Source organism: Bubalus kerabau, chromosome 13, assembly GCF_029407905.1.
Source record: "Bubalus kerabau isolate K-KA32 ecotype Philippines breed swamp buffalo chromosome 13, PCC_UOA_SB_1v2, whole genome shotgun sequence".
NCBI lineage: Eukaryota > Metazoa > Chordata > Mammalia > Artiodactyla > Bovidae > Bubalus > Bubalus kerabau.
This window is the reverse complement of record NC_073636.1, coordinates 11,705,397-11,807,528: the sequence shown is the minus strand read 5'-3', so window position 1 is coordinate 11,807,528 and position 102,132 is coordinate 11,705,397. Positions and strand designations below refer to the sequence as shown.

The 102,132-nt window shown below is 46.2% G+C and overlaps 2 protein-coding genes and 1 non-coding gene across 9 annotated transcripts; 1 reads left to right on the top strand and 2 right to left on the bottom strand.

Annotated features, from left to right (window-relative positions):
* Positions 1-3,948: 3,948 nt before the first annotated feature.
* IL15RA (interleukin 15 receptor subunit alpha) lies at positions 3,949-41,034 on the top strand. Of its 4 annotated transcripts, none has more exons than XM_055543483.1 (7): positions 3,949-4,633; positions 24,340-24,534; positions 26,316-26,408; positions 29,237-29,428; positions 29,997-30,029; positions 38,055-38,127; positions 40,226-41,034. In XM_055543483.1, the coding sequence occupies exons 1-7, from the start codon at positions 4,540-4,542 to the stop codon at positions 40,407-40,409; spliced, it is 864 nt and encodes a 287-aa protein (XP_055399458.1). In that variant the 5' UTR covers positions 3,949-4,539; the 3' UTR covers positions 40,410-41,034. The 4 variants fall into 4 exon arrangements, with proteins under 4 accessions (XP_055399458.1, XP_055399457.1, XP_055399460.1 ...); XM_055543482.1 differs by having other exon boundaries at positions 38,052-38,127; XM_055543485.1 differs by lacking the exon at positions 29,237-29,428.
* TRNAG-CCC (transfer RNA glycine (anticodon CCC)) lies at positions 18,904-18,976 on the bottom strand. Its single transcript has one exon. It is a non-coding gene; the product is annotated as a tRNA-Gly (tRNA).
* An 8,527-nt stretch (positions 41,035-49,561) lies between the features above and the next one.
* Positions 49,562-86,650, bottom strand: FBH1 (F-box DNA helicase 1). 4 transcript variants are annotated; one of them, XM_055543479.1, is made up of 21 exons: positions 86,496-86,650; positions 80,293-80,445; positions 79,381-79,982; positions 75,955-76,085; positions 75,713-75,848; positions 73,500-73,690; positions 72,971-73,063; positions 72,158-72,252; positions 71,234-71,402; positions 70,382-70,604; positions 69,546-69,633; positions 69,377-69,463; positions 68,434-68,570; positions 61,508-61,607; positions 61,298-61,419; positions 60,802-60,877; positions 60,015-60,212; positions 59,418-59,543; positions 57,168-57,274; positions 53,865-53,996; positions 49,562-53,398 (listed from the first exon to the last, which is right to left on the bottom strand). In XM_055543479.1, coding segments are annotated over exons 1-21 (3,051 nt in total). In that variant the 5' UTR covers positions 86,497-86,650; the 3' UTR covers positions 49,562-53,314. The 4 variants fall into 4 exon arrangements, with proteins under 4 accessions (XP_055399454.1, XP_055399455.1, XP_055399453.1 ...); XM_055543478.1 differs by having other exon boundaries at positions 49,572-53,406; XM_055543480.1 differs by lacking the exon at positions 59,418-59,543 and having other exon boundaries at positions 49,568-53,406.
* Positions 86,651-102,132: the final 15,482 nt, after the last annotated feature.

Here is a 102,132-nt window from a genome sequence, read left to right as displayed (position 1 = left end):
GGACCTCAGCTAATTGAGAGCATTTGCTGAGACTGCCCGTGAGGCTGTGCAAAATGGTGTATCGAGGGGAACGGAGATGGAATCCCTAGAAGGGGTCAGAGAGGCCTGCTGAAACCGGAGGCTGGAGCCTGGGTCTGGACAACAACTATCCAGAAATAATCAAGAAGTTAGAGGCGGCAGGCCTCCTCTCTAGTTTTCCTGAAAAAAACCCATGGGAAGGGAAGAGAGCCATTGCTTTGGGAAGGGTGCGGAGGTGGGGGAAGGGGGAGTCGTATCGGATTTTTGTTGATCTTGGCAAATGGAAGCTTGGGGCCAGATATGAAGACTTACAAAAATAGAAAATGTGGTGTTTTTTATTTTCTGAAGATTGAGAAGCAGTTCCTGCCTTGCACAGCCAGTACTCGTCTGTCTGCTCTTCAGCAAGGCTCCTCTGGGCGTGGACTTGTTTTCTCTTGGTCCCTGTATTGCAGTTTGCGGCCTTGGTTTCCCTGGGCTGTCTACTGCTACATGCCCGTATGCTGATCCCTACAGATTTCCCTCGCCTTAGCTCCTGAGTCAGCATCTCCCAAAGTCAAGGATGCTATCCCTTAGTGAGCAGTGGAATGATCACCCCCAGTCTGGGGACCAGTCGTGCCTGGTCCTTAAATGGCCCCCACGTCTTTGTGCTGTCCTTCAAGAATCTGAGTGTGTCCACCCGACCCAACAATTCTGCTCCTAGGCACACACCCAAGGGGACTGAAGACATAGATTCACCCAAAGGCTTGTACATGAATGTTCGCAGCAGCTTTATTCCTAACAGCCAAAAGGTAGAAACAGCTCAAATATCCATGTACTGGCTTATGAATAAACAAAATGTGGAATATCTAGTTAATGGAATATTATGTAGCCAAAAAAATGAATAAAGTACCGATACATCCTACAATACAGATGAACCTTGAAAAAATTATGCTGAGTGAAAGATACCAGACACAGAAGGACATACTGCATGATTCCATTTATGTGAAAGATTCAGAACAGGCATACCCATAGAAAAAGAAAGGTGTGAGGTTAGCAGGGACTAAGGAGAGGGGGAACTGGGAGTAACTCCGACAGGCACTGGGTTTCTTTCTGGGATGATGGAAGTGTTCTGGAATTCACTATTGGTGATGGTTATACAATGTCATGGAGAAGGCAATGGCAACCCACTCCAGTACTCTTGCCTGGAAAATCCCATGGACAGAAGAGCCTGGTGGGCTGCAGTCCATGGGGTCGCTAGGAGTCAGAAATGACTGACCGACTTCACTTTCACTTTTCACTTTCATGCACTGGAGAAGGCAATGGCAACCCACTCCAGTGTTCTTGCCTGGAGAATCCCAGGGACGGGGGAGCCTGGTGGGAGGCCGTCTATGGGGTTGCACAGAGTCAGACACGACTGAAGCAACACAGCAGCAGTAGCAGCAGCAATGTCATGGGCTTCCCAGGTGGCGCTAGTGGTAAAGAACATGACTGCCAGTGCAGGAGATGTAAGAGATGCGGGTTCGATCCCTGGGTCTGGAAGATCCCCTGGAGGAAGGCATGGCAAGCCACTCCAGTATTCTTGCCTGGAGAATCCCATAGATAGAGGAGCCTGGTGGGCTACAGTCCACAGGGTCACACAGAGTCAGACACACCTGGAATGTCTTAGCACGCACGCATACAATGTCATGAATAAAAACAAATGAATTATACACAATAAAGTGGTGAATTTACTGTTATATGAATTACAGTTTACTTTAAAAGTTTAACATTTTTGGGACTTTCCTGGTGGTCCAGTGGCTAAAACTCTGAGCTCCCAATGCAGGGGCCCCAGGTTCAATCCCTGGTCAGGGAACTATTAATAGATCCCACATGTCACAATAAAGGTTGAAGATCCTGCATACTGCAACTAAGACCTGGTGCAGCCAAATAAACAATTTTTTTTAATTAAGATTCTAAAGCAAGAAGGAGGCAGAGGAGGAGGAGGGTGGGAAATAATCCATTAGCCTTGATCCACGGCCTCCTCCTCTGGGTGACCCATTACCCTTCTGTCCTGATGGGCCACTGTCTACTCCTCCAGAGGAAGGGCTATGGCTGAAGACCCTGCTACCAGGAATCATCTTTCCTGTTCCCACAGCTGTGTCCTCAACCCTAGCTGCGCTCTGAGTGGCGGCTGATGACCGAGTTCCCCAGCCCTGTAAGGGCCTCTGATTTGAAGGCCCTGGGACAAACTCCTACATGAGTCACCCTCGAGGTGTGGATACCTCAGGGACCCAGCTGTTCACTCCCTTTGGCCTGAAAAATAGGTCTTGGACTTTGTTCTCAGAAGTAAAGATACCATAGGGGCTTCCCTGCTGATTCAGTGGGTAAGAATCCACCTGCCAACGCAGGGGACACTGGTTCAGTCACACGTCCCATGTGAGCCACATGGGAGCCACAACAACTGAGCCCTCGATCTGGAGCCTGGGGGCAGAAAATATGAAGCCCCCACAACGAGAAGCCTGCACACTGGAACTAAAGAGACGCCCCCTGCTCGCCATCCCTAGAGAAAGCCCATTCAGCAATGAAGACTTGGTACAGCCAAACATTAAATAAATAAATAAAACAAATTAAAAAAATAAAAAAAACCCCTCTTGTTTAGGTGGAAATGTGTCATCCTAGAAACATATGCTGAAGTCCTAACTCCCAGTGACTCAGCATGTCACCACTTTGGAAACAGAATCTCTAAGAGGTCATCAAGAGAAAACGACGTCGTTAGAATTAGGGTGCTTCCTAATCCATTACGTCTGGTGTCTATAGAAGAGGGAGAAATTTGGACAGAGACAGGCACAGAGGGAAGGCAAGTTAGTAACTGGGAGTAACCGCAGAGAACTGACAAACCCAGGAACTCCAGAAGCTAGAAGACGTGGGTAGGACGGTCCCCCAGCGTCTTCCCAGAGAGCTGGGCCCCCAGGGACACTTGGACCTGAGACTCCTGCCCTCCAGAACATCAGAGAATCACTTTCTGCTGTAATCAAGCACCTAGTTCTTGAAACTTTGTTAAGGCAGCCCTAGCAAACTAACACAGACCCAAAAGCACAGGGTTGTCTGGGTGTGGATGGCGGAGCCTCACACGTTTTAAAAAAGAAACCCTCAGTATTGCTCACTAAAAGTGACAAAGTACTGACACACAGCAACTTGAATGGATCTCAAGGGACAACAGTGGACCTCTAGTGGTTACAAACTGTACGAATCCACTTACATACCATCCTTCAAATGACAAGGTCACAGAGATGGAGAAAAACTCGACGATGGCCAGGGCTCCATGAGAGGGTGCTGGGGACGAGTGCTCTCCGTCTTGACAGTGGGGGGCACAGACATCTTCACACATGACAAGACTGCCTAGAACTGAGCACACACCCTCCCCTGAGTCATAGAAAACGGACTAAACCTGAGTAAGGGCTGCGGTTGGCATTCGTGACAGTTGGCTGTGTGCCGAGTTATTCGGGATCTTAGCGCTTGGAAAATGGAGGGAGGCCCAGGCCAAAGACGCCGCGTCGGCCTCATTTCACTTCCCAAACTGGGGGTTTTCGATTGTGCATCGGGAGCTTTCTCATAGCGCACCTGCTTCTCAGGACTGTGCAGCTTAACTGGAGAGCCCAAGAAAGCAAGCTGCCTGCCCAGCAGCAGGATGGTAGGCTAGGCGAATTCCTCTAACGCAGGAATAAGGCACAGAGGGGAACCACGGTTGGTCCTCTCTCCCAAGCCCCCTTTAAATAGCTGAAATGTTCTTGGGGAAGAAAGATGCAGCAAGATTAAGAAGCCCCAGTGCCAGTGCCAGGAGTCGGGGAACGTTGGGTCAGGCAGCTCCGGGTGCGCGCCAGGTCTGGGCCTGGACACACAGAGCAGGTAACCAAGCCAGCCACGCGGGGCGACAGCCCAGTTGTCACCCAGCGTCACAGGCCCGGACCGGCAGGGCGTGGGGCCGCTCGTTCGCAGGCAGCCCAAGGTCCAGGCCGTCTAAGTCAGAGCGACAGACGCACACAAGCCAGGGGAGGTGACAGAGTGGAGTGGAAGCCAGGTGTGACGCCCACCGGCCGTGTTTACGGGAACGAGTCGGTTTCTCCCATTCCCTCTGCGCGGGGACACGCGACGGAATAAACCGCTGGGGACACCAGGGGCTGGAGGGCACAGCCGGCGAGGACTCCGGGCCTCCGCGGGGCACAGTCCGGGCCTCCGCGGGGCACAGTCCGGGTCCCCGTCCGGGCGCGGCCGGAGGCGCTGCGGGGACTCGGCGGCGGCGCGGGGGTCACGGCGCCGCCTGGGTTTTTTCCAGGGGAGGGGGCGGGGATGCTGAGTCACGGAACTGTCACCGCTTCTCACCTCTCTCCTGCCCTCGGGGGCTAAAGCAAAAGCGAAAGCGAATGCGGCTCGCGGGGCGGCCAGTCTGGAGCTGCGGCCCGCCGCCTCCCCCAGGCCGTGGGCATCTGAGCGCCCCGGCGGCTGGGCGTCCCGGCCGGGGCGAGCCCGGGAGGCTGCCGGCGGGGGCGCGGCCGAAGTCTGGCCATGTCCGGGCGGCTCCGGGGCCGCGGGGCCGGCGCCCTCCCCGCGCTGGGGCTGCTGCTGCTACTACTGCTGCTCGGATCTTCGGCCACGCCGGGTAGGGCGCGCGCGCCTGGCGGGCGGGCAGGGAGGCGGGCGGCCGGGCGCGGGGCGGCCCCCAGCACGAGGTGCGCCCCGCGCGCCGGGGACACGTGGAGGGACGCGGGGACCACAGGCTGCGGGCCCCGCTCCCCTGGCCACTCAAGGCAGGCAGCGAGTCGCCGGGCTTTTCATTCTACGTTTTCCCCAATTTCCGAGGCAAAGGGATGAAGCCGGGGTGTGCTGCACGAGCTCCAGTTGGGAGCTTTACAGCGATTTCGAGAAATGGGTGAGCCCCGCGAGGAAAGCAGGGAGAGCGTTCAACAGCCGGCAGTCCTCGCGGGGGTCCCTCCCCTCGACCAAAGCAGGTTATACGGGTGGGCGGCGGTACGACGGGGTACGGACCGCGTACGTCCCAGAGGACAGCAAACGTGTCAGGCGGGTTGCACACCTGGGGGGCCTGGCAACAGCTGGGAAGTCTCAGCGTTAGGAAACCCTGAGGGCGCGCGGGGGTGGGGGCCGCAGTCCGGACGGAGCGCTCCCAGACAAACCGGGAAAAATGAAGTGGAAGGATGGCTGGGTGTGTGTGTTCAGGAGGAATTTAAGACACACAGCTGTCAACTCACTGGGCAGACTCAAATGAGTGTCCTGCTGGTGGGTTTTCGTCCCAGGAGCTGGACAAGAGGGAGGAGAAAGTAGGGATGTATCCGCGTTTATCCGCGTTGGCACGCCTTAATCATTTCGCAGTCACGGAGCTGCGAGGGTCTGATGAAAGCTACAAACCCTCTCCTCTGAAAAACACACGAACGCACGACTTAACAAAACCTGCATATAGTTTTGGGGTTAAGGGGCCCCCAAAGGCCATCCATGGACTCTCCAGAGGAGAGTAATCCCGCAATCGGTCTGTGCACGTGTCTGTGTTTAAGGCAACACTTCTCATAACTTACATCCAGTCGAGTCAGTCCGCCGGTCCTCCACTGGAGGATCCATCCGCGTTGGTCGCAGGCTGGCCTGCTGAGAATCCCCTAGCTCTTCTGGCTTTCCTGAGGTTTTCTTTTCCTGAGACTATGTTTGGATTTCCCCCCATATCTGAGAATCCGAGTTATGAGGGTGATGTCAATTCCTCCCACCTGCCTAGCCAATGTCCCGCATGACCCAGGGGAGAACAATGGGGGGGCAAGTCTACTGGACGATGTGAAAGTGAAATGCAGCCTTAGTCAGAACCCAGCAAAACCGAGAGCAGTGTACCTCCCAGGGCAGAGCCGGCTGCAGGCAAACTCCCTGAAGCTCTTCAGCTCCAGCAGCTCTTTGACCTCACAGAGGCACGGCTTCCATCTCTTAGCTCTTGATGGTTCTTAGTTTTTCCTAAACAGCTCTCTTGGGGGGCGGTTGACAGATAATAAACAGTGCACATATAAATTGCACAATTTGATAAGTTTAGAGGTAAACGTAAAGTCAGGAAACCATCACCACCATCACGAAAGTAAATATAATCATCACTCTCAGAAGCTTCCCCATGTCCTGTGTTCCTTTCACTTATAATAATTATCCTGAGAATTCTCCAGCTTGTAACTTGTATCAAGCAGTCCATTCTTCTTTACTACTGAGAACTGTTCTAATGCACGGATGTTGTAGTTTTTTTATCCATCCACTTTGTTGCTGGACGTTTTGGGGGTTTCTGGTTTTGACTATTAAATATAAAACTATTATGAACATTTCCATATAGGTTTTTGTGTGGACAGAGGTTTTCATTTCACTTGGGTAGAGAAAATGGCTGGGAGTGAATGTCTGGATAACATGACATGTGTATGCTTACTGTTTAAAGTAACAGCCAATCTGTTTTCTAAAGTAATTGTACTCATTGACATTCCCGCCAGCAGTGGGCAAGAGTTCCACTTCCTCTCCATCCTTGTTGGTACTTGGTATGGCCAGTCTTTTTTTGTTAACTTTTAATTTTTTTCCAGTTTTATTGAGGTATATGTAATTGATATATAATATTGTGCAAGTTTAAGCTGTACAAAAGGCTTCCCAGATGGCACAGTGATAAACAACCCACCTGGCCAATGCAGGAGATGCCAGAGACACAGGTTTGATCTCTGGGTCAGAAAGATCCCCTGGAGGAGGGCATGGCTACCCATGTTCTCCAACATTCTTGCCTAGAGAATCCCATGGACAGAGGAGCCTGGTGGGCTACAGTGCATGAGGTCGCAGAATCAGAACAACTGAGCAACTGACCGCATACACAAGGTGTACAAAGTGATGATTTGATATGTGTATATATTGTGAAATGATTGCCGCAATAAGATTAACACATTCATCATCAGCTCCCATAGTTACCAAAAGAAAACAATTATGTGTGTGTGATCAGTCTTTCTCTTTAATCATTCCCATTCTAGTAGATGTGTAGTTGTCTTTCATAGTTTTAATTTGCATTTTCCTAATAATTAATAATATTGAGCATCTCTTCTTGTGCTTCCTTGCCATCAATCTGTCTTCTTTTGGTAAAGTGTCTAGTTAAGCATTCTGCCCTTTAAAAAATTGAGTTATTGAATTATTATTGAGTTTTGAGAGTTCTTTATATTTTCTGGATATAAGTCCTTTATTGGATATATGATTTGCAAAAAAAAATTTTCAGAGTCTGTGACTTCTCTTTTCATTTTCATAACAGTGTTTGATGAAGAGAAGACATTTTTAATTTTGATGAAGTTCAGCTCATTAATTTGTTCTTTTGCATTGTGCTTTTAGTGTCATATCTAAGAAATATTTGCTTAAGTCAAGGTTACAAAGGTTTTCTTCTATGTTTACTTCTAGAAGTTTTATAGTTTAGCTTTTATTGATGTCTGTGATTCATTTTGAATTAATTTTTCATATAATGTGAAATATGGGTTGAAAATTTTGTATTTGTTTGGTTTTCCAAGCAAATGTGGCTATCCAATTTTTCCAGCACCATTTGTTGAAAAGATGATCTCTGCTGAATTGCTCTTACACCTGTATTCAGCATCAGCTGTTTGTATATATTGGTTGCTATAGACAAAACATCACTACATGAAAATCAATTATATTTCTATACATTAGCCATGAGTAATTGGAAACTGAATTTTTAAAATAACAATATCATTTGCAATAGCATCAGAAAGTTAGGGATAACTCTGACCAAAAAAAAAAAAAAAAAAATAAGAAAGACTGTACACTAAAACCCACAAAGCACTGCTGAGAGAAATTAAAGATCTAAACAAATGGAGGTGTGTCATGTTCACGGACTGGACAAATCAATGCTGCTAAGGTATCAGTTCTCCAGATAAAATTTTTATCAGATAAAAATTCCAGCAGGCTTTCTTATAGAAAATGATAGACTGGTTGCAAAATCGAGACAGGAAATGCAAAAGACTTAGCACAATCAAACAGCTTTGAAAGACAACTGAGCTGGGGGATCAGCACTTCTGACTTTAAGACTTACAAAGTTGCAGTAATCAGGACAGCATGTATGCTAAGTGTTTCATTTGTGTCGACTCTTTGAGACTCCTTGGAATGAAGCACTCCAGCCTCCTCTGTCCATGGGATTTTCCAGGCAAGAATACTGGAGTGGACGGCCACTCCCTCCTCCAGGGATCAAACCAAGGTCTGCATTGGCGGGCAGGTTCTTTACCACTAATGCCACCTGAGTAGCCGCCAGGACATGTTCTCCTGGTGTAAAAATGGATGAATAGCTCAGAGAACAAAGGGTACCTGATGTTTTTAAGTGAACTGAGAAGGGAAGTGGACACAGATGATTAGATTTGCTACTTGGCAGTGTGATCCTGGTCGGGAGTTATACAGAGCAGCTTCTTCCTTACAACTAGCTGGGTAAATGATAGTTTCAGATCTGTTCCCGCTAGTTTTCAGTGCTAATAGACAAAGCGAGTTGCTGTCATCTGTTCTGATTCAGGAGGCCTCATCTGGAGGGGAACGCATCATCTTGGCCAGGCAGCTTCTTAAAGACCCTCGTAAGCTGTGAGGCTTCAGGTGATTTGCCCAAAGCAGCTGGAGACGATGATGATTTGTTTCAAGATGAATATCCCTGCTCACCAGCTTGGGTTTTGTTATGCAGGGTGCTGGTGTGCCTAAGGGTGGTTGTACAGCTTGTGTCTTTAAACATTTTTTAAATTAATAAGCCATTTTTCAGACATCTGGGGAGTTTTGCTAAAACTTTTGTCAAATTATTTTTATCTCATTTTTGCTTTGTGCTGCTACTGATGGCAAAAAAGTGATACAAACTTAAATGTACAAAATATGGGATTTGTTGAAATCAACCTGAATGTCCAACAGTGGAGGATTGCAATAAATATAATGGGGTTGCTTTCAAACAGTATGCACTGTATGATTCAGCCTTTACTAGAGATCTAGAGTCGAGAGATGATAGGTTGTGTATGTATGCGTCTGTGTCTGTGTAGTTTTCTGCCTTTTCTTGTCTTTCCAATGTAATTTGCATTGCTTTTGTAATAAAGGAAAAAATAAAACTACAAAAGAAGTAACACAAAAAAGAGCTAGAATTTTGGAGTTTTTTCTAATTCATCTTTAGTTAATTATAACCAATTTTGTTTGGCAATGTTTTGGTGGCTTTGTAAATTTTGCAGATTGCTCAAAATCGGGCTCTATAAAGTCACTGCATATAACTGCATTATATACATATATTTTACAATCCTTTATGACTTGTTTAAATAATCCCTTATTGTTAGAGTTGTTGGTAGGCTTCTGTTACCTGCCAAAGGATGGATATTCAGGTTGTTTCAAAATCTCTGCTATTCTAAACAGCATAGAGTAAAATAAGTTGGATGAAAATTAGCTATATAGAACAAATAAGGCAAGGGGAAAGCCCTTAAAGTCTTTTTTAAATGGCATAAACATTTGAGGATATTCTTTTGCAATAAAATCATCACTCCAGCTAACTTGTATTGGGCTAGATCACTTCTACCGAACTGATTTTACCCAATAGCACATAACTAAGTAAATACATGTATAAAGTCCCCTAGTACATTCTCTTGGAGTCATATCCATGTTACTTATTAAACATGATTGATGTTATTTGAATGTTTCTACTTGGAAAGATGATTTTCTCCTGCACAGAGGGAAGGTAATTAAGGGCTGGGTCCAGGGGGATATTGCTGGAGCTGTATGGTGGAAGAGTTGGACCTCTCTAGTGGCTCAGATGGTAAAGAATCCACCTGCAGTGTGGGAGACCCAGGTTTGATCCTTGGGTCAGGAAGATCCCCTGGAAGAGAATATAGCAACCCAATCCAGCATTCTTGCCTGGGAAATCCCATGGAGAGAGGAGCCTGGCGGGCTACAGTCCACAGGGTCACAAAGAGTTGGGCACAACTAAAGCGACTTAGCATGCACGCACGTGGTGTAAGGGTTACTCTTGTCAAGAGTGTGGAGAATAAACTGTAGGCAGGAGAGTCTGGAGGCAGGAAGCTAAACTGGAGACTTTTGCAATAGTTCCAGTAAGTGGTGATGAAACCCTGAACCAAGGCGGTGTTGGTAAGGCGGAAGGTGGGGGGGGCAGATTTCCTCCTGAGTCCTTCGAGTATAGAATGTATTTCATTCTTTCCCTTTTGTTCTTCCTTCAACCTACAGCCACTCAAGTCTCCCAAGCTTTCAGAAGTCATAATTTAAGGATTTGAATGACGATGAGTCTACCTACCACACAAAAGGTAGACTGGGAGGCTTAGTTAAGGAGCCTGAGAGAGCTGATGAGTTAAAGGCATGACCTGGGTGTAGTGGGTACTTACACTGAGTGCCAAGAGGAAAATGTGTGTTGGCTTGGCTGGTGCTTCAGCCAGAATAAAGAGGGAGAATGGATTAGTGAAAACACAGAAAGGCTTTTATGCCTTGGCTACATCAGCGTCACAATGAGCATGAGGGCAGCGATCATATCCTATACGTCTTGGCATCCCACCAGTCAGCGTGCTATAGGCATTTCAACAGCAGAATAAGAGGCAGAAAATACTGAAATGGATTCTGACTTTTCTTACAGAATGGGAGGAGCCTGCTACTCTTGAACTCTGGATTCGAGAGTAGGCCAGGGTTACTTACTCATGTCAGAAAAAAGTCTGATTCACAGGTTCTGGGAAGTAGAAAGAGGTGTAGCCCTACACAAATATTTTGATGACTTCATTTAAACAATCGTTAAGACTTGTTATGTATATTTTTTGCCTACTTAGGAGTTTTGAAAATCCAAGAATCTTACATTTTCTCCCATTTCCATTACTTCATCCATTCCATCCTATAGATTTGTAAGCTGAAAACTAACTTCAGAAAACACCCATCACATACTGGGCTTAGCTCCTGTAATAAGAGTACCTGAGAACTGTAATCAGGAGCTTACAGTGTTGTAAACAAGGTGAGATTTGCTTCACTGACTATCTAGACAACAATGTTATGAGAAGAGAAATTATAACTGAAGTATCAAAAGGTGTGACTAAGGCCTCTGAGATGAAGATTATTGACACAATCCAATGTGTTACCTCCATTGCACTTGTGAAAGTCTAGCTTCGTAAAGTGAGTTACTGACCAATATGTGGTTGATTGGCTGCGCAGGTGGCTCAGTGGTAAAGAATCTGCCTGCAATGTAGGAGACAGGTTCCATCCCTGGGTTGGGAAGATCCCCTGGAGATGGGATTGGCAACCTACTCCAGTATTCTTGCCTGGGAAATCCCATGGACACAGGAGCCTGGCGGGCTACAGTCCATGGGGTTGCAAAGCGTTTGACACAACTGAGAGGCTAAGCGTGCACGCACACACACACACACACACTGTTCACAGTGGAAAGTAACTTCCTTTTTCAGTAAAATGACAGAGCAGACATTCTGAAAAATCCTGCTGGAAACAAAACACCCAGAAATGATGAATAATAGATAGAAAACATCTATTAAAATCCATAGCCAATAAAATATGTAATCAGCTGTTTAAAGTAAAAATAATAATAATGTATTGTGGTGTTTATAAGTAGAAGCAAAACATTTGAGAGAATAGCAAAAGGCTGGATGGGGAGAAATTAAAGTATATTGTTCAAGGTTCTTATACTACACATGTGAAGTAGTATGATTTCACCTGTGGGTGAGCTGTGATGAGGTAAAGACATATACTACAGATCTGAAAGCAAACACTGCAATAATAAAACAGAGCGTTACATTTAGTAAGACAACACAGTAAATGAAATGGAATCATGAAATTTCTATGGAACCACCTGCATAGAAAATCCCATGGAATCTACAAAAATGCTAATGGAATGAGTTGAGCAAAGTTGCAGAGCACACAACCAATTTACAAACATCAAAATACAAAATACTAGCAACAATTAAAAACTGAAATAAACATAATGTCATTTGCGTTGTAGTAAAAATATGAAGTACTTAGGGATACATTGACAAAAGATGTACAAAATTGATACACTGAAAACTAGAAAACATTTCTGAGATAAATTACTGAAGACTTAAATCAAGAAAGACTGTGTTATTGGGTATTGAGAAGACTCAGTACTATTAAGATGTCAGTTCTTCACCAACTTGATCTATAAATTTAATGCAATTCCAATCAAACTTTCAGCAGGCTTATTTTTTTCCAGTTAGAAATTGATATACTGACTTGATAACCCAGTAAAGGACCAAAGTCAGCTTTGAAAAGGATTAACAAAGTCAGAGGATTTACACTACCTGACTTCAACAATAAAGCTACAATAATCAAGACAGCAAGGTATTGGATGTCTAGATGAACAAATAGACAAATATATCAATGGAACAGAATGTCAAGTCCCTAAATAACCCCACGTATACTTGGTCCTGGGTACAGATCCTATACCAACTGCACTGGAGGCCCACTACTGCTGCTGCTGGAGACGCTTTTACATGCACAAACCCTGTTAAAGATAATGAGGGGGCGTTTGGCTGCCACGGAAGGAAAAAGCAAGACGACTGAAAGCTGCAAGCCTGAGTGCCAGGCACAGCGGGCCTGCCTAAGACTGAGGCTGGACCAGGACAAGAGTCAGCTTCCCCTGACCCCACCCCATCCAGGCAAGCAAACGCCAAGTCACAAGCACGGCCATCAACTGCCCAGGGTGGGGTGGGCAGGAGTGTGGAGAGATAACCCCTGTGGTTTAGATAAACAGAAAAGGACTCAAGATGAGGGTGGAGCAGGAACACTGAGAAAAACCCCCTACCACTCCAGCCCCCACTCGAAGCACTTGTTGCTCAGTCACTACGTGGTGTCTGACTGCAGCCCCATGGATTGCAGCACAACAGGATCCTCCGCCCTCCGTTATCTCCCAGAGTTTACTCAAATTCACCCTAAGCACAAGAAAAGACTTTACCACTGGTGGCACAGTGGTAAAGAATTCACCTGCCAATGCAGAGGACACAGGTTCGATCCCTGTGCAGGAATATCCCACATGCCACAGAGCAACTAAGCGTGTGTGCCACAACTACTGAGCCTGTGCTCTCGAGCCTGGGAGCAGCAGCTACTGAAACCTGTGTGTGCCCTGCAGCCATGCTCTGCAACAAGAGACGCCATTGCAGTGAGGAGCCCGCACGCAGCAACTAGAGAGGAGACCCTGCTCACTGCAGCGAAGACCCAGCACAGCCCCCCACTTAAAAAACAAAACAAAACTGGGGGAATTTGAAGCCAATGCTAGTCTGAACGTAACCATAGCAACAACAAAATCTAAATCCAATTCAACAACTGACTTGACTGACTCAACCTTTCCCACATCATCAGTTTAGCATTAGAAGTGTTCACACTTTCAGGTATAAATACTGTTTATCTCAGTTCTACAAATATGGTTAAGCATTCAATCAAAAATTGAGCCATACCAAAAAATATGTCTCAACATACTGTATGTCTACGTCACAACAACAGAAAAGTCCCACTATGAAGTGAAAGTGAAGTCGCTCAGTCTTGTCCGACTCTTTGGGACCCCATGGACTATGGCCTACCAGATTCCTCTGTCCATGGGATTTTCCAGGCAAGAGTACTGGAGTGGGTTGCCATTTCCTCCTCCGGGGGATCTTCCCGACCCAGGGATCAAAAGCAATAAACAAGACTCACCGATGACCCAGAAATTGAAACTATCAGTTCAGTTCAGTCGCTCAGTCGTGTCCGACTCTTTGCACTGGAAGTTAAAGGAACTGTTGGGTTGGCCAAAAAGGTCCTTCAGTTTTTTAAGTAAAAATAAAAGACACATTTTTCATTTTCACCAAGAACTTTCTTTTCTTTTCTTTTTTTTTTTTTTTTTTTTTACCAAGAACTTTACTCAACAATGTATTCCCTGTTTTGTTCCACTACCTTCTGCCATTTTTTTCAGGCAACTTCATAAATCCATCTTCCCAAAACTTTGTATCTTTTTGAGCAAACAACTGTTCCAAGTGCCTTATACAGTCTTCCAGGGAATTGAAAGTTTTTCCATTAATTTCTAAAGACTGAAATAAATGGACACCTAAAAGTGCAGTGTCTGGTGTATATGGCAGATGAATCAGAACTTTCCAGTCAAACTGCAACAGTTTTTGCCTGGGTGTTACAGAAACACGCGATCTTGCGTTATCCTGATGTATATGTGTTTTCTGTTGACTAATTCTGGATGCTTTTTGCTGAGTGCTGCTTTCAGTTGGTCTAATTGGGAGCAGTATTTGTTGGAATTAATCGTTTGGTTTTCCAGAAGGAGTACATAATAGAGGACTCCCTTCCAATCCCACCATATACACAACATCACTTTCTTTGGATGAAGATCGGCCTTTGGTATGGTTGGTGGTGGTTCATTTCACCTGGCCCACTATCTTTTCCATTCTGCATTATTGTACAGTGTCCACTTTTCATCACCTGTCACAATTTGTTTTAAAAATGGAAGATATTACATTTAAGTGGAGAATCACATGTAGAAATACAGTCAAGAAGGTTTTTTGTTTTTTTTTTTCTTAACTTTGTGGAACCCAAACCTCAAAGCGACGAATATAAGCAACCTGGTGCACAGGATCTTCAACCCTTGGTTTGGATACTTTGAGTATGTCAGCAATCGCCTGCATGATATAACAATTAATTGATTGTTCTCAATTAATGTCTCAATTTGACTACTATCAACTTCAACTGGTCTACTCAACCATGGAGTGTCATCCAGTGAGAAATCTCCAGCATGAAACTTTGCAAACCACCTTTGAAATGTTCGATTAGTCACAGCATCGTCTCCATACATTGCACAAATATCTTTCTGCATTGCAGTTGTGCTTTTACCTTTCCTGAAATAATAATGCACAATATGCCAAAAATGTTGCTTTTTTCTTCCATCTTCAATATTTAAAATGGCTACATACAAATTCACCAATTTTGATAAGCTTTTAAAAATGTATGCTGATATGATAGTTGTCACAATACAATCTAACAAAATTGTTTCTAATGAAGTTAAAGACAACTAAGCTCTATGAGAGCCATCTTATGGAAAAAACCAAAGGAACCTTTTGGCTAGCTCAATATCATTAACATGTTAAAGGCTCAGATGAAAAAGATAGACAGCATTCATGAGTAAAGGGGGGAATTTCAGCTGAGAAATGGAAATCATGAGAAAGTCTCAAATGGTAATATTAGAAAAAACTTAACAACAATAGAGATGAAGCAAGCCTTTGACAAGCTTATCAGAGCGCTTGACATAGCCAAGAAAAGAATCAGTAAACTTGAAGACAGGTCAGTGCACATTAACAGCAACACAAAGAGCAAACAAGAGAGGGAAAACAGACCAGAGCAGAGCATCCAAGAGCTGTGGTACGATAGGAAGTGGTTTCATACATGTATAATCAGAGCTCCAGAAACAGAAGAGAATGGAGCAGAAGAAATAGTTGAAGAGATAATAGTTGGGAATTTCTCCAAATTTATAAAAGCTATTCAATTACAGATGCAGGAAGCTAAGAGAACACCAAGCAGGATAAATGCCAGCCCCTTGAAATAATCTCATGCTAGACACATCATATTCAGACTGCTGAAAAATGAGGAGAGGGAGAAAATCATGACCCAAAGAATAAAGATACATTATATACAGAGGAACAAAGATAAGAAAGTAGGGTCTTAAAGAGATATTTGTGCACCTATGATCATAGCAGCATTACTCACAGTAAGCAAATCGTAGAAGCAGCACAAGTGTCCATCAGCAGATGAATGACAATCAAAATGTGGTTGATACAGAGTGCAATATTTAGCCTTAAAAAGGAAGGCGGTTTTGAAATATGCTACAATATTGATTATGCTAAATGAAATAGTGTGTTAGTCACTCAGTCATGTTCACTCTTTGCGACCCCATGGACTGTAGCCCACCAGGCTCCTCTGTCCATGGAATTCTCCAGGCAAGAATACTGGAGTGGGTTGCCATGCCCTCCTGCAAGGGATCTTCGCCATCTAGGGATCAAACCCAGGTCTCCTGCAGTGTAGGCAGATTCTTTACCATCTGAGCCACCAGGGAAGCCCTTAAAGTGAAATAAGCTGGTCACAAAAAAGACAGGTACAGCTTTGAGCACGTTGCCTTTGCAATTCTGAGGAAATGGACTGGTCCTGAGCATCACTGTGCGTGTGGTGTTTGGGGTGAGGCGGGGGTTCTGAGTCTCCTCCCTTTTAAGGTTTCACAACAACCTCTGGCAGAGAGGCTCAACACTCGACTCTGACGTTACAGACTCTCCCAAGGCCAAGACAATGATGGTGTCAGCTCCAGAGACCAGACTTGGAATAAGGAAGGAAACCAGCTAAATACACTCTTGCCAACTAAATCCCGTCTTTGCCGAGCCCTCTCCCATCTGCTGTATTCTCTGGAGTTACTCCTCTGTGACTGGAGAGACTGTCCAGCCATCAGTAATGTACCCTGAGAGGTCCAAAGGTCCAAGGTCCATTCAGGCTCCCACAGAAGGAAGGAACACTTTATCACAGAACAGAGTCTAGTGTTTTTATGGGACTATCCATGCTGGTCATGGTCAAATGCTTCCAGGGTTGAGTTTTACTGTCATTCCTCTCCACTTAACCTACCCGTCCACTTCTAAATACTTCCCCAGCTCTGTTCACGTATAGCAAAGCCCCACAGGTACAGACTTAGGATTTTGGTAGCAAAAATCTGAGATTTAATTTGAGATTTTGTGGTGTGGTACTGTCAAGCTAGACACACACAAACACACCCACAGAACATTTTTGAGCTGGAGGTGGGGGAGAATTAGATTCAATGAAAAAATATTATAAATTCAGAGGAGCACACCAGGAAGAACTGTAAAAGAAATCCTCACTGATGGAACCAAGACCATGACCTGAAAAAGAACGAACAAGCAGTTTTCATGCTGAAAAGTAACTTGCTGTGATGCCAAGGTGTTTCTACGCCTGTAAATAGCAGAGGGCATGGTCCTTGGGCCAGGAGCATCATCATCACCTGCAGCTTGTTAGGGCTGGGGTTAGAAAGTCAGATGCTCGGCTCCTGCCCGGGACCTGCTGACTCGGGAGTTCCAAGAAGAGGGTGCAGTACTCTGTGTTGTCACAGGCCCTCCAGACGGTTTGGTGCACATCTGAGAAGCACTGACAAGGAGGGTAGAAGAGGAGGGTAAAGGCAGCAAAGAGCAGAGTTGACGAGGCAGAGCAAGGCCTCCAGTGTGGCCCTGATGGAGACGAACACTCCCATCAGGGACAATGCAGGACTCTTGGCTGCAGCCTGTGAGCGGCAACTAAAAGATCCCACACACTGCAGCTAAGACCCGGAGCAGGGCTTCCCTGGTGGCTCGGTGGCAAAGAATCTGCCTGCCAGTGCCAGAGACTTGGTTTCGAGCCCTGATCCGGGAAGATCCCGTATGCTGCAGAGCAACTAAGCCTATGCGCCACAACCATTGACCTTGTGCTCTAGAGCCACAACTATTGAAGCTCTCGGACTCTAGAGCAACAAGAGAGGCCATGAGCGCCACACCTGGAGTAGCCCCCGATCACCACAACTAGAGAAAAGCCCACGCAGCAACAAAGACCCAGCACAGCCAAAAATAAAGAAATAGCATAGTCAAATTTTTTAAAAGACCCAGAGCAGCGAAATAAACATTAAAAAAAAAAAAAAAAAGACAACCAAGTGTAGAAAGAGTGGAAGCACCACTACTGGCCCCCGGGGAAATGAGCAAGAACCTCTAAAAGGTGTGAAGAGAGGACAGGTAATGAGGGGCAGTGAGCACCGTGAAGATCACGAGGGAAATAATCAAAGATTTTCCTGACCAAAAGGTAATCGTGGTCTGAGCTGTAGAGGGCTCATAGAGTCTGCTTCAAGAGGAAATCTCAAGGAAAGGGCCCCAGGCACCACTCAGCTAATGTTGATTTGGATGCTTACTTTTTTATTTATTTATTTTTTACTTTTATTTATTTTTGTTTACTTTTATTTATTCCGATACAACCTCAGACTCATCAGGAAGTTGTAAAGACAGTACAAAGGCCTTCTGAGTACCTTTTACCCATCTTTGCCCACTGTTTATATCTTGCCGCATTTTATTTTTTTCAAATGTATTTATGTGCTTTGTCGGGGCTTAGTCGCGTCATGCGAGATTGTGGCGCACACACTCTCAGTTGTGGCACGTGGACTTGGATGCTCCGTGGCATGTGGGATCTTAGTTCCCCAACCAGGGATCAAACCCGTGTCCCCTGCACTGCAAAGCAGATTCCTGACCACTGGACCACCGTTTTATTTACTGTTTCCCCCTCTCTCTAAGTATACGTACATTTGCATATTTATATTACATGTACATCTTCTTCTGAAGCATCTAAACGGTTTGCCACATTATGCTTGAAATATTTATGCCTAAATATCTCAATGTGTATTTCCCAGGAACACATTTTATTACATACCTTCCTAAAACACAACACTCTTACCAGATCACAGTATGACTATCAAAATTAGGACATTTAATCTCGGCATAATAATATTATCTAATACAAGGTCCATTTTTTCAAATTTCGTCAGTTGTCCCATTAATGTCCTTTTAGCTGTTTTCTTCCTAATTCTGGATCTAATCTAGGACCACATGTAACATTTAGTTATCATATCTCTTTAGCCTCTTTCAGTCTGAAACATTCTGTATGTTTCCTCATGGTTAGATTCAGGTTATGGATTTAGGGGAGGGAGACCACAGATGTGGTCCTGTGTCCTTGGCAGTGAATCAGATCAGGAGGCATATGACAGCTGTATATCCCCATGTTGGTGATCTTACTTCTTTTTATTTAATATTTAATTTATTTATTTGACCACACCGAGTCTTAGTTGCAGCATGCAGGATGTAGTTCCCTGACCAGGGATTGAACCTAGGCCCCCTGCATTGGGAATACAATGTCATAGCCACTAGACCACCAGGGGGAAGTCCCTGTGATGTTATGTCTGATCACTTGGTTCAGGTGGCAGCTGTCAGCTTTCTTCAAGATAGTTACCATTTTCCCTGTTGTAACTAGTAACCAACTGTGGGAAGCAACGTAGTTACCATTTTCCCTATTGTAACTAGTAACCAACTGTGAAAAGATACTCTGAGACTGTATCTGTCAGGACTGTGGTCCTAAGGATCTAAGAGGAGCAGAACCACCTTGTGCTGCTGTGGGAGCTGGTTATTCTCTAGGTGAGCTGTCCTTTCGGCATCTGAAGCCGGAGCCTCCAGGTCACGGTCTGGTGGGAAGATGGATGTAAACCGGGGGGAAGCAAGAGCCCCCTGGGAGCCGAGAGGCAGAGCTGGAACCCATGTGGGTCCTTCATCTTCCCTCTGAGACTCCAGCTTCCACAAGGGGCGCTCCTCATCCTGGAGCTGGACACACCTGGCCCAAAGGTGGGAGAAGCTGCAGCAAAGGGTCACAGGGCTGGAGGAGCTGCTCGGCCGCCCGTGGGGGCTGCAGATGAGTGACAGCGGGAGCTGCAAGGGCAGCCATCTCCCAAGTGCAAAGGAACAGGAGTGCTTCTTCCATCCTGCCAGGGTGCTCACACACATCTTTACCGTGTCACAGGTTAACTATGCATCTAAGGTGGAGTCAGGCCACCGTGGAGAAGACTGCCTATTTACTTAAGCCTGCCCCAAACTTAGAATTATTACATATGCCATAAACTTAGGTACTTATACATTCAATAAACTGTCCCACCCACATAGCAGGCAGCTCTGCAGAATGACACATTAGCACGGCGTCCTTACACTGTGGCAGTGATTCTCGTGGCTCTTACTGACACGGTTGCCATGGCCTCAACTTTTTAAATCCCCTCGAGTGACAGGGCAAATGTTTTATTTCAGAGTGCCACAAACACTCAAAGTTGAAATCCATTGCCCTAAATGGAGGAAAGGATTTCCAGATTTAGAAGATGTAGGACAATTTGCTGACACATGATCTCAAACCTGAAGACAACATAGAAAATGTGAGGACCAAAAAAAAAAAAAAAAAGGTGACCAAGGAAAGATCAATAGATTCAAAACATGATTCGAAATTGGAATCCGTGGATAAAGCTGAACTTGAGGACTACAAGGCGAATAAGAATGTTTGGGAAGGGATTCAGGTGAGCAAGATGCAACCCAGACATCGGATGGAGGGAGTGGAGGAGGAAGGGAGTACACCGAAACAGCCAGATCGCTTATCCCATGATCTCTGTTCACACAAGTTAATAGGGAAAAAAATGTTTTTTAGAAAACTACTACATTAAAATATAATGGTTATCTTATGATCTCATTGAAAAGGGAATGAAAATGCTGTGTCCACTATAGAATCACTGTAAGTGGAGAGAGCATTGCCAGCATCAGGATGGAGTGATAAAGGACAGCAAGCTGGATATTATAGTTTTAAAAATGTAACATTAGGGACCTCTCTTGTGGTCCAGTAGCTAAGGCTTCATGCTCCTTGACTGGGGAACTAGATGCTATATGTGGCAACTGAGACCCAGTGCACCCTAAATAAGTAAATAAATATTTTAAAAATCTAATATTAGATGTCGATGGGGTTTTAAAAGAAGAGTCAGGGTTGGATTAAGAATGAAAATCAAACAATCTATTTTCCCTTCTGAGACTAGGAAGACCAAAGTAAAGCCTGGAGTGACTGACCCACTGGACTCAGGTGTGCTCAGGTGTGAGGATGCTGACGCCTCACCAATACACCCTGAAGTGGGAGGGGAGGGTCTGACAGCTGGCCCTGTGATGGCTGGCCTGTCTGCAGACTGCTGAGCACTTGGCAGTTAACTGTTCCAACCACACTCTGAATGTGGCTTCCTCTGATTTGATGTCTAAAGAGGCCCTCCTAGCCAGCAGGATGTGGCAGAAGGGGTTCAGGAGGTGGTGACCCCGAGAGGTGAGTACATGTCCCACTCATTCTGGCAGTGATTCTCTGACATCTGTACCTAGGCTAGCAGCTGGGGAGTGTGGAAACCCAGAGGGCGCTTTCTGGAGGAGAAGATGGGTAAGCCCTGGGCAGAGGGTCAGGCAGGAAAGCAGAAAGCTAGGGCTCCAGGCAGAGGCGGCATGGTGTTACAGTAAAAGCAATGAGCACGCTCCACGTGGTTTAGTTCTCCTTTGTCCTGTGATTTCTGACTTCCTGTGGTGGGGTATTTTTAAATGCCATCCCCAACTTTTTTATTATGAAGTATTTCATATATTTAAAACAGTATATAGTATATATACATGACTGATATTCTGCCGGTTCTCATCCTTGGTGTGGCTTTTGACCTGTGGCTAGTGGTCACCCCATCGGGTCCTGGTTAATGCCAGCAGCTATTCTGATTGTTCGCTGTCTGAATCAGGCCACTGTTTGGCTGCTAGCTATTTTGATTGTTACCCCAGTATATATCATGGGGGAAAAAAAAAAAAAAAAAACACCTGTGTACACATCAGCAGAAGAAACAGCATTACAAAATATTTCAAAAGCATTTTTAATAAAAATTCAGAAAGCGTGAAAAGGCAGCAATCTTATCCCTGAGCTGCCTCACCTCCAGTGTGAATAGTTTCTTGTGTATGCTTTTGGAGATTTTATGTATAAACAAAAAACTGGATATATGTATTGCTTCATCTCTCACTGAGGGTAGTGTATAAAACACAGTGCTCTGTCCCTTTGCTTCCAAACCTAACAGTTTATCCTGGAAATCTCTCCACTTCAGTGCATAAATAAATTCTTTCTTTCTTTTTTTTTCTAATCTCTATTGTAAAGAGCTGGGTAGGACTTCATGGTACAGTGGTGCTATAATCTCTATTGTAATTTATTTATTCTCCTACTGACGACATACAGGGTAATTCACTGGCTATTTTAATGGATAATGTTGTACACACTCAGTTCATAAATACACCAGTAAGGCAAATCCTAGAGGTGGAACTGCTGAGTTCAGGGGTATATGCATGTTGTAACAACATTTCACAGGAATGCAGATATAGCTGTAAAATAAAATCCCTGGGAGCAGAATTGCAGGGTCAAAATGCATGGGTATTTAGATTACAAGTATGTCTCACTTGGGGCTGTATGAGCCACATTCCAGTAATGGTATAGTAACCAACTTCTGGCTCTATTCCAACTTGGGAGCTGAAAGCACTGTCTTAGGTAGTTTTATTTTACATTTCCTTCATTATGACTGAGGTTGAGTATATTTAAAATGTATTTAACACCATTTGTATTTCCTTTTCTGTCAAGTTCCGGTTTATACTCTTTTCCTATTTTTCTGTGGGATTGGCAGTCTTTTGATTGACTTTCAGGAGCTCTTGACATGAGAGAAGTTAACCCTATGTGATAGAAAATGCAGTTTTTTTTTTTTTTTTTTTCATTTTGGTCATTTGTCTTCTGACTTACACTGAGTTTTGCCATGTGGGGCAGTTTTTCTTTTTATGTGGGGCAATATTACTTTTGTCAACCTCAGTTACTCCGAGGACGGCACTAGTTCTCTGCTGACTCACTCAGCTGGTCTTAGTAACCAGGGCAGTGGTTTGTTTCAAGGCTACACAGCCTGGGGCAGGCTGTTCCTGAAAAGGTGCCAGGAAGTCAATAATTTAGATCTCTGTTATAACAATTCAGTCCTACTGTTGCAGAGTGAAAGCGTCTATCTTCATGAACAAATGAGCAAGGCTGTGTGCCAATAAAACTTTATTGGCAAAAGTAGATGGCAGGCTGGATTTGGCCCTTGAGCCCTAGGTTGGACCCCTGACACAGGGGCAGTTAGGGCGCCTTCCTCCTCCAGACTGTGAATCCAACTGGCGCTACATTCAGTCTTCCCCTCAGAGTCCCTCACTGGCAGAAAGATTACTTCACTCACTTCTCTTGCCAGAGTCCTAACCCTCATGATGCTGCAGCTGCTCAGCAGAGACTTACTCATTTCCCAACCTGGAACCCGGAAGTCAGCTCTGCAGGCAGCTGTGGGCAGCCAGGCACCCAACCAACGAGCCACTCAGCACAGACACACCCTTTAGTAACTGAGAAAGGAGCCTTCAGGATGATGGCAAATGCTATTGAGGAATTTCCCTCCGTGGGACTTTCCCTCCAGCACAGCCCACTCTCAGCTGCCTCGACCGCCCCACATATGCGAGGCTTGCCCTCAGAAACTAGTTCTCCCATCTCTTCCATGCACAAGAAAACCTAATAATGTACTGAATTGATAGGGGAAAGAGCATTAAGAAATCATACAGTTGTTTCAAATGGCTACAGGAAAATCTTGCTTTGAAACTTTAGCTTCAATAAACTCTTCCTGGCTTTGCATGAGACTCAGTCTTAAAGGAGGCTGCTTTGGAGGAAAGGTGGTAACCTGGCTGGGTCCTCACCTTGTAAGAACTGAGGACCCTTGTGAGGGAGGGCTTTCCTGAGGAAGTGACATTGAACTAAGTAGGAAGAGCGGGATGGGGGGAGGCAGGGGGGCATGGTGAAGGCATGGGGGGTGGTGATAGGCCAAAGGCCAGTGTGGCCAGAGACAAGAGTAGCTGGAGAGGCAGACGGGGCCAGCAGAGCCTTCTTGAAGGCTCCGTGTCTTATTACAGCTGTGGGTGGAACCCATTGTAGAGGAAGAGGACACAGAACTCTGGGACTCGGGTGACTGTAGGGGTGAGGGAGGGCTTTCCTAAGAAAGTGACATTAAACTCAGCTTAGGAAAGATGGCAGTGGGCAACCAGGAAAAAGTGAAGTCATCAAATATGCATTTATAAAGATGCTGCTGGGGACTCCCCTGATGGTCCAGTGGTTAAGACTCCACATTCCCAGTGCAGGGGTCCTGGGTTCCATCACTGGTGGGGGAACTAGATCTCACATACTGCAACTAAAGATCTCACATGCCACAACTAAAGATCCTGAATGCCACAACTAAGACCCGGGGCAGCCAAAGAAATAAATACATAAACTATTTAAAAAATGAAGATGATGCCAGCTGCCTTGTAGAAATGGAAGGTTTGTTAAAGGTAGCCATCTGGAGCCTTTTGCTGTTGTTCAGGGTAGGAGAGAGACAGAGATGGATATGGTTGAAAGATACAGAGGCTGGAGACATGGGGGTAGAGGATAGGGAGAGGGGTCTCCACTGATGACCCCCAGGCTCTAGTGATGCTCAGTGGCTGGCTCTTAAAGAAAGATCCTGGACCACTTCTAGATGGTGGGCGCCTTACGTGACACCTTCCACATGCTTGAATCTGGGGGGTGGATCCCCAGGGTGCCTCGGGTTTAAAGTTACTGACTTCCACCCAAGCATCCTGCAGAGCAAGCTGCAATCTGCTCACATCTTCCCTCTCTTCTACGCTTCTGTAGGCATCACCTGCCCGACTCCCACATCCGTGGAGCATGCAGACATCCAGGTCAAGAGTTACAGCATCAACTCCAGGGAGCGGTATGTTTGTAATTCTGGCTTCAAGCGTAAAGCTGGGACCTCCAGCTTGACCCAGTGTGTGTTTAACGAGACCGCGAAAGTCGCCCACTGGACCACTCCCAACCTCAAGTGCATCAGTAAGTGGCTGTCCCAGTACTGTCCCTCCACCCCTTTAGCCATGGCCACGCAGAGAGCAGACCGCAGTATGGGCAGCTGTTGAGGGAGGCTACATGTCTGGGTTGAGGACTGAGGCTAAATAAACCAATGGGCCTCTAAACACAGCTCAAAGAGGGGCAACTATGTGGGCTTTGGGGGCCACACAGTTCTGGATTCAAATCCTGGTTCTGCCACATAACCACCCATGAGACCTTGGGCAAGGGCCTCAATGTCTTCAATCTTTTGATTCCTCATCAAGAAAATGGGCCTGATTCATCAGGTCCTTTCAACATTGTGGGTTGTAGGAGGAGTAAGCAAACTCTGGTAAATATTAACTATTATTACCATCAGTGCTTTAGATCACAGAAGCAAGAACTGGGCTACAGACAGAGGTGTTTGCTCATAGCACCCTGCTCCCTGGAGGGCTGCCCAATTCCTCCCCAGGGGACAGCCCACAGGGAAATCACGGCCCTTCCTCCCCTGTTGATACCTGCCCTGAGAGAAGTGGGGAGACCCATGGAGCAGAGACCTCCTGGTCCAGACATTGTCTGGGATCCAGCCAGAGCTCCAGACCAAGAATGAAGAGAGATCTATGGGATTCCCCCACCTTTAAAAAAAAAAAAATCCACAGCTGGATAACCATGCCAGGAGAAGTCAAAGAATCTTAGAGTGGAAGCCAGCAGTGTTATTTTCAGCAAGACTAAGCCCTGTACTCGAGAGAAGGAAGAGCAACCCATAGTCTTCCAAGAGAAGGATGTGTTGAATAGTTACTGCACACATGGTGTGTGTCCAGCTGGGACATGTTCTCACGTAACATTTGCGGACATTCTCAGCTCCTTTCCGGGGAAAGCAGACAAACGGGGTTGTTCAAGAGCAGATTCATGGCTGGGGGACTCCTTGAAAAACCAGTCTCCTGTTGAATCTGTAGTGTTGAGATCACCCTGAGCCTCTGCCCTCCCACCGCGTGTCTGCCGTGCAGGGCTCAGAGGCCAGGCAGGCGTTCTGCTTGTAGCAGAAGCATCGCTGGGCTGGGAACAGGGTGCCCACTGCATGGACCGTTGGGCCTATGGGAATGAGCTGGGTGAGGCCAGGTCTGAGCAGTAACTTTGGGGAGAGCATGGCTGTCTTCCTCGGTCTAGCCCGGGGGCCCACTGGAACTGTAGTCCAGGGGCAAAAATCAGGGCTTCCTACTGTAGAGAAAGTGGGCGTTTCCTCAACGTTCCAATTCCTCTGGGTGAATGAATCAAGGATGTTGAACTGAACAGGGTGGGTTGCAGGGTGGGTGGGGGGGAATGAAAGATGGGGGTAAGCCTAGAATCATAGATGTTTAGTACCAAAGACTAGGGGAACCTTTAGGTCTTAGCCCCCAAAGCCCCACCTTTTACTACTAACCACTCCCTCCATGATTTCCCCAACAACTTGTGCCCAGAACAATCCATTGAGTAATCATTTGTTTTGTCATGCAAGAGCCAGCGTTAAAAAGCCGAGTTGATGTCATTGCTATCATTCTAGCCAAAGATAAGACACTTGCCTCTGAACTTTTGCACTCTGTTTGCACTGGGAACTGCGGACAAACAGCTGTTTATCTCCTGTGTGTCTGGCCAGGCCTGGGTGGCCAGATGTGTCCACTTTAAATTATAAATGTATTATTTATTTAAAGTATACATTTATTATTATTATTCTTTTATCTACATCCAGTTCTGAAGCCACCCCAGGTTCCACCCTTGGGATCATAAATGCCGTGTGGTTATCCTCTCTCTAGGAGACCCCTCCCTGAGTCACCAAAGGCCACCCTCCACAGCAGCGCCGACAGGGTTGACCCCAGAGCCAGAGAGCCCCACCCCCTCCGGAAAAGGTAGGAATGCTGCAGACTCTCTCAGGACTCCCATCCTCGGCTGCCCTCAGGTCCACAGAGAGCCTGCAGATCTGTGGACCGCTGCCGGGATTCCACCGCAAACACCCCTTATTCACGTCAAGGATAAGAACTGACATTAGCTTCATTTTCTCTTTTAAGCCAAAGTTGCCGGATAACCAGGCTTCACGGGTGCACACTTCATAATGGTTTAAAAGCCACTCTTACTAGGCCAGATAACACTTCGTGGTAGATGTGTAGCTTCGAGAATGGGGGGCTGGGGGCTGAGGTTCTGCCCACTTTGCGTATCAGCCTTCCTGGGCCTCATGGGCACTGGCAGAAAACCCAATCCTCCTGGATCAGAGACGGAGGACTCTTGCCTGGCACTGCAGGCAGCGGGGCCACCGGCAGGTTTCATCAAGTCCCTCGTCCACACGTGCCTTAAACAGGCCTAAGCAGGTGCCCGTGTGGGCGGCGGACATCCCTGGAGAGGAGGGAGCCTGAGCAGAAACCTGATGTTTTACTGTTGGTGTGAACACATCTGCCCTGTGCTCCAGGGGAGGTACTATCTCCACCTGCCAAGGCCATCTAAGCATCCTTGAAAAGATGGCGCCTCCAATGGCAAGACATGCAGAACTGGGAGAGACCCAAGCACACCATCTCCCAACAACCCTACCCGTGATTGTTTTGGTACACACGCTTGCACAAAGCTGCCAGGGTTCTGCATTTTGACCGAGTCTTAGGAAACTCTACCCTAGTTTCCTCTGCACTGTTAAGAAAATCTGAGCTCTTGGATGCAAAATATCCTGAGAAGACTCGCCCTGTGTCTTCTGACACCCTCTCTTGACTCCTGATTCTCTGTGGCCCATTACCCAGTGTGAGGTTTTCATTAATTTTTTATTTATTTTGGCTGTGCTGGGTCTTTGTTGATGCTTAGGCTTTTCTCTAGCTGCAGTGAGCAAGGGCTATGGTTGCGTTGCGGTGCATGGGTTTCTCATTGCTATGGCTTCTCTTGCTGTGGAAGCACAGACTCTAGGTGCCCAGGCTTCAGAAGTTGCAGCTCATGGATCAGGAGTTGTGGCTCGAGGGCTCTAGTGTGCTGGCTCACTAGTTGTGGTGTCTAGGTTTAGTTTCTCTGCGGCATGTGGGAGCTTCCTGGGCCGGGGATCAAACCTGCGTCTCCTGTGTCGGCAGGTGGCTTCTTTACCACTGAGCCATCAGGGAAGGCCCAGTGCCAGGCTTCTCCTGGCCCTGTCTCCTCCTTTCCCTCCAGGCGCAGCCATCCCACAGTGGTTGACAGCGCTTCTCGGGCCGCCTCCCCCGAGAGCCAGTTCTTAACTAAGGATGCTCTCTGAGATCTCCTGGAACTCTGGGTGGTCTGGGGAGCACCTGGTTACTGGAGTTCCAGAAGCTCTCCTGGGACCCTCAGGGGGCCGGGGCTGAACACCATCACTGACGGGAAGGTGGAGGGGTGGAGCAAGGGTTTCCTTCCAGTTACTGAGCCAATGACAAACAGGAAGAAGATGCTGGGGTGACCACAACCCCTTTGACCCAAGTCACACCTGGCTCGAGGGACCTCCCTCAGCCTGGCCTTCATGCCCCAAGCACTTGGCAGATCGCAGCCATGCAGGGAAATCTCAGGTGTGAGTGCAACCTCCAGGGTGGGTGCTGTGGCCAGGGGCACCTCATGGGCCTGCTCCAGGTCAGGGGGAGCATGGTCTGCAGAGTGCCTGGGCCCTACGAGGTGCCGACAGAGGGTGAAAGGGCACAGTGACTCCTCCGGCGCACGTGGCTGGGAGAACGTGGGGCAGAGGCCTAACCAGGGGCCGGATAGCCCGGAATGTGTGATCACAGCTTCCCCTCCAGGGCTGGGCTCATCAGGACTGTATTATCACCCTGGAAGACCCACTCACCACGGAAACAGAACAGCAGGGTTGTGCACTGCAGCCTACAGGTTGCGGCAGCTGCTGGCCGGTGAGGGACAGGAGGTCAAGGACCTCAAGGCAAGGCAGGTGGCTCAGCCGCCTCCCAGAGATGGGCGCCGAGCCAGGACGCATCCCTCAGGTCCACTCACAAAAGGTCAGATGGGCTGAATCCCAGGTTCCCCTTATTTCAAAAGTTTTGTGCAAGTATGTACAAAGTAAACTAAAATTAGCATCCTGATGTCTTTGGCAAGTACAGTTCCTCTTTTCTTAACTATTTTTATTCATTTTTTTTGGGTGCACTGGTTCTTCATTGCTGTGCGAGGGCTCTATCTGGCTGTGGTGGGTGGGGGCTACCCTCTAGTTGTAGGGCTCAGGCTTCTCAGTGCTGTGGCTTCTCTTGTTGCAGAGCACGGGCTCAGTAGTTGAGGCTGGTGGGCTCTAGAGCACAGGCTCAGCAGTCATGGTGCACTGGCTTCGTTGCTCCACAGCATGAGGGATCTTTCCAGACCAGGGGTTGAACCCCCTGTTCGCTGCATTGGCAGGTGGATACTTATCCAATGGACAACCAGGGAAATCTCCAGTTCCATTTGTTTGTCTGAGCTGGGTCTCCTGGTAACCACTTCTCCAGTGCCTGATTCTACTCAAATCTTTGAGATTGTTAGCTTATGTGGCCCATGATAAAGAGTCATAAATCCACTAGTGTCCACAAAAACCTCTTGGCCATTCGGAACTGACGAAGATGTTACCCACTCAAGGGATCTTCCCCCAGAGCTGTGGAGGAGTTTGCTGGGAGAGAGCTGGCTGGGGTGGGTTCACGGGAGAAGGTGTTGGTCCACTCTCTTCCGAAGCTGAGAAAAGACACTGTTCTCAATGTTTTCATTGTCCATGTCTTGCACTCCCCTGCAGAGCCAGATCTTACTTTCAAGTCAGACACCAAAGTGGCCACAAGGCCAGCTACTGGACCAGGCTCCAGGCTGCCGTCCACAGCTCCTCCTGTGGGAACCACAGGGGTAGTCAGTAAGGAGACCACCTACGTCCCAGCTCAGACAGCAGCCAAGGCTCCGGAACACACATACCCGGCCTTGCAGGACACGCCCGGTTAGTGCTGGCTTTGCCTGCTGGAGGACAGCGCAGCTCCCAGGGGCTGTTTCTGAGACGCGGGTGCAGATCCAGAGTAGGCCAATCACATCACACCGTCCAATCCAAAATCAGGATGACTGCGTGACCCTCTGCCTCCTGCTCTCTGCCACAGCCTTCTCGCTCTGGCCTGTGCTCTATGCTCCACCCTGCTTCAGAGGGGAGAGAACTGTCTCGCCCCACATTAAGTTGCATGGCAGAGCCTTTGCTGAGAATCTGATGAAGATCTGCCTCCTCCTGACATGGGAGGACAGAGGAAGCTTTCTGCCATCTGGAATCACAGTGTGAGGGATGGGGGCATGCTCTCTGGGTAATCTGCATGTTCTGTAAATGCACCTCTGATTCCTAAGCATGGCTCAGCATGGAAACAAGTGATCCTGGTTCTGTGCTAAAGTTAGTCTGATTTTGCCGGCTGTGAATCTCTCAAGGCTTTAAGATGAGAGGCAAACCGTCCAGGAGTTCTCCTGCTTAGAGAAATTAGTGCCTTCAGGACCGTGGCAATAACTGAGCTGTAATCTCTTCCCTGCAGGTGCGTATCAGTACAATCCCAGAGTTGTGACCGGTAAGTATTTTCCTTGGTCCTTTGTAGTTATATTTTATCTGCATCAAGTGGTGGTGTCTATGTTCAGGGGACCTCAGTGCCAGGGAGCTGGAAGGTCCTGACTTACGCCTGCTGTTCCAGTGTGGTCACCAACAGCTGCCCCTTTCACTCTCAGAAGTGTCTCCGTGTAGATGAGTTACATGACTGTGCTGTTTAGTGTGTGCAGAATTCTAGGTTGGCTAGTTATCTTAATGTTGGTAGGTTCTCACTGTCAGGCGATCGGTACAGAAGCCAGCGCCGGTGCGCCACAGGGCCCCCTCGTGCAGCTGTTCAGGCCTACTAACTGGGGGCTGGACTCATTCAGGACCCACTGGAAAACCAGTTAACATCATTAAATGATATTCTGCCACGAGACGCTCTTATCTTTCACAGGGAGTTAGCACTATACACTCAACAGCGATTAGTTCGCGTTCTTGGTCTAAAAGGCATCTTTACAGAAGACACATGACTTTAAGGCTGGGAGAGAGAGAAAGTCCCAGAGAGTATAAGGAGGAAAGTGGAAAAGTGCTTGCAAGAATGAAAGACGAAGAGGAAGGGAAGAGAGAGAGAAAAAAGGAGAGGGGAGGAAACAGAAGCAGGGAGAAATGCAAGGAAACAGAAGCAGGAAGAAATGCAAGTTTTCAGTGAGGAAAAAAAAAACTATAATTTCAACGCAGGCAAAAATTAATTTCTAATTTCTATTCACAAGTTTCCTTGCTAGAGAATGATTCAAGTTTTTGTAGTTATATTTTATCTGCATCAAGTGTGTTCTGGGAAAAAAAACAAGTGGCTTTGGTCGTTTTTGCATTTAGTTGATTAGAATGGTTTTAAGAACGATCAAAACATATGCCAACACAAGATATTTTTAAAAGGCTCTCTGGAGACTGTTTTCATGGAAAAACTGTGGCGTTTAATGACAACGATGTTGAAACAGAAGTATGTTTATCATTTAAGAGGTAGCCAGTAAGTCAGAGAGCTGACCAAATTTTTCTCCTTATGTCACATATTACATTAATCTTTCTACAGACTTTTACATTTTTTTGGTCATTTTCTTGAACTGTTAATATTTGCCCAGGGCTTAACAATTAAAAGTTACAAAAGGCTGTACGGTAAAAAGCCCATCTCTGACTGAAAGTCCCCTTGCAGGCTAGGCAGGAACTCCTGCTACTAGAATTCAGGGTATCCTTCAGAGAAAGTCAATCTGTAAATAGCATGTAGAAGATACATGATACAGTTAGGTATATTATTTTCACTATTCTGCACCTTGTCTTTACCTAATGATATGTCTTGGAAATTTTTTCATATCAATAGATGAAAAAACCACCTCATTCTTTCCAACAGCTCAGGATATTCTATTATATGGATTTGCCACAATTTATCTAGCCAAAACCCCTACTGGGCCTTGGGGTTGCTTACATTCTTGGGCTACGTAACAAAGGAGGACTAACTGGAAAGCCTTATATGGCTTCACACATGTGCGAGGTTGGTGGTGCGCTGGTCTAGTCCCTAGGTCATGTGTGACTCTTGTGATTCCATGGACAGTAGCCCGCCAGGCTCCTCCGTCCATGGGATTTCCCAGGCAAGAATACTGGAGAGGGTTGCCATTTCCTTCTCCACGGGATCTTCCCGACCCAGGGATTGAACCCCCCAGACTCTTGCATCTCCTGCAGTGGCAAGTGGATTCTTTACCACTGAGCCAGCTGGGAAGCCCATGTACAAGTATATCTGAAAGAAAAAATATCCTACAAAATTTGAGGACCATTTTTTTCCAATGTGGATTTCCAAACTATTTTATTATGAGATCTAATCTGTATTTCTTTCCACTTCATGACTTTCACTGGATTAAAATATCAAAAATTCTCTCCCTTATTCTAAAATGCCAGATAATAAACATTAACTGAATACCTACAATAGGCAAAGATAGCCCTGCTCAAGGAACTGTGGAAATACAGAGATGAAAAAAAAAACACTTTAAATCTTTTATGTGGCATGAATAAGATTTCTTTCTTCCAGACTGCTTAATGTAGACAATAACTATAAGACAGGCCTAGTCAGCAAAGACATGAAAATGAGATCCATTTAAATGGTTTTATTGGCTAAGAAGATAGGAATTAAAACTAAAACCCTGCTGCTGCTGCTGCTGCTAAGTTGCTTCAGTCGTGTCCGACTCTGTGCGACCCCATAGATGGCAGCCCATCAGGCTCCACCATCCCTGGGTTTCTCCAGGCAAGAACACTGGAGTGGGTAGGTGTCTAGAAACACTTAGTGATGAACAGTTTCTCCAAAGTATGTCTGTCACACACAATCCCAGCCACCTGGGCCCTAGGAGTGTGTCCCGCCGGTTACAAGAGGCAGAGGCGCTCATGGCACCTTGGGCGTCGGTAGGGGCTCCTATTTCTGCAGCAATAAGCCACTGATTGATCATCTTTGGAAGATGATATAAATAATGCTTTACCATAGCAGTTGCTCAGTAGATATTAATGTAATGTTTTAATCAGTCCACTGGTATTACCATTATCAGTTCTTAAAAAATGAATCATGTAAATGATTATCATGACTTTTATGTATTTGAAGATTTTTTTTGATGTGGACCATTTTAAAGTCTTTATTGAATTTGTTACAATATTGCTTCTGTTTTATGTTTTGGGTTTTGGGCCCCGAGGGTTGTGGGGTCTTAGCTCCCCGACCAGTGATTGAACCTGCACACCTTGTATTGGAAGGGGAAGTCTTAACCCCTGGACTGCCAGGGAAGTCCCTTTCACAACTTTTAAAAGTGGCTCTTTTAGTGCAACAAAATGGTAAATAGTAAATGTTCCATAAGTGAGTGAGCAAATACTCATTGGAGTTTGAGGGCTCTAACATTTTAATACATGTTGAGGGAAATGGTTCTCATTTCACTATCTTCTATATCTATGCACTCACTTGGCAGCCTTGTTTTGTAATCAATAACCTTATTCGATTATTCCAATGTCTGTCTCTGCTCCTTACCTAGGCTATTTTTGAAGATTCCTAGTTGTGAAATGAAAGGACAGAATGTCAGCTACGACGGTGTTTACACTGCCATGTCCATTTAGTGCACCCAAGGGGAAGGGTTCATCTTTCAGACTGATCTCTCAGAGCAGAAGTATATCTGCTACAGTTTACATGCTCAGCCTTTAAAGGGAGCTACTTCTATATCATATCATTCGTCTGTTCAAATGATACAAATTGAGCTTGTGCCAGACATGGTCCTAAGCTGCAACAACATGCAGATTTCTCATTAAAAAGCAAATGGCACTTTACATGTCCTTCAGCTGCAGTTCAGTTCCATCTCTCAGTTGTGTCCAACTCTTTGTGGCCCCATGGACTGCAGCATGCCAAGCTTCCCTATCCTTCACTATCTCCCAGAGATTGCTCAAATTCATGTCCCTTGAGTCAGTGATGCCATCCAACCATCTGTCATTCCCTTCTCCTCCCACCTTCAACCTTTCCCAGCATCAGGGTCTTTTCCAATGAGTCGACTCTTCTCATCAGGTGGTCAAAGTACTGGAGCTTCAGCTTCAGCATCAATTCTTCCAATGAATATTCAGGGTTGATTTCCTTTAGGGTTGACTGGTTGGATCTCCTTGCAGTCCAAGGGACTCTCAAGAGTCTTCTCCAACACTACAGTTCAAAAGCATCAATTCTTCAGCACTCAGCTTTATTTGTGGTCTATCTCTCACATCCATACGTGACTGCTGGAAAAGCCATAGCTTTGACTAGACGGACCTTTGTCGCGAAAGTGATGGCTCTGCTTTTCAATATGCCGTCTGGGTTGGTCGCAGCTTCTCTTCCAAGGAGCAGTGCTTTTTAATTTCAAAGCTGCAGTCACCATCCACAATAATTTTCAGGCCCAAGAAAATAAAGTCTGTCACTATTTACATTGTTTCCCCATCTATTGGCCATGAAGTGATGGGACCAGATGCCATGATCTTAGTTTTTTGAATGTTGAATTTTAAGCCAGATTTTTCACTCTCGTCTTTCACTTTCATCAAGAGGCTCTTTAGTTCCTCTTCACTTTCTGCCATAAGGGTGGTGCCATCTGCATATCTGAGTTATTGATATTTCTCCCGGCAATCTTGATTCCAGCTTGTGCTTCATCCAGCCCAGCATTTCGCATGATGTACTCTGCATATAAGTTAAATAAGCAGGGTGACAATATACATCCTTGACGTACTCCTTTACCTATTTGGAACCAGTCTGTTGTTCCATGTCTGGTTCTAACTGTTGCTTCTTGACCTGCATACAGATTTCTCAGCAGACAGGTAAGGTGGTCTGGTATTCCCATCTCTTTAAGAATTTTTCACAGTTTGTTGTGATCCACACGGTCAAAGGCTTTCGCGCAGTCAATAAAGCAGATGTTCTGGAATTTTCTTGCTTTTTCTATGATCCAATGGATGTTGGCAATTTGATCTCTGGTTCCTCTGCCTTTTCTAAATCCAGTTTGTACATCTGGAAGTTCTTGATTCAGGTACTGTTGAAGCCTAGCTTGCAGGATTTTGAGCATTACCTTGCTAGCATGTGAAATGAGTGCAATTGTGCTGTAGTTTGAATATTCTTTGGCATTGCCCTTTTTTGGGATTGGAATGAAAACTGACCTTTTCCAGTTCTTTAGCTTGCAGAAGGTTAATGGTTTAATTCCATCAATTAATCATTTATTGATTACCCACTCTGAACCCAGCACTTCCTATGTGCTCAGTACAGGAAGACACAAAAGAGAAACCATTGGCAGGGACTAAGGTGTTGACATTCTCATTTCATAACTGCTTTCAGCGAATGTAGGCACAAAGCATGTCAGAGATCCTACCGTCTGCCTGAGCTAGTTTGCAGGTACTGCCAAGAAATGACGATTCCCTGGATATGCACAGAGAACACTTTTTAAAAACTGAAGTATAGTTGATTTACAATGTTAGTTTCAGGTGTGCAGCATTTTTGTAGATTATACTCCATCCATTCATGGCATTGAAACATGTATAATATCATATGTGAAATGAGTCGCCAGTCCAGGTTCAATGCACTATACTGGATGCTTGGGGCTGGTGCACTGGGATGACCCAGAGGGATGGTATGGGGAGGGAGGAGGGAGGAGGGTTCAGGATGGGGAACACGTGTATACCGGTGGCAGATTCATGTTGATATATGACAAAACCAATACAATATTGTAAAGTTAAAAAAAAAAAGAATAGCCAGCTACCAATAGATGATTAAAAAAAACAACAACACAAAAACTGAAGTATAGTTGATTTACAACAATATGTGTTTCAGGTGTGCAGCATTTTTGTAGATTATACTCCCTCCATTCATGTTATTACAAGATAATTGTCTGTAAGCCCTTCTGCTGTACAGTATATCTTTATTGCTCATCTATTTTATGTATGGTGGTTTATATCTGCTAATCCCCTATCTCTAATTTGTCCCTCTCTCTTCCCTCTTTCCTTTGGTAACTACAAGTTTGTTTTCTCTGTGTCTGTTCCTGTTTTACATATACATTCATTTGTATTACTTGTTAGGTTCCACATATAAGTGATATCATACAGTATTTCTCTTTCTCTGACCTATTTCACTAAGCATAATATACTCTAGGCCCATCCACACTGCTGCAAATGATAGAATTTCATTCTTTTTTATGGCTGAGCAATGTTACACTGTACATAAATACTACCTCTTTATCCATGCATCTGTTCATGGACATTTGGGTTGTTTCCATGTCTTGAGATTTGGAAAATAGTGCTGCTATGAACACTGGGGGGCACATATCTTTTCAAATTAGTATTATCTGTCGACTTGTTGATGGTGGCCATTCTGACTGGCATGAGGTGGTACCTCACTGTGGTTACAGAGGACTCCTTCACCCACACTGAACATGGTCCACTGGCCACCTCGGCCGTCTTCTCCACTGCAGACCCAACATTACTGTAGGCTGAAGGCCAGGCAGGGGCTCCTGCCTTCTGGCCTGTGCAATAATCCATCTTCTGCTTCCTCTCTCAAGCTAATCCTCCTCCCTTCTCTGTCTCATCAAATCTCTTTTCCTCTTTCTCCAACCCACGCAGCCTGCTAGGAAACATAAAAGGTTGGAAAACATGACAGTTGATGCATTAATCCACTGTTTTGGCGATTCTGGTTTCAATCTCTTTACTAAATTTGGTGATTCTTGTTTCAGTTTCTTTACTACATTTGCCTGGAAATAACTGGGGAAGGAACCAAGTGTCTGAGTTCCAGGGGCTGAATTCAAATTGCTTTGTCATATCATTGGCTCAGGACCCCTCTTTGCACTTGAGTCTGAGTCCGCATCTTCTATTCTCAGTTAGAAACAGGAAGCAGCATTGTGAAAGTGGAAGTAGAGTTAACATCAGCTCGCCTTTTCCAATAAATCTCTCCATGAACAGTAAATGCATGCCAACCTGATTAGTCAACGTGAAGGAATAGTTTACTGGAGGGTAAGACATCTCTGCTAAGAAATTTGTCTTTTAGTCATAATGATGATTAATGTTAAATTTAGAAGCTCAGAACAATGCTCACTAATTTCTCATGTTTTCTCTTACTTCTTTTGGAATAGCTTTTCTAAGTTTAATTTACTTAGATAAATAAAAGTAGTCTTGTTTTTGTAACTTTAGTGTCTCTTCTGATTGGAGCATCATTGCAAAAAGATCGGGGGTTGGGGGAAATGCAAACATTTTAAAAAAGAAAATAAAGTTATCTACAAGCCCAAAGAATTACTTAATACTTGGCATATATTCTTCAAGACTATTTTGTATATATGGACACATACGTGGCTTACTGGAAATTCTTTTATTCATTTTTATCTCAACCAGCTTTTTCACTTAAGATTTTGTAGACATCTTTCTGTGTTAACAAATGTAGATTTCAAAGTTTTGAAAAGCTGAATAATACTCCATTGTATGGGTATGCCACATTTCATTTAACTGTCTACTGATAAGAGATTTAGATTAATATTTAAAAAAATTATTTTAATGCTTTAGTGACTACTCCTGTGTATGCATTTCCCATTTTCTTAGAATACATTTCTAGAAGTGAAATTAGAGTCAAAAGGAATGGTCTTCTCTGAAGCTTCTGTTACGCATCACCCGTTTCCTCTTCTAGGCTGTAGAAATCCGGGTATGTTCCCTCATCTTATCTCTAGCTGTTTTTGAGGACAGTTCTAGTTGAAGGCACACACAGTTGTGGCCGTCTGTCGAGGCACAGGTCTGAAAAGCTCAAGGCTCCAGGTGATCAATATGCCTCCTGGGCCACAGTGAGACTCCTGGGTCCGCAGTTGTTCAGGTTGTCACCTTAAATTTTTTAAAATTTAGTTTATTTTTGGCTGTGATGGGTCTTCACTGCTGTGTGCATTTTTCTGTAGTTGCAGTGCTCAGGCTTCTCGTTGCAGTGGCTTTCCTCCTCATGGAGTTCAGGCTCTAGGGCCTGCATGGGCTTCAGTAGTTGTGGCCCAGGCTCAGTAGTTGGGGTACTTGGGCCCAGGTGCTCCGCAGCAAGTGGGATGTTCCCAGACCAAGGATCAAACCCATGTCTCCTGCATTGGCAAGTGAATTCTTCACCACTGAGTCACCAGGGAAGCCCCAGATTGTCATCTTAGATGCAGGGCACGTTGGTGATTTTTGCAGGGAGATTTCACAATAGTAAGGCAAACTGGCCAAATCTGCTGGGAGCTTCTGATGGATAAAAGTGTTTTAAAAATAGTACTGTTTCACTTGCTCCTGGGCCCAGCCCTCTTGCATCCACATGAAGGTCCCACCCTCCCTAACAACTCCCAAACAACCACTGTGGCTGTGCTGCCGGGAAAGGAGTGTCCTCTCTGCCCTGATGTAGAACAGACAGAACAGTGTGGATCTCAGGATCTGTTAGTAACTGTGAGCTGGCTGGGAAGGCATCTGGATCTCCCTGCAGAAGCGTAAACTGTACAGAATTTTCAGGCTCAGGAACGCTGGGACTTTGAGCAGGGTGCCACTCATTCTGCTCTCTTTCCAGCAGCCGTCTCCACAACTGTCACCGTGCTCTTTGTAGTATGCCTGGTGTTTCTTCTGGGACGTTGCCTGTGGTCAAGGTGAGTAGCACAGGAGACCCACGCTGGACAAGATGCTTCCTCCCCCGAGAGCAGGGTTGCATCTGATGACCTGGGTCTGCCCTTGCCAAGGAAGACCCTTTCCTGGCTGGAGGTGTGGGTGCTCCCACCCACTCTGTGCTGGGCAAAAGGGGTGTCCAGGCCAAGTGGTCACTGAGTCAGGCCTGTTTCCTTCACCGTCCAAAGGCAGCCTGCAGGTCACTGGTCAGAATCTGGGCAGCCAGAAATGAATGGACGGCATGGGGCCAATTCACCAAAAGCCAATTCAGAGGGAAAGAATGTGCCAAGTAACCGATTTGATGGACGTGCAATTTGTATGCTATATTTACGGATTGTTCTTCTTGAATGTACTTGTTAAATACGGACACATGTCCCCATAAATAGGCTCATACGTGTTGGCCTTGGCATTTATAATACTAGAAATTCTATATTTCAGCAAGACTGTTTCTGCCACTTGCTGAAATTTCAGCTTTTATTTTTCTAATCTTTAGGCATTTTTACCATTTCTTCATAAAAGCCTCAAATAGCATGTTAGCCTTAATTCTGTACTTCCATCAGCTGGTAACCAGTATTTTTCCATTCCATAGCTATATGGCTGTTCCAGACATATCAGGTGTGTTGAAACTAAACTTTCAATCACTAGTCACAAAAATTTCTTCCTAAATATTATATCAATATAAAGATTATACCACTCTTCGAGCCTAACTTTGATGAAATGAATAGTCCATGAAATGGCACTGCAAAGCCAAAATATAAAACAGCCATCAAAATATTCACACACATCTTCAAAAGCTATTAATATCACCCTATCCAAAAAGAAATACCACAAACTTCACAGTCTAGAAATCAAGAAAAGAAAGCTGATATTTTACTTAAAAATTCATCAAAAAATCCCCCTAAATGCTAAAATATTTGCAAAATAGAAAATTACTTTTAAAAGGATTGTAAGAATATCATTACAATTTAATAATTTCTACATAAAATATATATAGAATTATTCTTAGGAGATAGAATACATTCATTGATTATATTAAAAAAGAATAAATATACAATCTTTTTAAAGACATTAAAAATATATTCTTAAAAAGAATTTGTAAATTTGATAAATATGGCCAATAAATATGCTCCTAAAAGGAATACACCAATATTCACTGACTGTATTTATGGTACGAGTCATGAATGTATCTTTAAGAACTGGTAAACATGATAAACATTGCTACTTGGGCATGTGGTGAGCTGATTCTTTCCATAAGCTGATTAATCTGCAAATGGGTTATTAGGTGGATTAGTGATTCAACAAATTGGGTTTTAGAAAATTGGTTTTATAAACTGGCCTAGAGTTCTGATTTATAGTTTAGGCCTTACTCCAAGGAGCTCGGGTGTTGACTCTACAAAAAACTTGCTTCTTCTCAGGAGGCAGACTGTGTAATCCACAGGTCCGCATACTCAGGACCTAAAACACACTTCCAGTGACAGGTGGGGAGGCGTGGGATGAAGATTCTCTGCATCCCCTACTCCTGGCTTCTCAAGAACTGATTAATATATTTGTTTATTTATTTAACACTTACTAAATAAATGTCAGGGCTTCCCTGGTGGCTCAGATGGTAAAGTCTCTGTGTACAATGCAGGAGACCCGGGTTCAATCCCTGGGTTGGGAAGATCCTCTGGAGAAGGAAATGGCAACCCACTCCAGTACCGTTGCCTGGAAAATCCAATGGACAGCGGAGCCCCGTAGGCTACAGCCCATGGGGTCACAGAGAGTCGGACATGACTGAGTGAGCTTTATAACCATTACATCACTTTTATCAGGACTGTCAATGCTGGCTTGGCCAGGCTCCTCGTCACTCACTCCTCCCATGGCACCTGGCACTGGAACCACTGCCTTTTGGCAGGGGGTTGGCAAGGTGGGGGGAGCTGCCCCCACAGTGCTGGTAAAACTTGGTGGACAAAGGGGTGAAATGCAAAATAAGATCTAAAGACCGCCTGTGAGTGGAGGCAGTCCAGGTGCTCTCCATCAGAGTGCCCGAAAGGAACTGTTTGTTGACACAGTCTCTCCTCTGTCAATTATCCTGCTTTCCAGGCGAGCCCACCAGACACCGGGTGTTGAGATGGAGAGCATGGAGAGTGTGCCAATGACCACAGGGGCCGATGCCAGAGGGGAGGACACGGAAATCCACCCGCATGGCCTAGGAGGCTCTGGGGACGCCGAGACCAGCAGCGGCCGCAGTGAAGGCCCAGCTCTTCCCCAGTCAGAGAGGACCTAGGGAAGACTTGGGGCGCTGGTCCCAGGGGAAAGACCCCCAGGGTGAGGAAACATCCGGCCATCATCTTACCAACGGCCCAGCTCAAGCATCGCCCTTACCGGTGGGTTCTCTGGGCTCAGGACAAATGCCCGCCGTCCGCCTGCCTTGCCTGCCTGTCCTGGGCGTAAGGCCCAGTTCCCAAAGTCCCAGCTGTCAACAGTTACCCGGGAGGGAGTGAAGGCCTCAGGGCTTCCTATCAGGGCTTTTATTTCATCATGACATCTATTCAGGACAGCTTGTCCACTCGATTCAATCCCATTCCTCAGCCTGACCTGCAGGTTACAAAGAGAAGAAACCCACCCGAGGCTCCAAGTGAACTACCAGACTCCTCCTGGATTGGGAGGTGTTAACAAGGATGACACCAGCATTTCAACTTGTAAAACCTTCTCTCGGCCAGGTGCTCTGCGTGCATGGAAAGGGAGCAGAGAGAGACTGTGCCTAGTGGCTCCTCTAGATTTAAGGATTCAGAAAGAAGAAAAGTTGTTGACGTTTTTCTATAGATGTGCATTTATATTTATATCCTAGTCTTTTATATCTACGTATTGTAAGATTTGTATTTTTAAATTTGTTCCTTGTACAAACAATATAAAATGTCTATTTTCAATAAAAAAAAAAAAAAAAAGATTGCACTGAAAGAACCACTGACGAGAAATGTACCAGAAAGAAAAAAAGGAGATCAGGAATGCAGAGTCCCGCATGACTGAGGTCAGCTTTTCTGAAAGGAGGAAAAAGTCTTGCCTGCAGCCAAGTCGGACTGTGGCTTTGGAGAATTTCCGGTAGCGTTTCCACTTGAGAAGCACGTGCGTGTCTGCTGCACACGCTGTCCCTGTGTTCTTTCCTTCTTTGGTGTTTATGTTTGTTTATAAAATCATGGGCCTTGTCCCAGCTCTTCATTTTACAGATGGGAAAACTGAGACCTAGAGAAGTGACTTGCCCATTTACTCATGCAGAGTCTGCACAGAGTCGGATGGGGGCAGGTACAGGGGCGGGACTGTAAACCAGGTGTCAGCCGCCCCATCACATGGCCAGGGTAGCCAGGATGGGGAGGTGGATTGGAGGCAGAGCAACCAGTCCACCCGCTGCTGGGGCTCTCAGAGTGTTCTTTTTTGTGAATTTCTTCAGGTCATGAATTTAGATGCCTTCATCAGGGCCGGTGCACTGGGATGACCCTGAGAGATGGGATGGGGAGGGAGGTGGGAAGGGGGTTTCAGGATGGGGAACACATGTACACCCAAGGCTGATTCAGGTCAATGTATGGCAAAAACCACTACAATATTGTAATTAGCCTCCAATTAAAATAATTAATTTTTAAAAAAGAGTGAAGGAAGAAAGGGCAGGAATGCTAAATAGCTGGTGCTGGGGATTTCAGAGATGTACCATATTCACTGTCTCTTTCAATGAACAGGAAACACTGCTAACACTTGAGCTGAGCCTTACATACACTTGGTTGTCTGGTTATCCTTACATAGCAGCAGCAGCTGGTGGCTCAGAGGTTAAAGCATCTGCCTGCAATGCGGGAGACCTGGGTTCAATCCCTGGGTCAGGAAGATCCCCTGGAGAAGGAAATGGCAACCCACTCCAATATTCTTGCCTGGAGAATCCCATGGACAGAGGAGCCTGGTGGGCTACAGTTCGTTCACAGGGTCACAAAGAGTCGGACACGACTGAGTGACATCACTTTCACTTTCTTTTACCCTTACATACACTGGTTACCTACACTTTTTTGCTTCTCTCTACAGCTGTTTGTCCCTAAGTTTCTAGAGTTTATTAATACCTGGACCCAGTTTGTTCTTTACAAGAATTTTTAAGTGTATGACCCTTGTTATTTTTAAAACTTATTTAACAGGAACAACATGAACAAAAAGGCACATGCTCAGTGGAGCCAGGGATTTGAAAGGTTTCTGTAAGAGTCGGAGAAGACTGAGCGACTTCACTTTCTCTTTTCACTTTCATGCACTGGAGAAGGAAATGGCAACCCACTCCAGTGTCCTTGCCTGGAGAATCCCAGGGACGGGGGAGCCTGGTGGGCTGCCGTCTCTGGGGTCACACAGAGTCGGACATGACTGAAGCGACTTAGCAGCAGCAGCAGCAGCATGGGATGGAAGAGGGCTGGGTCACAGGGCTAGCTCATGGATTTATGCATATCCTCTTGGGGAGAGTGAGTGATGTGATGCTGTGGAATCACCTGACTCATGTCCAGCACGAAGTCTGCTGTCCACCAAGCACCAACCAAGTTCAAGCTGGGTGAATTATATGTCAAAAGTTAGATCTAGACATAGCAGCAAGCAGGGCTGGGTGGAGTTGCAGTCTAAAAGGACCAAGAGGGCTTGGGTGGGGACAGATCAATCACTCACTCAATCAGGGCTTTTTTTTTCCAGTCCAAGGGATAAAATGAATTCTTTTACCAGCTGGTGCAGTTCTTCTAGGCGAAAGTTTAAACAACCTCTATGATGCCAAAACATACCAAGGCCCCAGAATGCATCCATCATGCAGTGAACATCTTGGAAAGAACTATGTGTTCGTCTTTGAATTCTCTCAGAGACTGGCACACTGCCCTGAAGGTCATTAACAGATGCTAGATCAACAAACTAAAAGATTCCATTGGAGAAGGAACCGGCAACCCACTCCAGTATTCCTGCCTAGGAGATCCCATGGACAGAGGAGCCTGGTGGGCTACAGTCCATGGGGTCACAAAGAGTCGGACACAACTGAATGAATGATCACACAATGTATCTCAGGCTAAGACCCTATGGGTGCCTATGATTTCTGTAGCCCATTTTAAATCATCCCTTTAATAAATTCTCAAAGTCCATAATTCTTCACAATCTATATAAAAGAAAAAAATAGGTTAATTAAAATATTCCTAATCAAAATAAGGTCAAATGTTCTGAGCTGGTTCTCAGGCAGAGTTAAAAGGAGGTAACCTGGGGACGCTCAGCACCCAGCTCCCTATCCTTCTCCAACATCTCCAAGCACCTCGAGTTCTACATGTCCCCCATTTCTACATGCAGTGACTGATCCCAGAGGGCTGGCCTGGGAGGACACAGGGGGCCCAGAAATGAGGCGTCATCACGGAGACCACAACGTACCTGGAAGGGCAGATGAGTGGCACGTGGGGTCTCTGGTGCCCTTCTTCTGTTGCATCAGGACTCGTTCCCATCCCCTCACACCTGTGCCCACGTGCAGGCTAACTGTGAGTTCTCCAAAACCACCACTTCCCACCCAACCTGGAAGCCTCAACTCAGCCAACCTGGAGGGTCCTGCAGGTGAACCCGATGTGATGCCACTTCCTTCAACCTGTCACCACGTGTCGGGCCTCCCCAGCAGCAGCTCCAGACTACTACTGCTTGCTGCCCTTGGGGGCTGACTGGGCTCAGCCAGGCAGGTCTGCTCTGCACGTCGTCAACTTGTCTGCATTCTGTTAGTCGCTGGGCTGAGCTAGAAGGTCTGAGAAGACCTCCCTTGTGTGAGGCCCTAGCGCTCCCTTGCATGAATGCTCCATGTGGCTAGCTTGGGCTTCTTCACAGATGGTGGCCTTGGGACAGCCAGACCACTTCCAGGTGAAAGAAGAAACTGCCAGGCCCCTTAAGGGTGGGGACTGCCACATCTTATGGGCACATCTGTTTCATTTCATTGGTCAAAGCAAGTCGCTGGGCCACCCATCCTCTCGGAGATGTGGTGGGCTGACAAAAAAGGAGGGAAGGAATCAGGGGAACCATCTGGGGAGATTCTACCTCGGTACTGCCCAGGGAAAGCATCTGTCTTTCCATCCTTGGTAGTCTGTAAATGCCAAGGAGTGTTGGATGGATGAGTGAGGAGAATGATAGGAGTCAGCACCTGCCAGGCACTGGGAAGAGTCCATCTTTTTATTTTTAATGGAGAAAGCACACAGGACTCAAAAGGATCTGTGAGCTCTACAGGTGTTAGAGGTCTTGAGCCCAGATGACACTGTCAGCTGGCTATGAACCTACATAATTCATATTTTTCCCTGCTCTCATTTCCTGTCCTACACAACATCTGTCACAAAGAAAAATGCCTATCATCTTTTTTACCTTGACTTGATCAGTAAATAAGACTTTCGTCTTTATAAACTCTCTTCTAGATGTTAGGAAGTAAGAGAACAGGGACCAAAGGGGCACATTTAAGGGTGGTTACATGTTTCCAACTGACCGATCTGCTTCAATTCTGGCCTCAGAATTTCAAGAACGTAGCTGAGAATCTTGGGTTTACTTGTTGGTTTTCCCATAAGTCTTGAAGGCAAAGAAACCAGCTCAATTCAAATCAAAGCATCCCCAACACCTCACACTGTCAGGAACAAATCAGGAACTCAACATGTGACATTTTCACAGAATTTATAAATATATGGTGTTACAAGTATAAAGGAGTCATGGTTCACACTTTTCTCCCCTAGGGTCCTGTCTATGAACCCACCCATTCTACTTCTCTGGACCTGAGTAACCTGGGGTGTGACGCTCTGTCTTCTCCAATTTGTCGTTGTTGCTCAGTGGCTGTCACATCCGACTCTTTGCAAAACCAAGGGCTGCAGCAGGCCAGGCTTCCCTGTCCTTCACCGTCTCTCAGTTTGCTCAAATTCATGTCCATTGAGTCGGTGATGCCATCCAACATCTCATCCTCTGTTGTCCCCTCCTCCTGCCCTCAATCTTTCCCAGCATCAGGGTCTTTTCCAATGAGTCAGCTCTTCTCATCAGGCGGTCAGAGTACTGGAGCTTCAGCAACAGTCCTTCCAATGAATAATCAGGGTTGATTTCTTTTAGGATGGACTGGTTGGATCTCCTTGCAGTCCAAGGGACTCTCAGGAGTCTTCTCCAACACCACACTTTGAAAGCATCAATTCTTCAGGGCTCAGCCTTCTTTATGGTTTGACTCTCACATCTGCATGTGACTACTGGAAAAAGCTTTGATTAAACACACCACTGTTGGCAAAGTGATATGCAATCATGTTGGAGACCTCTCGCCCACACGCAGAGAGGCTGATATCCCCTTCTCCGGCTCCCACCAGGGTGCAGACCCAGACCCACATGAGGCCCATCGGATGCCCTCACCTGGTGAGAAGCACCGAGTATGGAATGAGCAAACACAACAGAACTGATGGAGCAGCAGCCGGCAGTGCTTCGGAAGCACCAAGTGGTTGTCACGTTGCCGTTGTCTTAGCTCTCCAGGCTGCCTCAGTTCCTCCCAGCTTTCCTAACCTAATCCTCCAACTTCCTGTGATCCTCCGAGCCCCCAACATTCTTCCATTGCATCTTCTTTCCTTATTACAGACTGTTTCCACCACTTGTCACCAAAGCATTCCCACCAGAACAATTTGGTAGTAGAAGCAAGTATTGCTAATCACAGAGAAGTAGGGAAGGAGGAATAACTTTGAATCGTGATCTGCCTTACAGATGACAGAAAAACAGCATAAGCTCTGCTAACAGCCTGAGATGGAGCAGGAGTGGCCTGGAATGGCACACTCACCAACTGTGCAGCTTTGTGGTTCTCCTACAACCCCCTCCCCTGTTCCAGGGGTTGTTGTGACCTTAGGTGGTTCCAGGACTGCTCAGTGACTATTATATAAACAAACTGAAACAAAAGCAGCCTTGAAGAGTGAAGGTTGTGCAGGGACTGGTTGCAATCAGCAGAATCTTTGGGTCCTGCTCAAGTCCCAGGCACTACCCAGGGGGCCCTTTCTCATGGACTCCATCACCATGAACTTGGTTATCTGTACAGGACTGTTTCTTCATGTATCTGGGCAGAGAGCCAAAGGCACTAATTACAAAACTCGCATGGAATCTTCAGAATACCCTCTGAGAAAACCAACATCAGGAGGGCGCCAGAGTTGCTCTAACTCCAAGAGGTCCAGTGCCCCCTGCGCTACATGAGGCTGCAGTGTCTCTGGTCTTCCAGAAACCTCTAAGGTTTCCCAGAACCCTTAGAGGCTGCTCAGCTTGGGGGCTTCCCAGGGGAGAGCTTAGAAGGAATTCTAGCTGCTACTCTGAGTTCTAAGTATGGCAGCTATATTTATTGTGAGTAAAATTTGGTTTGAAGAATGCCATGGCTGAGAACATCTGAAAGGCTTCTATGCTTTGTTTCTGACAGATCTGGGTTTTCGGAAGAGCTCTAGTGCCAACCGTCCACGTGCTGGTGGTGGAAACACCATGGGTTTGGAGATCACACTGGTTTCAACCTGAGCACTACGCTACGTGCTACTGATCAATCACCCTAGAGCCTGGCTCACCACCTGCTCCCCCAGGCTTGTCAGAAGAGCTGAAGGAGGTCACACTTGGTGTCCCAAGTGTGTCTACCAGGCTCATAAACATTGAAGTTGCTTCCTGGATAAGGTCAATGTAAATACCGGACAACCAGGCCCCAGTGGCTGCCTGCTCCCTCCCTCCTTCTCAAATGAGTTCCCACTTTGGGGTATTAATTACCTTCCACACTGTCGTGTGCATCAAAGGAAGTGGACCTCACCCAGACTCCAGGAAAGCAAATCTGGATTATTCTATGCATCACCAACTCCAGCCCACACTCTGCCCTCTACGGAAATATTCTGCCCAGGACTCCCCTGTCCTGGGTCAGGCTTGCTGTTTGCTAGGGAAGGTCCTCCTCATCCTGACTGGCCCTTTACTGTGCTGGGATTCAGCCTTCCTGCAGCTTCCTAAGGAAGGCAGCATGGTGGATGACATTTTTACATGTAAAAGCGCCTTTATTTTACTGGTCCTTTGGTTGGGTTTGGGATGCTAGGCTGGAAATCGCTTTCCCTGGGTTCTGAGGTGCAGCTCCTCGGTGTGGAGTTGCATAACCTGAAGACGTTTCCACTCCTGGACCTTTGCACACAGGTAATGCTTTTCCTGTAGGATCTCCATCTCTGGCTCACTGGAGGTCTATCTTCATATACTTTGCTGATCATTTCAACCTGGAAACTCATAATTCAGTTCTGGGTGATTTTTCATATTAAAAATGAAAGTTGCCAGCTTGTTTTCTTTTTGCCAAACTCCTTTGGCATTGAGATGCTCAATCTCTTAAGGTGGTTCTGATCACGTGTCTCCTTTCAATCTTTTGTTCAACTTCCTATATTATTTTTTCAACTTCTTTCTTTCAACTATTCTATTGGTTTTTCATTTTATACTTTTGTCTCCAAATACACACACACACATACAACTGATCCTGTTATCTCATGCATACACTGTCTTCTCTTATTCTTTGAATACATTTAAGAGGTTTAGATTTTTCTTTTCCTTGTACAGACCATTTCTTTCAAGTTGATTCTTTTCTGTTTTGATATCCCACTTTCATCTTGGAGGCTCTTTTCAGATGGCTGGAGATCCACATTTGGTTGGTCTGTGGCTCCTATTTAAGGGTCGAGCACTAAAAACTTGTTTGAAACCCTGGGCACTTGGGTAGTCTGATGCCGATGTGGGTTCCAGGGGGCCAGTCACCCAAGGAATCTACATCACTGTGGGTGTTTCACTGAAGTTGGGTCTACTCCCTACAGAAGTTGCTGGTCTCCCATCTAGCATGTGCATGTATATGTACAAAACTAGGATGTTGATTCCTAACCACACCCCCACCAAGGGGACGGTGTCAGGAGATGGGGCCTTTGGGGGTGATGAGGTCACGGGGTGAAGCCCTCAGGATGGGATCAGCATCTTGGGAACAGACCCGAGAGCTCCCTGCTCCTTCCTCAGGTGAAGACACAGTGAGAAGATGCTCTCTGTGAACCAGGAAGCAGGTGCTCAACAGGCAGGTGCCAGTGCCTTCCCCTCACACTCCCAGCTTCCAGAGCTGGGAGGAGTTGGAGTCTGAAGGTTACAAGCTTTCTGCTGCAGCCGCCTGAGCTCGAGACGATGACGGCCTGTGACCACCGTGGCCCTGGCCCTCAGCTGTGCCTGGTCTCTTTCAGGAGAGCCTCCTGTTTCATCCTTCCTAGAGACCAAAGCTCTGGATTCCGCCAGGGTTGAGGACGAGACGTTGCCCAGTTTCACAGGACAGCAAGGACATGAGGATGCAACTGGCTTTTATTCAAACTCTCTGCCACTGTTCCTGCTCCACCTTTACTCCTAATTCCCGTGGTCCCAGCACCATCAAGTCCCGCCCCCTGTCAGAATTCTTGGGCCTGGGGAGCTGTCAGTCGTCACTCACTTATCTGTTTCCCAACCTCCAGACTCTTGTGGCTGTCACTTTCTCCCCGTTGTCTTTGTCCGAACAGGTTTATGCCTTTAAAAAAGGATCCTATTTGCTGTCCCTGAAGTATGGCTTCAGGAAGCAACCAAAGTACATATGTATGACTGGTCCATGATCATGTTCGGTTACCTAAAGGCCCCATCCACGTTAGCCCCCGCGGTCCAGCTCCTGGCCTCACTGAACTGACCACGCTAACACCGCCTCTGGCTTTGCAACGTTATTCCCCACCCGTGCTGGTCTGGGCAGTGCTGGACGTTGAAGCCACTTCCACTTAAACCCCTTCCTCTCCTGAATTCAGCAGCAACTCCATCTTTGGGAACTGGCTGTTGCCTCTTCAGAGAATGCTCTTCCTTTCTCAGCTCAAGCCTGGTGTTCCTCTGTGCTTTCTTTTCTGGACGCTATGGTGGACTGGACTCGTCGAAACCCTCATGATGGTCTTCCTCACCCGCCACTTACACACGACAATTCTAAACTGCCTGCAGTCCATGCCAGTTTGCTGACCTACAGACCTGTGTCCCCACCAGCAAACCTACTTGGGTTTCTTATAAGCACCCAAACTTGACAAGTCAAAACCAAGTCCATCAGTGTTTTTACACAAACCTACTACACCCCATGTTTTCTGTCCCAATGAAGGGTACCCTCACCCACACTGCAAATGAGCCAGAAACCCAGGGGTCTTGTCAGGATTCCTACCACCGACTTATTACCCCCAATGAAGCCCTAAGTCCTACTGATTCAACCTCTTTAATCCCAAAAGCAGAAGTTCTCAGAACTCAGTGCACATCAGAATCACTTGTAGGGCTCGTTAAACATCAACATCAACCAAATGTCCCTCGACAGATGAATGGATAAAGAAGATGTGGTACATATATACAATGGAGTATTATTCAGCCACAAAAAGGAACAAAACTGTGCCATTTGCAGAGATGTGGATGGACCTAGAGGCTGTCATAAAGAATGAAGTAAGTCAGAAAAAGTAAAACAAATATCGCTCATATGTGGAATCTAGAAAAATGGTACAGATGAATTTATTTGCAAAGTAGAAATGAAGAGACAGGTGCAGAGAACAAATGTATGGACACAAAATGGGGAAGGGAATGGGATGAAGTAGGAGACAGGGACAGACGTATATACAGTACTATGTATAAAACTGATCACTAAGCATAGGGAACTGTACTCAATACTCTATGATGATGTAAATGGGAAGGAAACCCCAAAGAGAGGGGATGCATGTATATGTATTATAACTGATTCACACTGCTGTACAACAGAAACTAACAGCATTGTAAAGCAAAGACATTCTAATAAAAAGTAATAATAATAATAAGAATACTAACTGCTGGCCTCAAGTCTCATGAGTTCTGACCCAGCAGATGTGGGTGAAGAACAGAATGTGCATTTGTATCAAGGTCCCAGGGGATGTGACACTGCTCACCTGGGGGCCACACTCTGAGGACCACTCACTAGAGGACAAGCCCATCTCACTGGACCACTTTGCCTGTGCTGGTCCAGCCCAGCAGATGTCATTTCTAGCTGAGATCAGGACTCTGAGCCTCTTAACTGAGCTGACCTTCTCAAAACATCCTCCAATCTACAACTGGAATGCTCTTCCTGAAAAGGAAATCTAATGTCTTACAATTTCTCACTGACTTCTCATAATTTTTGAGCACACCACCCACACTCCTTCGTGTCCAGCGCCCTTGGTGACCTGGCCCTCCCTAGCCTGCTCCTACTGCACACATGCCCCAGCCAAACACATCTCATCTCTCCAAACATTTCCTACAGGTCATACCTTTAGTGACTGCAATTTCAGTTGCTGATATTCTGTGATATTTTAAAATTTCTCTGTACCAATACTTTAGGTTCATCAAATGCTATCACCTAGTTTTTTAAAAAAAATCTAAAATCTGCCTTGAGAATAATTATATGAAAGGACAAAGTAATGCATAATCTACAATGCACTATGATATTTTAACACTATTTCAAGAATAATTTTTATTTCCAATAACTTCTAAACAAACGGAATATGACGTGACATAACAGAATTTGTTTTTATATGGCTAATTCTGCATCAGAACCTCTCTATACATGATAAAATCAAAGAAGATGGAGACAAATCAGAAATCCTAACTTTGAAATAAAATACTAGAACTTGCTATTAACAGACTGAACATTCTTAAACAGCTGAAAAAAGATCTCATTTAAGCTATCAATGAGAAGGGGTTACTTAAAAATGAATGAACCAAAGAAAAATATCTGGAGCTAGCTTATAATTATTTTCCTTATTCTCCCAATTTATGTGGTGTAGAAACAAAACAAATCTCTACAGAAAATGTGCACAAAAACACATTCACAACTAAATGAAATCAGGGAAGCCCCATGTTTTAAAGATTAACCTTTATAAAGGAGCTAAAAGATTTTCATTTCCATGCAGTGCTTAGTTTATATTTTTGAATAACACTTTTATTTTTTTCAGCTAATCACTCATTAAAATGATAATGGATATTTAACACTTATACACAAGGGTATGGGATTAGAAGATGCAAACTATTATGTATAAAGTAAATAAGCAACAAAGATATATTGTACAGCACAGGGAAATATAACCATTTTTAATAACTTTAAATGGAGTATAATCTATAAAAATATTAATTATGTTGTACGCCTGAAACATAATATTGTAAATCAACTATACTTCAATAAAAAAATCTGTAATAAAAATAAGTAGAATATAATTAACTTTATAAGTATATTTAACAAAACTATAAATTCTATATAGGAATTTCTATCTTAATAAACTGATTACTGATTTCCTTAAGAAACTAAAATAAATAACATTTCTATTTTTACTGTGTATTTAAAAATTATTTTTCTATTTGAAACACACCAACTATTTGCTTTTACTGACATTTTAGAAATTCTTATATGACACTTAAAAAATAAAGTACCAGTATCAATTCCTGGATCCTATTATTTTTTAAATAAGTACCAAAATCCTAACACTGGTGTTTACTGTGGCACCATGACCACAAACACGCTTGTCCTTCACGTTGCTCCTTCTTTCCAGAAGCTTCTCCCCTTCTTTAGTGGGCAGCTAGCCATTCACTCCGACATTAAACGCAGCTCCAGCACCACCCATTCTGGTGGTCCCCCACCCTCCACTCTGATGGGCGCCTCTTGGGCCCCATGGCAGCAGTGCGGCTCCAGCTCTGGACGCCCTCCTCTAAAGCCCCCACACAGCATCACAGCCCTGACTGCCCTCTCCCAGTCAGGACTGCATGTGATTCCAGACACCCATGGTCGGGCCTGCCCAACAGGTGCTCAGTGGAGGCCTAGGATATACTCCTCCAACAATCGCAAGCACCCTCCTCTCCAGTGAGCAAAACCAGACTTCCAGAAAACGTGTTCGTGGGGCCCTCTCTAGCCATCCCCTCCCCAAACCCTTCTACTGAAAGACTCTGAACACTGTGCCCTGCAAATCCAAACCACTCCCTCCCACTCGCTGCTTTGCCGAGTGATCCAGGAGCACCAAGTGAGGTTGGGCCAGGAGCACGGCAGGGGGGTGAGGAAGTCTGCCCCAGCTGTGCTCAGGGCCCACCGCGTGAATGCTCCTCCCTGTGCAGATGTTAACACAGCCCTCACCCTCTCCACACAGCCACCCCGTCCGCCAGCACCCTTGCTTTCCTCACTGGCCTGCTCGCTCGCCAAGCTCCACTAGAGGCCCGATGTGGGAGAGACGAGGGGAGCCACACAAGGCGGGAAGCCCGCTTCCCACTCAGCGGCCTGGGCTCAGACACCAAAGCCTCCCCGGCAGTGCCCCACCTGCTGTCTGCCTCCCTGATGTGCTGCATGGCGAAAACGTGCAAACACCGGATCCACGTGTGGCTAAGCCACACCTCTGTGAGAACAGCTGTGTTACTGACACCCCCCCCAGTACCCAACCAGGAACCAGCTGCCTGTGTCCCCGTGTGGTGGCTGGCCGGCCTCGCCCCGCTCTCGGGCTCTGGCCTTCTGCTCTGCCTGCAGGGACGTGAGATGTCTAGCTACAGTCGCTGTACACTTGTTATGTGTCATGTGCCTCCCTGTTCAGGCTGTGAGCCCCAAGATGAAAGGGAGCACCCTGGGTCTCACATGTGCATGCCTCCCCAGAGCATGAAAAATCTCCTTTCTGATGTGTCAGTTGTCCCTGGACATAAAGCCTCCTACTCTGTTCAGTGTGTGATATGAACAGTCACAGAGCTTTGACAACAGTAAGTGGAGAAACGGAGAAAGTCCAGAAACAGCGGGGGTGAAGGCAGGGGCCTCACACAGTGGAATGCCAGTGCTACAATGCCTGTTTAATTGAGACCTTGTAATAAAAGTTTAAATACATAAATTTTTTTTTTTTTTTTTTTATCAAGAGACCATCCCCCGCGTTCCTGGCCCACTGACGTGGAGGAGGGGCAGCAGGGTCTGGCTACCTCCAGGGGTGAAGACAAAGCAGGTCCAACTCTGGCCGCCGTCATCATCCTTGGAAAATGCTCTGTGAGCGACTCTGGCCTCAGGGAGGGAGCCCCCCACGCCGCTGTCTGCAGGGGCAGGAGCCCCCCGGGCATCCCAGCGCTCAGAAGACAAGGAAGAGCAGGGCCTCGTGCCGGGGCAGCACGACGTTCTCCACCGTGCGGACCATGGCGCGCACCTGCTCAGGGGAGGCGGTCAGGAAGGTCAGCGGCCCGATGCGCTGCTCCACACACGAGTGGCACAGGTACCCACCCTTGTTCTCCTTCCTGTTGCTCTGCAGGGCGGGGTAAGGAAAGGAGGGGAGGGGGACAGTTGGAGGACAAACGTTTTCCACCAACAAGTATGACCCCCCTCCATCAGACTCTGATGCTTTCAGACCTGCCATGTGGCCCTGAGGTCACACCTCCCCCAGCAAAGCATCCAGGGTGGACTCTGCTTTATCATGTTCCCAGGACGTATTAAGGCACGAGATGAAAAAGCCAGGAAAAAGCTATCTGGGCGTCTGCACCAGCCTGCCTCCCAGACTGCCACCTGGCCTGGCCCCAAGGGGTCCAGTGTCTGTGACACTGAGGTCCACAGGGCACCTCCAGACCTCCTCATGGAAGGATCAGACAAGCTTCCCCTTCACCTCCCTCACCCATGGCCCGGACAGGCTCACGGCTGCCTGGCAATAAAGCTCGGATGACTGAGCTAAACGCTGGGAAGGGCAGCGGCAGCGGCCGAGACACGTACGTAGGTGATGGGCAGCTTGCGCATGGTGAGCGCGGCGTCCACAGGGATGGCGTTGCTGCACTGGCCCACGCAGCAGCGCACCACGCCTGTCTTCAGCACGTTACTCGTCAGCTCCGCCTGCAAGAAGTATTCCTGAGAAGGAGAGAACAAGGGTGTTGCTGCAGTGCCTCTGCAATTTTCTACCTGGACGTCCAACACTCTAGGACATCATATGAGTCCCAAGATAAGAAAAGCACGGACCACAGCGGCTTCCCTTGTTTCTCTGCCTTTTCCCTGCACGTAACACCAATTCCAAAAGAACACGCACAGTGGGACCCAGTCCAGCTGCATTCTTACTAAAATGACTGGTTTAAAAAAAAGGTTTAATGGACAAACATGTGACACTATCGGGTATAATATTTTAGGACTACTTCTGGATTTTATCTGAGGCTGACCTGCCTCTGCGACATTAAACATGATCTGCATGTTCTCTTCACAGCCCAGTGAGCTTCAAACACCTGCACATGCCCATTTCCCCGAGCCCCTGGCTGTTCCTTTGAGTGAGCTCTGAGCCTCTGCTGCTCTACCTGCAAAAGGCACAGACCCAGCACCCAGGTCAGCTGGCTGTTGGATAAGATGCACAATAGTGTGTGCCAGGCGCGCATCGTCTGCACACAGTGGACACTGCGTCAAAAGCCAGCGCCCCCCCAGATGGGAGACGCCTGAGAACAGGCACCAGGGTCTGGTCTGCCACCGCGGCAGAGGAGGGCAACCAGGGCTGGCACACCAGAAAGACCTCCAACGCTTGCCGACAAAACAAGGATGATTTCATGGGTTTTTCTGAATTACAACTAGCTATTTATCCAATTTTTTTTTTTTCCCCCAAAATCCAGGTCTACAGTTCTGATTTATGTGGTTTTTCTGTCTTTCAGGGTCTGCCTACCTGCTACAGGAAAGAACAGAAAATATACAAATGCTCATGTTCCTGCCAGTGTGTACAAACAACTAACTGCTGACCAGGGTGGACTTCACCACGTCTGAAACAGGATGTTCCCAGATGGAGTCATAAGCCACAACAGAGAAAAAGCAGAAGTCCTCCCCTCATGCAAGGCCCTTCAGACTAAGAATCACCTGGTCACACAAACGGGCCGTGCTAGCCCCTGGACCAACAGATGTCTCCTAACCAGCCTGGTGAGAAGGAAGCACTTCTCCAGAGTCTGTGTTCTTTTCTCCTTGGAGAAAGCTCATTTCCCCCATAAAATGTGTGCAGGAGCAACTGACATGCTTCCAGTTAGCTTTAAAAAGTCTGCTAGACTCTAACACAAAACTTGTGGGACTCCAAGACATACAATTCCCGTGATGAATATGGCAATACCTAGAAAAGTGATACATTCATTATCCTTTACCCAGAAATTTTTACTGTAGAATTGTATCCCCAAGATGCATTAACTAAAACAGAAAATGACTTGTGCCTAAGATCATGCATGGTGGCAAAAGTATTAAGTGCAAAAGACTGGAAAAAAGCCAATATCCATGGGTGAGGAACTACATAAATCATGTCAGATGGATGCAGTGAATACTACTCAGCTATAAAAAGGAGGAGAAAAAGCTTTAGAAACTGATAAAAAGTGAGGTATAGAATATTATAGAATACTACCTTTCATGGAAAAGGAAAATAGAAAAATACATCTATACATATTTGTCAATATCTGTGAAAAAAAATATCAAAAACTAATTTTTAAAAGCTAGCTATCAATGATGGAAGGAGAGAAAGTCTACAAGGGATAGGGAGGGAACAAGACTTCTCAAAGGACACCTGTTACAAAGTTCTGATTTCAGAAACATAAGCTTTATGCATTCAAAAAAGATAATGAAGAAGGACAGCAATCCTTGTAGGTGCTGCAGATAAACAAATAAGTCTACCTGTGCTTAAACTGGTGATCAAGTCACACAGAGGGGAAAAGACTCATTTCAAGCATGGTACTTCAAAACACTGTACTCTGACTACACATCTTCAGTGGAATATTAACAGACAGAGCTGTTAGGAAATCTTCAGTTCCACCCAGTATTCTGTCAACAGTAATATTGGTACTACTTGAAAAACTTGACACCCAGAATAATATAAATAAGCAATTAATAAATACGGTTCTGAACCAAGATTTTCAGTGTAAGAGAAAAGATTCAAATGTAAAAGAAAGTAAACTGTGTAATGTGTAAAGACGTAAAAATCCTTAAAGGACTGGGCTGGAGAACCACAAGTGACGAAGGTTGTTAAGTGCAGTTGACCACCCGCTCCCGACGGTGCAGACAGAGGGCAGCCCACCTCTGCCCGTTGCGCCTGCGTGTCTATTTTATATATCTGTGCTGCATTCAACAAGAAGCTTAAATTAAAGACTGGGGTTGAAATGATCAGTGTCAAAAATATGGATTTCCTAGCTCTGTCTGCTAAAGAGGTGAACAGTCTGAGCATCACCAAGAGGGAGAGAATCTGAAACCGCTGCCTCCTGACGGGATACGGCACAGCACGAAGCCTGCTGCCCCCGCACCGTGGAGGGTTCCTGCCAGAACAGTTAGACCCCAGCCCAGTCACGCCCCTCAGGTGACTTGCCGTGATGGCGACCCAGGGCAGGCGACTGCAGGACAAACAGAGAAGAGGGGATGCTCCGGGGAACAACTGACGCAGTTTCCACAAACAGTCAGAAGTGTCAGGGATGAGGGAGGGGTCCTGGGCTGCTCTAAATAAAGAAGTTTAAGAGACCTAATAACCAAATGTCTGTCTGGGTCCTGATCTGAACAAATCAACTGTACAAAGACATTTTCGAGATAATCATAAAAGTATGATTATGGATCGGGTGGTAGAGGCCATGTGGAATCACCATAAATTTTATGAGACAATAACAGGGGCTGTGGATGTGAAAGAAAAGTCCCTGGTGTTTCAGAGACATGGACTCCAAACATAACGCAGATGTAGGACTGCAATATATCACTGTCTCAACATTAAAATGTCTCAGATTTCCTCATATAACCCATGTTGTGAAATGGTATCACTACTCTACAAGCCATCTGTTATCAACTGCCAATGTGATAATTTGCTTCTGTTACAGATCTAACCAGTACCATAACGCAGGTTCTACAAGAAAACCACGCTGCAGGTTCTAAGAATACACAAGGTCAAAGTTCATGCAGAAACTCACACAACAGGTAGAGATTATTTGTACATAAAATTTACTCTCCTACTTCACTCTCTAGGGTACTGGTTTAGAGACTAAGAAAAGCCAGGCTTATCTATAAACCAGGAGTCAGCAAACAACTGTCTGTGCTTACCCCAGCCAAAGTCAAAATGTTCTCCAGAGATCTGGTCATGATGAGCTGCTTTTTGGCACGAGTTACTGCTACATACAGTAAATTCCACTCATCCTCAGAAAACGACTCTAAAGAAAGAAAAGGGAAAAAAATATATCAACACACAAGCCTGCTTACAAAAATTTGTGTCCTCATCTAAACGTTTACTACTCCCCACCCACCCCGCAAAAATCCCTAAAGATCTGCTGGCTTCACAAATGAAGCTTTCCTACAAACACCAAATCCAGAAACAAACAAACCTTACAAGACAAGGGACACAGGACCTTGAGTTCTTGTTTGTGCTGCCTCTGGCGAGTCCTGGGGGCTTGTTCACTGGTCACCCAGAACCTGGTGCGTGGTCAGCAGTGACGTGCCTGGAGCATCGTCATGGCAACCAGGAGGCTGGCAGAAATCAGGCTGATGGAGGTTAAGTCCCCGGACAGACAGACCTCAGCCACAGCCACACAAGGGTCCCGGGGCTCCTGAGTCTTCTGTCTCGGGGGCTATGCTCTTCCCTCCAAACGCCCTCCCTCTCCCTCAGCCAGTCTGGATGGGCTCGTGCAGTTTCTGTCCTGTCAGTGCCTGCACACAGGAGCCCTCCACAAGGCATGGGGTCCGTCTGAGAACACACAAGGAGCTGTGCCATCCACCCTAGAAGGGTGGGCACAGGATGAGGCCAAACACCACAACACTGAACTTTGGAGCAGAGAAGAGTTTAATGCAGGGCCCTGCAAGGAGTTGGATGGCTTGTGCCCTAAACAGCCCAAGCTGCCCGAGAGCTCTCAGCAAAGCCCTTTTCTAGTGAAGGGGAGGGAGGGACGAGTGAGTTGTTGCAAACGTCTTGGTGGCAGAGCCTGTGTTCCTGAGATCAGGTCACGGTCAGGGAACGATGCTCCTGTAAACCTCCACCAAGTGAATATTATGCTCTGTTCTGACAAGAAAGGACACAGTCCCCAGGCACAACCGTCACCCAATGAGTGCGGGTCCTGGCTGAGGGGAGGCAGATCTCAGCTGGTGGCTCCCTCAGAGCCAGGCCTCCAGACCCCGTGCGGCTGTCATCACTGAGGGAGCTGGGCACCCAGGCCCTAACGGCCCTCAGGCTCTACAGGCTGCCAGTACGGCGGAGGCAGGCCCCACAGACGGTGACACATGTAGACAGCTGCTGCAGTGAGGTCTCAGAGGCGGGGATCAGGGACCGGGTCACCACCTCAAGGCATGGGCCCAGCCAGGGTGCAGTTCTGGTGAAGGCTCTGGAGCCCTGCAGGACAAGGACCCCAGCCTGTTCCCTGGGTCCCTGGCTCACGTGCTAGCCCAGGGCTGGGTGAGCTGAAGGGCCCCAGGGAGGAAGCCAGGCTCCGCCTCTTACCTCACTCTCCTGATGACTACCACTCCGCTGATAGCTGGCTGAATGGACCACTAAAAGTCGATCCCTGACAGCCGGCTGCCTGTGGGAGGGGCCCCTGCGGCACCAACCAATGAGAGAGCAGGACTGCTAACAGTCCGGCTGTAATCCTAACACACAGCGACAGTCTCGTGCTAAGGGCTGCATGTGGCCACACTCTATTACATTATTCAATAAACTTCACTTCCTCAAGACAGAGCAGCTGGTATCTCTCTGTGGCCACTGTGTCTCCCTGCTCCACAGCAACATATGTTCAACACTATGTCTTCCTCTTGTTTTAGGAATATATTTGTCAGAGATAAGGAATTTTTAGTATTGCTATTTGGGGCTTGCCCATGCAGGCTATGACCCAAATTTTGACTCCATGACTAAGAGAGAGATTTTGTCTGTTTATAGGAAGACTTCAAATGGTTTCATTCTAAGACTTAAACCCCAAACCAACAGCACTGATGCTCAGAGTTTAACAGGTAGCCTCAAGTATAAACTGATACAAAAGAAGACAAATGATAGTGTACACTGACGCCTTTTAAGATTCTCAGGCCTCTTTAATAAAAAAAAAAAAATTACAGGAAGAAAACCCTGGTGGGTAGGTAAAATATGATTTAGAGCTTCTGTCTGATGGCGAAATACCAAGACGTGATAAGCGCACCTGCCCTTGGAGAAGCCTGACGGAAGTAGGCCCTGGAAGCTCAGTTTTTCTAAAAACCACAGTCTAAGAATAATAAATTTAGGACCAGGAGGACCTTTCTGTTCTAGGAGGATCCTTCCAAGAGGCCACACCATCCCGGAAAAAGCAAGGCAGCCCCACAATGAGGACTCCGTCTGCTCACCGACTCTGAAGTGGGGCAGCTGCGCAAGGTTGTGCCTGGCACAGGGCACTTTCACAAAATCATCCAGGACATGCACGGTGTCAAACTCCAGGCCCTTGGCCTTGTGCACGGTGCCCAAGATGTACTCTGCAGCAGAAACACAGCCGACCGTCAGCCAGGGCAGGCAGGGGGAGACAGCGGAGGGGAGAAAAGTGTATGCTGCCCTGGTTTTCTCGCCTGGGTGCAGCTCTGCAGAAAAGGGAACCTCAGTTTGGAAAAAAAAGGGAGGCAGGGAGACAGTAAACAGGTGAGGGGGATGAGAAGCCCACTGCAGGGGCTGAGTGCACGGCAGAGTCCTGTCCAGAGCTCACGGCTGCCACCTGCCACCCACTGCCTGCACACGAGGGGACAGAGGCCCAGGGGAGGGCAGGGGCTTGCCCAGGCTCACGCGGTGGCAGAGCTGGGGCTCAAGAGCCCCTTCTTCCTGCTGGAAGTAGAGCAGAAAGAGAGGGGGGCGGGAGGAAGGCAGCCCAGCTCCTCTCGTTGGTGTGGTCGCCCCGGACAGTGAAGTCCACGCTGGCAAGAGGCCCAGAGGCCGCCCCCGCCCCACGTCCTCACCTGCGAAGTCCAAGTCCTCTATGTGGCACCGCTCTATCCTCGCCACCAGCTCTGGAATGCGGATGTTGTACTTCTCCACGACTGCGATCTTGGCTTCCAGCTCCTTGTCCTCGGCCGCAGTCACGTACCGCTTGAAGCCGCTAAAGCCCTCTTTGTGCGCCCACCTCCTGATGAACTTGTCCTTAATGACGAGGTTTCCTAGAGGGAACATGCGTGTGGGTCAGGGGGACACAGCTGCACCCATGCTCGGTGGTGGCAGTTCCACATTCCTAATGGACCATGAGACAAATGAATGGACTCAGAGCTGGAGACCTGAGTCCAGGCCCGACAGCACCAATGACCTGCCCTGGGCACCGGGGTGAGTCAGCACAGTGACCTGTGCATCAAGTTCGGGGTCAAGAGCTCTGCCCTTGAGATCCCTGCTCGTCGGGGATTTGAAACAATGCGGTAATTAAAAAGCAAGTGTGCTATGGAAGTGTTAGAAACAATTGCACAGGGCCCAGGTGGAAGTCACCACATGTGAGGTCCTCAGGCAGATGGAAGAGAAAGCGGGTGAGGATGACGGCCGCGGGGCCAGTGTGTGAGAGAGAGATCTAGACTCCCGAGACCAGGGCCTGCAAAGAGCTATCACCGCCTCTGAGAACAGGTGGCCTCAGGCACTTCACCGCTGCCAGAAGCAGCATATCGGCTCCTCCAGGGCAGACAACAAGCGACTCAACATGCCCGTCCACCTCCCGCCCAACACCAGGGTGCCTGTGGCTGCCCCACACGGCCAGGCAGTACTCACGTTTCTTCCGTTCTTCCTCTGGCTGGAGAAGTGTCCAAATATCAATGATTCTGTCCAATCCAAATGATTTAATCCCCTGAAAAAGTTTGCTGGTGAAACTTTGGGCTTCTTTTCGTTTTTTGTTTTCATTACTGTTGTTAACAAGACAATGTAAAGAGGATGTACAGGTGGGATTTTGAAATGAGCTGGCTTTTTGGAATAGACTCTCAAACTGCAGCCAGAGCATAAATGTGGCACGCTTTTGTGTGTGCACACAGGCGAGAAGGGCATGCAGTTTTTTCTAGAGAGCAGGGGAAAAGGTCCGCGGTCCTTGCTGGGCCTTACTTTACAGGACTCGCTGGAGCAGAACAGCTGGAGGGAGTGTCTCCCAGCCCAGACGCAGGACAGTCACCTCAACTCCTGTGTGCAAGATGAGTCTGAGCGAGGGGCACTTTCATCGGCTCTGTGTGTGGGTGAGGTTTCCAAGTTAGAGCAGAGGACAGACATGCACTCCTACCCCAATCAGGTGAATCCGGGCAGGCACCTCTCCCTCTGTGACCCGGACGGCCTCGTCAAACACATTGGCGTTGGTGCGGGACAGAAGAGCCACCTGCCCCTTTGAGTCACCCCGGATGCCGCCTTGAGGGAGAGAGCACAAACTCTGGGGTCGATCCAGGCAACGAGGGAAGCTAATCTGTGTAACAAATACGAAGAACTGCAGCCTTACTCTGATGGTTGCCTCCAACCAATGTCTTCCTTCTCACTCGCTTGCAGACATCCAAGATGGTAGCTCCCACGTAGGCTATCTCTACACCGAACCGGAAACTCTGGGAGAAGAACAGAACAGATGGCGTTAGCACCCACCAAAGAATGAGAACACGCTGCTGTCACCACCGAGGCCTGGCCTCTGCAAACCGTGCTGCACATCCCTGGCTCATCCAACCTTGAGAGGGTCCTTGGAAATTCCCTACTGCACAGCCACTCACATGGAACAGGAGCCTTAGTGGCAGACATCACTATTCTAAGTTTTCAAAACAGAATTTTCTATCTTGAAACCTGAGACTGACCTATCTGTCTTTATCTCTTGCCCCTGAATCCAAACTGACAATCTTTCCACCACATTTTTTACACTCTCTTATTGCTGCTCCCAGCATAGCTCAGAAACCCCCGCCTCATGTCTCACCTGCTTGGCCTCCAACCCTTCTCCCCTGCCCCTTCTCTCTGCCAGATGAATCCTCTGCCACACACTTCCATAAAGCCCTGTGCCTCGTCGCAAACAGGAAGAATAACCCATGAAGAAAAAGGTGGGGTGTGGACTTTCAGGACCCTCTCAGCTCCTTTGTTCCCTGAGACCAGCAGCAGACTTTCCTTTTAAGCAAATCCCTCATTCTTTCCAAACACCATCTGAAGAAGCATAAATTACATAAATTACACTCAGAAGACCAAGGGGGGAGGGTGCAACTCCCTGCCCCCTGAGGTTCCTTCAACACCAATGTAAAGCCACTGCCCCACTGAGGAAGGCACCGCTTCTGCAAAGCTTGGCCACAGATGAGATGAAAGTGGACATTACAACACACAGCATTACCCACAGCTATTCCTTACTGTACTGAGCACAATGTTTATCGGGAAAAAATAAATAAATAAAACCACTGCTCTACTTAACAAGCCGTGAGAAAGATCACCAAGTCCTGAGCATTTCCTGCCCCCTCCCCGTCCCCGCCCACTGCATGTGGCAAAGTAATTTCCTACCCTCAAAGCAGCACCCAACGCACTAATTCCTTGACCTCTGCAGCTGGAAAGTCAGTGCTTTTGCCCAAACTCATGGTGTTTACTGCCTTTTCCCACCCATTTATAATTTGAGGTAAAGAAGTACTATATATTTGGGTGACCAGCAAGAACACAGTTGAAGGAGAGGGAGATTTTCAACAAGTAGTACTTTGCTGCTACAGAACTATTCTAAGCGGTGCTGTTCAGAGTTGATCAGTCGTGTCCGACTCTTTGCAACCCCATGGAATGCATACACCAGGCTTCCCTGTCCTTCACCATCTCCCGGAGTTTGCTCAAACTCATGTCCATTGAGTTGGTGATGCCTTCTAACCATCTCATCCTCTGTTGTCTCCTTCTCCTCCCGTCTTCAATCTTTCCCAGCATCAGGGTCTTTTCCAGTGAGTCAGCTCTTCCCACCAGGTAGCCAAAGTATTGGAGTTTCAGCTTCAGCATCAGTTCTTCCAATGAATATTCAGGACTGATTTCCTTTAGGATGGACTGGTTTGATCTCCTTGCAGTTCAAGGGACTCTCAAGAGTCTTCTCCAACACCATGGTTCAAAAGCATCAATTCTTGGGTGTTCACCTTTCTTTATAGTCAAACTCTCACATCCATAAATGACTACTGGAAAAACCATAGCTTTGACTAGATAGACCTTTGGCAGCGAAGTAATGTTTCTGCTTTTTAACATGCTGTCTAGGTTGGTCACAGCTTTCTTCCAAGGAGCAAGTGTCTTTTAATTTCATGGTTGCAGTCACCATTTGCAGTGATCCTGGAGCCCAAGAAAATAAAGTCTGTCATTGTTTCCCCATCTAGTTGCCATGAAGTGATGGGATTGGATGCCACGATCTTTGTTTTTTGAATGTTGAGTTTTAAGCCAGCTTTTTCACTCTCCTCTTTCATTTTCATCAAAGGACTCTTTAGTTCTTCACTTTCTGTCATAATGGTGTCATCTGCATGTCTGAGGTTATTGATATTTCTCCCAGCAATCTTAGCTTGTGTTTCATCCAGCTCAGCATTTTTCATAATGTACTCAGCATGTAAGTTAAATAAGCAGGGTGACAATACACAGCCTTGATGTACTCCTTTCCTGATTTGCAACCAGTCTGTTGTTCCATGTCTGGTTCTAACTGTTGCTTCTTGACTTGCATACAGGTTTCATAGGAGGCGGGTAAGGTGGTCTGATATTCCCACTGCTTTACGAATTTTCCACACAAATTTATTGTGATTCACACAGTCAAAGGCTTTAGCATAGTCAATGACGTAGAAGCAGATGTTTTTCTGTAATTCTCTTGCTTTTTCTATGATCCAACAATCATAGGATGTTGGCAATTTGATCTCTGGTTCCTCTACCTTTTCTAAATCCAGCTTAAACATCCGGAAGTTCTCAGTTCACATACTGTTGAAGCCTAACTTGCAGGATTTTGAACATTCCTTTGCTAGCATGTGAGATGAGTGCAATTGTGCAGTAGTTTAAACATTCTTTGGCATTGGCTTTCTTTGGGATTGGAATGAAAACTGATTTTTTCCAGTCCTGTGGCCACTGATGAATTTTCCAAATTTGCTGGCATACTGAGTGCAGCACTTTCACAGCATTATCTTTTAGGATTTGAAATAGCTCAGCTGGAATTCCATCACCTCTACTAGCTTTGTTTGTAGTGATGTTTCCTAAGGCCCACTTGACTTCGCGCTCCAGGATGTCTGGCTCTAGGTGAGTGATCACATCATCATGGTTACCTGGGTCATTAAGATCTTTCTTGTATAGTTCTGTATATTCTTGCTCTTCTTAATCTCTTCTGCTTCTGTTAGGTCCATACCATTTCTGTCCTTTATCGAGCCCATCTTTGCATGAAATGTTCCCTTGGCCTCTCTAATTTTCTTGAAAAGATCTCTAGTCTTTCCCATTCCACTGTTTTCCTCTATTTCTTTACATTGTTCACTTAGGCTTTCTGTCCCTCCTTGTTATTCTTCAGAACTCTGCATTCAGATGGATATATCGTTCCTTTTTTCCTTTGCCTTTTGCTTCTCTTCTCTCAGCTATGTGTAAGGCCTCCTCAGACAACCATTTTGCCTTTTTGCATTTCTTTTTCTTAGGGATGGTTTTGATCACCGCCTCCTGTACAATGCAATGAACCTCCATCCATAGTTCTATCAGATTCAATCCCTTGAAACTATTTGTCACTTCCACTGCATAATTGTAAAGGATTTTATTTAGGTCATACCTGAATGCTGCTGCTAAGTCACTTCAGTTGTGTCTCTGTGCAACCCCATAGACAGCAGCCCACCAGGCTCTGCCATCCCTGGGACATTCCAGGCAAGAACACTGTAGTGGGTTGCCATTTCCTTCTCCAATGCATGAAAGTGAAAAGTGATAGTGAAGTCGCTTAGTCATGTCTAACTCATAGCGACCCCATGGACTGCAGCCCACCAGGCTCCTCCATCCATGGGACTGTCCAGGCAAGAGTACTCGAGTGGGTTGCCATTGCCTTCTCCACATACCTGAATGGCTTAGTGGTTTTCCCTACTTTGTTTAAGTCTGAATTTTGCAATAGGAGTTCATGATCTGAGCCACAGTCGGCTCCCGGTCTTATTTTTGCTGAGAGCTTCTCCATCTATATAGAGCTTCTCTTCTATATAGAGCATCTATAGAGCTTCTCCATCTTTGCCTGCAAAGAACACAACCTGATTTTGGTACTGACCATCTAGTCACGTCCATGTGTAGAGTTGTCTCTTGCGCTGTTGGTAGAGGGTGTTTGCTAGGGTGCATTCTCTTGGCAAAACTCTGTTTGCCTTTGACCTGCTTCATTTTGTACTCAAGGCAAACTTTCCGTTTACTCCACGTATCTTTTGATTTCCTACCTTTGCATTACAGTCCCCAATGATGAGGCTTCCCTGAAAGCTCAGTTGGTAAAGAATCTGCCTGCAATGCAGGTGAACCGGTTTGATTCCTGAGTCGGGAAGATCCGCTGGAGAAGAGATAGCCCTTGCTGGTATTCCTGGGCTTCCCTAGTGGCTCAGCTGGTAAAGAATCTGCCTGCAATGCGGGAGACCTGGATTAGATCCCTGGGTTGGGAAGATCCCCTGGAGAAGGGAAAGGCTACCCACTCCAGTATTCTCGCCTGAAGAATTCCATGGACTGTATATTCCACGGGGTTGCAAAGTCGCACACGACTGAGTGAATTTTACTCACCCCTATGATAAAAAGGACATCTTTTTTTGGTGTGTTCTAGAAGGTCTTCATAGAACCGGTCAACTTTAGCTTCTTTGGCATTAGTGATTGGAGCAGAGACTTGGATTACTATGATACTGAATGGTTTGCCTTGGAAATGAACAGAGATCATTCTGTCGTTTTTGAAATTGTACCCAAGTATTGCATTTCAGACTCTTTTGTTGACCAAGAGGGCTACTCCCATTCTTCTAAGGGATTCTTGTCCACAGCAGTAGATATAGTGGTCATCTGAATTAAATTTGCCCAGTCTGGTCCATTTTAGTTCACTGATTCCTAAAATGTCGATGTTTTCTCTTGCCATCTCCTATTTAACCACTTCCAATTTACCTCGATTCATGGACCTAACATTCCAGGTTCCTATGCAGTACTGTTCTTTACAGCATAGGAATTTACTTTCACCACCAGATACATCCAAAATTGGGCGCTGTTTCCACTTTGGCTCAGTTTCTTCAATCCTTCTGGAGCTATTTCTCCACTCTTCTCCAGCAGCATATTGGGCACCTACTGATCTGGGGAGTTCATCTTTCGGTGTCATATCTTTTTACCTTTTCATACTGTTCATGGGGTTCTCTACTCCACCATCTTGATGTTTCCTATTCTAAGTGAGCCATCCCCAAATTATCAAGATCCACAAGTCCATGCTGATACAAACAAATAAATGAATAAATAAATAAACTGAAGAGAAGACACAGTGTCTCCTTCACAGAAGAATTCCAAACAATCTATGTGGATATTCCAACTCTTGTTCTTAACTGAGGGCTGTGAGCCATGACTTCCTTTCAGGGCACACAATGTGGAAAGGGGAGACAGAGGTGAGGGTGGGTGGGGGGATCATGTCACAGTAGAATCACTTGCCACACCCCAGCTCAGCCAGGGCACCAAGACAACGTCATCAGTTGTAAATCATGTTGATGGTATGGACCCAAATATCAGTGTAACCACCAGACAAATGCCATCAGAGGGGCATGTGACAAGACACCTAAGTGGTGCCCTTCAAGGGTCACCAGGACCAAGGCAAGCTGGAGAAACCACAGAGCATAGTCAACAGGAGCCTAGAAGACTTGACAACTAACTGCAGTGGGGTCATCTGAATAAGAGTCTGGAACAGGAAAAGGACATTTGGTAAGAACCAGGGAATCTGAATAAACTGCAGACTTTAGTTGATAATAATGTGCCCACACTGACACATTAATTGTGGCAAACTCATCACCCGAATACTGGAGGACGCTGAGTGCAGCATGTTTAAGAACTGTCTGTACTGTCTTCTCAACTTTTTTCTAAATCTGAAACCAAAAACGTCCATTAAAAAAAATTCCTCTGCGCTGATGTCGTCCTAGATCGCTAAAATCTGAAACTAAAAATGTCCATTAAAAAAAATTCCTCTGCGCTGACGTCGTCCTAGATCACTAGAGCAAACGGTAAGAGAAAGCCTGGGGAACAGCGTCACAGACTGGGGCCCAGGGCTCCCTGGAGCGGAACGCACGGTGCGGACGACATCCGTGTGTGTCAGCACCGCGCACGCTCCCTAACTGGGAGCTCCCTAAAACCAGTGGTTCCCACAGATTTCCGTCTCAGGACTTCCTCATGCTTCAGAAAACTAGTGAGGACCCAAGGAAGCTTGTATTTATGTTGAGTTTTATCTATTTACAATTACCACGTTAGCAATTTTAGTTAATTTAACAATAATCTCATTACATGAAAACACAAAGGACACATTTTTCAAAAACTGTAGTCTCCTCCCCTCCAAAAAAATATTTTAGAGACAAGAGTGGCACTGCTTTTACATTTTTGCAAATGTCTTTAGTTCCCAGCTTAGGAGAGCCGATTCTCGGGGCTCTGTGGGGTGTCCAGCTTGGTGTGATGGCTTCACACAGATGGTTGCAGAAAACTGGAGTATTTAAGAGCCTTTCCGGGCAATCAAGGCTCCAAGGGTTGCTGTGCTCGTGCTGGAAACCAGTTTTTCAAAATCTAGATTTCACCTGAAAGCAAGACTTTTTTGGCAATGAACATTTGTTAGCTGTTCCCCTTGAAGACGCGGCTTATCTCATTCATTCTTGAGAAAATACCAAATCCCCAAGTCTGAACAACCAGAGTTGGTCTGTCGACTGTTCATTTAAGTACAAAAGGAAGCAGCAGCCGGTGGAGCTCACAGCACAGTCACAGAAGTGTCCCAGGTGAGAGAGCGGCCGGCACACTGCAGGGGCAGGAGGGCGTCCCTCTCCTTCCCATTCCGCACGCGGACTGCTGGAGAGACGGGCTCAGGGTCTGCAGGACAGAGACTTTCTTCCCTCTGCTATCAGGGATGCTCTTAGTGAGCGCCTCACATTGAAGAATACAGAGACTACAAGGGCGGGCTGGCACCGAGGCCATGGCTCACTACAGGCTCTGCATCGTCAGTGCAAATGTCAACACGGCGCAAAAGGCAAGTGACTATTTTGAAAACCGTTCTGACTCTGCAGACCCCCAAGAACCACGGAGAGCCCCTACTTAGAGGCGTGGATTTGCTGCATGCTGTGAGCTCAGGCAAAACCTTGCACAGGGCCCGGCACACAGGCAGCACTGGAAAACCGGGGTGGGGAGCCCCACACAGGCTTGTGTATGTGTTGTGTGTGTCTGTGTACATGCGTGTGGGGGCTGGGAAGCAAAGAAGAGTCTTACCTGTGTGAGATAGAAGACGTGTGTGTGAGGGACTGTGAACAGAGCATTGACGGCGCCGCGGAAGGTGTAGATCTGCTGGTGGGGGTCTCCCACGAAGATCTTCCCACAGGGCTGAGACAGAACGATGTTCATGATGGCTGCAGTCCAGAAGGGGCAAGTAAGCGCTCTGATGCAAGGCCCACCCACACAGCAAAAGGAAACCAAACGGAAGACAGCAGAGGGCGAGAACACTTGCACACTGGGTGGCAGGCATCCTTCCCTGCAGGGCACATGCACTCAGTCCAAGGAAACAATTTTCATTCATGTATTTATTTCTGGACATGCTGCGAGGCATGTGAGATCTCAGTTCCTGACCAGGGATTGAACCCACGTCTCCTGCAGTGGAAGTGCAGTGTCCTAAGCACGAACCATCCAGAAGTCCCGAAGAAACAAGTTTATAACAGACAGTTTCTAATCCTACAAGTGAAGATTATTTTTACTCCTGAACATGCGACTGTGTCTAAGAAATCATAGAGGCAAATATAAAATGATGCAAATTATCCTCTTTAATATAATAACTTGGGGCCTAAAGATGACCTACCAAGTCACATTATTTTCTATCAGCCACTAGAAAGAAAAAAAATTGTTCATTCTGAATTGACTACCTTTTCCCTTCGGCGTGAGTCTTTGTCCTAATAATGTGATGACCTAGGCTCAGCCAATATTTTAAGAATAACCCAAGAAAATATTTAGAGGAAAATAAGTCTCCTTTGGGTGGAGGTGAGGGCAGAGACTGTTGAAATCTGGAATCAAAGAGTAAAGGATTTCAGAGTGACTAAGCATCAGACACCCTTTCTCCTACCACAGATAAGAACCAAGGACTCACTGCATATACGTCCTCTGACACATGTGTGATGCAGTTTCTATGTGTTTGAGACTACTGGTGTCCCGAATGCTTTATCACCTGGGGTGCAGTCCTGGGCCTCGTCCACAAAGATGGCATCAAAAGAGGCCAGCAGGGGCTTGCTGAGCTGCCAGAGTTTCAAGTAGCCTAGGAGAAGGGGCAGAAGGGTCAGAACACGGGGTGAGGTGGGTCCACGTGGGGTCAGGGGTCAGGACAGGCCCATGCGTACCATCGTGCGTCATATGGTAAGCCTCCTCCCTGCACTCGCCCAACTTCCGCATGTTGTCCCAAAGCCGGCTCGCTTCAAGGACTCCGTTCTAGAAAGCAAGTGACACGGTGACGCCAAGGTCAGGGCCCAGAAATAAGGGCTTCACGTGTGTGCAGGGGTCAGAGAGAAGGCTCCAGCACATGGTGAGTGGCGGCCCCTCCCTGACCTCCCCTGGCTGCATGGGGGCCTTGTGACACCATCAGGCACCCAGCCAGCAAGCAGCCAGGGCTGGACCACACCCAGCGGCAGAGCATCTCTCAGGGAGCACAGCATCCAACGAACCAGGAGAGGCTGGATGATTCCTCTAGATTTATGACCCATGGTGATTATAATTCATAAGGAGAGTGACCAGGGACTTCCCTAGCAGTCTGGAGATGAGGGCTCTGTGCTTCCACTCCACGGAGCACATGCTAGATCCCCAGTCAGGGAATTAGGATCCCACATGCTGTGCAGTGGGAGTGAGGGAAAAAAAACAGTGATCAATGACTGAAAAGAATTGATAAAAATGAGGAGAGAGATACTTCATCCTTAGATCCTAGGACCAGCCGACCCCATGATGAGCTCTGATAACCCTGGCAGGAGCCCTGTCGATGCAGCGCAGGCCAGGCTGAGGGCCACGGGAGAGGCCCACACTTCACAGAAGACCGTGGACACCCTGCTGCCACACCCGCCTGTGGCCTGCCTCCGCCTCTGCCTCCCGCCAGCAGCTCTGAAGACACCAAAGGCTGGGACAACCTGACCCCAGGTCACGCCCTCAACCTCCCAAGCCTTAACTCCAAAGAGACTGAGCCGCTCACCAGCTTTTCGCTCTGTTCCACCATGACTCGTTGCCCCTGGGTGTTTTTGCACCAGATGGGTACATGGTCGATTGTCAGCTCCTCGTCGGCCGAGGCGAAGAAGTTTTCCAGAGTCTTGCACACGAGCTTGGCCCTGATGAAGCCACCCTTCCCTTCAGTGAGGACGGAGTTGACCATGAAGGGGGTTAACTTGAAGAGATTCAGCTTCTTCTTCAACTGGTACCTGCAACACACGTCCCGAGAGCACAGGGTCGGCCTTCCTGGCCACACAGGACTTGTGAGCCCCCAGGCCTCTCCACCTTCTCTCCAAATGACACCACCAGGTTGCTGGCAGTGGCTCCTCCAGGTGAGGAAACCAGCGAGGGGCTGAGTGAGGTCCTTGCAGGACCAGAAAGCGCTCCTCTAGGCTTTCCAGAATTCAGATCTAATAACCCAGGAGACAAAGGGGTTCACAGCAGACACCGCTGTTTCATGGTGTGGCCCCAACTCCAGGAGGCCCCGGGAGGACCTTGAATCTCCCTGTAGCCTTCTCATCCCATGAGGTGCGGTTCAGAGGCCCTGGAGCCTGGGTCTAGCGCCCCTCATCCTCTCCCCTCCCACTTCCAAGTAGAACCTGAACTGATCAATCAGGCTGGTGGCACCTGGGACTTCAGACATTGTCGTCTGACCTGTGCCTCAACTCCAGAGACACGAGCATGCCTCCCTCAGTTGACAATGTATCTCTCTGGGGTAAAAGTATAAACCACTAAATCTTTCCTTATATTCCCTGCCTGTAAACGGAGATAAGGCACTACGCTTTCCCGTCACTGCAGTGCGCTGACTGCAATCTGAAAGCGGCACTGTGATGCTCACTTGCGCCCGATGTGACCATAGGCCATGGAGTGGAAGGTCTTGCAGATGACGTTGCTGGGGAAGACGCGCTCCGCCTGCTTGGCGATACTCTTGTTGAAGGTCACGTATAGAAACCTGCTCTGAGACCACTTCTCAGCATACTTGACCAGCGTGGAGGTCTTCCCGGTGCCTGGAGATGCCAAGAGGAAGGGAGGTCACCCTCTGACCAGGAAGAACTGCTCCAACAGCACTCTAATCAGGATCTCCCCATGCTTATCTTGCCACCGGCCTGGGACCCGAGAATGGCAAGTTCTCCACTCTACAGATGAGAACTAAAAGCCAAGCAGTGAAGGGAGCAGCAGAGTTGAGACAGAGCCACCCAGGTTGGGGTCGCAGACCCAGCTGCTCTAGCGAGGGGCCCATTGATTTCCTTGAACTTTAGTCTGCTCCGCAACCGTGTGCAGGTAACACACAGGGAGAAAAAGCACTGTGAGCAAAGGTCAGACAAAGGGTGACCAAGTACTTTGGGAGCCAGCTAGGACAATTAGCTGATCGAGGCAAAACACTGGACCACACCTCTGGGGATGCAGGTTAGAATTAGAAGGCAGAAGCCCTTCTAGGTTTACCCTACAGAAAGCCAGGAACTCCTGATGTTGTCTGAACAAGACAGTCACATGACCTCCTGCCCCACAGCCACCCGTGTGTGAGCAGACACGATGACACGTGACAGGCTGGGTCAATCCCACAAACTATGAACTATCTGCCCCCAGGAACTCCAGGGTGGATGCTCCCTGGAGTGGTAAGAAAACGCAATTATTCCTTGACAACTGCTTTTTAGATGATTAAATTGCAGCAGGGGAATAGCAGGTGATGGTAAGATACTTCAGCAGGTAGAGGGAAGGGGGAGGCAGCGACCAGGGGCCTTCAGGAGCAGCAGCCCCTTACCTGCAAATGCCATTATTTTCACCACCTGGAGAGGCTCCATCTTATGGCTTAGGATCAGCTGTTGTTCATGTGTCAGCTGGATGGTTGTTTTCTTTCTAATCATTACAGAAGAGAAATTAGGAAAAGAGCAAGGAATTGAAAAGATCAGGGGATAGACTACCAAAAACCAAATAGGAAACCAAATGGAATGAATAAAATTTAACGAGAAAAAAAAAAGAAGGGACTTTCCTGGTGGCACAGTGGCTAAGAATCCACCTGTCAATGCAGGAGAGACAAGTTCACTCTCCAGTCCTGGAAGATCCCACATGCCATGGAGCAACTAAGCCTATCAGCCACAACTATCAAGCCTGCGCTCTAGAGCCTGCAAGTCACAACTACTGAGTCTAAGTGCCTAGAGCCTGTGGTTCCACAAGAGAAGCCACCACAGTGAGAAGCCTGCACATCGTAACTAAGGAGTAATCCTGCTCACTGCAGCTAGAGAAAAGCCTGTGCAGCAGTGAAGACCCAACAGAGCCAAAAATTTAAAAAATAAAATTATTTTTAAAGAAGAATGCTCTCTTCTTTAAGGAAAAGAGAAAAAGGAGAGGGTGGTCCTTTAGAGTGATAAAAACGTTCTAAAACTAGATTATGATGTTAGCTGAACACTCAGTAAATCTAAAAATTACTGAATTTAACAATTAAAATGGGTGATTTTTATGCAATGTAAACTATAACTCAATAAAGTGCTTAATACAAAACCCTTTTTCTCCTTAAGTGTGACAGTCACGAATCAAAGGGGCCAACACACCACAACACATCTACAGACGGACGTACCCCGGCCAGACCGACGGTTCCTCTTTGTCTCCTGAGGCCTGAGCACAGGAATTCTCCTGAAGATACAGGCAATAGAAAATGTTGTAGTGAATCCTAATAGGAAGAAAGGAGATTAGAGATTTTCATATTCAGTCATAACCTGTATATTATTTTTCCTCAGACTCCTAACTGTTGCTAAAAAAGAAAATATGTACCATTATTTTACAAAAAAAAAAAAAGAGAAGCGAAGGGCTTAAATATACCAAGAGCTGTAGTGTCTTTAGCTGCAATGTTGGAGGTAAGCAGCAGTGCGGGTAAGTATCTGGAGAGCATGTTCTGGGAGAGAGGCCTGGCTGCAGGGGCCAGAGAGACTGGCACATGCTCTCTGGGGAACAGGACGCAGCTGTGAGTGCGCACACGGCCCCAGGACGCTGCGTGACCAAACAGCGCCTCCTGTCCCCGGAGTGCGCTCGCTTGCTGGCACCGTCGCACTCTGGTCTCTCCGAGAACCCGGGGCACGGTGGGCGGGGGGCTCGCCTGGCGCCCTTACCGGTTGCTGATGCTGATCCCCTTCTCCCGCATGGCGTAGAGCAACACGGCGATGCAGTACAGGGTCTCAGTGACGTCCGGCACGGTCACAGTGGAGCTGGGCCGCCGCAGGCAGAAGAGCAGCTGCTGGATGTCGCTGACGCTGCTAGACAGGAGGACGATGGCCGCCACCAAGGCCCACACATTTACGCCCTGAGGAGGGAGGCGGGGGGGTGAGAGAGCAGACCCGAAACACAGTTGGTGAGAAGCACACGGGATGACAATGAGGAAAGTCAGGCTCAGGGTTCACGTGTCTCCTACAGACCCTCTGCAAGGAGGCCAACTTCCCAAATGACACTTGGGAAACAACAGGAACGTCTCCTCTTACTCTGGATTCCTTCCTTCTCATCACTTTTGGATCTGACTTCTCAGTTTCCGTTGACTGAATAATATTTATAAAGTCCCTAATATATAAGACCCTGCACAGAGGTAATCCATACTCTCTCCACCCAGGTCAGTGTGAGCTCTCAGGTCCAGACACTCAAGTCCAACACGCTTACTAATAAATGTGCCAAAAAGGGCGCATAAAAAGAAAACAGCAGTCTTTACAGAGAAATCAAGGCTGACAATTCAATGGCATGAAGATGTTAATTTACTATTGCCCTTCCCTGGTGGCTCAGTGGGAAGGAATCCACTTGCCAATGTAGGAGACACGGGTTTGATCCCTGATCCAGAAAGATCCCACATGCCGCAGAGCAGCTAAGCCTGTGTGCCACAACTGCTGAGCCTCTCCCCTGCAGCCTGTGAGCGGCAACTATTTAAGCCCACTCGCCCACGAGCCTGTGCGCCACAAGAGAAGCCACTGCAACGAGAGGCCTGAGCATCACAACTGGAGAGCAGCCCCTGCTTGCTGCAAATAAAGAAAGCCCGTGCAGCAGTGCAGACCCAGCACAGCCTAAAAAAATAAATTTTTAAAAAGAAATGCTAATCTACTCCTTACTTTACATTACGATTATTTAATAACTTATTAATGGAACTTCCCTGGTGGTCCAGTGGCTAAGACTCCGCACTCCCAATGGCAGGGGCCCGGGCTTGGTCCCTGATCAGGAACCAGATCCCCATGACGCAGCTAAGAGTTCACATACCACAACTAAAAGATCACACATACTGCAACTAAGACCCCATGCAGCCAAATAAATTTTGAAAACTTTTTAAAAAAAGAAAAGATAGGTAGAATTTTTTAAAATATTTATTAAATATTAAGTTTAATAAATAGTAAATAAATTATTCAAAGTGTATGATTATGGACACAGTATGTGCAATTTATTAATGTCTGAGAAAACGTACACTAACATGGATATATCAAAAATAGATACTACTATTCCTAACTCCTTGCAAGCCTCCCTGTTAAAAACACATCCACAAAAGGAAAGTTCTGCACATTGCTCACTACAACCATCCTGTGAAACAAACCTCACTCCACCATCGACAGCCACTTCACTAAAGGCAGAGAAATGCACAGGGCTAGATTTCCAACCTTCCACTGGTTGCAGAATAAGGCTGGGGTTGCACGCGGTTTCCAAGAGAACATTTAAGAAGAACCCTTGATCTAGATGACAATTCCAGAAGACGGAGTCAGGACACTGAGCACTATTTCCAGCATCTCATTAACTCACCATGTGTCAGTACAAAGCCTGTCATTTCTCTGGGCTTCCCTTGCGGCTCAGCTGGTAAAGAATCCAACTGCAATGCGTGAGACCTGGGTTCAATCCATGGGTTGGCAAGACGACCTGGGGAAGGGAAAGGCTACCCACTACAATATTCTGGCCTGGAGAATTCCATGGACTGTATAATCCATGGGGCTGCAAAGAGTTGGACATGACTGAGCGACTTTCACTTTCAGAAAACCCAAGTTGTCACCAATACAATGGGCTGCCTTGTAAAGAAACTCTTAAAATCAAAGTATTTGGAGGCTAGGTGACCATCCTCTGTTGAAACTGCTCAACAGAATAGAAAACTGGATGAAATGCTTTTTAAAACTCCTTCCAAATTAAAGAATCTGTGGCCATTTCTCTATGGGACCAATGACAAAGCTTAAGGCTTCAAAGCAGAGATTTAAGGAAGATTTTTAAAATAAATCTAAAACAACCTTCAGCCACACATGACCACCAAGACATTTTCTTCCAAAGAGGAAAGGCGCCGCCTCCCAGCCCTCCCCACAGCCTCTTCACGTACGGCAGGGGCAGCACAGAGGTCAGGGAGGTGTTGGCGCACGCAGGCCTCTGCCTCGGGGAGGAGGAGGTGATCCCTCAGACTCCACAACGCCTGTCCAGGGTCCACACTCGGGGAGCACTTCGTGGTGGCTGTGTAGCTGTTAAGACATTCACAGCAGTGTCCATGGGGAAATGATCCATTAAGTGCTGATTTCTCAGAAGGGACTTCAGAAACCCACTTCCTCCCACAGGACGGTGACTTACCGAATGAGGTTCAGCACACACAGGTCCGACTCCTTCTCTATGCCGTAGCTCGACAGGATGCCATCCACCTTGCTGACGGCTTGCTCTTCATTCATCAGGTATCGGTGGTACAGCTTTTTCCAAGGAATGAACTAGATAGTTTAAGAAATCCAAAACGACATGCAGGCAATGGCTATTAGAGACCAGGCTACAAATATAGACAGCTGTTTAGAAAACAACTATAGCTCACAACTCAACAGCTGGACAAAAGGGCAGAAACATCACACAGATTCTAGTCGAAAACGAGAAGGTGGGTCTCAGTTTCTTGGTTCCAACACCAACTTGTTACAGAATCTGGGGAGAGCTAGAGCTTCAGCTTTCCTGTCTGAAACAGTCTGGTGCCTGTTAAGACACTAATGACTCAGAGTTTCAACTCGGATTAAACAACATGAGAGCTGCAGCTATACTAACAGTAAACAAAACAGACTGTGAGTCAAAAATTTTAGGAGAGACAAAGAAGAGTATATAAGGATAAAAGCGTCAGTTCACCAAGGAGCTGTAACAATTATAAATACACATGTACCAAATATCAACATCCTAAATCTAGGAAGCACATACGGGCAGAACTGAAGAGAGAAACAGACAACAGGAGACTCTGATGCTCCACTTTCAAGAACGGATGGCACAAATAACACTAGACCAATTGAACCCAACTGACATATAAAGAACACTCTACCCAACCACAGCATACAATCTTCTCAAGTACACATAGAACGCTGTCCAGGATAGATCATGTATGTGGCCATGAAATAAGTTTTAATCCATTTTAAAAGACTGAAATTATTGAAAGTATGTTTTTCAATCACTACAGAATGAAACTGGAAATTAGCAGCAGAAAGAAAACTGGAAAACCCACAAATATGAGAAAATTAAACAACACATTTTCAAAGCAACCCATGGGTCCAAAGGGAAATCACAAAGAAATTAGAAAACACCTTGAGACAAATAAAAACAGAGGTACTAAAATGCATGGGATGAAATGCAAGCAATGCTGAGTTAAGTTTATAGCTATAAAAATTACATTAAAAAAGATCACAAATCAACAACCTAAATTTACACCTAAAGGAACTAGAAAAAGAACAAACTAAACCCAAAACTAGCAGAAGGAAGAAAATAAAAGAGATTATAGAGGAGAAATAAATGAAATAAAGAACAGAAAAATAGGAGAAAAAAATCAATAAAACTAATAAGAGGTTTTTTTTAAAAGATCAACAAAATTGACAACGATTAGATACATTATGGAAAAAAGGGAAGATTTAAATAACCAAAATCAGAAATGAAAGAGCAATGTTACAACTGATATCACAGAAATAAGAAGGGCTATAAGAATACTTCAAATAATTGCAGGTCAACCAACCAGACACTCTAGAGGAAATGAATAAATCCCTAGGAACACACAACCTACCAAGACCAAATCATGGAGAAACAAAATCTGAACAGATCAATAATGAGCCCACCAGGCTCCTCCATCCATGAGATTTTCCAGGCAAGACTACTGGAGTGGGTTGCCATTTCCTGGTCCAGGGGAATCTTCCCGACCCAGGGATCAAACCTGGATCAACTGCATTGCAGACGGGCTCTTTACCATCTGAGCCACCAGGGAAGCCCAATGAGTAAGGAGACTGGATCAATAATCAAGTCTCCCAAAAAGGAAGCATCCAGGACTAGACTGCTTCACTGAAAAATTCTACTGTACATTTAAAGAAGTAGTATCAATCCCCCTCAAATTCTTCAAAATAACTGAAGAGGAGGGAGCACCCCAGACTTATTCTGAGGCCAGCATAACCTTATACCAAAGGCAGACAAAGATACCACAAGAAATGAAAATGAGAGCTGTGACAAGGTCACTGAAAGTAACACCATCATGTCATTGCTGGTGATGATAAAAAGGGCATTGTTCTAACATTTCAAGATGTAAGAATAAGCTGTGATATCGTCCCAAAATCTTCTCAAGCAGAACGGCAGGAACCCTCACTTATCCCCATTTCCCACCAGAGACTTTAATCAAATGCCCAGAAATACTGACCCAAAATAAAGTTCACAACTAAAAACAGAAAGATATTTGTCTGAAGGTAGGAGACAAGACCCCCAAGCAAAATATGGAGCAAGAGCAATGAGAAATTTCCTCCAAAATCCTTTGGGCTTGGAAGAGAAATGTATTAACTCTTAACATATCCATCTTGCCCTCCATCTCCAAGGTTTTCAACTTCTCACTCGGTAAAGAATCTGCCTGCAATGTGGGAGACTTGGGTTCGATCCCTAGGTTGGGAAGATCCCCTGGAGCAGGGCATGGCAACCCACTCCAGTATCCTTGCCTGGAGAATCCCATGAACAGAGGAGTCTGGTGGGTTACATCCGTGGGGTCACAAAAAGTTGGATGAAACTGAGTGACTAAACACACACATTTGAAGAATGGGTTAAACTCTGCTGCTGCTGCTGCTAAGTCACTTCAGTCGTGTCTGACTCTGCGCGACCCCATAGACGGCAGCCCACCAGGCTCCGCCGTCCCTGGGATTCTCCAGGCAAGAACACTGGAGTGGGTTGCCACTGCCTTCTCCGGGTTAAACTCTACCTCTGGCTTATTCCCAATGGCTGGTCTAAGGGACACACGAGCTAAGCAGAACATTCTCCTAGCCCTCCCCGAGACCTGAACCTGAGAAGTATAATGACACAACAAACGGAAGCACGGGCTGTGGGCTAACGGTACCAGGAAATCCTTTCTGAGAGTGTGGGTTGCCCCTGTGTCATTCTCAGAAGGTACTCCTGTGACTACATGCAACACTCATTTAGCAATCACCTCCTATTAATACGTGTAAACTACTGTGAGACACAGTGGAACATACAGTGGAGAATGCACAAACAGGACAGCCAGCCCTCCAGCAGTGCTCTAATGTTAAATAAAGGAGGAAAGCTCTCTAAGATCATAGCAGAACATCATAGGCTTGAATAGAGGTATAAATCACTATAATAGCGTAAGGAAGAAAGAGGGTGCCTTTTGTGGGAAGAGGAGTTACTTGGAGTGCAGCCCGGAAGAGGTGAGATGTCAACCGAGATATGAGGGGTTCTTTGGACTGGTCAGCTGTGGGGTGCAGATTAGATCCACATAAGGGCAGTACCACACAGTCCCCAGCTGAGAGGCAGCACATCGCATGCTGTGGACAGAATACCAGAGTGGACTGGAGAGAAGTCAGCAGTGAGCCTGGAATAAATAATAAGGTGGGACACACACGGAAGGTCTCAGGTGCCTCCAGGGGTTGGGATTTGATTCTAGAGGACAACGGACACTAACATTTCTGAAGAAATGCCATCATCAGGAGGACGCGTTAAGTGAGGCGAATCCGTGAAGATTTAGAGCAAACATCAGAGAACGAAGAGCGCGTTCCATACCAGCGGATCACTGATGACCTCCCTCCAGAGGCGGCACACCAAGCTCAGGTTCCAGTAGAGGTCTTCCACGGGCAGGAAAGCAAAGATGTGCCTCAGGACCTCGCTGGGCAGGCTGCAGATGTGGCTCAGGGGCTCCTGGCAGGGCAAGGTCCCAAGGAGCCCATAGTGAGAGTCAGGCACAGGGTCTGGACCAATGTCCTCCGCCTCCTGGCCGGGTTCTCCAGGCTGCACAGTGAGCTGCCCCACCCCGACCTCTGCTTCTGGCCTGGCTTCCCTGGGCCGTGTGCATAATGGGGACGAGTGATGCCATGGGGTCTTCTTAGACACCCCATCCCACGGACTGGTCCCTGGGGCCGGATTCCTCTCATCCTCTAAGGACCGAGACCGCTTCCTTGCAGGCAAAGTGGACCCTGACGAGTGCAGCCTGGCTTCTCCGTCTCCCCCTGGAGGCAGGGCACAGGGGCTCCCTGCCGCGAAGATCGTTTCATCCTCTGAGTCCTCAGAGCTGCCCTGGCCCACAGAATTGCTTTTGGCCATGTCATTGGTGCACTGCTGCTGGCCAGCGAGGAAGAAGTCAAGGCTGTATCTCAGGCATCCTCGACCTAGACAGAGAACCCACAAAGAACACATGAGAAATGAGGAATGACTGACGACCCTTCGCTGACCTGAATGAGACAAACTAATTTTCAATTAACTATTTTAATACGGGAAAGAGACAAGGATATATTTATTGGTCTAGTGATTACATATAAAGCTTAATACAAAAAATATTTATATCAGGCTCTATCATATGGTCAGACTATTTCAACAGGACTGTAAGATCACAGTAACAACATTTACAAATACTGAGATACTCAAAGGCCACACACACTATAGATTCTGAAACACAGGGTATTTGGGGGAAAGACATACCCCTGGCCCCTCTTTTGGTTCTGGGTCTAGGATAGAGACCGTGGTTCGGGTCTCTGCTTGTCCATCTTTGAAAGGACTGGGACGCAGCCAAGTGACTCCGAGCGAGATGTTGGCACTCAATGGCTGTAAGATGCTTCCGCTTAAACCGTCTCACTGTTTTGTACCAAAGGGCAGAAGAAATGGGACTCTTGTTAGTTATCACAAATTCTACAAGCTAGTCAGCAAATTAAACTTAATTTTTAGGAATCTGGTGACTGTGGACCACCCGAGCCAGCCCTTTCCATCTTTTCTACTTTCCCATCAATTTTCAGTATCTCATAGTTTCTTAATATCTCCTCCTCAGGATTTTTGAATCCTAAAATAACCTTCTTTTTCGCCTATCATGCTTTCTAGAAGCCCTGATCATGAAATGCTCATTCGAAAAGTTGCCACTATTGCCCAAACGGAGATCTGTCATCTTTTGCTGACTTTACCCAGGCCCTTTATATTCCCATATTAATCATAAATATTTTAAGAGCTGGCTGTAGCTTTTTAAAAATAAACTCAGACATTGTCCCCTGAATACACCAGCTTCCCCAAATGGCAGAAGCAGAAGGCACCAAGGGGACAGTCCCTGCGGGCTCCCCAAGGGGCAGCTCACCCCTGTGCACCTCCGCCCACCCCCGACCCCCCGAGCGCCCCAACGCTCAGCACTGGTGTGAGAGGATGGCAGCAAGGCCCCCGAGAGGAAAAGAATCGAGACCACTCTTCAGCATCTTCATGGGACGAGGTTTCATATTCCCCCTCAGCAACACAACGGCAACTGTGACCAGAGTTCTGTCTTGAGAGTACTGACATATTTATGTTTATATCAGGCATTTTCTGCCAGGTAAATATTTTCCATATTTAGCTGATGCTCTTCCTGTTTCTGCATATCATCGCATTTACGATCTAACCCCTCCGATATCACTAAATACAATAGTTTCACTACTGTAAAAAAGAATAGTTACGTTTTAAAAAAACAGTAAGAGAGGAGAACAACACATGCAAGAGAATTAAAGTGACCCTTTACAGATGGCCCACAGAAACCACTTCCTGCCAGCACCATACTGCCAGAGGTCCTAAAAACATTCTAGAGTAAACTGCAACATCCCGTGTTAGAATCCACTCAACATTTCCTGTAACCCTGAAAACATCTAAAACCAAGACACTAATACGTGTATCTGGTATAATTTATATTAATCAATAACCCACCCCCCTCAGCCCATAGCTTCTTCAGAAATGATGCTTCAAAATTTCAATTCATTTTTTGAAGGTTTAACAGAAGTGTATGGATGTAAGAGTTGGACTGTGAAGAAGGCTGAGGGCCGAAGAATTGATGCTTTTGAACTGTGGTGTTGGAGAAGACTCTTGAGAGTCCCTTGGAGTGCAAGGAGATGCAACCAGTCCATTCTGAAGGAGATCAGCCCTGGGATTTCTTTGGAAGGAATGATGCTAAAGCTGAAACTCCAGTACTTTGGCCACCTCATGCAAAGAGTTGACTTTTTGGAAAAGACTCTGATGCTGGGAGGGATTCGGGGCAGGAGGAGAAGGGGACGACAGAGGATGGGATGGCTGGATGGCATCACTGACTCGATGGACGTGAGTCTCGGTGAACTCCAGGAGTTGGTGATGGACAGGGAGGCCTGGCGTGCTGCAATTCATGGGGTTGCAAAGAGTTGGACACAACTGAGCGACTGAACTGAACTGAACAGAACAGAAGTTTTAAAAAAACTTCATGGATATTTCAAGACTTATAGAAAATTATTTCTCCACACAAAAATAGCTCTACAAGGCCCTCTGAAAGTATGCTAGAGAGACCTTTTAACTACCTGAATTCAGAGTTACTTAGCTTCTTGAAGGCTCAGGGGTGCTATAATGATTAAATGAGAAAACACACCCCCAAAGACTTGTCAAACTATAAAACCCGACACAAATTCACCCATCTGCTTATTCTCTTGAACAAAGCTTAGATGTGATTGCATAAAACATTGACTTGGTGTCAATTTCAGGTGACCCTGGAATGGTTAGGGTGGGCATGACCTCGGTAACAAGCAGATCCAAAAACACAGTGGCCGCAGGACTCCAGCAAGTTTCTCTGTCCTGTAGCTGTTTCAGGTGACTGTGTGGGAGCCGGGGCCCCTGCCACCGTCTCGGGGGTTAGCAAGGCATCTGAGGCCGTGTGATGCGCTCAGATGTGGAGCGGGGAGGCTTCCTCTATGCAATCACTCACAGTCGAGTCACAGTGAGGACCCTGAGAAGCTGACACACAGAGTTCACACCACAGTCACACGGTTCCAACCAGACAGACGGAAGCACCTAGTGACACCCACAGGAAGGCTGACACAGCCCATCAGCTCAGAATCACACGTGGACCATGCCATTACGAACCTCTTAAAAGATGCTATGTTCTAACAGCATCAATGTTCTTGTGAAATTATTTAAAATTACTATAGTAAAATTCTAATCAGCTTCTAGCTTTGTTAATATATTTTAAAATCAGCAGCTTAAACCTAACTTTACCAGAATAAGGATGCTCAAATGCTACCCCTTCCTTCTCTGAGTCCCCAGACCTCGTGAGGTCCCCTCCTCCAAACAGCAGGTGTTCTCTGCATGGCACTCTAAGCGCACTTATTAGAAGATGCTCGTGATTCTTCAGGAAGCAGCTAAAGTGCACTGTGATGCATTAAGAGGGATGGAGGGACATGACACTTGCTGGTGGGCTTTCCAAACTACGCGAGGCCCCAGAAGGGTCCAGCAGAATCGTCTCCAGGCGGCAGTGGGCACCTGTGCCTCTAGAGCTGACCACAGTGTCATATCCCTTATGTCACGACAGGAAAACACTGGGAAGGCAGGAAAACCATTTGTCAAACAAGATTTTGCCCATCCCGTGCTGCTATTCCTGTGACGGCTCTCTTATAGCGAGACGTCTCATAGGTCCTCCACTGCTAGGCCCCCGTTTCTAGAGTCGCCCTCCCCCCACCCCACTCTGCTTGGCAGACCACTGGCACTGCAAGTGCGGGTCCCAGTCCTTGTGTCTGACTCCCAAGTGGTGAGTACCTGGAGCCCTCTGCCAATCACTGTGCTCTTCACCCTGATGACTGTCATCACCCCACTGCACCCCCAGGTCAAGCGCAAAGCCGAAGACTAGATTCTCCTCAGCCCCCTGGCTTCCTCTCTTGGCATCTCTGGGGTCACATGCTACTTGAGACACTGCAGATTTAAAAATGAATGATTTCACCTGTCCACAAGGTAGCTCTCAACACACACACAAGTTACTATACGTAAGGCATGACAGGTGCTACACAAACGCACTTATGAAATGCTACGGGAGTAAAGACAAGTGACCAGTTAGGAATGATGAAAAAGGCTTTATGAAGAGATCAGCCTCACAAGGTGAGCAGGATCCAGGAACACAAAAGAAATGCATGGCAGTGGAGTGGTGGAAGTCGGGTTTCATCACACCGAGAGGCTCAGGAGGATGAAAAGGGAATCTGCAAACACAGAGTACAAAGGCCCTCAAGTATAATGCTAATGAACTTGGACTTTATCTTAGAGGGATTCAGAGAATTATCTCACTTTTCTAAGCAGGGTCAATGTCTGGTCAAATTTACACCTTAGAATGGGAACTCTGGAGGCAGGCAGAGGATGAGTAAACTCGCAGACTGTCACAGAAACAAGGCAGAAAGTCACTTTACTAACAGAGGCAAGAGTTGGTCAAGGACTGAGGGCAGCGGTGGCAAAAACAGGGAGAAGGGGAAAGTGAAGACCAACACTGGAGAGATCAGAAGAGAAAAAACAACAAAGGCAACTGACATTGCTAGCCAGATCTCAGTCATAACAGCATTAACCACATTGAGGAGTAAAGAAGTAATCGTGCTTGCATTTTAATCACTTCTTCCAGGAGTCAAGGGAGAATGAAAGTTTTCAGTTTCGAAAATGCTTGCTTGTTTTGTTTTCAAATTATCTGTCGAGTGACAGGTTAAGCTCCAGGGGGTATTTTGAAATAGGAAACTAGCCCTCAAAACATCTGTAAGTGACAGCTGGAGACAGAAGATTGGAGGTGCCTTGTTGAGATGCTCCAAGAGCAGACGATTCCACAGACCAATGAAAACAGAACTCACAATCTTTAAATACAATCAGCTTAGGAAGGACAGAGGGGGACAATAAGCAGAGAGAGAGAGGATGACAACAAATCTGAAATCAGAGCTCTAAGTCTATGAACAAGAGTCTAGTGTTTGCACACTCAGAGGCCACAAAACATGTCAACCCATCAGGACACGCTCTGATGACAACTGTGGAATGCAACAGAACCACAAAAAAATCAGAGAGGAAAAGGAAAGAGGATAGCCAAGGAGCAGTGATGCCAAGGTAAGCCACTGGAGAAACGAATTACTACAGGGCACACCACAATTTCCACACACCTGCACAAAAGGGACAAGCAGACAAATGGGGAAACCAGTAAGACCCCAGAACATCTACTTCCGCAAGCATACTGTCAAGACCTGTCCCCTGAACAGCAAGCTTTCGCTCTAGACAATCTCAGGTGCTGTGAACAGATCCACATACACTGTCCTCTAGTTGTTGAAAGGGGGATACAGGCCAAAATAAGTTCCTAAAGAAGACAGAAGCGGGGCTTCTCTAGTGGTCCTGTGGCTGAGACACCACACTCCCAATGCAGAGGTCGGGTTCGATCCCTGGTCAGGGCACTAGATCCTGCATGCTACAACGAAGACCTGGTGCAGCCAAATTAATAAATAAAATACTCTTTTTTTTTTTTTAAAAAAAAAAAGAAGACTACAGGAGGAGAACTGCCTGTGAGACACCAGTTAAATAACCAATCATCTGAATTTAAAATATTCTGTCCTATACTGCAAATATGTGTTTTGATTTTAAAAGCAAGGAAACTGGAGGCTTAACCCAAGAAAAGGTGGAAACTCAAAGTGAAGTGAAAGTTGCTCAGCCATGTCCGGCTCTTTGTGACCTCATGGACTATACAGTCCATGGAATTCTCCAGGCCAGAACACTGGAGTGGGTAGCCTTTCCCTTCTCCAGGGAGTCAACTGGTAATAAGGATGGAGCGGGTGGTGGCAGGGGAAGGTTAGCAGTAAAAAGTGTGTGGAGCTACCAGATAACGCAACTTCAAGCACTTGCACCAATACCAACGGCTGCAGTAAGAATAACCCCTGGCATTTCCTAAAACTTAGTGAACCTTAAAGAACTTTCATGCCTTCCTTTTTTTTTTTTTTTAATTGAACTGGTGAGACAGAAGGGAACAATAACTTTGGTAAAGCTGATACCGGACCTGATTCTGTCTCCAAGGACTATTCTTACTATTCAGTTAATCAAATTCAATCCACTCATGAGCAAAATGAGCTTGCTTTCATGTCAGAGATCTTTTTTCATTTTATCTTCCTTATTTGAGCAGATACCAGGTACGAGCAGGCCCTCACTGGCAGCTACCATCCTTCCTTCCAGAGATCTTTACCCTCCCGTGGGAAAATCTCTAACTTCTTCAGGCCTCAATTTCCCCACCTGCCATGAGTGGGTTACCATGAGGCCTTACAGGCTTGTTTGCGGATGAGGTAACTAACGTAAAGTATTTTGTAAACCACAGTGCAATACAAGATGCAAAGTATAACGATTTCCAGGCCTGAAGAGCAGAGCTGCTCCCACTTTCCCTCGGAAGGAACAGAAAACACCAGGAGGGTTAAACGACGAGCACCTCGGAAGATCAGGTAGAGAAGTCAACACCGACCCTCACGTCTGCCACCACCCCGCACAGCTTGCTCAGAACTCACAGACTCTGCACCAGCTCCAGCCCCCCCTACATTACCCCAGTTTTCCCAATATTCAGGTTAGGGGGAGGGCAACTGCAAATGCAAAAGGCAAAAGAATGCCACAAAATGACTCGCCCAAGGTCAAAACAGCTGAGCAGCAGGAAATGTTGGCTGCCCACGGCCGAGGCCACGTTCCGGCGACGGCCGAGGCCACGTTCCGGCGACGCCCACATCACCGACAGCGCCCCGGCCTACCGCTCTCTCATCCGCCTTGGCCCCAGCCCGCGCTCCACCACCCCGCAGGACCATACCTCGCAGAGACCAGACCCGCTAAAGACCCCAGAGACTCAACGTCCACGCGACCGGGCCCGTCCGCGCCCCCACCACGCCGGCGGCCTCACTCACTATGGCGATCCGCATCGGGGCTCCCGCCGCCGCCGCCTCAGGTCCCGGGCCACCCGGGCTCCGGGTCGCGGCTTCCCGGGGCAGTGGGAGCCCCTGCAGGCCGTGGACTTCCTCCACCAGCTCCGCCGCCGCCGCAGAGCCGCGAAGAGCCCGCCGCCGACGCTGACGGAATGCATCCCCGACCAATTGAAGCACGCAAGAGGAAGGGTGCACTTGACGGACTGCTGCGGCGGCCAATCGGAACGCTCAACCGCGCTACCGCTAGCAGGCCCCGCCCCCTCTGCGCTTCCGCCAGGGCGGAAGAGGCGAGCAGTAACTTTCCCAGAGTTCCTCCGAGCTCAGGGACTCACGGAGGGGCCGCGGCCGGCGCGATGGGCGGGGCCAAGAGTATGGGCGGGACCGGCCGCGGAGGGCGGGGCCACAGGCGGGGCCGCACAGGCCCCACCCGGTCCTCTCGGGCTCGCGCAGCCTGTGACACGACCTGAGGTGGTGGTACCTGGGGTTCACCTAATCTTTCTCCTCAAAGTGAAACCATTGCGGGCGGTAGTCTCCGCGCGTGCGTTCGCTGCGGCCCGTGGGTCGCGTGGTCAGCTCGGAACCTGAGGGTGTGGGGGAAGGTCGGGGCGTCTGGGAAAGGGTCCTGGCAGGCAGGGTGGAGGAGGATCGCGAGGCCGGGCCGGGGGAGGGTCGCCAAGCGTTCCCGCCGGACCCGAGCCCGTGGCCGTGACCGCGCTCCGGGTTCTGCGGCGGCTGTGCTGGTTGGTGCTGGATGAGAGGAGCTGCACGCGGCTGGGCGCGCGGGCTGCGCGGGGCCTGCCGGAGATACCCTCCTGCACACGCTACGCGCCACAGCCGCTGGGACATCTTGGCCTATCTGGGACCTGGACATCGAAGCCGTTCACCAGGACTACAAGCGGGCTCTCTCTGCACGAGGCTGCCTCCATGGGACACCCGGACTGCGTGCGGTACCTGCTGGCCCGGGGGGCCGCCGTCGACTGCTTGGAAGGCCGACTGGTAAGTGGCGGGCCTTGCAGAGAGACCCCCACCCTTTCCTGCCGATCTTAGATTCCCACGCTTGGTCAGTCTCCACACCATAGCCTCTCAGGCTTCCCCTACAGAACATCATTGCTGTCCTTGTGGGGTTAACTGCTCCAGCCTTCTGTTTCAGACTGCCTCCCATGATAGAGCAGAGAGCTGTAATGAACATGTTCAGATCCCCTGGAGAAGGAAATGGCAACCCACTTCAGTATTCTTGCCTGGAGAATTCCATGGACAGAGGAGCCTGGCAGGCTACAGTGCATGGGGTCTCAGATTTGGACACTACTGAGCGACTATCACTCATTCACTCACTGCCTATAGCAAGGGTCCCAGGTGTGATGTTTTTCTGGAAACATCTCGCTAAATGATTATTGCACAGATGACATTGTTCTAATTTTCTGTTTTGAAATTCCTAGTTATAGCTTATCAGAAATTTGCAAAGACAGCCGGGAAGTCCCATGCACCTTTTCCCCATCTTGCCCCAAAGTTAATGAATTACAACTAGAGTACAGTCACAAGAAGAAACTGACACTGCTATGACGTTGCTACTATCAGGGCCCTTACTCCCATTGCACAGGTACATAGATGAGCACAGGTGTGTGGGGTCCTCTGTGTAGTTTTATCACATGACCTCCACAGTCGCCATGCTCACCTATAACCATTATACAAAGCAATTGCATTCTGTTATTAATAGATGCACACAATCTAGTACTGACTGTCCACCTCCGTAGACATTTGAACACCTGAAGATTCATACCATGATAAAGTTCCTGAATGAATCCACAAGGGATTCCTGATCTTACATAAACAAGAAAAACATCAGAAAGATACAGCTAAGTAAAGATACAGTTAAGTAAAGTGCATCTTGCCCACTGGCATGGGGGAATACGCCTGCTTACGTTTTGAGGTTTGGGCTTTGGCTGTGACTGAGCCCAAGACATTTTCTTCTGCTGGTCCAAAGATAGTGGAGGCGTATTACCTTTTTTAAAAACAGTTCTGTGGATAAAGAAACAGCCTCCCCAAACAACCATCAGAAGGGCAAGTCTCATTTGACTGTGTGCTTAGGAAGTGCAGTTACAGCAAGACATTTTGCCCGTTCTCACCTTACTGGCTTTCTCATGTCCCTTCTACCCTGGATTCATTCTCTCTGTAAAGCACTTCTTCAAGATTCTAGCCTTCATGCATCTTGGTTTCTCGTTTTTGATTTTTCGTTCACTCTCATTACTACATTACCAAAACTAAAAAAAGCAAAACATTTTAAATACAGCAGTGTGTACATGACTGTCTCAAACTCACTAGCTATCCCAACAAGGACCTACTGTATAGCACAGGGAATTCTGCTCAATGTTATGTGGCAGCCTGGATAGGAGAGGGGTTTGGGGGAGAATTGTTGTTCAGTTGCTCATGTCCAACTCTGTGTGATCCCATGGACTGCAGCATGCCAGGCTTCCCTATCCTTCACCATCTCCTGGAACTTGCTTAAACTCATGTCCATGGAGTCAGTGAAGCCATGCAACCATCTCATTTTCTGTCATCCCCTTTTCCTCCTGCTTTCATTCTTTCCCAGCATCAGGGTCTTTTCCAGTGAGTCAGCTCTTCACATCAGGTGGCCAGAGTATTGGAGCTTCATTGTCAGTCCTTCCAATGAATATCAAGGGGTAATTTCCTTTAGGATTGACTGGTTTGATCTCCTGACTGTCCAAGAGATTCTCAAGAGTCTTCTCCAAGGGGGAGAATGGATACATGTATTATATCTATAGCTGAGTCTCTTTACCGTTCACCTGAAACTATCACAACATTGTTAATCGGCTATACCCCAATAAAAAGTAAAAAATTAAAGAAACAAAAAAATGAAATAGTGTTGGTAGTTAATACCAAAGCACTCCTGTTTAGCCAAAGGCATGGTTTTTGCAGTAGTCATGTATGGATGTGAGAGTTGGACCATAAAGAAGAGCTGAGAGCTGAAGAATTGATGCTTTTGAACTGTGGTGTTCAAAAGAGAAGACTCTTGAGAGTCCCTTGGACTGCAAGGAGATCAAACCAGTCAATCTTAAAGGAAATCAGTCCTGAATATTCAGGACTGAAAATCAGTCCTGAAAGGACTGATGCTGAAGCTGAAGCTCCAATACTTTGGCCACCTGATGTGAAGAACTGACTCATTAGAAAAGACCCTGATGCTGGGAAGGATTGAAGGGAGGAGGAGAAGGGGACTTCAGAATGAGATGGTTGGATGACATCACCAACTCGATGGACATGAGTTTGAGCAAGCTCCAGGAGTTAGTGATGGACAGGGAAGCCTGGTTTGCTGCAGTCCATAGGGTCACAAAGAGTCAGACACGACTGAATGACTAAACTGAACTGATTTTCCAGTAGTCATGTATGGATGTGAGAGTTGGACCGTAACGAAGGCTGAGCACCAGAGAACTGATGCTTTTGAGCTGTGGTGCTGGTGAAGACTCTTGAGAGTCCCTTGGACTGCAAGGAGATCTAACCAGTCAATCCTAAAGGAAATCAATCCTGAATATTCACTGGAAGGACTGATGCTGAAGCTGAACCTCCAATATTTTGGCCACCTGATGCAAAGAGCCAACTTAATAGAAAAGACCCTGATGCTGGGAAAGATTGAAGGCAGGAGGAGAAGGGGATGACAGAGGACTAGATGGTTGGATGGCATCATCAACTCAATGGACATGGGTTTGAGCAAGCTCTGGGAGATGGTGAAGGACAGGGAAGCCTGGTGTGCTGCAGTCCATGGGGTCACACAGACTTGGAGAAGACTGACCCCCTGAACGACAACAACAACACATAAAACAGATAACCAACGAGGACCTATTGTGTATCACAGAGAGCTCTACTCAGTTTTATATAATAACCTATATGGGAAAAGAATCTGAAAAGAAGGGAGGTATGTATGTATATAGAACTGATTGACTTTGCTAGACACCTGAAACTAACACAACACTGTGAGTCAAATATACTTCAATGAAATTTTTCAAAAAATTGTTTCCTGCTGGAACAAGGCTTTATATCTCTTTAGAACAAATCTCTCCAACTCCTAATAAGTATCTCAGATTCTAAGGGGTCATGCCTATGACTTCCTTCCATTAAATTTGCAGTTTCCTAAAGTACCTTTATTCAGTCCAATGGGTCATGAGCATTGAGGGGCCCAATGACAACCAGTAACAACCCACGAGAGAGAAGAAGCCACATTTTGTTGGTTTTTGAATCTCTAGCATCCAGCACAGAGACTAGACTCTGGACTTGGTTGGTTTTAGGTGTGCAGCTTCTGAAGGACATGATACTCACTGAATAGCTGAGGTGGGGGAATATGATACACAGAGTATTTTAAGAAGATAGATTTTTCTAGACTTTTCAGACTAGGTGGGTAACGAATGAAAACCTCCTAACTAGGAACATTCCCTCCACCTCTTGAATCTATTTAAAATAAAGGAGGACACACTAAAAAGAAAAACTAATGGACATGGAGCAGAACACTGTGAAGACCTCCCCATGGCACCTGCCTCTTGTTTGTAGAAAAGCTTTAGCCTCTGAGGCTTTGCCCAAGTCCCAAAGAGCAAACGTAATCAGAGAAGTGAGAAAAAGCTGAAATAAATGAACAGTCCAAGACAAAATAACAATAGTTAAAACATCAAAGTCAGCTCCTCCTCAAGGGCTGTAGATAACATTCTGAGCCATATCCTGGAGTTCTGCAGATACTGAAACCCCCACCAGGTGGAAGAAGTTAACCGGCATGCTGACTATACCTATGTAGACCCCAGACCAGTTGAAACCTAATGGTTGATGATACTGACTCCTAAAACCACCCACTTAGTTCACCACCAACCAATCCAGAAGGATGTACACCAGCTATCAGGCATCTCACACCCTCACCCCTAACGGTGCCTTTAGAAACCCTTCCCTGAATTTGGGGGAGAATGGATGCATGTATATGTGTGGCTGAGTCACTCTGCTATGCACCTGAAACTCAACACATTGTTCGTTGGCTATGCTCCAATAATACACGTTTTTTAAAAAAATAATTTTTGTCCTTAGGAAACCTAAGCCACATATTTTTCTTTTTCTAGTTTACCAAGAAATGCATTCATTTTTTCCAAAGTCAGTTTAGATGTTTTTGTGAAGGTATATTTTAGATGTGATTAGTATTTAAAGCAGTAACTTTGAATAAAACTGATTACCCCCTGTAATGTCCATGGGCCTCATCCAATCAGCTGAAGACTGCAAGCTCAAATACTGACGTTCCTCAAAGTGGAAGGATGTTTTCAAATTGTGCTAGAGAAGACGCTTGAGAGTCCTTTGGACTGCAAGGAGATCAAACCAGTCAATCCAAAAGGAGATCAACCCTGAATATTCATTGGAAGGACTGATACTGAAACAAGCTCCAATATTTGGGCCACCTGATGCAAAGAGCGATTGCTCGGAAAAGACCCTAATGCTGGGAAGGATTGAAGGCAGGAGGAGAAAGGGGCAGCACAGGACAAGATGCTTGGATGGTGTCACTAACTCAGTGGACATGAATTTGAGCTAACTCCAAAAGACAGTGGAGGACAGAGGAGCCCTGAAGACTGCAGTCCATGGGGTCACAAAGAGTGGAACACAACTTAGTGACTGAACAGCAACCGAAAAGTAGAAGGAGTTCAAGTCTGAAGCATAGAAACCCTGGCTGAGTTTCCAGACTATTGTTCTGGGGATTCAGATTCAAGACTGCAACATCAACTCTTCCCTGAATCTCCAGTCTGCTGGCTCACTCTACAGATTTCAGGTCTCCTGACAGATGGATAAATAGCGAATCCCCTACTGTCTTTATTCCCCCTCTGGAGAACCTTAAAAATTCTACTGTATTCTAGCAGTGTGGTTCTAGTTATGTTTCACTATATCCAGGCAGCAGGAATATAGTTATGTTTATTATCATAGTAAAATACATTGTGGTAGTCATCTTGTAAGTCAAATCATTATGCTCTACACCTTAAACTTATACACTGCTGCATGTTAATTACATTTCAATAAAACTGGAAGGGAAAAAAATTGCAATTCGGGAAACAGAGATTCAGGTTAAACTGAAAGAGTGTTCCAAAAAGGAGTCAGGGGTTTATGAAGACAAAAAGCCACAGGTTGTCAAAAATTGCCTGATGAGAACTGTGAGCGACTCTGATACAAGCCAGGAAATATTTGTCACAAGTTATTTAGGGGAGGGGTGGTCCAAGAAGTAGCTTGAGTTTTTGGCAGATATTCTGGAGGACTTCATTAGGACAACAAATGATCGGAAGGTCAGATTCCATCCAGGCTGAGACATGCCTGTGTCACACTCGTTAATGGCCTCCTGGCTCTGTTTCAGAGAGCTCTTTAGGGAGCATTATTGTCATTGAGTGGCTAAGTCATGTTCAACTCTTTTTGACCCAATGGACTGCAGCACGCCAGGCTTTCCTATCCTTCACTATCTCATGGAGTTTGTTCAAATTAGGGAACGTTACCGACTCCATGGTTTTTCTTTCACAAAAGGCAGTATGAAATCTGTCCCTGACTTCTGCTGAAGTAAACAACTGTAACAGGGAAGACCCTTGTGTATTCTATTACAAGTTCAGCACTAAAGGGATGTTGCCTTTATGCTTATATTATACATAGTTGCTCGTCGCTGGGAGCCTTGCCTCCCGCATAATAAGGATTAAGCTTAAATACCTGTGTTTACCTCCCAGGAAACAACCTGACCAAGCCCGCCTGTCAATGACTGCAGGAAGGGAATTAACACATTCCCTTCAGAGGCTGATGGGAACCAGGAAAGGTTTGACTTTACTCTTTCTCCTTTTAGTGTAAACTAAGCCTGAATTCTAACTCAGGCAAGATGGTTCTTATGGGACATGAGTCCACCATTATCTTGATCTACCAGCTTTCCAAACAAAGTTGCTATTCCTTGCCCCAATAATTCATCTCTTGATTTATCGGCCCATCCTGTAGGAAGCAACAGGACTTGGTAACAGGATGATGCTACTTATGTCTAAGGCCTTCAAGTGAGCATCAGCTCACTGGCTGGTGCTGCTGTATAGGTAACAGTTTACCAGAGATCTCTTCTTGCAGACGAGGCAAAGTCTATGCCAGTTGTAAATGAGCATAACTACCTGTACTTAGGTGTGTCCTGTGGGGGAGGACAAAAACTATCCTTCTAGGTTCATCTGGCTGGTTAAGAAGCGACTTAACATGAGACAGATTAACAGGAGAAAAGCAAACAAAAGGTTAACAACATGTATACTTCTGTATACATGGGTGAGAACCAGAAAACGTGAGTAACTCACCAGAATGGTTGAAACCCTCACCTTAAATGCCATCTTCAGCTAGAGACAGAGGATGTTGTGGGTAGTGGTTTGGGACTAGAATGTGGAGGAAGGTGATTCACATGGAGATGGAAAAGCAAGTGTTTGGAACTCTCTGTAAATATTTGGAGTTCCCCTGACCACACCTGGCCCACATTTTTTCTCAGTATCTCTGGTAGTAGCTGTCTTCCTGGGCCAGCCCCTTTATCTAAACTATTCAACATTTAAGGAGGCAGTCAAAAGAAAGGCTTTGAGTCTTTTGTTTCTTAAAAATATTCTGCCTAAAATCATTCTCTTGCCAAAGAGACACATTTTGGGGTGACAAATTTAGCTTCCCTACAGTGCCCTGGATCAGGTAGAAAAGGTTAATATGGAAACAAAAGGAGGAAGCCACCTTGCTTCCCAAAATAGTCCCTAAAATTTTGGGGGACTTGGCTTAGATTCCTGAATCTAAGACTTGGGGGACTTTGGCTGAGACCAATTTCTTTTGCTCAGTAAGGGTCTTGCTGATTAAATGTTGCCCAAGACAAGCCAAAAGGATTTGGTGCCCATCAACTTCAGGTTTCCTTGGACTGGTTACAGTGGCTGAATTGCGGCCTAAAACTCTTCTAGGAACAAGGAGGGAAATTGTGGGGAAATAAACTTCCCTGGGATCAGTTTTGTAAAAAGCCCAGATCTTCTGAGACTCTTCAGCACAGACATCTGCAACCATTCATCTAGTTAATAGCTCTGATCTGAAAGAATTCATAGTCTCATCTCCCCAAGGAGCAGGAGAGACCTACAGCCCAGAGTAGGTCCCCCAAAGGTGCTCCATCTCCCTAAGAATTTATATTTCAAGGTGGGATGAGGCCCAGAACCTTGGAGACTCCAGGTCAGGCTCCTGGAGAGATTTGTTACCAGCAAAGCCCATAAACAGTTACCAGGTTAAACAAACAAACAAACAAAAAAGAACAATATTAGGAATAAAAATACTAACCTCCTTTCCCTTGTGCGTAGTCTGGTTTCTCTTGCTTGCTGGGTGTTTCCTGCAGAGGCCTTGCTCCCGGCTCTTCAAACCCCAGTTCCTGGTGTGAACCAGCTTGGCCGATGCTCTTGCTTGGGCTGGAGGTGCCGTGTGTGGAGACGCTGCACCCACCTTAATGCAAGATGGCAATGAGCCTTGTGAGCCCCATTACCAGGAGCAGCTGCACCTATCTCTGCTCCCCAGAACCCCGCCAACTCCACCCACTCCCCCGCTGATGAGAGCCCTACAGAGCAGCCCCACCCATAGCCTGTTGGAAAGTGTGGACTGTACAGTGGGTGCTCCCACTTCTCAGTTCCTTTGCTTCTCAACACAACTCATTTCATTGGCGGAGAAACACGGGGCAGAAGGACCCTTTTTGGGGTGGGTGACACCTTTACTTACGTACCAAAGGCCTGAGTAAGGAGGACATCCTTCCCAGGAGAGGAGAAGGCCCTTCTCAGCAGCAGGGACAAGGTTTTCTTCCGTTCTGCACCTGCTGGTGTGGAACAACTGACCTGCTCTCAACACACGGCCCCAGGTGCAGTCCTGGGCAAGGGGGCAACACCTGTATGTTTACTATGAGATATTTAATAAGAACTGTGTGTCTGATCACAATGACCTGTCCGTGCCTTCAGGATAAAAGGAATGAATACTGAAAGCCTAGCCAAAAGGAGGGAGTGTCTCCAAAAGGTCAGTTAGAGTGAACGCCAAGAGGTAGGAGGAATTCAGATGGACAAGGGCAGGAAAGGTGTGGCTTTGATTCAGCAATGTGGTAGTCATCAGTGTCTTGGGAGTAGTTTTGAGGAAAGAAAGGGAAGACAGTCTAGAACTGCTAGGGATACAGGTGAACCTTTCAAGAAGTTTGTTGTGGGACCTCAGATTGTCTGGTACAAGTGAGAGGGGAGAAGCATGGTGAGAAGTTCGTAGAGAAGAGATCTGAAATCCTTATCAGAAGATACAGATTAATAAAAGTAGCAGGATCACTGGGCAGTGCAGCACTGAGACCCTTGGAGAGGGTGATGGGGAGAAGGATCATCAGTCTCATATGAAACTGGAGTTCTGCCAAGTCAGATCACTGAGAGGACAGAAAGACAAGGGGATGAAGGATTAAGTGAGCAGTAGTAACATGTCAGCTCTTGGAACTGTTGGTGAGGAAAACACTTCCTCCACCCTTTAGGTTCAGTTATTGGGAATCTGCCAATTAAATTGACAAAAGCAGATAACCATGAGAAAAAAACATTTAAATAGCTTTCCAGGAATGATGTACACATGTGAGAGTTGGACCGTAAACAAGGCTGAGTGCTGAAGAATTGATGCTTTCAAACTGTGGTGCTGGAGAAGACTCTTGAGAGTCCCTTGGACAGCAAGGAGAACAAACCAGTCAATCCTAAAGGAGATCAACCCTGAATATTCATTGGAAGGACTGATGCTGAAGCTCCAATACTTTGGCCACTTAATGGGAAGAGCCGACTTACTGGAAAAGGCCCTGATGCTGCGAAAGATTGTGGCTGGAGGAGAAGGGGGTGACAGAGGATGAGCTAGTTAGATGGCATCTTCGACTAAATGGACATTGAGTTTGAGCAAACTCCAGGAGATGGTGAAGGACAGGGAAGCCTGGCATGTTGCAGTCCATGGGGTCGCAAAGAGATGGACATGACTGAGCGACAGAACAGTAACAACGTGCAGAGGTTCACAAAGAAATGTGACTTGAGGGGGTGACTACAACTGGGAGTTGATATACCACTTAATAAATGAGAGGGAGTAGGAGATAAAGGCATCTTCTGAAAAACAGGTGACTTGGGGAAGGAGGGGCACTTATAACAAAAACATTTAAGAAATATAAATGGTACCTTAGGAGGATATATGGGAGATAGGGGAGTTTTGTGAAAATGTCTGTCTGGCGCTTGGAACTTTTCTCTCATTTTAACACGGTTTCCAAAAGTAAATCAAAAGTCAATTAAAACCAACTCAAATGCATTCCTTTCTATAGCTGAATAACACACAGCTCCTTTCTCCACTCACCTGTTGTGGGCATCTAGGGCACTTCCGTGTCCTGGCTGCTGTAAGTAGTGCTGCAGTGAACACTGGGCTACATGTGTCTTTTTGGAATTTGCTGTATGATGCAGGGAACCCAAAGTTGGTGCTTTGTGACAACCTAGAGGGGTGGAATGGGGAGGGAGGTGGGAGGGAGGTTCAAGAAGGGGGGGACATACGCATACCTATGGCCGATTCAAGTCAATGTATGGCAGAAACCATCACAATATTGTAAAGTAATTATCCTCTAATTAAAAATAAAATTAAAAAAAAAGTTAATTCATTGCAAAGGCAAAAACTCAGGCAAATCTTATTTCTCCATGAGGAAAGACCTATGAATCCATGTTTACAGTTACATATAGTAAGTTTTATGCCACTATTAACAGTTGTAACACATCAAAACATTGATGGTAGCCATAACAGCAGTATCTAAATCTTTAGATCTATATATAGTGATAAAAACTGGAAAATACAAAAAAGCTATCAATCAGCACCACTAAATATTAATGACAAGTCTGGTTGGTTGGGTGCTGTTTAAACAGCTGATATTAGGGTTTGAGTTCATAAAGGGCCGCTCAAATGGTAAAGAATCCACCTGCAATTCAGCTGACCTGGGTTTGATCCCTGATTCTGGAAGATCCCCTGGAGAAAGGAATGGCTCCCTGCACCAGTACTCTTGCCTGGAGAATTCCATGGACAGAGGAGCCTGGCGGGCTTATCCATGGGATCACAAAGAGTCGACATGGCTGAGTGACTAACAGTATCACTTTGAATATGGAAAACTCAGCAGTGCTGGCTTTTAAGTCTGCTAAGTTAGATGCAGAGAAACATCGCTTAAAATACCATATACATTGTTTTCATACACACATAATATGAAAATATTTTCCTTTAATAAAGAATTTCTCATCAGGTTTAATGGGAAACAATGAAAACTTCATGTAAACAGTCCCGTAGGGAAACTTTTACTATTCATCATTCAAATCATATCTTTTTTCCTCAAAATCTGTACATATTCTTGTGATGTTTTCCATAGTAGGTCCTCATATACATTTGACCCATCTGTAGATCCTCAAGGAGACACTCTAAAGGAATTAGATGCAAATTCAGCATCAACTGGAAAGAAAAGGAAAGAATTATATTCTTTACCTAAAATACTTGAGTTAACTAAGTATTAGTTAAGAAAAAAACAAAACAAAATGGAGACCTTTCCAAGTGTTCCGAAGAATGAAATATATCTATAGATGACACAACACAAAAAACAAGATTACAATTATATAATCTGCTCATGGTCGCACGTGTGGCTGAGTATCAGGGCTTCTGGTTTTCTCATTCTTCATTCATTTACTCGATAACTACGTGCAAAGGTGCTGTGACAAGCACTGGAATTACAAGATGAAGGTGACCCACTGCACGCTGAAAAATGATATGCCCTAAACTGGAAAAATAGATGAACAGCCGATTTCCACACAGAGTCATAAATACTAAGACAGATAAAAGATGGCACAAGGAACACTCAAAAGGGACAGCCAGCTTTGTGTCAGTACTGCCAGCTTTTTGATGGAGGTGATATGTAAGTAGCTATCTGAAGGACAGGAAAAAGTACAAGAGGTAGAGGGGAGAAACATGTACAAAGACCAGAGGTGAGGAAGCACACCTGTGGGATCCTACACAGTCTGGCTGGTGAGATGCAGAGTTGAGGGGCAGAGGAGGGTGGTAAAGAGATAAGGCCAACTACTTTGGCAGGACCCAAATTGATGTGGGTGTTTGGAGCTTTTCCTGAGGGTGAAAGATAAACTGGTGACAAAGTCAACGACAGAGAAATTTTAAAGTCACCCACCAAGTGACAGCTACACAAACATGACTGCTTCAGTCTGGGTTTCCTAACCTTAACCACCATCAGACACTTGAGACGTTGAAGAACTCCACGTATCCTGAGAATAGTGTCAGGGTGTAGGCGGATAGTTCCACAGGGATGGAGGCAGTAGAAGAAGGAAATAGTCAGAAATAAAAGAAATACATAGACCTTTTGGGCTTGTTTTTCAAGCAATGGAACATGGTGAATAAATGAGGAAGAAGGAATTTTTCACTATGACTGCTCATGCTCTCACATTTTTCATTAGCTATATGTAAGAAAAAATATTTAAGATAGCAACTGGTATCCAAACAATGGAAAGAGATGCCACTGACTGTTTACCATGTATTTCAGAAATCAATGTCTAAATTTAATTCATACGTTTTGGCAACATACCTTCTTCTAGTTCTCTAGTTATACTCCTGTCCAACTCCTCCTGCATCTGAAATAAGTCAAATATTATTTATGTTTAAGTTAAACAAGAGATACTATCATAGGAATGACATATAATTTCCTACATGTGACATTTAAATAATACTTTGAGACTAGACCTAACTTGAAGATTACTTAGGTAGAAAAATAATCACATAAATAAAAGAAAATGAATTCCTACTTATTCTGCTTTTAGATAACAGAGAACATATATATGGAATGCTATTTAGATTAATCTGATAAAAAGTATAATAAATATCAGTCTATTGAGTACACATAATTTCAGAGAATTAGGGAATGACCCATAATCCTGGTAATGATGCACAAGATCACCATCTTCTCCCTTAACAGCTCCTGCCCTAAATATGTACTTCTGAGACCTTTATTTTGATTTCTAGGTGAGGATCATGTTCAAATGAAGTAGTTTGAAGTCGAATATTAATAAGAAGAACACATCTGCAGTTTTCGTTAAACTTTTCCATTTAGCAAAACATAGAAAGGTAAGAAAATTATACACAAGAAAACAATGTACCAGCAAGTTTTAATTCTAAAGGTGTTTAGCGAGAAGGAGTCTCTCACAAGTGTTAGTTTCTGAACTATGTCCCATAGAAGGGGAAGGTCCCATGGGGGTCACTGAAGGGTTGAGGAACAGAGAAGTCACAGCTGCATGGTCTCTGGCCACTCCTTTAGCTAAATGACTCTATACTTGTCTCTTATATAATACGGTTCTGTGCAGAAGGTTTTTTTTAAAAGAAAGGTTGTTTTTAAGGTACGAGAGTCATTGATGTAGTCAAAGTTACAATTCTACAAAAGAGTCTAGAGTCCTATGCCAGCTACTTCCTCAGATTAAGAAAACACACATAGATTTTTAACTATAACATAGAGAAAATGAATATGTAAAACCTTGTTACATAGTTCGGTAATGCTTGTGGCATTTAATGCCAGTAATGCTTGTGGCATTTAATAAATGTTTTAAATTATATGTCTTAAATGTGTGAACAAAAATAAATCAATATCAAACTCCTATTTGTAGTAGTTGATATAGTTAATTTGTAAAGCATAGATATTTTTTAAACACAGGACAGGAAACTTGAAAATCTTGAGTTGAATCAAGCAGGCCGAAACTGAAGAGATTAGTCTTAAAAGGATGTTCATTTCCTCCTGATAAAACCTGGTTTATTAAAATGAGTCAGCACAATGAATTATCCACATTTTGAGTTATTTAGGACAAAATTTAAAACACAAATAAGATCTCTCTTTACTATTTAGCATACTTCTATCCGAGCTCTCATCGTTAATTGCTATATACAAAAAGTATGAGTGTAATCTCAACTATAAATCTGGTCAGAAATTACAGATGAACTTCATTTCCTCAGCCCGAAGTTTCAAGGGGAGGACTTATACTCCTACCCTCCTCATGAGAAGCAAGGAGATTTACAAAAAATATTTTTCTGAGCAATTGTAGAATGTTTCTAAATTTGTAGTTAAAGCAAACATGAAAAAATTTTAAATGAAGCTCACTTTTGTCTCTATCTCAACAATATACAGCCTTGACGTACTCCTTTTCCTATTTGGAACCAGTCTGTTCCATGTCCAGTTCTAACTGTTGCTTCCTGACCTGCGCATACAGGTTTCTCAAGAGGCAGGTCAGGTGGTCTGGTATTCCCATCCTATTCTAAATCCTTTCAGAATTTTCCACAGTTTATTGTGATCCACACAGTCAAAGGCTTTGGCATAGTCAATAAAGCAGAAGTAGATGTTTTTCTGGAACTCTCTTCCTTTTTCCATGATCCAGCATATGTTGGCAATTTGATCTCTGGTTCCTCTACCTTTTCTAAAACCAGCTTGAACATCTGGAAGTTCACAGTTCACATATTGCTGAAGCCTGGCTCGGAGAGTTTTGAGCATTACTTTACTAGCATGTGAGATGAGTGCAATTGTGCTGTAGTTTGAGCATTCTTTGCATTGCCTTTCTTTGGGATTGGAATGAAAACTGACATTTTCCAGTCCTGTGGCCACTGCTGAGTTTTCCAAATTTGCTGGCATATTGAGTGCAGCACTTTCACAGCATCATCTTTCAGGATTTGAAATAGCTCAACTGGAATTCCATCACCTCCACTAGCTTTGTTCGTAGTGACGCTTTCTAAGGCCCACTTGACTTCACATTCCAGGATGTCCGGCTCTAGGTGAGTGATCACACTATCGTGATTATCTTGGTCATGAAGATCTTTTTTGTACAGTTCTTCCCTGTATTCTTGGCACCTCTTCTTAATATCTTCTGCTTCTGTTAGGTCCATACATGTCTGTCCTTTGTTGTGACCATTTTTGCATGAAATGTTCCCTTGGTATCTCTGATTTTCTTGAACAGATCTCTAGTCTTTCCCATTCTGTTGTTTGCCTCTATTTCTTTGCATTGATCGCTGAGGAAGGCTTCCTTATCTTTTCTTGCTATTCTTCGGAACTCTGCATTCAGCTGCTTATATCTTTCCTTTTCTCCTTTGCTTTTCACTTCTCTTTTCACAGCTATTTGTAAGGCCTCCCCAGACAGCCATTTTGCTTTTTTGCATATCTTTTCCATAGGGATGGTCTTGATCCCTGTCTCCTGTACAGTGTCACGAACCTCCGTCCATAGTTCATCAGGCACTCTGTCCATCAGATCTAGTCCCTTAAATCTATTTCTCACTTCCACTGTATAATGATAAAGGATTTGATTTAGGTCATACCTGAATGGTCTAGTGGTTTTCCGTACTTTGTTCAATTTAAGTCTGAATTTGGCAATAAGGAGTTCATGATCTGAGCTACAGTCAGCTCCCGGTCTTGTTTTTGCTGACTGTACAGAGCTTCTCCATCTTTGGCTGCAAAGAATATAATCAATCTGATTTCGGTGTTGACCATCTGGTGATGTCCATGTGTAGAGTCTTCTCTTGTGTTGTTGGAAGAGGGTGTTATGACCAG

What these genes read in the sequence shown, in the direction of transcription:
- IL15RA (XM_055543482.1), top strand. Translation starts at nt 4,540, where the DNA reads ATGTCCGGGCGGCTCCGGGGCCGCGGGGCCGGCGCCCTCCCCGCGCTG. An exon ending in CAATCCCAGAGTTGTGACCG is followed by an intron (nt 30,030 to 38,051) that starts GTAAGTATTTTC and finishes CTCTCTTTCCAG; the next exon opens with CAGCCGTCTCCACAACTGTC. An exon ending in GGACGTTGCCTGTGGTCAAG is followed by an intron (nt 38,128 to 40,225) that starts GTGAGTAGCACA and finishes CCTGCTTTCCAG; the next exon opens with GCGAGCCCACCAGACACCGG.
- FBH1 (XM_055543478.1), bottom strand. An exon ending in GCTGCCCCACTTCAGAGTCG is followed by an intron (nt 57,275 to 59,417) that starts GTGAGCAGACGG and finishes TTCTTTCTTTAG; the next exon opens with AGTCGTTTTCTGAGGATGAG. An exon ending in ACATTTTGACTTTGGCTGGG is followed by an intron (nt 53,997 to 57,167) that starts GTAAGCACAGAC and finishes TCTCCTTCTCAG; the next exon opens with GAATACTTCTTGCAGGCGGA.